Here is a 121,621-nt window from a genome sequence, read left to right as displayed (position 1 = left end):
AAAGCTAACACAGGGAAAGGAACTAGGCTGGCTACCTAATAGTGCACCACAGATCTGAGAGATGGAGGGGAAAAGAGAGTGGTCTTTTTTTTTTTTCTTAATAGAAAGAAAAATTTGATTCCAACTACATCAAGAATAATCTTGTTTTCTGTGTTTTTCACACATTATAGGCTGCTTTTACATCGACTATCCTCCTATTTTATCCTCATTAAAAACATGATTAAAAACAAATCATTAATAAAAACAATTTCTTAAAAACAAATGATAAATGTGTTGTTATGCTTTTAAAAAATGACCTCTTGTAGTTATAAAATTAAGAGTTTTGGGCTTCCCTGGTGGCGCAGTGGTTGGGAGTCCGCCTGCCGATGCAGGGGACACGGGTTCGTGCCCCGGTCCGGGAAGATCCCAAATGCCGCAGAGCGGCTGGGCCCGTGAGCCACGGCCGCTGAGCGTGCGCGTCCTGAGCCTGTGCTCCACAACGGGAGAGGCCACAACAGTGAGAGGCCCGTGTACTGCAAAAAAAAAAAAAGGGTTTTGATTTCTAATCTCTGAGTCTCTGTGAGCCTCCTTCAGGAAGCAAGGATCTGGGTGGTAGCAGAGAGATCTTGCAGATGTTGAGAGGGACAAGGGGTTCTCCCAACTCCGGCTTCTTTGACAGTTAGGAGTGTTGGTGTATGTGCTGAAACTTACTGAGTCCTTTGTATGTGAGGCACTGAGCAGAGTACTATTGTTTTAAGATTTTATTCCTTGTTACTTTGGCAATAATTTTTGTTCATGATATTCTTTTAATTGTTTGCCTTAAAACTAAGAACTTTATGAGAGAAACCTTAAAATGTATTATTTTAAAAGTATGATTACAAAACTTCAAAAGAGAAATATATATAGTAAAAACTATAAACCCGCCCCACACAATCCCAGTCCCTAAATGTACTATATTAATGTACAATCTTCCTATCTTTTTCTAATGCATGCACAAGCACATATATGAGAAATACATTACATTCTTTTACTGCATGTGTTACACAGATTGTTTCAAGACACACATTATATTCTGTAACTTGCTTTTTTAACTGACCAACACATGCCCAAAGCCTTTTCTTTCAGTATATAGAGTTTAACCTCAACCTTTTTCATGGGCACACAGTACTAAATGGTACTATATTTAACCATTCCTTTGTAATATAACATTTAGGATGTTTCCAATTTTTCTCAATTTATTTACTCTTTTTTTTTTTGCGGTACATGGGCCTCTCACTGTTGTGGCCTCTCCCATTGCGGAGCACAGGCTCCAGACGCGCAGGCTCAGCGGCCATGGCTCACGGGCCCAGCCGCTCCACGGCATGTGGGATCTTCCCGGACTGGGGCACGAACCCGTGTCCCCTGCATCAGCAGGCGGACTCTCAACCACTGCACCACCAGGGAAGCCCTATTTACTCTTTATTTACTTAACAAATACTTATTGAGTGTCAGCCACAGTTCTAGACCCTGGGAAACATGAGTGAATAAAGCAAACTTCTTGCCTTAATGGAGCTCACATGCTAGTAGGTAGGGCAAACAACAGACTGCAGATATCATGAGAGAGAGTTTCTAAAATAGTAAGAGTTGGGACTTCCTGGTGGTGCAGTGGTTAAGACTCCGAGCTCCCAATGCAGGGGACCTGGGTTCGATCCCAGGTCAGGGAATTAAATCCCACATGCCGCAACTAAGACCCAGCCCAGCCAAATAAATAAATAAATAATAAAATAGTAGAGTCAAGGAAGAACTCTCTGAGAACTAACATTTTTGGGTAGAAATATGTGTGAAGTGAAAGCATGGCCCGTGCAAATATCTAGGGAAAGGAAAGTGCAAATTCTGACGAAGGAACAAACTTCTCTGAAGAACTGTATGAGGGCCACTGAGGCCAGAGTGGATGAGCAAGTGGGCAGTGTTGTAGGTGACATGCCAAAAGAGACACCAGACTGTTGGAGACCACAGAGGCCACAGTAAGAAGTTTTGATTTTTCTGAGTGTGAAAGGATCTGAGGATTTGAGTTAGGAACTGACCCATATAAATGAAATCCCAACGTTAGATGCAAAGAAAAAACTCTCCCTTTTTAATCCAATTTTTGGCTTTAAGCCTTTGTAAGTGAAACTCAGAGAAATACCTGGAAGCACAAATATCGAGCTCTCTTTGCCTATTTTCCCTGTATACTTTGACTATTGACTTCTTCCTTGTCAGTTCCAGGTGTGTTTCTAAATGTTTTACTATGACAATCTCCATCTCAGAAATCTCAGGGGTACTCACTAACACCAAAATCCCAGTTCCAGGGCTAACTCTAGGGTGTGCAGGGCCCTGGGCAAATGTTTCCTGTGGGTTTCTGTCTACATAAATAAGTCGATTAAAAATGTATTACAGGGACTTCTCTGCCAGTCCAGTGGGTAAGACTCCACACTTCCACTGCAGGCAGCACAGGTTCGATCCCCGGATGGGGAACTAGGATCCTGCAAGCTGCGTGGTGTGACCAAAAAAAAATTAAAAGTATTATATAATTCATAGGTCCATTGAGGTATAGGGATATATTGATGAAGATTTAGAATAATAACAAAATTATTTATTGTCCACTCGATGCAAGTAAAGATTCTTCTTGGTATCCAGGTTCTATTTCTTCTTGTTTGGTTTAAGAGTCATTTCTTTCTTTTTCTTTATTATCAAATGAGCCATTTCTTGCTAATTTCATCTTTCAACACAAGAACCGGTAGTAATGCTATTATTTCTCATAACACCGTGGTGCTTGTAACATGTTTGTATTAAAATAATATGAATCTTCTAGCCTCTACAACACTCTACTACCATCTGTATCGTGTTAGTCACATCATTACTCTTGATTTTGCACCATCCATTGTGCTACTTGTAAATACTAGCTTCCAACCACTCGAAGATTGTTATGGCACTTCTTTGATAATAACCACAAATTCAAGCCTGACCCAGAGTGTGCAGGAAATGTGAATAATTTGTTTTCTGGTCATGTTAAATTTATCATTTAGAATGTTATAGCATAACATGGAACAACACATATTCTATGTCTTGAACTCTTTAGGCCATAATTATTGCATTCCTAGAATGTGAACTTTTTCAACACTGACTGCACCTTGTCTCTCATACATCACCGCCAGCAGGAAGGGGATTTTAGGCATAACAAAATAAATAGTCGAATTCATGCAAGGAATGTCCGTTTCTCATCTGGGAGAACTTAACGCACTAACCAGGGAGAACAGAGCATGACCACATCCATCAGAAGGGTCCATTGTTGTGGTGAAGACATCTAGAAAGCCCTCAGAAGTGACAGATACAGCCACTCCCAAAGGACTCCTTGACCCATGGTGTAGAACCTATAAAGGGGATGGGGCAACTGCCCTAAATGCCAGTGGCAAGGAGCGTAGGGACACCTGATGCCACCCCTGGAGCCCTTGGGTGTTATACAGCAGAAGTGGCAGCATGGTTAGCACATAGACAGTGAAAGTGGATGCCTGGGCCCACACATATGGCCTGAGTAGTGGACCCAGAGCCCTAAATTTGACCTATATCCAAAATAAGTGTGAATCACCCCAAATCAGCATGTCAGCATCACTTCAACAGCCCAATTTCACATGATCCTGCAAAGGAAATACCTTGCCAACCATCAGCGGCAGCAATCTGCTCACCAGGCACCTGTCCTAGAACTGGGGTCTGAAAACAGCCCCAGGATGACACCATACATACAAGAGCTCCAGGACATCTGGTCAATTCCATGTGCACAGAGAGACAGACAGCTCTCCAAAGGGAGAAACAGGGCCAGCAACAAAAGAGGACTTAGAACATTTCAAAGAAGTCACTTCAAAGAGGAAGACTCTCTGAGGCGCAGGGCTGGGGTAAGATGTCTGCGTGCCCAGGTGTAAGAGTAGCAGTGCCCAGCTCCTCCAGATTTGTGCACAGCTTAAAGGGATGCCGAAGTAAATGTATGGCTGAAGAGAAATTTTTCAGTTAGTCTCAGATCTAAATCTTATATTATGCATATGATAATGTTTTTAAGGATGAGGTAACATCTAACATTCAAGTTCCCCATTTATTGAGGGCATGGTACTCAAAAGACTCATCACAGCATTGTTCTATTCCCTTGCATCACGGCCATCACATGAGAGCATGTTGGAAATACAAACTCTTGGGCCCCACCCCAGACTTACATAATGAGTCTGTACTCTTTTAAAGGACCCCTAGGTGATTGATATGTACTTTAAAATTTGAGAAGCATTGCTTTTTATGACATTAACTTTGAATTTAGTGCAGCTCCGTGTCAGAACTTGGCTGTCCTAAATATATGATAATTACAACAAATCTAACAGTACCTCTGTGCTTATTTCTTCACAAATTATATGAGAAACCATAGGGAGGAAATTCCAACCCCTGTCCTAAGGGTCCTTTCACACTTTCTTTTTGCTTTCTCTTGTATCTAAGATTATTAGATAGCATAACTTTTTCAATTTACTTCTTCAAGTATGCTAGGTGTTTTGTTGAAAACCCCTTCTTTATTTGATTGGATACGCTACATCTGATCAAATTTGCCTGTCAGCTGCTTGCAACAAGAATAGGATTGTAGGAAAGTTAAGTGACATGTATTTCATGAGAATTGTCTTAGTCTGTTCAGGCTGCTATAACAAAATACCATAAACTGGGTGGCTTATAAACAACAGAAATTTATATCTCACAGTTCTAGAGGCTGGGAAATCCACGACCAAGATGCTGGTAAATTCAATGTCTGGTGAAGGATTTTCCCTGTGTATTCACATGGCAGAAGGGGGTGAGAGATTCTTCTGGGGAATATTATTCCTCTTTAATAAGGGCACTAATCCCCTTCACTAGGTTTCTGCCCTCATGACCTAATCATTTCCCAAAGGCCCCATCTCTAAATAGCATCACACTGGGGATTAGCTTTCCACATATGAATTTTGGAGGAACACAAAGCTTCAGTCTAGAAAAGGAATCTTTTATAGTAACAGTAATCACATTCTGACTTGCCTAGGATGCAATCACTTCCCATTCAAACTAACTTTACAAACTCAGTGTGCAGTTAAAGAATGGTCATAAATTCACATCAAAATACTTATGAAAAGCAAAATCATTTACCTTTTGGACTCTAATAATGAACCATTATTTCAATAGAGATTTTGTTACTTTTAAATATGAGGTTAACCTGTGTAAATTAAGATAACAATTTCAGGACAATAACTCAAAACCTAAATTGGCTATTCCAATATCTAATTCAAATAGCTAGAATTTTTATCTTTTGGTTTCTCAATACCTTTTTCATTCCGATGGCTCTTTATTCATTAGTTCATACTTTGTTGAATTGTTTTGGTGCATTTAGTCCTTACCTTCTCCTCCATTATATTCATTCTCTTTTCAGCCTCCCCTTTCCAAGCTCTTACCCGCACTCTGATCTGGTCTGAAAACATACCCTATTTTTCAGTCACCAAAATTATACTATCTGTGTAGGAGGAAAAGAAGACCACTCAATGTTGAATTCAATTTGGAATGATATAACTTAAATAATTCAAACAATATTGTAGTTCTAGCCTACCTGGTTATCTAATAATATTGCAAATTTGAGTGCTCCTTTTTATCTTAGTGAATTCAACATACAGAATATCCAAAATAAACAGACTTCACCAACTCACAGACTATTTTCTGTAGTTCATGCAAGAAAAGATATTATTCAGCATGAATTTCATTAAAAAAGTGTTGATAGGAAACGGATGATACTAGGCTATAGAAAAATCAGAGATTACGATGTGATTCTTTTTTTTTTTTTTTTTTTTTTTTGCTGTACGCGGGCCTCTCACTGTTGTGGCCTCTCCCGTTGCGGAGCACAGGCTCCGGACGCGCAGGCTCCGCGGCCATGGCTCATGGGCCCAGCCGCTCCGCGGCATGTGGGATCTTCCTGGACCGGGGCACGAACCCATGTCCCCTGCATCGGCAGGCGGACTCTCAACCACTGCGCCACCAGGGAAGCCCACGATGTGATTCTTGCTTTAAAGATTACAACAGAGCAGGGCACCAAGTACATTATAAATAACTGTTCACCCAAAGAAAAGTGAAATTAGTGCCAGTGAAAATTGCTAACAAAGTGCTTTAATCCGGCCCTAGGTGGTTATTTTCCCTTGGTGAAGATGTGTGTTAATAATTTCAAAGTTGAATTCAGTTTTTTTCAACTTTTTCAACTTCAAACTTTTCCTTAATGAAGAAATGACTGGCTGCAAAGAGTTGTTTGAATTGAATATATAATCTAAAGCAGTGGTTCTCCACCTATTTAAGTCACAGCAGCCTTTGAAACCTTGGTGAAAGCTTTGGCTTCACTACAGGGGAAAAAAAAGCCTATGTATAAACACATAGTTTTGCATATACAGTGTGTAATAGCTAATTTATGTGCTATTTTGAAAGACTTTCTTGATAAACAAGGAAGAAGTCATCTTCTACATGGTGTCAGTATAGGTTCTTTTTCTCTGACAGTAACAAACTGACATTAAAAAATATTCTTTGTTTAAAATTCTGGAGTAAAAGGGAATTCCCTGGTGGTCCAGTGGTTAGGATTCCGGGCTTTCACTGCCAAGAGCCCAGGTTTGATCCCTCGTTGGGGAACTAAGATCCTGAAAGCCATGGGGAGCAGCCAAAAAAAAAAAAAAAATTTGGAGTATATACATTAAAATATTTCTAGTGGGTGGTAGGATTTGAGATGATTTAAAATTTTTTTCTAGTGTCATCTCTGTTGTCAAGGCCTTTCCAGGGTTGTTTTTTATTTAATTTTGAGTTTTATTTTGACAGTTAACAATTCAACTAAAATATTTTCATAAGAGAAATGCTATTTTCATTTTGGATCAAGAATGCTGTGTGATTATAAATAATGTTATGAAAATATTATCCAGGAGTTAGAAACCTTTCTTTCTTTCTAAATATTTATTTATTTATTTATTTATTTGGCTGTGCCAGGTCTTAGTTGTGGCATGCAAGATCTTTTTAGTTGTGGCATTCGGGATATTTAGTTGCGGCATGCGAACTCTTAGTTGAAGCATGTGGGATCTAGTTCACTGACCAGGGATCAAACCCAGGCCTGCTGCATTGGGAACATGTAGTCTTAACCACTAGTCCTTTCTTTCTTCCTTTCTTTCTTTTCTTTCTTTCTTTCTTTCTTCCTTTTTCTTTCTTTCTTTCTTCCTTTCTTTCTTCCTTTCTTTCTTTCTTCTTTTCTTTCTTCCTTCTTTCCTTCCTTCCTTTCTTTTCTTCTTTCCTTCTTTCTTTCAGTTTTTTATTATACAGACTTCTAAAATATATTTTAAAATAGTATAATGACTCATATACCCGTCACGCTGCCTCTCCAATTGTCAGCTTTTTGCCAGCTTGTTCAATCCTTATTTCTAACTGCTTCCACCTCTTCTACTATTTTTTTAAATTGTGACTTTAAAAACTACATAACATTAAACTCACCATCCTAACCACTTTAAAGTGTACAGTTCAATGGTGTTCATTGTATTGAGGTTCTTGTGGAACAGAATATCCACAAGAATGTTCATCCTGCAAAATTGAAACTCTCCGTCCATTAAGCACTAATTCCCTCTCCCCTCCTGCCCTCAGCTCTTAGCAACCACCTTTCCACTTTCTGTTTCTAGGATTTTGACTACTTTAGATACTTCATAGGAGTAGGATCATACAGTATTTGTCCTTTTGTCACTGGCTCACTTCATTCAGCATAATGTCCTCAAGGTTCATCTATGTGGTATTATGTGACAGGATTTTCTTTTTTAAAGCTGCATAGTATTCCACTGTATGTATATGCCACATTTTATCTAGTCATCTGTCAATGAACGTTTGGATTGCCTCCATCTCTTTCTTCTATTATTTTTGAATATATTCTACATATCATGTTAGTGGGAATATTCCTTATTTCATATCAATCCAATCCAAGTTAGGCCATTTCATATTAAGTAAGTCAAGCCCCTAATACAATACTATACACATCTGGGTTATCATTATGTTACATGATATATCATTGGGCAGAGGGCATAGTCAAAGAAGAGAAAGAAATTTTCAATGGGTAAAATATTCAATTTTTTAAATCTAGAAATTGTTGCATTGTTATTGAAGTTCACAAATTCATCTTTCCAGAGTTTAGAGGAAACAAATTTCCCATTCAAGCACTACAACTGGATCATTTATAGAGAAAGATTGCCTTAATATGACAATTTCAGATTTTCACCAGCATCAGTGTTTCCTCTAAGATTACAAACAACTCAGATGGTAAACACATTTTAGGGAAAAATTCTTAAATCAGAAAACTACATGTTATCAGCTACATCTTACTACAAAATCAGCTTGAACATTTTAAAATCAGTGAGATAACTGGCAAAATTTGAATAAGGTCTGTAGATTATAGAATGGTAACAATTTAATTTCCCAGTTTTAATAATTGTACTACCATGTGTGTAAGATATTAACATTTAGAGAAATTGGTTGAAGGTTACACTTGTATTATTTTTGCCACAGTTGTGCAAATCTGAAATTATTTCAGAATAAAAAAGTTTTTGAGTGCTAGTTTCTCTATAGATAATTGGTATCTTCTGAATAAAGCTTAGATTTGCCCTTTTAAAATCCCAAACTTGGTGGATTAGAGATTGAGAAATGCACATCCTGGAGGAAGGCAAAAATAAAAGGGTGATAACCTTGGTTATCCTACATCTGAGCAAGAGTAGGGCATGTTGGGAGATTCCTGCCCAGAAACCCAGCTACCTTTCTGTGGGTAAAGGACAGCTAGGTGTCAACGACCAAGCAGAGATACCCAGCAAGTTCCTAATCTTTGACGTTTTTGTAAGAACATAATTTTTATTGGCAAAAAGACAAACTAAATATGAAACTTGGAGCAATGTAGAATACAAGAGAAAGGGAGCCTAGTATCATTTTAATTTATTATTTTTAGCATAAAAGAAAATATATGAGTTAAATGAACTAATTCAGCCTTCCTAATAATTGGACATAATTACATTTTTATGAATTCCTTCTCCATGCATTTTTCCTGTGTGCCTGCATGAACTTATCACAAGCTCTCCCTCTGTTCAATAAATGTGAGCTAACACTTGACCCTTTATTGTGCAATTAATATCATCTCTGAGCCTGATATTAAAAACTATGAGTAGCTATTAATTTCACAGTTGTCATTTTCCAGTAAGCAAGCTCAAGTCTTATCTTAAAGATAAAGCTCTAGAGAGTGGGGCCAGGTATGAAAGAAAACTCTGAACTAAATTCATATACCACAAGGTAAATAGCTGGCTTGAGAAAAATTCAAACAAGCAACCATTTTATTTAAATGGCGCCAAAGTTCCAGTTTCAGTAACCCAGATGGTTTTATATCATTTGACACTGTTGGAGTTCCTTTTCTAACTTTCTAGTTAAGTTAATATGTTGAAGACAAGACCAACTTCATGGACATGTGTACCTTTGCACAGAGTTTTATGCCCAGAAGAACCCCATGAATGATTTAATGCTCTGTTGTTGCCATCTTGAAATTCTTAATAATTTAGGAGCAAGGGATCCTGCATTTTCATTTTGCTCAGGGCCCTGCAGATTATGGATCTGGTCCTCGCTGAAGGCACCTCCAGTACCAATCAGCCCTCATCCAGGGTAAGACTTCATAGACATCGTGCCTAAACCCCAGCCTCAGCCTCTGTCCCTTCAAGCTGGAAAGTGAGACTCCACCTCAAGGTGGTTTACCATTTATGTAGAGGTACTCAGTGATGGTTAATTTCCATCCCTTCCCCTCTCTCCTCCTTATTTCCCATTTTTCTGTTCCTCTTTCCTTCTTTCCCACTTTATTCTCCCTTTCTCCTTCCATTTCCTCCCCTCCTAATTCATCTACCACATTGCCAAGTCCTTCTCCCTCATTCTGCTCCCTCTCTCTCATTTCTAATGTTTTCTAATTTGTAATGTTTTAAATTCCCATTCCTCTCTCTCCCTTCCCTTTCTATCTAACCCTCACACACCTCCATTCCCCATTCAAGTGGGACCTTTGAGAGCTGGTGCCGCAGGACTCAGTGTGGCCAGAGACAATGAGGCTTGGTGTTTCAGCTAATGCCAGCTCTGAACTCCAAGAGTGACCGTGCTCCGAGGGCCTTTTGATCCCGCAGAGATGGAGTCAACTACAGTCCCTTGACTTTTCCAACACACATTTCAAATTTTTTATTACCTGCTTTTTAATCATTCCAGATTGAATCCAAGGAAAATTCACCTGTCAGTTAAAGGTTGTCTTAGAGAGCAACTTATCTTTTTGAAATGGCCTGAAAATAGATTTGAGGGCAGAAAGCTCAGAGATCCCTAGAGCTCCTGGAATCCTGGAAATCTGGGTGGAGAGTCTGACCCTGTGGTCATTCTCATTAGCATGGAAACTGTTAACGTGTTTTATTTACACTTATGTAACATACCACCCGATGGTGGCTGCATCATATCAGAGTCTACACTCTTCATAGAACGCTCTGCCCTCTTTTTTCAGGACCGTGCTGAACAGGAGAAAGTTGAGCATTATAAACTCTGGCTGGCAATGCTTAAACAAAAACAAACCAACATAACACATCTGGAGGTGGTGTCAACACAAATGGCAGCAGTTGCTCTTGATTTGCCAGGGCCCCTGCCAAGTGGAGGCCTGATGATTTTGGCATAAAGAACTTGTTTCAGACAAAAATAAACACATGGGACCTAATGAAACTTCAAAGCTTTTGCACAGCAAAGGAAACCATAAACAAGACGAAAAGACAACCCTCAGAATGGGAGAAAATATTTGCAAATGAAGCAACTGACAAAGGATTAATCTCCAAAATTTATAAGCAGCTCATGCAGCTCAATAGCAAAAAAACAAACAACCCAATCCAAAAATGGGCAGAAGACCTAAATAGACATTTCTCCACAGAAAATATACAGACAGCCAACAAACACATGAAAGGATGCTCAACATCTTTACTCATTAGAGAAATGCAAATCAAAACTACAATGAGATATCATCTCACACCAGTCAGAATGGCCATCATCAAAAAATCTAGAAACAATAAATGCTGGAGAGGGTGTGGAAAAAAGGGAACACTCTTGCACTGCTGGTGGGAATGTGAATTGGTACAGCCACTATGGAGAACGGTATGGAGGTTCCTTAAAAAACTACAAATAGAACTACCATATGACCCAGCAATCCCACTACTGGGCATATACCCTGAGAAAACCATAATTCAAAAAGAGACATGTACCAAAATGTTCATAGCAGCCCTATTTACAATAGCCCGGAGATGGAAACAACCTAAGTGTCCATCATCGGATGAATGGATAAAGAAGATGTGGCACATATATACAATGGAATATTACTCAGCCATAAAAAGAAATGAAATTGAGCTATTTGTAATGAGGTGGATGGACCTAGAGTCTGTCATACAGAGTGAAGTAAGTCAGAAAGAGAAAGACAAATACTGTATGCTGACACATATATATGGAATTTAAGAAAAAAATGTCATGAAGAACATAGGGGTAAGACAGGAATAAAGACACAGACCTACTAGAGCATGGACTTGAGGATATGGGGAGGGGGAAGGGTAAGCTGTGACAAAGTGAAAGAGCGGCATGGACATATATACACTACCAAACGTAAGGTAGATAGCTAGTGGGAAGCAGCCGCATAGCACAGGGAGATCAGCTCGGTTCTTTGTGACCGCCTGGAGGGGTGGGATAGGGAGGGTGGGAGGGAGACGCAAAAGGGAGGGGATATGGGAACATATGTATATGTATAACTGATTAAATTTGTAAAAAAAAAAAAAATCTCTATTCTATTTAAAAAAAAAAAAAAAAGAACTTGTTTCAGTCTCAGTTAAAGAAAACTCATTATTTGAACTGAAACATGATCCATGTTCACACAGAAGGATATCTTAGTTCAGTCAAGGTGAGAGAGGGGCTAATCTAGAATAAGTTCCAGAAAAGACATCACAATTCCTACTTTTAGTGGCAGGGGAGGGGGATGGGGAGTGCAAAGTGCCACTTCATTACTGTTTGCTTTCTTGATTTTTAAGGGACTGTGGTTTTCTAGAAGCAGAGAAATTGTGGAAGTAAAGAGAGAAAAAAATATTTTCATGGGTCAGTGACCAAAAAATGTTTTGCCAAATAAAGGAGTATGAGGAGCCTGGTAATGCTTGTTGTGGTAAAACAAGATACTGTAGCAAATAACCTCCACACTTCCAGTGGTTAGCTAATACAATGAAAGTGTTTTTCTTATTCATATAAAGGACCCAGGCAGGTGTGCCTGGTCAGAGGGCAGCTTTCATGGTTATTCCAGGGTACACGGCCCTTCCTTCTTATAATTCTGTTTTCTAGGATCTCAGAGTTCTCTGAAGTGGATGGTATAAGAGAGAATGGAGAAGAATGGAGAAGCCTCAGCCACTTCTAAGAAACCTGCAGCCCCACCTCATCCACAGATCAATGGAGAAACGAAATGTGCTATATCCATACAATGGAATATTATTCAGCCTTTAAAAAGGAAGGAGAGGGGCCTCCCTGGTGGCGCAAGTGGTTGAGAGTCCGCCTGCCGATGCAGGGGATACGGGTTCGTGCCCCGGTCTGGGAGGATCCCATATGCCGCGGAGCGGCTGGGCCCGTGAGCCATGGCCGCTGAGCCTGCGCGTCCGGAGCCTGCGCGTCCGGAGCCTGTGCTCCGCAACGGGGGAGGCCACAACAGTGAGAGGCCCGCATACCGCAAAAAAAAAAAAAAAAAAAAGGAAGGAGATTCTGACATATGCTACAACATGGGTGAACTTTGAAGACGTTATGTTAAGAGAAATAAGCCAGACACAGGAAGACAAATACTGTATACTTCCAGTTATATGAGGTATCTAGAATAGCCATACACATATAGACAGAGAGTAGAACAGTGGTTCCCAGGAGCTGGGGGGAAGGAGGACTGGGGATTGTACCTTTAAAAGGTACAGAGTTTTAGTTTGGGATGATAGAGAGTGGTGATGATTGTACAACAACGTGAATGTACTAAACACCACTGAACTGTACACTTAAAAATGGTAAATTTTATGTTAAGCATATTTTACCATAATAAAAAAAGGCCTCAGTGTAGAACTAGTCAAGAACATCCAGGAAAAAACCATCTTTGGCTGAGCAGCTGCTTTCCAGTGATACCTGCATACTGTGAGAGGGAGCATGGAGTTTGGGTGGACATTTAACTTTTTCTGCCAAACTGGGAAGGAAGAGGTACAAAGCACTGAAATATTCTTTTTAAAAATTATCCATTCCTAGGGACTTCCTTGGCAGTCCAGTGGTTAAGACACTGTGCTTCCTCGCAAGGGGCACAGGTTCGATCCCTGGTCAGGGAACTAAGATCCTGTATGCCACATGGCATGGTCAAAAAAAATAATGCTTCTTGTCAAAAGAAGCATTTGAAAATGCAGCTGAGGCATCCTTCAGACTTCAGCTTCCATGATCACCCCATCTAAATTAGCCTCTTTATCCTGTCATTTTTCACTTTATTGTATTTCTTTTATAGCACCTCCCACTGATATTTGTTTACTATTTATTTGCTTATTTGCTTAGTGGTTCTCTCCCTTCTGTGGCAACGTAAGCTCCAAGAACTTTATCAGTCTTATTTACCACTGTATCGCAACTACCTGATAAAAGTGCCTGCTATTTATTAGGTGTTAAATATTTCTTGAATAACTCAATGTGCAAAATATTTGTGTAAAGAAGTGTATTCATTAAGGTAACAAAAATCACTTTTACAAATAAATCCCCAAATCCCAGCTGTTCATAGAATAAGATTTTATTTATCATTCACATTGTTACCAGGCAAGGACTCACTGCCCAACACACATAGAAGCCAATACTGTAATACGGAAGAAACTTGCATTCTACTACAAGTCAATCACTAAAGGGATGTTGCCTATGAGCTTAAATTATACATAATGGCCTATCTCTAGGAACCCTGCCTCCCAGGTAATGAGCATTAAGCTAAAATACCTTTGTTTAGCTCATAGGAAATAACCTGACTAGGCCCACCTGTGAATGACTGCAGACAGGGGGAAATTAACACATCCCATCCAGAGGCTGATGGGAAGCAGGAAATGTTTGACTTTACGCCTTCTCCTTTCAGTATAAAAGAAGCCTGAGTACCAACTCAGGCAAGATGGTTTGGGGGGACATGGTCCACCGTCTTCTCAGTCTGCTGGCTTTCCAGATAAAGTTGCCGTTCCTTGCCCCAACAGCTTGTCTTCTCGACTTATTAGCCTGTTGTGTGGCGAGCGATACGAGCTTGGACTCGGTAACACTACTATAGCACTGGTTTTTGAGAAAAGAGCTTGATTGTGAGGTTGACGACAAGGAGACAGGAGGCAGACCTCAAATCTGTCTCCCATATCTGGGGTTCGGGATGAAATTTAAGGGGTTGGGGAACAGCTTGGTATGTGGAAATGCTGGTGGGGCAGGTTTCCATCAGAGGTTTGGAAATTGGCCATTTATGGTAAAATACGGCAAAGGGCTTCAGCTCTGGATCTTCCTGGACAACAGACCCTTGGCTTCTGAAAGCGTTCCGGTGTTCAGGTTTCGGTCACATCCTGGTCCTTTGGTTCTGAGTGTTATTCGAGGTCAGAATTTTCTGTGCGCATGCTTCAGCTGCATGACTTGTGGCTTTGTTCCGTTGTCTCTGAAAAACAACTCAGAATCTTGTCGCTGACGGAGTAGAACCAGTTCAAGCTGGTCCTGTGGTTACAGCATGAAATCCTTTCAGGAGACCAATTTACTCTCATGTGGCTCTGCCCTCCTAGAGGGCTTTGTCCTCGACATTCCGTCACCAGAAGGTGAAAAGAGAATGGAGGTTTTGGTAGGCTAAGCTTACAAGTGACATATATTGCTTCCTCTTGCCTTATTTTGGCTGGAACTCAGTCACATGGCTACCTCCATGCAAAATTTGTTTTGAAGCTGCAAGGTTTTTTTTGTTTTTTTTTTTTTTTTTTTTTGCGGTATGCGGGCCTCTCACTGCTGTGGCCTCCCCCGTTGCGGAGCACAGGCTCCGGACGCGCAGGCTCCGGACGCGCAGGCTCAGCGGCCATGGCCCACGGGCCCAGCCGCTCCGCGGCATATGGGATCCTCCCAGACCGGGGCACGAACCCGTATCCCCTGCATCGGCAGGCGGACTCTCAACCACTTGCGCCACCAGGGAGGCCCGAAGCTGCAAGGTTTTGATGGATGGATGAATCATCAGTATTAGAAGCACTAAAATTACTGTTCTTTTCCCAGTGTTCCCAATGACAGCAAGATGTTCAAACATGAAAACCTAAAGGTAAATTGTTTATGTAAAATGCATTCAGTTATAACAGAATTGTAGTAAATTTAAAGGAAAATAAAATTATAAAATTACTTTTTTTTTTTTTTTTTTGCTGTACGCGGGCCTCTCACTGTTGTGGCCTCCCCCATTGCGGAGCACAGGCTCCGGATGCACAGGCCCAGCGGCCATGGCTCACGGGCCCAGCCTCTCCGTAGCATGTGGGATCTTCCCAGACCGGGGCACGAACCCGTATCCCCTGCATCGACAGGCGGACTCTCAACCACTGCGCCACCAGGGAAGCCCTAAAATTACTTTTTAATAAATACTTATGGAAACTACAAGTTTAAAACATTTTATTTCCAGTAAACCTCTGGCCATATTTTTGTTGGGGGTGTCCTTAATGGCTGTGTGCTTCTCTTCCCAGCTCTGCATTCAGGGATATCACATTGGTAGCTTGCAATCTTCCATGGTGGGAGTATTTACACAGGAGAAGGGAAAAAGCCAAATATCAGGGCTTTTAACCTTCCCAGCCCAGGAGAGCTAGTTGTTAAACATTTACTAGCCCTGAACCTAGCATTTACTGCTAAGTTTACTATATGGAAATTGATATTAAGAGGTATTTTACAAACCTATTGGGAATTGTGGGCAAGTTGATCCATAAGTTCAAAAAATACTAAACAAGTGGGAAAAAATGAAGCAATTATTATCTCTAGGAAAAGCAAAACATATAAATATACTATAATTATAATGCATTATCTGGCTCAGCTAGGGGCAAAATTTTATATACTCATTATAATGAAAGCACCGAACGTGGGTTTAATCAAAACTGGAGTGTAATTATATTGGAGGGAAGAAAAACAGGAAGGAGGTCTGTGTAAGGGAGCTAAAATCTTTACCTGTTGTGTTAGAAGTGGTGACAGGCATGAGAGCGTCCCCTCTCAGATCTCTAGATGCGGGGAGCATATCTACCATGGGCCCAGTTACTGCACTTTGAAATCCATCACCATGTTTATGTGGAGGTCATACTCATGATGTGCTCCCAGCCAATGACTGAGAGACAGGGGGTTCCTCCTATGGGTCACTGTGACTCAAGGGCTCCCCAGTGGCCTTTCTGACCTTTCCTTATAGCTGCTCTGTGGTCTAAGGTAACTCCACCCTATCTTCTGCCCTTCCCTATCTCTTGACTTAGTAAGACCTGCAGGCAGTCTGACAGCATTTCCTAGCCTTCTCCAAGGTCCCTTTCCATTTTTTCTCACAGGCATTTACCCTAAGGAAGTTTTCACTTCTGTGTCTGCCTCTTAGAGGGACTGGGCTAACACTGAAGTCAATAATTGATGAATCTAATGATTATATCCTTTTTTTCCTTGAAATACACATGTAAATATCAGAAGAAATAGCTAAAAGCAGTAAAAGTGGTGAAGGGGCACACATTTTTAAGTCTTTAGCACTACTTGACTTTTTAATATGTGTATGTATTAACTGTTTTTAACTACATGGTTTAAAAAGTAAAAGACCACTGCTCTAGATATTGGTTGCTTTAGATTGTTGAGGGGAAACAAAATTTTACCTAAACTTTATCATCTGTTCTTCTAGCAATAACTCCTTTCATTTTCATTTTGGATACCAGCAGCAACAGGCTGATTCAATAAACTCCTTGCAAACAGCTCCTCCCAGAGGGAGCAAAATGATCTGCCATCTAAGCGCCACTCTGCGATGAAAGTACTATTGGCAATGCCCTTGAGTTGTTCTTTCTACATTTAATATATAGAAAAGGATAATTTTGAGAGATGTTATTATTTTTCCTTGTCTCCTCCCGACTTCAGGTAGACAAGCCCTCACTATGACTTTTCCTTGGGGATTTTTGCAAAGTCCATCAAAAGTTACATAAATCCTCAAGAAATTCACTAGAACTTTTAAACAAAATCTAGAACACCTTTTCACATATAAAAAACGTTTGATAAGGGCTTCCCTGGTGGTTCAGTGGTTGAGAGTCCGCCTGCTGATGCAGGGGACACGGGTTCGTGCCCCGGTCCGGGAAGATCCCACATGCTGCAGAGCGGCTGGGCCCGTGAGCCATGGCCGCTGTGCCTGCGCATCCGGAGCCTGTGCTCCGCAACGGGAGAGGCCACAACAGTGAGAGGCCCGTGTACCACAAAAAAAAAGAACTTTTAGAAAACAAAAGGAGAAATGTTGGAAGTGAAACATAATATTACAGATATTAGAAATGCAATAGGGACTTCCCTTGTTGCGCAGTGGTTAAGAATCCGCCTGCCAATGCAGGGGACACAGGTTCGAGCCCTGGCCCAGAAGATCCCACATGCCATGGTGCAACTAAGCCCATGAGCCACAAGTACTAAGCTTGCGTTCTAGAGCCCATGAGCCACAACTACTGAGCCCACGTGCCACAACTACTGAAGCCTGAGTGCCTAGAGCCCATACTCTGCAACAAAGAGAAGCCACTGCAGTGAGAAGCCCGCACACAGCAATGAAGAGCCAACACAGCCAAAAATAAAAAATAAATTAATTTAAAAAAAAAGAAATGCAGTAAAAAGTTTAGAAGATAAAGCCAAGGAAATGTCAGAGAAATCAAAGAGACAGGGCTTCCCTGGTGGAGCAGTGGTTGAGAGTCCCCCGGCCGATGCAGGGGACACGGGTTCGTGCCCTGGTCCGGGAAGATCCCACATGCCGCAGAGCGGGTGGGCCCGTGAGCCATGGCCGCTGGGCCTGCGCGTGCAGAGCCTGTGCTCCGCAACAGGAGAGGCCACAACAATGAGAGGCCCGCGTACCGCCAAAAAAAAAAAAAAATCAATGAGACAAAGTTTTAAAACAAAAAGAGAGAAGAATAGAAAACAGGAGAACCAGAGTTCCAGAGAATACAAGAGGGGAGGAATTAACAAAGAACTATAACCAAAAAATTCCCCTATTTATTTAGTCATGAATTCATTTGTTCTCTTTTCAGTTAGTGCCTTCTATATGCCAGACCCTGTGCTGGGTGATGAGAATTCAGCAGTAAATAGGAAAGCAGTAAAATTCCTTATCTCACGGACCTTACTCAGAAATGAAGATTGTGACTTCTCAAGTAGAAAGAGCCCACTGAATAACATGTGGAATAAATGAAAAAGATTGACAGTGAGACACACCATCATAAAATTCAGAACACTGAGGATGATGAAAAACTCCTAAAATCTCCCAGAAAGAGAAAATCGTTTATACATAAAAGATTGTGAATGAAAAAATAGGCTTATCAACATTCACACTGGAAGCTAGAAGACAATGAAACAATGTCTTCACAATCCCAGGGGAAATTTTCTACCTAGAATTAAATTCCCATCCTATTAATCAATATGAGGGTAGAATATAGTCGTTTTCAGACATTCCAAATTTTCAGAAACTTTACCCATCATATGTCCTTTCTTGGGAAGCTACTAGAAGAGGTTCTTCACACAATGGAAAGTAAACTAAAAAAGGTGTAGGACCTAGGAAATAGGAACTCCAACACAGAGAGGCAAAGAAAATTCTAGGACAGGATCTGTGTATCAGACCTAGAGGAAAACTAATCCCAGTCAGAACAGAAGAAAGCTCCAGGGGAAAGCTGTTTGCAGAAAAAGGAAGGGGTGGGGGATAGGTAGCGGGGGAGAAAAGCAGATTACTTACCTGATACATATGTATAACTTAGAAGAGATTGACCCTGCTCTCAAGAGTTATGAATGAGTAAGGGGTGTGTGGATAAAAAAAGAGTATCATTGTTTTTTTTTTAAAAAAAGAATAAGCTTTTTAAAAAGGCAATTACTGCGGGCTTCCCTGGTGGCGCAGTGGTTGAGAGTCCGCCTGCCGATTCAGGGGACACAGGTTCGTGCCCCAGTCTGGGAAGATCCCACATGCCGCAGAGCGGCTGGGCCCGTGAGCCATGGCCGCTGAGCCTGCGCGTCCAGAGCCTGTGCTCCGCAACGGGAGAGGCCACAGCAGTGAGAGGCCCACATACTGAAAAAAAAAAAAAAAAAAAAAAAAAAGGCAATTACTGGGACTTCCCTGGGGGTCCAGTGGTTAAGAATCCTCACTTCCACTGCAGGGGGCGTGGTTTCAATCCCTGGTCAGGGACTAAGATCCCGAATGCCTCGCAGGCAATTAAAAAAGGGTGGGGGGGATTGTAAAGGAAAGGAAAAGTAATCATAGTACGATATATGGCTCCCTTGTGAATAATGCTTACACGGTCATAATAATGTAAACTCTCAATATGTGTTTAATTAAAAAGGATCATAAGGGGCTTCCCTGGTGGCGCAGTGGTTGAGAGTCCGCCTGCCGATGCAGGGGATGCGGGTTCGTGCCCCGGTCCGGGAGGATCCCACGTGCCGCGGAGCGGCTGGGCCTGTGAGCCATGGCCGCTGAGCCTGCGCGTCTGGAGCCTGTGCTCCGCAGCGGGAGAGGCCACAACAGTGAGAGGCCTGCGTACCGCAAAAAAAAAAAAAAAGGATTATATAACTATACTGGGAGATTAGATGGAGGAAGATTGTGCAAGTTTAGAGAGAAGCTGTTGGAAGTGTAAGATGGTTAATTTGTAGAAAGCAATTGGGAATATGTAAAATGACAGGAAAAAAACCCAAGAAATAGTAGTATAAACATGTTATTTAGAAATGGGGAAATAAATTCCATGAATAGCTAGTTGAAACAAATGTTCCTTCTGGTGAGAAGAATGATGGTGGGGATGAGTGTGGCACTGGACACTGTATTTCAGCACAAGTCTTATTAAAATCATGTATTTCTGTGATAAAAACTTAAATTATGAAAAGGCAGATGGTTAAAAATTGATGCTACTTAGAGCAGTTGTCAAAAAGTATGTAATAAAATATTTAAAAAGTGCTCAATAAATCTATTTTCTTTAACAGCAAAAAAAGTGGACTTCTCTGGCTAGTTCAGACACTCATCTTCTGAATTTGAAGGAAGAGCATAGGATTAAGTCATCCATGAAAGTAAGTCCATGACTGCAGAGCAAAAAGAAATCAGGAAGCGTGCTCACTTTGGCAGCACATATACTGATTCACTTTGCTGTACAGTAGAAACTAACACAACATTGTAAAGCAACTATACTCCAATTTAAAAAACAACTATAAAAAATGAAATAAAATTGGAATCACACAGAGAAGATTAGACACACAAATTTTATGAAGTGTTCCACATTTTTGGGGAGTTTGAGATTAGCAGAGGCAAACTAGTATATATGGAGTGGATGAACAACAAGGTCCTACTGTATAGCACAGGGAACTATATTCAATACCCTATGACAAACCATAATGGAAAAGAGTATGAAAAAGAATGTATATTGTATATAATATATATTGTATATATAGATGTATAACTGAGTCACTTTGCTGTACAGCAGAAATTAACACAACATTGTAAATTAACTATACTTCAACAAAAAAAAAAGAAAAGAAAAGAAAAAGAAATGAGGAAGGGCCTAAAGCAATTTAGACAGTAGGTCTACAGTAAATCATTAAATAGATATAAAGTTCTGATCTGCCTTCTGTTCACCAATTCTAACTGTCATGGAAGTCTTGTTTGTAAGGGAACTCTGAGTCATTTGGCAGCTGGATTAGTACTCATATTCTCTTTCCTTCCTAAAAGGGAAGTGGTATAAAATTTGTGGTGTCCAAAAAGAGTGGAAATAATGTTAAATAATTATAAAGTATTAAAAACAGAAAGAGGGCCTCCCTGGTGGCGCAAGTGGTTGAGAGTCCGCCTGCCGATGCAGGGGATACGGGTTCGTGCCCCGGTCTGGGAGGATCCCATATGCCGTGGAGCGGCTGGGCCCGTGAGCCATGGCCGCTGGGCCTGCGCATCCGGGGCCTGTGCTCCGCAACGGGAGAGGCCACAACAGTGAGAGGCCCGCATACCGCAAAAAGAAAAAGAAAAAAAAAAAAAAACAGAAAGAGATGGGGAGCAGAGAAAGAAAGAGATGGAGCGAGCAAGCAGGTGCATTAAACAGAATTTTATAACTTGACAATTTTTGTTACATTATTATATTGACATAAACCTTGGCAAAAACCTCTTTGAAGCTCCATCTGGAATGAATTTACTACTGGACCAGAAAAATAACTCAGTAAATTCTCGAAGTATTTGAAATGAAAGAGTACTATTCTTTAAACTCCTTCATTTAAATTTTGACAAAATAAGTAAAACACAGAGATTCTCCAAGAAAGAAAAATAATGGAATAAACAGAAGGACAAAACCTCCTTTCCTCCCCTCAATGATTAATGATATAAATAAAGAAGAAGAAAATGTATTTCTTTATAATCCATTCTTAGCCATGTATCTCATTAATAGTTTGTCCTCCCTTTCACTTACTGAAATCATACTTAATAATGTGTATCAAATGGAAGTTTTCTTTCAGAGCATATGTAGTGTCCTCTACTGGAACAGGACAGCCCCAAGGCTTCAGATGGCCTTTGTAGCAAGTTAGGGGGAAAGAGCAACAATGATGAAGGAGCCCTTCTCCTCCTTCCTCTTTTCTTTCTTCTTCTTCCTGCTCCTTCCCCTTTCCTCCTCTTTCTTTCCGAACAATCTGCTTAAACAAGAGATAAGGAGATCAGCAGAAAGAGAGTAGCTCAGCTTTGCTTAGCACCGCAATAAAGAAAAACCAATTAATTACACTAGCTGAGAGTCTTCATCAGCTTAGAGTCTTAAGGAAAGGAGATGCAAAAAGAAAGCATTACCAAATCAACAATATGTGGCTCAAGGGTGAAGTATTTCTCTATCTCAGAAGCCTGTCAAAATTATTCTAGCTTGTGTTATTTGAGGCTATTTGGCAAAATCAACTAAAAAAAGCAATAGACTACAAAAGTAAAGATGAAATATTACCTCCTCCCAAAATATGACACTGTAAATAGTTCCTGCTGTAGCAGAACCTTTCAAAATCTATTTTTCTAGTGTAATGAAGTGGAAAAATTGAATTCCACAGAATTCCCTTCAGGGAGAATACTGTATCTGCACAGACGAAATGCCTTGTCTAACCTGTGTAGGTTGGAAGCCAAGAAATTGAGAGGGTCTGAATGTGGGTAGAAAGCCCTACATAAGACAAGTGGATGGATTTTGTGGTAGTTTCAGAAGAGGAAGAGAGAGAGAAAGGAAGAAAAGAAGGGAGTAGGGTGGTGGAAGGAGGATGACAAAAACCTACGTGGTGACATCTCTTTGGGACCACCACCGTTCTTCATGCAGATCTGCAGGAAAAAATCATGAAAGGCTGGAAGTTTAGTGAGTAGAAAATGGTGAATACACAGATTTAATCTCCAGGGTCTCACGGTGCTGATCAGAGACAGTCTGAAGGGAAGGAGAATGTTGAAGGCAGAGAGCAGTGTGTGGAACCAGGAGGATGCTGGACCTTCACAGACCACGATATGAGGGTTTTAAGCTGGGTTTAGCCAGCTCTTTCAGGGACCAGGCGTCCAAATGATGTAGAGGTAACAAGTTTTTTTGTTTTATTTTGTGATTTTGTTTTTAAAAGTCTCCAGGCTGTTTTGAACTAAGGTGGAAAATTCAGTTCGATCTCAGATGAAATCATCATTTTAGAGCCAGATTTGCCTCTCACGGTTACTACCAAACTATTAGACAGAAGGGGAATAGACCCTAATATAGCATGACCTCTGAGGGCCTTTGGAATTCAACAGTCAGTGTCACAGGGAAATCAGGGAAATTACTGAGACAGTGATTACAGACTGGAGTTGGGGAGAGTGAGGGTTAAGGGAGATGTAATCTAAGAAAGAATGTTTCAGACAAAGACCCAGACATACCCAGTGCCATATGACCTTCTCAGAATGCAAAAGACCAAGAAACTCCTGATGACCTAGGTGGCTGGATATTGATTTTCACCCCAAACCTTATCTTACTTTACCTACTTAAAAAGGATTTTCTGAAGACCAAATGGCTTCTGTGGGGTTGCTGATCAGGCAGATATGAGGAACGCTGGTCTAGACCACATATCACCGGTAACTAGAAGCATTTTAGAAGAGAGCAGGGTTGGGAGAAGAGAATTTGAAGTTGTAAGTAGAACATACCACTGACATAGAGAAAGGATGGCAATTAATATAATGTGCAGGATCCAGCATTGGGAATTGGCGTGGACTCAAAGACACCCATGCATTTATACTGGTGAAAAAATGCTGGCCAGAGTTCAAAAAAAAATTGCTACAACTCAAAAGAAAATTGCTGCAACTCAAATTGGCAAATTTGGGGGCTATACACAAATGGGAATTTGAAAAGACCTCCATATATGTATTAATACGCAGAGGACTTTTTCCATGAGAGATGCAATAAGGTGGTAGAAAACACAATTTGGAAAATAGCACCAGTTGGAGGACATTGCTCTAATAGCAATTTAAGCAAAAATTACTGTAAGAAGTCAAGTTGAAGGACCTCCTCTCCTCCCCCCACTCAGGGTGAAAAGATATATCACTTTAGATTTGGAAGCAGATGCAAAAGTAACTCAATTCCCCTTGTTCACCCTGGGTCTTAGTGGCTGATTACACATACATGTATTATACCCTCTCTAACCAATAAATGATGTTCAAATACAAGTCATTCACCTAAAAAAACCCACAACTTCCCAAATTTGATTCTTGGCTGTCTTTACATATTCAGCAAACTTTGGTCACTACTTCTGGTCTCTACCCTGGCACTCTGTGCTAACACAGGGCATTGCTTACTGTGCACAGCTCTATGGCAGAAGCAGCTCCTGTTGTCTTAGGTGAGGATCCCACAGCCTTGGGGCTGGACCCAAGATGTAAAGAGAAGGCATCCAGATGAAAATCAATACTTATGGCCTTAGAGGCTCAAATAGCAACATTAAGTAAACATAAGCAATATGAGAGGTAAAACAGGTCTTTCTCCAAGGATAAAAATCCTCCTAAAACAAGAACACTAGATACAAAAGATTCTAGAATAGTCCCGAGTTATGCCTAGCAAGTGTAACTACTTGAATCCTAGCTTCTTCTAATTGTTTTCTGTCCTTGAAACAGTTTCAGGATCATTTCTAAAGAGTCCCTGCTATAGCAGGCCAGATGGAAAAAAAGAAAAAGGACGTTGTTTTCATAGTGCAGATTACAAAATTGCTCTCCTGAATCAGCTGAAAAGCAGTGATCTGAAAATTTCCTGACTTGCTCAACGATTTTATCATGTAAAGAAGGTGACTAGGGGAATTGCTCCTCTGTGACAAACTCTGACCATTGGGGAGGAATTTGTTGGTGAAATGGAAATGACAAGAGTCTTGGGAGAAAGTTACATGTCAGTTAGTATTAGAAATAGTTAGAATGAAGAGGCGAGGACTCATGAGGCACAAAATTGCTACCTTTAAATATTTGAAGAGCATCCATGTGAAAGAGAAATTTAGATTATTTTATGTACCCCTAAGAAGGGAAATTGGGCCCAATGAATAGAAACTGCAAGGTAATAGATTTCAGTTATTATAAAGAAATAACTCTCAAAAATACTCAGCGCTCTTCAAAGATTTGATAACTATAATTATCAGTGCCACATTTTTGGGTTTTGTTTTATTTTTAATCTCATATTACACAAAAGTAGAGAAAGTTACTGTTAAAGGTGGGAAGTTCTCTGTTGCTAGGGGTGTCCACGCAATGACTGGGAGGCCTTGTGGTTAGAATTGGTCCTATATGTATTGGAATACTTAGTGACATATTGGTACATAACGAACTACTCCAAAGTTTAATGGCTTAAAACAAAGGTATTTACTTAGCTCATGATTCTGTGGGTGGCCACTTTGTTGTTAATTTATCTGGACACTTCTTTCCTGGCTAGGTCCACTCATGTGGTTACACAGCAGGGAGGAGGGTCTCAAGAGAGGAAATGTACAAAGCAGTGGCAGAACATCGCTGCATCCTGTTGGCCAAAACAAGTCACAAGGTCAACCAAGATTCAGGGAGAGGGGAAATAGACTTACCTCTTGATGGCAGGGGTTAAAAAGTCATGTTGAAAAGGGCCTGGTACTTCCCTGGAAGTCCAGTGGTTAAGACTCCATGCTTCCAATGCAGGGGATGAGGGTTCGATCCCTGGTCAGGGAACTAAGATCCCACATGTCACGAGGTGCGGCCAAAAAAAAAAAGGGTGGGGGGGCCTGGCTACAGGGAAGATGAGGGATTGTGTTCATTCTCACAGTCTTGTACAAAAAGTCACTCAAGTATCTTTAACAGAGGAATGATGTAATCAAATAAGTGTTCTAGAATGATCACCCAGGCAATATGTTGAGAGCCATTGCTTTAACATTTCTCAACTTTTACTACAGAAAGCATGCAAATTATATACAGTCAGTCTTCACTTTTCATGGTTCTGATACTCACAATTCAGTTCCACAGGATAGTTAAATAACACCATCCCCCAACAATCTCTATTACCAATCTCTATTACCCTGGTAGAGTAACTGAGTAATTACGTAAGTATCAACTTTACAGCTTGCTTTTTAGTCCACAAATCACTATGTAAATAGCAGATGCATACATGATCAGTGACCAATCATGTCACTCCTTTTGAAATCTGTCAGTGATTGGTCACTGCGCATCTGGAATTCAGTTCACACATGGACAGCAAAAATGCAGTTGTGGTCCCCTCTTGTTTCCCAGCAATAAACCCATGTGACATTTTACAAAATGGATCATTGAAAGAAGGAATTGGCCAAGAAAGATGAAAGTAAAACAAAGAAACAAAAAGTGGTATCACTAGATATAAAATTCAAATCAAACATAAATGGAGTTATAGAAAAACAGCAGACCATGGGAATATTGACATTACATATGCAGCCAGAGAAACTTAGTGAAGGCAAACTTATTGACATAAATGAGGAAAGCAGTTGTAATGAAAAGGGTAGAGATACCCCAGGGGAAAAGGCAACAGAAAAACACTTTACATTAAAGCAACTCTTGGAGATATTTTACAACATTGAAAGCACAAAAGATAAAATATTGGAAGCTGATCCAAACTTAGAAAGGAATATGAGAATGAGTTAAAGCTTAGAAAAGTTACCTATTCCGTATCATAAGTTATGCAATTAGAAGAAGGTGAGCACTACTCAAACTATTTGTGATACATTTTTTACAAATAAACATTTAAATTCTCAATATGTCTAATGTTTTAAATCACAATGTACTAAATAAATATTAGTTTTACTATTTTTTTGATTTCCTTATACATTCATAACCAACAGTAAAACAGTTTTAATGTTTTGACAGAAGGCCACAGAACAATTGCAGTTCTTCCCATTGATGCTGAAGATTGCTATGTATGGTTTCAGTCAGACTAGTCATTTTTATGGTCCCATAGTACCAGGCAGAGAGGACTCCCTGTTCAAGAAACTTCCTTCTCAGTCCATGAGATTGTTTTTTATAGTTACTAGATTTGGAATTGTTTTGAGTGTAGTAACTCTGCAATTAATAAACAAAGAAAAAAATTAGATGTTAGAAAAACAAATTGAAAATAACTTGGGTTTTAATAAATAAAAGTATTTTTAAACTAGAACTTATCCCATAGCTAAAAAAAAAAAGATTAAACTACTTTAGGATCTAGTAAAATGCTCCCAGAAGGAAAACCGGAGGTATGCTTTTCCCCAAATATACTTCAGAGGCAGTGATAATGATGCATAATGAGCAACAAGCAGATCTTTATCAAGAACCAAAGCTTCCTGCTAAAGAATGGAAATCAGTTACAGTCTCATCTGGTGCTTTTGGTGGTGGAGGCCCACTGCCAGTCTTGGACCCAGCATACTCTGGGTCCCTCTGGTCATCTGAGCTAGAGGAATGAATAAAAGCACCTCAAAGGCTACTTCTTCAGTAACTTTCCTATGCCCTTTTGGTTCAGTTCAAAAATGCTGGTGAAAGCATTAAGGCTGAACACCAAATTATGTGTTCATCAAAACAAGTTCACACACCAAAAAAAGCTTTAAAAAGATAAATGACTGAAACATAGCTCTCCTCTCCCACAATTAAATGGACCCTAATAATATCTTTTTTTCTGGAAAAGAAGAAGAAAATAGGAAAAGTAGTGAAAATGCAAAAGTGGGCCTTGTATATGTTACAGGAATTTCTTCTGAGACGCTCTTCATACTAAGTTACCCTTACAATCTAAATATGGATTTTTTGGGAATTCCCTGGTAGTCTAGTGGTTAGGACTCCACATTTCCACAGCAGGGGATCTGAGGTTTGATCCCTGGTTGGGGAACTAAGATACTGCAAGCTGCACAGTGTGGCCAAATAACTATGGAGTTGTTTTTAGGTAATAAGAAAACTCATATTTATTTACTGAGCAAATATCTACATAGCTTTTACTATATGCCAAGCACTGTCCTAAACACTTTATGAATATTCACTCTGGGAATCATCTCAACAACTCTTTTGGGTATTTTTATTTACCTCATTTTAGAAGAAACTGAGGCACAGAGAGGTTAAGTAACTTGCCCCATATCATGTTACTAGTGTAGTAAAGCTGGAATTTGAACCCTGGTAGACTGGTGACAGAGGCTGCACCCTTTTTCACTATGCTGTGACCTGTTGTTAATTTTTTCCATCCAACAGTTTAGTTTGGTGTGTTTTTGTGTCTCTTTTCAGATCCCTCCCACTGATCTCTATTCTGCTGAAACTTGGAAAGCATTATCCTCTTTACCCATTTATAGGAACTTGGATCTGATTCCTAACCTATGATTTTCATTCAGTGTAATGGTCTATGAACATTCAGTGAGATCCCATTGTATATAAGGAAGAGATATGTCTTTGTTTATTAAAAAGACAGAGGCCTACCTATTTTTACAAAGTGACAGTCTTTGAAGAAATAATTATAGTTATCCACTTTTAGTATCAGCATGTATCAGGCAATGTGCTAAGCACTTTTATGTGCAGTTTCTCCTATGCTCCACAAAATAACTCTAAGATGGAGGTATTATTAGAATTCCCATTTTATAGATTAGAAAACTAAAGTTAAGAGAGGTTAAGTAACTTGTTCAAAGTGACACGGCCAGTAGGTTGTGGAGCCTAGATTCAAGGCTTAGGTTTATCTGACTCTGAAGATCATTGTTTTGTCTGTATTTCTATGCCATTCTACGTCACTTTATTTCCTTAAAAGGATAGTCAAAGATAAAATTCTTCCTCTGTAAGATGATAAGCCACACAGATACCCAATGTGGCTAACCTTTTATAGTCAACAAGTCGTTGATGTATGCCCAACCAGAATAAATACTACATAATAAAATTTAAAGGGAAGTTAAATCAAACTGTAATGTAAACATCCCTTCTAAGATAAATTGTCATTAATATTTCTTACCTATTCCAGACCATGTCTCAGAAAAAAAAAAATTCAGACACTTTACCAACACCTTACACAAGTCTTGCACAAAACACTTAACACTGATGACTTTTCCAAAAACAATTACATTTTTCATAACCTAGATGGCCTTCAAAGTGTTCAACAGTCCCGGTCATAGTTTTCAAAACCACACATTTCTCATTATTAGTGAATGAATAGAACACTTCAAAAAATATGCCATGTACCCTTTCAAACATCACTTCCTTTGAAAAAGAAATAAAAAGATGGGACTTCCCTGGTGGCACAGAGGTTAAGGATCTGCCTGCCAATGCAGGGGACATGGTTTCGAGCCCTGGTCTGGGAAGATCCCACATGTCGCGGAGCAACTAAGCCCATGAGCCACAACTACTGAGCCTGCTCACCCAGATAGAGCCCATGCTCCTCAACAAGAGAAGCCACCGCAATGAGAAGCCCGCGCACCACAACAAAGAGTAGCCTCCACTCACCGCAACTAAAGAAAGCCCGTGTGTGGCAACAAAGACCGAACACAGCCAAAAATAAATAAATAAATAAATAATTTTTTAAAAAGAGAGCGCAAAACGGTGCCTAATGTTCTTTCAAAGCAGATTAGCTTATAATTTGGAGGCTCTTCTACCTGCTTATTTATAACTTGGCTATTCTACAGTAAATGATTTACGTAATGACTCTCCATATTCATATCTTTCTTTTTCTAAAGAATTCGTCTGTTTGTTTGTTTCAAGATCGCCATGGTTCCCAAGCATCTGCCATGTTCTCACGGTGGGGGGAGGAGGATAGGATTTGCCGTTTCATTTTACTGCCTCCTCAGCAGTTACAAACGGATCCCCCCAAAAGAGTAGTAACTTTTAAGGTAAAAACTCCATTCATTTCGAAAGAACTTGTTTGGTTATGATCTTTTTACATGAACTTTACCTATTCCATTGGGAATTTAACAAAATACATTTAAGGAAACATAAAGGAAAACTGATTTAAAATGGGATGTTTCATTACACAGCCAAATTAACCATAAAGCATCTATTCACTACTTCATCACATCTTAATTCTCAAATTTTCCTCAGCAAGAACTCTTTGGCATTTCTGCCCCACACCAAAGCCCCATATTTTTTAAAAGTTTAAATTTTCAAGAAAAAATATTTTTAAGTAATAAACAATTTCCTCCATTTTATAGGTGTTGGACAGAGGGGTGCAGGAGCTGACCTTGCAGTTGTCCCCTCAAAGCCATGGATCAAGCCTGCTCTGGGAGTGGAGAAGGAAATGAGATTCACATAGAATTTGAGAGTGAAGCAAGAAACTAAGATGGGTCTGATGAGAATTAGATGAAGTAACCCCACGAGCATCTTTGCCCTCAAACAGTGGTGAGAAGATAAGCAGGGCAGCAGGAAACTCTCCCTCAGCATGCAATTACACAAATCCACAAATACATTCCTTCCTGATGCATTTCCCGCAGTCCCTTCACCAGCCCAGGATGTCCAAATCAAGCGATTTTTACCTGCATCAACTAAAGCTTGAATAAAAGTTTGAAGAATTTTTCTACACATCACTGAAAAGCACATGCTACGTGGCATGGTCTCTCTCAGAGCTCACACCTGTAGTTAAATTCCTAGGCGTCTAAAATAAGGATAGCTGCCCACTCTCAAACCAGCGCCAAAGAGAAAGTGTATCTTGCCCCCCTCATCACAGCCACCATCCCCTTTTACATATCACTCCCCCACGCTCTAGGATTACAGGGAGTTATAGCTAACGCTAGATTGCAGGGCTTAATGAGTGGAAAGATTAAACAAAACAAAAACAAAAGAGCCATCACAAACTGCAAATTAAGGGATCAGCAAAACCCCTGCTGGTTTAAAAATCCCATTCGCCCTTGCCAATGCACTAATTAATATAATAAAAGGCACAAAGATCTCGCTTAAAATTAAACGAGCAGGCTGCCCACGCAGGGCTTGCTGCCCACTCTCTGAGCAATCATCTGCTTAGAATGTAACCAATTGTCTCCTCCGGAGGTTAAAGGAAGGGAGGGAAAATTGCTTTGGCAGAGAGTCTAGCAGTTAACTATGCCCTTTTGAAAATGGAATTCTTATCCTGCTTTTAATGTCAAGCACATACAATGTCAAGTAAATTGGTCTTAATACCAAACATGACAGAACTGCAGCAAATGGATAAAAGTGCTACCATTTATATTAACAAAAATAATAGGAAAAATATGGATACAATTTATCTCATAGTGTTAACCAGTATTTGAAATTTTTCTTCTTTCCAACTTTCACTCGTCTCGTATCTAGAAAAGGGCTTGGCACACAATGGGCACTCAATAAATATGTGTTTAATAATTACTCTAGGCCTTCCCTGGTGGCGCAGTGGTTGAGAGTCCACCTATCAATGCAGGGGACACGGGTTCGTGCCCCAGTCCGGGAAGATCCCACATGCCGCGGAGCGGCTGGGCCCGTGAGCCATGGCCGCTGAGCCTGCGCGTCCGGAGCCTGTGCTCCACAACGGGACAGGCCACAACAGTGAGAGGCCCAGGTACCACAAAAAAAAAAAAAAAAAAAAAATTACTCTAGTTAAAAAACTATACCCTTGTTGATGTCCCACAAACACTGTTAATGTTAGCGATTCAATATTAGTTCATTTTAAAAATTTATTTTATTGAAGTATAGTTGATTTACAATGTTGTGTTAATTTCTGCTATACAGCAAAGTCTGAGTTATACATATACATACATTCTTTTTTACATTCTTTTCCATTATTGTTTATCACAAGATATTGAATATAGTTCCCTGTACTATACAGTAGGACCTTGTTTTTTATCAATACTAGTTCTTGATGCCCAAACTCAGAGGCCAAACATCTTGTTTTGCTTTATTCAATCCATAATCATTTATTATGCCTTTCACTGTCCTAGGCACAATAAACAACATAAAAAAATTAAAGCTTCCCTAAGCAGCTTACATTCTGGTCCCCAAGAGAAAAATGCAGATAGGAAAAGGTAACAGTACAGAGAAATAAGAACTGAGTGACTTATAGCAAGAGTAAACTGCTATACTTCTATTACTGTTTCTTGATAAATAGTAAAAGATGCCATTTATTAATCATCTTCTATGTGCTGGACACTGAAGTAGGTGGTTTATGTACATAATTTCATTTAATCCTCACAGATTGCTTCAGAATAGGTTTTACAATCCCTAGGTTTATAGGAAAGAAAACCAGATACTAGAGAGTTACTCAAGGTGATGCCATTAGTAAAAGACCAAGTTGAGGATTCCAGATGTCTTACTTCAAAGATTACATATTCTGTCCAAGATGTCATGCTGTCTCCTATTTTTAAAAGGTAGAAAGTATGCTGTGCCTCTCCTCAGAGCTACAGAGATATTTAGGAGATGTAGCCTGGATAGTGAAATTCTGGAATTGCTAGGACATTTTGAGAAATTTATGAGAAGAAAAATGGTCCAAGAATTTGAAATCTGGATTATTTAGGAAAATTTGTGCTCTCTGTTCACTGTACATATGTAAAGAATGAAAGATCACTTAACGATAGGCAGGGAAATTTCATGAAAGGGATGAGATTTAAGCTATGCCTAGAGGAATCTAAAATTAAGATTCATCCTTAAACTCAAGGAGCAAATGGTCAAACAAAGGAGAAAGATATGAATCAATGGACATTTATACAGGATAAAGGCACTTAGAACTGAACTAATTTTTCCTCTACACAATTAAAACATGGGTTTTGTAGTTAGTCATGTTTAGCCTCAGGCACAGTTCTTAGTGATTGCCGTGACTCATATTGAACACATTCTTCATTATCCTAGGACATGAAAACCAGGGTTCTTATAACTCGAAGGACCAGTGATACTATACATTTCAAAATTAAATACAGGGCTTCCCTGGTGGCACAGTGGTTGAGAGTCCACCTGCCGATGCAGGGGACATGGGTTCGTGTCCCGGTCTGGGAAGATCCCACATGCTGCGGAGCGGCTGGGCCCGTGAGCCATGGCCACTGAGCCTGTGCGTCCGGAGCCTGTGCTCCGCAACGGGAGAGTCCGCAACAGTGAGAGGCCCGTGTACCACAAAAAAACAAAACAAAAACTAAATACAGAATTTGTAATTCTGTTATATATCATTTTAAATAACAAAGGAAAAATATAATCATAAAAATTCTAGCAATAAAATAATGTATAAAGCATAAAGTAAAAGTCCCCATCGCCCCCCTTAATCCTACTCCCCTGGAATCCTTCTTTTCACTGATTATTCAACAAATATTTATTGAGTACCTACTTTGTGCCAGGCAATGTCCTATCGAGACTCTTGGACAATCCATGAACAAAATAGACAAATATTTTTGTTCTCATAGATTTTACGTTCTAGAGGGAGAAAGGCAACAAATAATAAATATTTAAATTATGTGGTATATTTATAGAAAAAAACAAGTAAAGCAGGGCAAGGAGGGTTAGGAATGCAAGATGGGTGGGTGCAATTTTAAACAGGGAGCTCAGGTTAGGCTTCATTGGGAAGCACCATTCTCCATGCAAATCCAAATACACACTCACTATTATTTTTACAACATGAGATCATATTCTAACATCATTTTTTTCAGTTCAGAAATAGATTGTGGGTGTAATTCTGTGTCATTATATATGGATCTGCTTCATTGTTTTTAGTCATGGCATGGTATTCCATTATATTTGTGTACCATTACTCATTTAACCAATTTTGTCTTGAAAGTTACTTAATCTGTTTTCAATTTTTCTTACTACCACAAACAATGCTGCAGTGAACATCTTTTTATATGTATCCATGTACCTACAGACATGCTACTGTAGGACCAAGTTCTAGAAGTGCTTATCTATTATGTGCTCATCTATTATGTGCTAAGCATTGGTGATATAAAGATGAACATAAGACAAGTTACAGCCCTACTTCGCAGTAGAAAAAGGATTGTTGTTTTAGATGCTTACAGAAATCTTAAAATACCGACTTGAAAATACCAACTTTGAAACATAATTTCTAAATCAAGAGTTAAATTAATACGGAAACAAACTAACAATAAAGCTGAAATTCAAAGATCCTTCCCCATTGTGCAAACTGATTTTTGTTTTCTTATTGAGTTTTTCCAGATGCAATTACCCAAATGTTTTCATCTTTCGGGATAGTCCTGTGACTAACTCCATGTCTGCTATAAAAACAGATTTTGGATTCTTCCCTGACGCAGTAGTTAAGAATCTGCCTGCCAATGCAGGGGACACGGGTTTGAGCCCTGGTCCAGGAAGATCCCACATGCTGTGGAGCAACTAAGCCCATGCACCATAACTACTGAGCCTGCGCCCTAGAGCCCACAAGCCACAACTACTGAGCCTGTGCGCCACAACTACTGAAGCCCCTGCACCTACAGCCCATGCTCCACATCAAAAGAAGCCATCACAATGAGAAGCCCGCACACCACATCGAAGAGTAGCCCCCACTTGCCGCAACTAGAGAAAGCCCACGTGCAGCAACAAAGACCCAACACGGCCAAAAATAAAATAAATAAATTTATTAAGAAAAAACAGGGGCTCCCCTGGTGGCGCAGTGGTTGAGAGTCCACCTGCTGATGCAGGGGACACAGGTTTGTGCCCCAGTCCGGGAAGATCCCACATGCCGCGGAGTGGCTAGGCCTGTGAGCCATGGTCGCTGAGCCTGCGCGTCCGGAACCTGTGCTCCGCAACGGGAGAGGCCACAACAGTGGCAGGCCCGCGTACCACAAAAAAAAAAAAAAAGAAAGAAAAAACAGGTTTTATTATCTTTGATACATATTTGCATATATAAGTATATAAAAAGATTTTTGTAATGATATACACTTCTTATCCTTGAATTCTGGATTTTGATCCTATCTGAATTATGTTTGAAATGGACAAGTATTACATATAGTAGAAGATCAATCAAATAAAAAAGATCCAGAGTAAAATTTATCCAAGAATTAAACATGGTAAATTTCAAGAAAATATGGTTAAAGAGAGGTTTTTAGAAGGCAAAGAGGAAGAAAGAGAGTTCATGCTGGATGACCTAAGCCTTCAAAGGTGAAGTAGAAGACCACATCTTCTGTTGGAGTGGAAGAGTCACAGGATCTGAGGGCCTGAGAATGTGGGTAAATCTTAGAGAAACACAGTGGAAAAGGTGGGAATAATTTAAGAGGACATGAAAGTGATTAGATAGAAATTTGCAGTAATCCCAACCAATAGGGTTTTTTTTTTTTTTACAGTTTCGGAATCAATAAAGAGAACAATGATAGTGTCCTAGGTTTGGAGATAACTAATAGAAATGGCAAGTGGGCAGAAAAGTCAAGGGCCCCAGGAAAAGTAAAGAGAATGGTATAAAAATCCCATGTGCTCATCACCCATCTTCAGTAATTATCTCCTCATAGTCAATCTTATTTTAGTTTTACTTCCACACTCCTCCTAATTCATTAGATTATTTTGAAGAAAATCCCAGATATGATACAATTTCACCTAGATTTTAGTATGTATCTCTAAGAGCTCTTCAAAAAAAACACAACATAATCACAATCCTGTTATTACATCTGAAAAACTAAATTCTTAATACAAATATCCAATCCATGTTCAAGTCACTCTAATTGCTTCATAATTTTTTATAGTTTTGTCCAATTCAGAATCCAACCGGAATGTACACACTACATGTGCCTTATAGGTTTTTTTTAAATCTTGTATGTTTGTTTTATTTTTTATTTTTTTTAACATCTTTATTGGAGTATAATTGTTTTACAACGTTGTGTTAGTTTCTGCTGTATAACAAAGTGAATCAGCTATACGTATACATAAATCCCCATATCCCCTCCCTCTTGCGTCTCCCTCCCACCCTCCCTATCCCACCCCTCACAAAGCGCGGAGCTGATCTCCCTGTGCTATGCAGCTGCTTCCCACTATCTATTTTGCCCACTAGCTATCTATTTTACCTTTGGTAGTGTATCTATGTCAATGCTGCTCTCTCACTTAATCCTAACTGACCCTTCCCCCTCCCCGTGTCCTCAAGTCCATTCTCTACGTTATAGGTTTTTTAAATTTCTTCAAACTTATAGTTTTCCCTCCCACTCTTTCTTCGCAATTTGTTGTTGAAGAAACTAGAAGTAGGAGACACACTCAGATATGCAGCCTGGGCTAGATTTCGTAGGGCTTTATAGGCCATTGTAAGAACTTTGGGTTTTAAGTGAAGTGGAAAGCCATTAGGAAAGTAAAATGTCATCTCAGTTTTTTTAGCCTCGTTCTCATTCTGACAACTGTGTGGGCAATGAATTATGGTAGGCGAGAGTGGAAACAGTCAGAGCCATCACCATCTCTAGCACTTAGGCACTGCCCTTAGTCTTGTATCTCTCAGTTACTACTTCACATGAAGATTTTCCTGTTTTCAAGATAATCAATGACTACATTGGATGTATGTAGAGGTTTTCTATCAAATAGCTCTCTTTGGGACAAAAGACAACCTTCTTTTTGGGATTCTTGATCATGAATATGAGTGAACATACAGCAGATTAATCTTGGCATGGCAGGGAATAAGCCGTCACTTGCTCTGAAGTGCTCCCCTCTGTGCAGAGACAAAGTGGACCTTGGCCAGACTCGCCAGTATGAACTGAATCCCACTGTTAGCAGCTTGCAGCACAAGCCTCACTGAGTCTGCTTGAGTTGGCAGCATTAAAAGAAACTCAGCCCTTGTTAACTATCAGAGCCAAATGTCCCATCCTGTTTTTTTCCCAGCTGCCACTTCAAAATAAAGTGAATGTTTCAAAGTCTATTGAGTACTGCAAACAGAGCTCAAAGATTTAATAAAAACACACATTTCAAAGAGAATTCATATGGAAGCTTTTGAGATTGCATGCTGCTGATAACATCTGAAATGTAAGTGCCAGGAAAGGGCCTTTCCTAACCCAGGATAATTAATAATAATAATAAATTGTCGTATTCCTCTGTTTAAAAAGATTAAAATTTCCAATATCCTCTAGAAGGCACAATAATAGTTGTCACCATGAATTATTTTTTATAAACATATTTCCTGTTTACCAATTCCTTTGGAACTTTGTTGCATAGTCACAATGGCAAGCCAAATAATGTGTTGGTTGAATGGATTCCATGTCAGACTGCTTGGGTTTGAATCCTAGTTCTCTCCCTTTCTTAATTGCATAACCTTAGGCAAGTTACTTAATCTCTCTGAGTTCAGGTTTCCTCCTCTAAAAAGTGGAGATAGTAATAGGACTATGTCATAGGCTTGTGACAAGCACTAAATGAGTTAATATCTGCAATGGATTTTGAACGCTAACAATAGTTAGTGTTAGAAAGTGTTAGGTATTATTAGCTACCTCCAAAGTTTTAAAATGTTGTTGAGGCTATGATTGTTTTGTTTTGTTTTTTTAATTTTTTAAGTGCACAATTTAGTGGGTTTTGGTATTTTCACATAATTGTGCAACCATCACCACTATATAATTCCTAGTCATTCTCCACTTCCTGACAACCATTAATACACTTTGGGGCTCTATAGATTTGTCTGCTCTGGCCACTACATTTAAATGAAATCATAGGATATGTGGCATTTTGTGTCTGATTTATTTCACTTGGCATAATTTTTCAAGATTTATCCATGTTGTAGCCTATATCAGTACTTCATTTCCTTTTAGGGCTGAATAATATTCCTTGTATGGACATACCACATTGTGTTTATCCACTATGTATCGGTTGATGGACATTTGGGTTGTTTCCAGTTTGGGGCTATTACAAATAATGCTTCTATGAATATTCACATACAAGTTTTTGTACGGACATAAGTTTTCAATTCTCTTGAGTAAATACCTGGAGTGGAATTCCTGTGTCACGCGATAACTTTACTTTTAACTTTTTGAGGAACTGCCAAACTGTTTTCCAAGGTGGTTGCACCATTTCATATTCCCACTAGCAATGTATGAGGGTTACAATTTCCTTGCATTCTTGTCAACACTTGTTATTGTTTGCATTTTTTATTATAGTCATCCTAGTGGGTGTGAAGTGGCATCTCACTGTGGTTTTGATTTGCGATTTTGCTAATGACTAATGATGTTAAGCATTTTTTCACATGCTTTTTGGCCATTTGTATACCTTTGTTTGAGAAATGTTTATTCAAGTCCTTTGCCCATTTTAAAATTGGGTTGTCTTTTTATTGTAGGATGTAAATATTCTTTATACATTCTGGATACAAATTCCTAATCAAATATATTATTTGTAAATATTTTCTCCTGTTCAGTGAGCTGTCTTTTCACTTTCTTGATGATGTCTTTTGAAGCTCAGAAGTTTTTAGGGTTGAGGAAGCCCAACTTTAAAAATTTTCTTTTAATACTTATGCTTTTGATGTTATATCTCAAGACCTAATCCTAATCCATTGCCTAATCCAAAGCCACAAAGATTTATGCCTAGGTTTTCTTCTAAGAGTTTTATAGCTTTAGTTTCATTTTCTTTTTAATTAATTAACTAATTTGTTTATTTTTTATAGCTTTAGTTTTTACATTTAGATCTGCAATCCATTTTGAGTTAATTTTTTTGTATAGTACAAAATAGGTATCCAAATTCATTCTTCTACATGTGAATATCCAATATGTCTATCCTTCCACCAGTACCACACTGTCTTGATAACTGTAGCTTTGCAGTAAGTGTTTTTTATTTTTGGCCACACTGCCTGGCATGTGGGATCTTAGTTCCCTGACCAGGGATTGAACCTGTGCCCCCTGCAGTGGAAGTGCAGAGTCTTAACCACTAGACCTCCGGGGAGGTCCATGTAGTAAGTTTTAAAATTGGGAAATGTGAATTCTCCAACTTTGTTATTTTTTTAAAGACTGTTTTAGTTATTCTGTGTGCCTTGCATTTCCACATGAATTTTAGAATCAGCTTTTCAATTTCTGCAAAAAAGGTTGCTGGGATTATGTTGAATCTCTAAATCAATCTGGAAAGTATTATCATCTTAATGATATTAAATCTTCCAATTTATGAACATGAGATGTTTTTCCATTTATTTAGGTCTTCTTTCACTTTTTTCCACAATGTATATGGTTTTCAATGTACAAGTCTTGGATTTCTTTTGATGCTATTGTAAATGGAATTGTTTTCCTAATTTCATTTTTGAATTGTTTATTCTAGTATATAGAAATACAACTGATTTTTGTGTATTGATCTTGTATCCTGCCAACTTGCTGAACTTATATATTAGCCCTAATAGTTTGTGTGTATGCATGTACTCCTTAGGTTTTTCTACATAGAAAGTCACATCTTCCGTGAATAGAGAAATTTTTACTTTTTCCTTTCCAATTTGGATGTCTTTTATTTCTCTTTCTGGACTAATTGCCCTGGGTAAACCTCCACTACAATGTTGGACAGAAGTGACAAGAGGGAACATCTTTGTTCCTGATATTAGGGGGAGTCTCTTAGTCTTCATCATTAAGTATGATGTTAGCTGTGGTTTTTCATAGTTATTCTTTGTCAGGATGTGAGAATTCTCTTCTGGGTCTAGTTGTGTGCTTTTATCATGAAATGGTGTTGGCTTTTGTCAAGTACTTTTTCTGCATCTATTGAGATGATCATGTAGTTTTTTCCCGTTCATTCTTTAATATGGTATATTAAAATGATTGATTTTCATATGTTGAACTATTCTTATATTCCTGAGATAAAATCCCTCTTGATCAAGGTGTACAATCTTTTTAATATAATACTGGCTTCATTTCACCAGTATTTTATTGAAGACTTTTGCATTTATATCCATAAGGGATATTGGTCTATAGTTTTCTTTTCTTATGTCTTTGTTGGTATCAGAGTAATACTAGCTTCATAAAATGAGTTGGGAAGTTGGAACAAATCTAGGAATCTGTCCATTTCACATAGGTTATCTAGACCTATAATTGGCATATAATTTTCATAGAATTCCCTTATAATCTTTGTTTAATTCCTGTAAGGTTCGTAGTAATGTCCATGCCTACATTTGTGATTTTAGTAATTTGAGTCTTCTTTCTTTTGTTCTTGGCCAGTCTTGCTAAACCTTTTTCATTGTGTTGATCTTTTTCAAAAAGACAGCTTTAGATTTCTTTGATTTTCTCTCTTGTTTTTATATTTTCCATTTTGTATAATGCCAGTCAGTTATTATTTCCTTCCCTCTGTTTGCTTTCAGTTAATTTTCTCTTCATTTTTTAGTTCCTTATAGTATACAATTAGGTTATTGATCTACAGTTTTTCTTCTTTTCTAATGTAGGCAAGTGCAGCTATAAATTTTTTTCCTGCTCTAAGACTCTGCCTGCTGAGAAATCATTAAAGGCTAAATGCATGAAATATAAGATAATGTTTAGCATCCAAGGATCTTAAAGTATTAACAGGACACAGATTTTTTTTTTTTGGAAGGGAGAGCAAAAACAGAACACCTTATCATTACTAATGGTAAATTTGTATTATTATCTTTAATATACCAACTAAAAGCTATCAAGCGTAACATTATTTTCAGAAGTAGGATATAAATGATAAATATATATAACTTATAATCTTTCTCTCCATTAATTTCTCCTTGTACATCAGCCAATATTTTCCTTATTCCCATGCCGATATATTTATCTCAGTCTAGTAATTTATTTATTAAACTAATGGTTGCATCAGTATGTTGTTTATTAAGACTTCCAATGAAATAAACTAGAACTAGGCTAACTTTCTGTTCCCCTAATTATCATGTTTTTAAAAACAGTTTTTGGAAGAGAGTTCCTACTAAGAACAGCTAAATAAACAAAAATTTTAAGAAAGAAATATATACTGGAAAGTACCTCATCATTCAAGTCCCAACTCAAACACAAAGGCTTCTTTGAAGCCTTTTCTGACCATCTAGAAAATTTTGTGTCTCTATAACCTTCCAGTACATTCTTTTATAGGATTTGCCATGTTTTTTTGTTACTGTTTGTATTATTATAGTGTCTTCTCCCATAGGCTGTTAAACTGTGAGTTCTAGGAGGGTGAGGGACAGTCTTTATTCATCACTGTGTTACCAGGACCTGACACAGTGCCTGGGACTCAACACTATTCATCTGGGAACATGGTTACCAACCAGCTCTGGGACTTTAACCACGAGGATATGTGACACCTTGGAAGTTTGTTTCACATCTTTGGCTTCTCATTTACCCTCCATTGTCAAAGAGTTTGGGGTTGTTATTGTCATCTTCATTTTAAAATTACAGTGACACAATACAGAGAAGTTAAATGACTTTCCAAAAGTTACATAATGAATAAAAGTCTAGTCTATAAATACATTTTCAGTCATCAACGTTCTAGAATGATGTTATGCTCTTCCCTGAGGCTGCTCCCATAAGGTGTCAATTAATGAATCAAGATAATGCTTTTTGTACTATAAGGCAAATATCCCTAAAGTAGAAGGAAAATGACAAATTTTACAAAATTTGTCTAGAAGAAAGTCTACTGTTGTTTTAAACTTTCCCTTTAACCTGGTGTCAAAGCTAACTTTTAGATTGTTTCCTTTTGTTTCCATTTCTTCTACCTTGGAGGTAGAGTGCTTCCTTCACTACTGCTCTACTGCACTACCACTACTACTATACCAATATATTCCAGCAGAGGGAGCTCCAAGTGTTTTACAACTATTATTATGGTGCCTTGGCTTCCTCCCACTGTGCCTATCTCAAAGACAAGTTTTGGCTTAATTCTGGTGCCAAGTCATTGAGTGGATCTGGCTTTCCCCTGGGGGTATATTAGGAACTGGTAGGGTTTGAAAAACCTGAAGAGAGAGACTCTGTGTTTTATCATACATCTTCATATTCCATTAAGGAGGTCATATTTAAATATACAATGTGAAGTATAGAACATAATTTTTAACGCTTGATTTGTTATAGTTAGAGATCATGATTCACTGATAACAACCATGCTTTTTCCCCCACAAAGGTGTAGCTTATCCAATTAATCTCAAAGGATGACACAAGTATATATTTTTACATTTTATTCATTTAGCAGATCAAATACTTAAAAAATATCTCTACAGTCTACACTATGGACTCAGAACTCATCCCACTCTAAAATCTAGTGGTACATCCAAGAATTTAATGCTGATTGTGGTAAATCGTTGGCTTGCCTGTGTTTTTAGTAGTTTATGCAACATCTAAATGATAATGAAGAGTATGTTGTGGAGTGCTTCTAAAAGATTCATTTAGCTTGAAATAAGCATTTTTTGAAAAACATTTATTTAAAATAATAAATCAAAGAATAAAAAAAGAAGTGGAAAAATACTGAATATCTTCTATAGGCTGGCTATGGTGTAGGCATAAATGGTAACATGTTAACAATTTCATTTACAAAAATCAATTCAAATAAACTAAGGATTTAGATATAAAATGTGAAACTCAAAAGTTTTAGAAGGGGCTTCCCTGGTGGCACAGTGGTTGAGAGTCCGCCTGCCGATGCAGGGGACACGGGTTTGTGCCCCGGTCCGGGAAGATCCCACATGCCGTGGGGCGTTTGGGCCCGTGAGCCTACGACCGCTGAGCCTGCGCGTCCAGAGCCTGTGCTCCGCAACAGGAGAGGCCACAACAATGAGAGGCCCGCGTACCGCAAAAAAAAAAAAAGAAAATGTTTTAGAAGATTTAAGTCTCAGTTGGAAAGTGTTTCTTAAAGGAGATATAAAAACCTCAACCCATTAGGTAAAGATTGATAGATACATCAATACATTCTAATTAAAAACTGATTATCAAAAGATATCATTAAAAAGTAAGAAGTCACAAACTGGAAGATGTTTAATACTCAGATAATGAACAGAAGATTACTATTTAGAATATTGAAAATTACTCCTAAAAACTAATCAGAAAAAAGAACAAAAATCCAATAGAAAAATAAGGAAAAAATTGAAGAAGAATTTTGCAGAAAAGGAAATCTAAATTGGTAATAAACATATGAAACATTAAAATCTCATTCATAACTAGATAAATTCAAATTAAAACCAGGAGATACTATTCATATTTACCAGATTGGCAAAACTTAAGAAATCTGGCAAAACTAAGTGCTGGTCAGAGTGTGGAACGACTGAAATCCTCAGAAACTTTCCTAAGTGTAAATCTTGGAAGACAATTTGGCATTATCTAGTGATATCAAAGTTATGAACACTGTGAAATCACAAATTCCACTTCTAGAGAAACTCTTGCATTTGCTATGTAAGCTTGTACATGTCACAAATGTACATAGCAGCGTGGTCTGTAATAGAAAAAAAAAACTGGAAACAACTTAATACCTATCAACAGGGGGGATGAGTAAATTATGGTATAGGCATCCAATGCAATACTACACAGTAGTAAAAAAAATGAATATACCATCAACAAGGACAAATCTTACATATAATGTTGAGCAAGAAAAGCAAGTTGCAGAAAAATACATATAATATGATATTGCTTATTTAAAGTTCAAAAGCTTGCAAACTAAATTCAAATAGAGTAATATATGCAAACAAAGCAATATATGGGAATGATAAACATACATTCAGCATTGTATTTACCTCTGTGGGAGAGAGAGAGGAATGTGTTTGGAAAGGAAACCTCAGAGTAAGACTTTAATTATTTTTTATACCTTATGTATACACATACACTGTTAAGTGCAGGATAAATTTAATTATTTTAAAATATTGAAAATTGTACGCATAAAACTCTATTAGCTGAGAAGTCCTCTAGATAGAATGTGTTGGGTCTAAATTAGAGTCATGGTTGTAGAGATAAAGCTTTTCACAGATTTAGATAAATCTGTGAAATATTATGAACAAAGAAAATGCATAATCATGTTTGATTGGATTTGAGTACAAAAAAGAAAAAAAGATTAAAAAGAAGCTCTGCTATTTCAAATTTTGGAGGCCAAGAGAGTTTAGATGGAACTGAGAAAGTTGGAAATGGCAACAGATTGAAAGTCAGGACTCAATATGCTGAAACTGAATATTGATAGAAAAGCTAATGAAGAGATGCAGTAGGTTGTTAGGTTGCTTTCACTGATGTGAAAGGTCATTTGTACAGGGGTCGAGGTCAAACTTAAGTGTGAATTAGATATCTGAAGCAAGGAGAGGTCAGAGATCTTTCTTAGGACTGTTCTTGGAGGAAGAATAACCAACCAATTAATAAAAAGGAATGAGATCAACACTGTAAAGCAATTATACTCCAATAAAGATGTTAAAAAAAAAAAGCAATGAGATCATAACCTCCAGCTAGTATTACAGCAGCATTGTCTTCCTACAATTGTCTTTATGTACAGAAACAAGGCAAATCATAAAAAAAGGAAAAGAATGACCAATGGGAAAATTTAAAAGTTCATCCTTGTTATTAATCAGAGCAATGAAATTAATTATTGGCAAAGGCTTAAAGAAGAAAATAGAGTTGATAGAACTGTCAGGAAATAATCTCATACATTGCTGGTAGGAGTCACTTAGGTAAGATGTTAAAAATCTTTTGAATATATGTGTTCTCTGATGTAGCAGTTTCACTTTTGGGGAAGTACCTTGATGATTTAGTTAGAAGTTACATTTAGTTACAAGTTATACAACCTAGTAATTGTTTTTTTTTGAAAACTGAAAAAATAACTAAAAGTGAAACTTGATTGAAGGAACAGTAGTAATAAGTCCATACAGTGAAACACTCTGCAATCATTTTTGAATGTTGTTAAACATAAGTATTTTTTGACTTGTCAAGTTATTCAACATATATTCTTCAGTGGGAAAAAAAAGCAATTAAAAAAGCCTACCTTAATTCATGTAAAGAAAATGTTCCAAAAGGATACACAGCAAGATAGTAACAGTTGCTATTTTAGAATAGCAGTGTTATTTCTATTTTCTAATTTTTCAACAATAAGCATGTATTGCTTTTATAATAAGATAAAAAACACTAACTTTATTTTTAATTTTTTTAAATGTCTTTGGAATTTTTCTTAGGTGGATCAATAATATGTTTAGATATGAAAGCAAAGAAAGAGGAAAATGTCAGGACAGAGAAGGCATATAAAGAAAAGTACATCTTGTATATTCCTACCACAAATGGGTAGAATATCATTGGTGATGTCACATCATTCTACCCTAGAAGTAAACTTGAAGGTAAGAATTTAAGTCCGTATTTCATTTGGGAGGTGATTCCAAGAAGCACTGGCAGCAGCAGAGAGGGAGAGAGAAAAACAAAGGGAAGGAAGCTAATTAAGGATGAATTATCATGCAGATCACCCCTGTGGGCAGCTGGGCTCAAGACCCAGGGGAATTCTGGGAAACCGTGTAGAAGGTACCTCAGAGTTGCCTGCCCCCTCCCCGCCTCAGGTTAGTGAGGTTGCTTGATTTTTAGTCACCAAGTCCCTTCAGTCACTATTTGAGAGCTGCTTGTGGGGAGACTGGAGACAGTGGAACTTCCCAGCGCTTCTAGCCTCCCCTGCCTTTGGGCTAGTGAGGCAGATAGAAAAAGCCATCAGGTAAAGAGTTACAGGTGTCTGCTGATGGAAGCCTAGCTTTGACCTGCATACTCCACTATCCAACTTCAGAAACACCCCTACAGACACATCTAGACTTCTTGTGCTTTCTAATGGTGATTTTATTTATTTATTTTTATTAAAAAAATTTTTTTTACATCTTTATTGGAGTATAATTGCTTTACAATGTTGTTTATTGTCTGCTGTATAACAAAGTGAATCAGCTATATGTGTACATATATCCCCATATCCCCTCCCTCTTGAGCCTCCCTCCCACCCTCCCTATCCCACCCCTCTAGGTGGTCACAAAACAGCGAGCTGATCTCCCTGTGCTATACTGCTGTTTCCCACTAGCTATCTATTTTACATTTGGTAGTGTATATATGTCCATGCCACTCTCTCACTTCATCCCAGCTTACCCTTCCCCCTCCCCATGTCCTCAAGTCCATTCTCTACATCTGCGTCTTTATTCCTGTCCTTCCCCTAGGTTCATCAGAACCATCTAATGGTGATTTTAGATGATTTTTTCACCTTGAGTGTCCACAAAATAATATGAAGGTATAAGCATCCGCTGGGGCAGGTAGGGGGTGGGGTTAAAATCAGGGAGGGAATTAAGAAGATTACAATTTGTTTCAACTGGTCTGTGCTGAGCACTGTGTTAGGTACTATGGAGATAGAACAGAAGCATAACTCGTAAATTCTGGTCCACAGAGCTTACAATATAACAGGATACTTATATACATTTAAAACATTTAAGTGACAATAAAGGCTGTATATGGTTAAGTGTCAGCATGAATGATGCAGCTAAAAATGCCAACTGAGGAGAGAAACATTTCTGTATTTAAAAGGGGGTCATACACTTGAATCGTGGACCAGACCAGTGGATTATATGACAGTTGAAAATGAGGGTAGGTGATAAGCCCAGTATGAGCAAAAATGTCAGAGCAGGTGACTGAATATCTTCCAGTTGTCTTTCTAAATCCCTCTCCACCCTTCTCTATACAGCTTTGTGCCAGAAAAGCTACGTTGATGGACAAAATTAAGAGACTTCCTTGTCCACTGGCTTCCAGAAGCTGCCTTTGGCAGGGGTTGTCACCTGAAGTCAAAGAGAAGAAGAGGGAGATTGGGGTAGTTCTATCCTAGCACCCTTCCTGCAGGGAGTCATCAAGGCTTTATTACAGTCAGCAGGCCTCTACACACAGCTTTCTCTCCCCTCCAGTTCTGGTAACTGCTCTCTTACTAGCTCAGGAATACTGCATGCTCCTTTTAGCTTTTCCTAGAACCTGTCCACACCTTTATTAAATTTGCCTCAAATGGCTCATTAAATGTACCGTGAGGGCTTCCCTGGTGGCGCAGTGGTTGAGAGTCCGCCTGCCGATGCAGGGGACACGGGTTCGTGCCCTGGTCCGGGAAGATCCCACATGCCACGGAGCGGCTGGGCCCGCGAGCCATGGCCGCTGAGCCTGTGCATCCAGAGCCTGTGCTCCGCAACAGGAGGGGCCACAGCACTGAGAAGCCCACATACCGCCCCCCCGCCCAAAAAAAAAGAAGTACCTTGAGTCTTCTGTCAGCAGCTTGCCTAAGAGGGTGAGAGCGGGCTTCTTGGGAGGAGAGAGGAGGGAAACTTTTGTTTTATATATAAATTTATTTATTTATTTGGCTGCATAGGGTCTTTGTTGCTGTGCACGGGCTTTCTCTAGTTGCGGTGAGCTGGGGCTACTCTTTGTTGTGTTGTGTGGGCTTCTCATTGCGGTGGCTTCTCTTGTTGCAGAGCACCGGCTCTAGGTGAACGGGCTCAGTAGTTGTGGCTCGTGGGCTCAGTAGTTGTGGCTCGTGGGCTCTAGAGCGCAAGCTCAGTAGTTGTGGCGCACGGGCTTAGTTGCTCCGCGGCATGTGGGATCTTCCCAGACCAGGGCTGGAAACCATGTCTCCTGCATTGGCAGGCAGATTCTTAACCACTGTGCCACCAGGGAAGCTCGAGAGAAAGGAAACTTTTGGCAGACATTGAGGAAAGGGTTCACATTGAGAAGTAGAGGCAGGTAAGATGGACACTGCTTTTAAGTTTTTTCTAAAGAAAAAGGGTAGTCCAGATTTAAGGACAGTAGCCTGAGTGAAGTTTAAAACTCCTTGACTGACATGTAAATGACTGCTTGCCAAGGCAGCACGCAGCAAAGGTGATCACATATCTTCTATCCTGAGCCCTCTTTGGCCTCATCTGTTTTCTATTCAACAGTTGTGAGCATAAAGCAAGAGTCTTTTTGTGGCACCTCCAACCAGGTAGGCACGGGCTTCTGACTCAAGGCTCAGCTGATGATAAAAGTAGCAACTGAAACTTGGCATATAGGCTGAACAACAGGCTACTCTATTCTAATAACCCAGTTTTGCCTCTGAGGAAATTTGGCTGAAAGTTTTTCTTTGGTTCTGCTTCCTTGAAAATGAAATGCAATTATAATACTATCACTTTTTCAATGTTGGCTTATAAACTTCCAAAGAGAATCATTTACAAAGAGGATCTGAAAATTTGAGCTTCTTTCTGCACCATCTGTGCAGGGATTATGAGTGCATGAGTCTGTGGTTACAGGACAGCCTGTAACCATTTAGGGGAAAATTACACCATCATCACAAGGTTGCAACATAACCTCAAAGTATTGTCTTAAGGTTTCTGTGCAAAATGGTCAAGGCCTAGTGAAGTGAATTCACACACCCTATCTGATTACTTAACCCTGGTTTATCTCTTTCAATCAATGGTTTTCACCTGCTGATCTCTTCATGTCTCCTGACTATTGTTCTTCCTTCTCCACTGGCCCAGTGAAAGAACAGTCCTAAATTGTTAATTAATAAGGAAAGAAAGCCTGAAAGCCTGGGCAGTCCACTATGCAGGTTCTAAAATTTAGAAGCAGCCACATTTTGTTTATCACATACAAATATTATCCTTTTCACAACTGGAACTTCTAACACTGGAAGGCTTGTAGCAGGACTATTTTTGTGGCTCAGTGGTCATGAGGGACCTAGGCTCTTTCTGTCATTCTTCCATCATCCTGTACATGACTTTCGCCCTCAAATAACCTCATAGTCCAAGGTGGCTGCTAAAACTCAAGCCATTATTTCCAGGAAGAAAGAAGGATAAGAGAGGTACCTTCCAGCTGAATCAGTTCCCTTTAAGCCGCCATCCCTAAAGGCCCATGCAACACTTGTACTTACACCTTATGAATAGAACTTAGTCTGTCAGGGAGCGTGACAAATAATTTGTTAGCTAGTACCTAGTCATCCCTTCAAAAAAACTAGGGTTCTTTCATTAATGAAGAAGGCAGGAAGATACTCTTTAGGAACTAGCAGTATCTGCCATTCTGCATTGTAATTTTAAAAATTCAAAAAAAAAAAAGAAACCTTTCAGGGATAGAATTTCTTTGAGAATGTGAAGATGATATCAGAAAGCTAATGTAATATAGATCTACAGTAGTTTTCATAGAGATCATACATTTGGAATAGTATTGGAATTGAAACACAATTACATTTGTATCACTGTACCACTTTCTACCATACATATGGATACAACTTTGCTCAGAAGTGTATCGCACACATTTCAAATGTTGGAAAACAAAGTTTCTCTAAATGGGTTTTCCTAATAATTAAAGTCAGGAGACTTCTGGAGTGTGGTAGGGTTAGAGGCAAAATGCTCTCATCCTGTTATGTCATGTATTGCTGGAGAGAAGATTCCACAGCTCCCACAAAGGCAGCTTGAAAGTTCTACCATGTCTAGGCAGGTTCATGGGAAATGGAAAGTGATTTAACTTGGGCAGGATGGAATAGCCAAAGTGAAATGTTAAAAGTGGAGGGGAGGGGCTTCCCTGGTGGCGCAGTGGTTGAGAGTCCGCCTGCCGATGCAGGGGACACGGGTTCGTGCCCCGGTCCAGGAAGATCCCACATGCCACAGAGCGGCTGGGCCCGTGAGCCATGGCTGCTGAGCCTGCGTGTCCGGAGCCTGTGCTCCTCAACGGGAGAAACCACAACAGTGAGGCCCGCGTACCGCAAAAAAAAAAAAAAAAAAAAAGTGGAGGGGAAAAAAGCAAACCTGAATTAAATGATACGTTTTAAAAACTCACCAACACAGGTAATTTTCCAAAGAAATAATTTAGTGTACAACCTTAACTGGCAGTGGCTATACCAAGGATGCCTTCTGTTTTAGCTCCATCTACTGACCTGCCCCCAAACTACCCAAAATAAATAATCAATCTAAACAAGAACAGTGTACCTGCTACGTAAACATATCCTCATGGACTGTCCTCTGGCCAACGCTGCAGCCCCACTACTTCCATTCAAATCTTTAACTCAAATTCCCTGTTATATAGATACTCTGGAGGCACCAGTGAGAATTAGCCATCAGGCTTTAAGAAGCAGAGTTGAATAGTTGCAACGGAGACCTGAAGGTCCGCAAGCCTAAAGTATTTTCTTCACAGAAAATATTTGTTGGGTCCTTCTTTACTGCACAAAGTTGATATGCATTCATTTATTTCCCAAGTATTTGTTAATCAGCCACCTCGTATCAAGTACTGTGCTCCTACTTTCTATTTAAGAAGTTTTCAGACAAATGAAAGAATAGATATCTAACTAAAATGCTCACTGACATGTGCTACCTGAGGGACAAAAATAGGTTGTAATGTGAGCATGTACAGGAAGCATTAACCCAGAATAGAGAGGAGGGGAACTGTAACCGGGATAGACTTCCTGATGAAAACAGTAACTAGGTTGATGTTGGTTGGCGAGTAGGAGTTAACCAGGGAAAGAGGGAGAAGGCATAGCAATTACAAAGGCCCAGAGAGAAATTAGGGAAATTTAAGTATTTCAGAGATGAGAGTGAAAAATGGTCAGCAAAGGCTTAGAGATACCTGTGTCAGATTAATGGCAAGGGTAATGGATGGAAGAACTATCATAAAGTAACTAAAATAGGTTAAGTCAGGCCACTAGGGTGAGGCCAGAAAATGCAGCCATCCAGTATATCTTGGGGCAGAAGGCAGGAAGTGATTGTTAAGGGAAGCTGAAGCTGGCAGTTGGCTGAGGAGGAGGGTGATAAAATGGGAGTGGGAAGAAAGGTAACTGCAAACCAGTGACTCTGACCTGGACAGGAGGGGTGGTCTTGCTTGTTCAGACTCTTTAAGGAAATTTTCATAGGCAGGCAGCTGTCCAGGGGACTGCCCACTGACTGAAAGCTTTGCCTCCACTGCAAATGAAAATAAAATGGTCCCCTTCATTAATCTTTCCAAATCCCTTGGCAGGCCCCATTTGAAATTCTTTTGGAGATTGTATAAAGCCGTTTATTCCAGGATTAGAGATAAAGACTTAAAATGCAAATGTCAATTGAGGTTAAAACATTGCAATTTATTTGGACCAAAGTACAACAGACAGTGAGCCAACAGATATCAGATCTTTACCAATTTTAATTTGTGGAACTTTAGGAAAGGTAAGGAGTCTCTAATGAAAGGTCCTTACTTATTAAGGCTAGTCCTGTTTATTCTCAAATGGAGCTAGGGAAGAATGAATAAAAGCTAAGAAGATATCTTTGTCATATTTAGGAAATGTGTGTTCTTTTCTTTCACTGAGGTTGTAGTAGAGGAAGAAGTTTTCCTTGACTCTCCTAGGGTCTCTGTCTACCTCTGAAAATGAAGCAGACAAAGACAGATGAACAGGATAAAAGCATACACATTTTATTGAATTTTTGTTTTGTTTTTTTGCGGTACGCGGGCCTCTCACTGTTGTGGCCTCTCCCGTTGCAGAGCACACGCTCTGGACGCGCAGGCTCAGCGGCCATGGCTCACGGGCCCAGCAGCTCCGCGGCATGTGGGATCCTCGCGGACCGGGGCACGAACCCGTGTCTCCTGCATCGGCAGGCGGACTCCCAACCACTGCGCCACCAGGGAAGCCCCTACATTTTATTGAATTTTTATGGGTGTGTGGGAGACTTCATGTACATTCAAGAGAATGAAGACCCAAAGAAGTGACCTGAGCAAGAAGCTTTTACACCTTTTTGACAAAAACAATGTGTGTGAAGAATTGACAAGACAGTGGTGTTTGGGCTAGGGTTAGTAAGTGGTAAAGAAGTAACTAGGAAGATAAGGGTTAGCTTATCTTATGTATGTTTATACAGATTTCCCGGCCCTAAATTCCATCTCTGGCAGTATAAATGTCTTCTTTACTCCCGGTATAGGGAGGGTCCTTTTTTTTTTTTTTTTTGCGGTATGCAGGCCTCTGACTGTTGTGGCCTCTCCTGTTGCGGAGCACAGGCTCCGGACGCGCAGGCTCAGCGGCCATGGCTCACGGGCCCAGCCGCTCCGTGGCATGTAGGATCTTCCCGGACCGGGACACGAACCCATGTCCCCTGCATCAGCAGGCGGAATCTCAACCACTGCGCCACCAGGGAAGCCCGGGAGGGTACTTTTTATATGGGAGTTTGATGACCTGTTTTGGGGAAGAAGAGTGAGGCGGGAATGAAGAGTGACCTTCCTGCTTCTGTTTTCTCAAATTCTTTCAGTTTAAGATATTCAGTATGACAAGGTGCCATATTTTGGGGTAGTATGTTCTGAATCCCATCAAGATGTATCTTGTTTTGTAAGATTTTATTTTTAAAAATAATTATTTGAGGGCCTCCCTGGTGGCGCAGTGGTTAAGAGTCCGCCTGACGATGCAGGGGATACGGGTTCGTGCCCCGGTCTGGGAGGATCCCATATGCCGCGGAGCGGCTGGGCCCGTGAGCCATGGCCGCTGGGCCTGCGCATCCGGAACCTGTGCTCCGCAACGGGAGAGGCCACAACAGTGAGAGGCCTGCATACCGCAAAAAAAAAAAAAAGAAAAAAAATAAAAATAAAAATAAAAAAATAATTATTTGAGAGCATTGTTGTGGATATATCACATTTTAGGGAAGGATTTCCCTCCCCCCCAGTTTATTGTTATTTGGTTTGAGAATTTCATTTAACTTTCAGAATTTTTGCCTGACTCCCCTCTCCCAATAAAAAGCTCTATATTGGTTTACCTTATATGCTCCCCACTCCCCTTGCCACCCTGTGCATACCTTTTTATTTCTCATTATCTGTTTAATCCGTCTCCTCCACTAGATCTTAAGTCTCCACAAGGGCTGGGGCTATTCGGTTTTGTTCACTGTGTATTTCCCAGTTCCTAACTCAGTGTCTGGCATATAGTAGCTGCTCACTAAATATTTTTGAAAAAATAAATGGTAACAATATTGAAATATTGTGTATATTTCTTTGATGTTGTTAGTAACTACAAGTAGTTTGGTATATGTCAATTAGCAGAGGAAAAAAGAGCAGTTCTGCTCTATAAGCATTTTTTAGAAGATACTGCACATGCAATTAAAAAGTTCAGATTATAAAAAAATTCTATTAGACCATGGTCTTATTAAATATATAGTATTACATCATGCTTCCAGACAAATTTTACAATTTGTGTGTGTGTGTGTGTGTGTACACTAAAACTGGTCTTGCTCTATTTTTCAAAATGTATTTACATTAAATTTGCAAAATATAATGTTCTGAAGAGAAATATTCTGAAGTATTAAGATTTAGTTCTATTTCTGCTATTTAAAAAAATAAAAGTGATTTTTTTCCCCTAGAAATGGAATTTCAAATTCAAAGTCATTTTGAGGTTTTTACATAAGATGTTAATGTTAAAAAAAAAACCCTCTTTTCTAGCAAAATCAATCCAAACATATGTGTTAATATTTATAAATGTACCTAGGATTGAATTTATTCTGAAACAGATTCCTAGGGTTGTGAAAGCTAGAGGCTGCTCTAACAAAAGACACATTTCGGGGAATATCCTTCTTCAAAGTTTTTTCTTTGCTCTCTCATTATCCCCCTCCTCCTACATTTCATTGACTTTATAGAAAAATCAGTTTATTTCAACATCATTTTTACTTGCAGTGGTTTTTAGCAGCGAGTGCTTAGGTCAATCAACTGCTTCCGTGGGCTTATAAACTGTGGTTATGTGCTTATAAACACCAGCTGCTTTATATATCCTTTGTAGAGCCTGTGGAGAAACTGACAGCAATAAAAGTAGAAGCCTTCCCCACCCCCTTTTTTTTTTTTTAGAGACATAAACCCTAAGAACCCTCACCATTAGCAGGAGGGGACTTATAGTACTGCCACAGAAGTGAAGAAACGGGTAACTCCACAGGTATTTATGCCGTGGCCTATCTAAAAATGTGTTTTGGGGACGTCCGCTAGGCCCTGGCCAGTCAGCATCCGGCAGGAAAAGGCTCCCAGTCGGGTGAAAACTCCCGCTACCCAAGCGGAGCTGGGCTCGGAGAGCACGTGGGGCGGGGGCGGACCCCCGGAGGAGGAAATTGGAAACCACAATTCCCAGAGTGCTGTGCGCAGGCGCGGGCGAGAGGACGCCAGGCACCAGCTGGGCTCGGCGAGGCCGCGCAAAAGGGCGCGTGTCCGTCGGGTTCTCGCGCGGGGCTGGTAAGGCGCCGCTCGGGGCTGCGGGAACCTGATATCGCGGCTGCATCCTTGGCGAGGCCGGGAGGAACCGAGCGGAGGGACAAGCCGAGGACTGAGGTAACCGGACGCTCGTTCCCCCTCACTCCCCTCTTCCTTTGTGCGGTGCTGTCCCCTCCTGCCAAGTCCTCCCTCACCCCAAATCGTAGCGCCGCCCGGGCTCGCGCCTGCGGCGCGGGGAAACTCCAGCCCTGCGCGCAGTAACCCAAACTCCACAGCTGAGAGGGTTTGGGCCCATTAAACCGCTGCACGGTTTCTGTGGCTCCCACGGGGTCGCGTTCCCCGAGGGAAACCCCAGCCTCTGGCTCTGTCAGCCTCGCCAGCGGCCCCCTGGCTCGCTCCTCTGGGTCTTTCTAAGAAGAGAGGGGCAAGCAGGTGCTTCGCGGGGGTCCCGGGCATGAGCGGTGCGGTGCGGCGGGCGTGGGTTCGGGGTCCGGGGAGGGCGGCCCTACACCCCCGGGACCCGCGGCCTGTGGGGGTGGGGCAGGCAGGCTGACTCCGGGCCCTGCGGCGCCGGACGCGCGGCCCGCCGGGGGTTAACCGCGGTCCGGGATGCTCGCTCCGGGGGCTTGCTGCCCGCCCGGAGGGTTAGGCGCCCCTCCGGGACTGGCCCGCCTGAGGGGTTCGTGGCCCGTCGGGACTGGCCGGTCCGCGGGGCTCGCTGAGGGTCGGACTGGCCGGTGCTGGGGGCTTGCAGCCCGCGCCCGGTGGACCATCCGCGGGGGTGGAGACCGGATCGAAGAGTGCCTCCCGGTGTGACACCAGAAACTGCAGCCTCTTTCAAAACACGCAGCTGCTCAATGGAGTTGTTTTACAGTCGCGGATGCCTGCTCTCTCCTCCTTTCTCTCAGTTCTGGGCTTAGCTTGCTGGTTTCCTGCGGGAGGCGATTTATCTACTTCGCTCGAGTTTTCTAGCCCGGGGCTGGTCCTTTACTGGATTCACACAGTCCTAGCGTTTGGGTGCCTGAGTTTGAAAAGCTTTTTATATGTTTTCGCACTTGGCAGTGTTGGATCGGATGACTTTTTGTAGAAAATTGAACTTTTCTCAGTATTCCTTCTAATCTGCATTAATAGCATAACTACGTTTGGCCCTTTACCTTATGCTAATGTTACCACTTTGGGAGGATTCTTTGGGAAAAAGTTCTTGAAAGAAACTGGTTCGATACAGGTATTTTATCTGCTCGTTGCACGTTTTTTTTTTCTTTGCATTGTTTTTTTTTTTTTTTTTTTTCCTGTGTAGGTTGATACTTGCTCGACTCTTGGTGTTCTTCATTTTCGTTCTATGAGGAAATCCTTTTCCTCCACCTCCCTCGAGTGTTGATCCTGCCAGAGGGTAGACTTGGGTAAGCCCGAGGATCTCTCTACTTGGCGGTGGCTTTTTTCATTGGCTGCTGCTTTTCCTCCTCCTTCCTAGGGGCACCCACTTTAGTTTGTCAGTCAACCCATGACCTACTTCAAACTTTCAGTCACTTTGTATATCGTCCTTAAGATACGAAGAGTATGAACATAAATATCACAAATCTTAGGATACCCTATTCTATTGCATTTAGCTTCATCATGTTAACAGTTAAAGCTGTTAATTCTTTCAGCATTTGATAAGATTACTATTATTTTCTAAGATGGTAATATATTCTGTAATAATTGCACATTCTGTATCCTGGCAGGAAATTTAATTCACAGCCAGTGAGGGCAATTTTAAAAAACACTATTTCCTCATTTGTTAAGAAGAAAGTGAGGTAGATAAATTAGACCCCCCCACCCTTTATCAAAATAGTTTATATTTAGAGCAGTTTTAGGTTCATAGCAAATTTAAGTGGGAGGTACAGATTTCATACACCCTCTGCTCTCATAAGCCCCCTGCCTTGCCCCACGTATGCACAGTCTCCCCTAACAAAAGCCCCACACCAGAATGGTACATTTGTTACACTCAATGAACCTGCATTGATACATCATCACCCAAAGTCCAGAGTTTACATGAAGGTTCACTCTTGGTGTTGTACATTCTGTGGGATTAGACAAATGACCCTTTTTCAAAAAATCAAGAGCTGTTTTAAGAGTTGTAGAGAACTGAAAATGGGTTTGTCGTTTTGAAAAGATCAAAGGGGCTATTTTGAACGTCCTAAACATTAATTTCAAATAGCTTTTGTGTTTTAAAACATTGGATATTTAAACTGGTTTCTTATATTTGAATTTTCAGCAAAGAGTCATTTATTTTTGTGTGTTAAGAACTAAAGTGTTGAGGGAGAAGAAATGCTTCGTAGAATAAGAAAATGTCATATTTTTCAGTCCTGAAACTCATTAGTTTGAGAGTTTCTTCACTTTTCTGAAAAACATGTATTATGTAAACCAATGAAGCAAGAGGAAATGGAACATTTGAAATATACTTTTTAAAAAAAATTGATGTCAATATTCAAAATACAACTACACTAAAATGTGACCCATTAGGCTTTTTTTAAAAAAAATCTATTTTCTTTGTGTGAGGGGCTCTTGTGGAAGCATCAGGATGTAATAACATATTGAGCTCAGTTCTGGAACTAGGCAACTCTGGATTACAATACCAGCTCTTCAGTTGTTGGCTCTGTGACTCTGTCAATTTATTTTCTGAACCTCTATTTCCTTAGCTGTAAAAGGGGGTAAAAATATTCACTTTTATAATGTGAAGTCATTTTATAAACTGTAATGCACTATCATATTCATCAGTATCATTAGTCACATGCTATATTTCAAAATGTTGCCAGTGTAGTTTATTTTCTGTTGAATACTGCTTATGTAAGTACTGTCAAACTTCTTTTTTTAAGGGTTGGCTGTACAAGAGAGTTCATTGTCTGGTTATGAATAATTTAGTTGGTTCTTGTGAGTCAGAGGTAAAATTATGGAAGAGGGTCAAAGGGACCTTGAGAAAATTTCTACTTTGTCTGTGGTTCTTAACCTGGATCTATGGATGTGTCCATAAATGGTCTTCCAAGAGTCTGAATTCTGTGTAAATTTGTGTTTTTCTGGGGAGAAGACCCACAGCTTTCAATGTATGTTTAAAAGGAGTTCATGACCCTTTTTAAGGAGGTTTCTTTACTAGATATTTTGCAGATTATTTTTAAAATTATTTTTTTGATAAAGGAAAGTGAACAGAGTTTTGTGTGTTTGTGTATGTGTATACAGATAATTTTTGAAGCACCGTGAGTGCCTGTTTTTCTTCTAGAAATATAGGTTGATATTTTTGATATATTATGTTCATACCAATAAGAGTGCTGCTGCTTATACCTGGAGTGCACGCCACTAATTGATGCATTATTATTATTTTTTTTTTCTTTTTGCGGTATGCGGGCCTCTCACTGTTGTGGCCTCTCCCGTTGCGGAGCACAGGCTCCGGATGCGCAGGCTCCGGATGCGCAGGCCCAGCGGCCATGGCTCACGGGCCCAGCCGCTCTGCGGCATATGGGATCCTCCCAGACCGGGGCACGAACCCGTATCCCCTGCATCGGCAGGCGGACTCTCAACCACTGCGCCACCAGGGAGGCCCTAATTGATGCATTATTGTTAGGCAGATAATGTCCACTCCTCCTCCTACCCCTCCAGTCTTGATGGGCATTAAAATGCATGGCAAAGCATGTCACCCTGATACAATCCAGCATGTTAGAATATGATTTTGAAATGCTAAAAGATAATTTGGTTTGTTTATTCTAAAATTTGAACTTTTTTTCTTTTCTCAACAAAACACCAAATGCTAAAGAAAATTAAGTATTTTCTCTTCCAAACTAGATGATGATACTTACATAGTATATTTATGTTGTAGTATTTCTTCTTATATAACACAGAATGTGAAGTTATATTGAATCCTAATTCATGATCATTTTAACATTCAGCATTGCTGGTTTGGAAAGAATGTGAAATTTACAGTCAGTTTATGTAGATTAAATTTTAATTTGTGATTTTAATTATGATTTAATTACATTTAAAATTAATCTTATTTGCATTTTGGGAATTTCAGAAGTAGGTTAGTGTTCTAAGTTTGAGTTCATTCCTGTAATAGAGTTTGGAAGTAAGCTATATCAAACTGCCCTATTTTCTTTGTTAGTGGTAGATTGCTGGGCTATAAGGCTTTACAGTGTGAAGCCAACTTCTGTTTCTGGGTCAGTTACCAGTAGCAGTCACAAGGTCGGAAGAGTATGAGATGGATCAATTGATGGTATACAAACTTATGAATGAGTGTATCCAGTGGAGTAATGTCTTTTTTAAAAATTATTAATTAATTAATTAATTTGTTTATTTGGCTGCATCGGGTCTTAATTGAGGCATGTGGGATCTTTCGTTGAGGCGTGCGGGTTTTCTCTTCTGTAGTTGTGGTGCGTGGGCTCCAGGGCGCATGGGCTCTGTAGTTTGCGGCAGGTGGTCTCTCTCATTGAAGTGCATGAACTCAGCAGTTGTGGCCCGCGGGCTTAGTTGCCCCGTGGCATGTGGGATCTTAGTTCCCTGCCCAGGGATCGAACCCGCGTCCCTTGCATTGGAAGGCGGATTCTTTACCACTGGACCACCAGGGAAGTCCCTCTCTTTTTTGAGTTTTTTTTTTCTTTTCCCCTTTGATATTGGTATTTTCATTTGATATCTGAATGCTTTTCAAAGTTCAAGGTTCTAAATAAATACTTGGGGATTTATAAAGTAGCAGAACTATGTTTAGCTCTCTAGATTTGTACTTTATAAAAGTAGTCTGAGAGGTCTATATGGATCTTGAAGATCAGTTAGAGATGAATGTCAGCATTTGCATAGTGTGTGTGTATCTGTATACACACACATATATATAAAAGTCACTGTGTTGCATCTTTAGTTATTTTAATGCAGAGGATTGCGTATTTCTTTAAAAATGAAAGTTTGAGTTAAATTAATTGGATACAGAAAACAGGAATCATTTTAGCAAAAATTTTATCTATGGAAATACTGTCATGTTAAGATCAGTGATTTTATAAGGGAAAAGAATCTGAAAAAAGAAAAAAATACGTATAAGTGAATCACTTTGCTGTTCACCTGAAACAAACACAACATTGTAAATCAACTATACTTCAGTTTTTAAAAAATCAGTGATTTTATGTGTGTTCTCTTACTCTTGAACTTTAAAAAAAATTCAAAAACTTTTTCTGTATGGGGAGAATATTATTAACATCCATATTTTAGTTCTTAAAATCTACACATACCATGCAAAGATGTAGTTACACTCCCTGTACAAAGACAGTTAATGCCATCTTTGGCCTAGTGTTAAGAGTTTTGGCTGTATAGTCATGCAAGCCTGTGTTGAGTCTTGGGCATTGCCACTTAATAGCTGTGTGACCTTGGGTAGGTTTCTTAACTTCTGTAAGCCTTATTGTCTGCAACTGTAAATACAGGAATAATATCTCTTTGAGTTGTCCTGAGGAGTGGAATGAATAAATGTGAAATATCTAACTCAAATAATAGCAGTTACTTGTATAGCTTTTGTGCCAGACAGTTTATTAACTCAGTCCTTATAACAATTTTATGAATTATGAAGTTTGTACTGTAACTTTCCTCATTTGTACAGGTAAAGAAACTGAGGCTGATAAAAGGTTATATAACTTAACCAAAGTCATACAGTCATACATACAAAGTAGATAGTAAGCACTCAACTAATGCTGACTGTTGTTTATTTTTTTAAAAAGAAAGACTTAGAATAATATAGCCAGTTCTCATCTTTTGCTATAGTGAAAAATGAATCTGAATGTAGATCATTATATATATAGCATATTTTATTTCTTTGCTGGAAAAAATGTTGATTGGAGGATTGTGTCCCTCACCAAGGGCTGAGGATCACATAATTTATAAAAGTAATAATGCCCATTTATTGAATGCTTGCTGTGAACTAGATACAGGGCTAAGTACTTATATACTACTTTATTTATCCTTCCCAACAGTCTTACAGAAAGCTGAGGCTCAGAGTGATTTTAAGTGACTTGCCCAAGGTTACACAACTAGTAGGGAATCTCAAAACTGGCTCTAAAGTCTGCTATTAACCACTAGTTTATGTACCTTGTGTTAGATATGACTATAGATTTCTCTAAAAAGAAAGGCAACAGCTTAAATAATTTTAAATAGGAAAAAAGTACTCTCATAGTTTAGAACTAGAAGGACAGTAGGCCCTCTGTATCTGCAGATTCCATATATGCAGATTCAGGGAAACTCAGATCGAAAATATTCAAGAAAAAAAATTCCAGAAAGTTCCAAAAAGCAAAACTTGAATTAGCTGTGCACTGGCAACTATTTACATAGCATTTACATTGTATTAAGTATTATAATTAATCCAGAGAGGATTTAAAGTATATGAGAGGAGGATGTACATAGGTTATATGCAAATACCATGCCATTTTATATAAGGGACTTGAGCATCCTTGCATTTTGGTACAGAGGGCCGTGTCCTGGAACTAATCCCCCAGGATATCAAGGGAAGACTGTAAACAGCAATTTCCCAGATCTATGGTCCTGTAGGCCAAACCCAGCTTGCTTCTGGTTTTGTAAAGTTTTATTGGAACACAACCACACTCATTACTTTATCATCTATGGGTGCTTTCCTACCACAATGGCATAGTTGAGTAGTTGTGACAGTCTCAATGACACATAAAACCTGAAATATTTACTGTCTGGCCCTTTACAGAAAAAGATTGTTGACCCCTGACCTAGATCAATGCTGTTCTTTTATAAACGAAGAAACTGAGACATGAGAGATTAGGTAACTTCCCAATAATGCAGTTAGTTAAAATCCAATTCTCCTGATACCTAACTCACTGTTTTTTTCTCCTATACCATGCTACTTCTTAAGTCCTATAAAATCAACAAGTGTACCATATAATCATTATATACGGGACTTTAAAGTATTATAAAATGTTTATAATATATAGGAATATTTAACCTAGTTAAAACAGAATGCTAGCTATAATAAGAGTAAACAGTTAGTCATTTCTCTTTCTTTCTTAGAATTTGAAGAGCTTTGGGATTATACTTTGTATAGCCCATGTCTTAAAGTTCTGCAGCCAGCTTTAAACTTATATTTCCTTATTTTCCTTCACAAATTTCTCTGTAAAAAATAGAGGCTTTGGGGCCTCCCTGGTGGCGCAGGTGGTTGAGAGTCCGCCTGCCGATGCAGGGGATACGGGTTCGTGCCCCGGTCTGGGAGGATCCCATATGCCGCGGAGCGGCTGGGCCCGTGAGCCATGGCCGCTGAGCCTGCGCGTCCGGAGCCTGCGCGTCCGGAGCCTGTGCTCCGCAACGGGGGAGGCCACAACAGTGAGAGGCCCGCATACCGCAAAAAAAAAAAAAAAATAGAGGCTTTGGAATTGTTTCATTAATTGATTGTAAACAGCAGCTCAAGTTAGAAACCTATCACATATACATCTATAAAATACAGATCATACAGTTTGTACCTAGTTTTTTCTACTTACCATTACATTATCCGTGGAAGTTTTTAAGCATTGAGGTGATATGATCAGATTTGAATTTGGGAATGATAACTGGCAGCAGTAAGAAGGATGTATTGGGGAGAGAAGAGGCTGTGGGGAGGCTATAATAATAACTGTGAGATGATGGGGCCTGTGACTAAAGTGTGGCTGGAGAATCAAGGCCAACAATATGAGAAAAATTTAGGGAGTAGAGTGTATGAAACTTGGTTATAGTTGGATAAAGTGGAATGGGAACTTTGAGTACGTGTGAGCTATTGCATTCAAATGGGAAGCCCTCTCGATCACGAAGGCTAGTTTAGGCTCTCCCATATTATCTGGCATATTTCTCTACTATTGCCTTTACCACATTATTATTATCATCTGTTTGTGTCCCGTCTAGATGATTCAAGCTCCTTAATGGTGGGAATTATGTCATGTCTTATTCATCTTTTGGGGGGACAGATTACTTTAAAAAATTAGATTATGCTTTTGCATACATTTTTTTTTTAAAAAAGGAAAATACGGGCCTCCCTGGTGGCGCAGTGGTTGAGAGTCCGCCTGCCGATGCAGGGGATACGGGTTCGTGCCCCGGTCTGGGAGGATCCCATATGCCGCGGAGCGGCTGGGCCCGTGAGCCATGGCCGCTGGGCCTGCGCATCCGGAGCCTGCGCATCCGGAGCCTGTGCTCCGCAACGGGGGAGGCCACAACAGTGAGAGGCCCGCATACCACAAAAAAAAAAAAAAAAAAAGGAAAATACAAGAGATAGATTGGTTAAGATATTCCTAAATTTCTTCACATTTAGGATCTGACTCTTGAAGCATTTTAATGAGTCACTTGTTTTTCCATTCATTATAATCTCATCCATCTAGAGGATTGATGATGCAGCCTTTCTTAAGTGTGCTGTATCATCTTCTGAGGGATTTTCGTCGAGGCCACTAACAACACCATTCTTCAAATTTTGATGTGGGTACTTTCTTGGTGTGTAATACATGTTATTTTTGCATGTATCTTAGTAGCAAAACATAATACAGCTTCACCTGTTGTGGCTACCTGCCTTTCTTGAGTCCCATAAAGTAGTGCTTTTCAGATGCTGTAGTGAAAAACTAGTTTGTGAACTAATACTTTGGTAAAGACAACAAAAATAAATTAATTACTGGAAAAATGAAATGGAAAAAAGGGCACACAAAGTTCAAACTTCAATTTTTTATGAAATTCAACAGACATAAAATTACTTTCAAATATAACTTTGCTATCAGAGTTTCTAGACACTCCATTTGTGTACTGCCTCACTGCAGACCTGTTTAAAAAAAACGTTTGTGGACCAGATCCACTTTGAATAGTACTGCTAGTACTGCTGTAAAGCACTTTGTTGTTGCTTTTCATATTCATCTTTGAATTTCCAGAACCTGCAACATAACATGTGATGACTGATTGAATGATTAATATAAGACAGATGGTGTTTATCCTTAACACTGACAGTGTTTGTTTTTTTATTGAAATTTCTTGAAGTGTTATAAAACCACATGAGTAGTATATATCCTTAGTATATATATGCATATGTTGGTTTATGTGCTTAGTTTGTAAAAATAAAAGGAAGTTCCCAAACTCCAAAGAGAAGACTGATTCTTGTATAGCCATGGTAACAATTAGTCATCAGAACCATTTCAAATCTGCTTACTCAATAAATGACAGTTCTTTAGCATTCATTTTAAGTCAGTGTAATAAATCAACAACAACTTCCCTTAGTGAACAAGATTTTGCAAGCCTCTGCAAGTCCACCAGCCACTGAACGCCACACTTCCTCGCAAGCTCTATGTAAGATTAGCGATGTGCTCTACTCAGAGGGACTATGCCTGACCAGCATGGCTCTCGCTGAAGTAAGTAAGAATTATTATTTAGCTTTGTGTTTTTTGCTTTATTTCATATATTGAGTGGGAAATATCTCATCTTTTGACACTTGGAAACAAATTATTGGTAAATTAATTTTTTAGTAGGCTTCATGTTTTTATTCAAGTAATTATCATCTGTTATCTGAGTACAACCCTGTGACTTCTATGACATTCTCAAGTAAAAATAATAATAGGGGTTCCTCTTAAGAGTTTGCAAATGCAATTCATATATTTAGGTAAACTTCAAGTCCTTTTTTTTTTTTTAACTGTTTTATACTAGACCTTTAAACTATTGTGACTGTAATAAATTAAGTGGTCCAGTTCAAACAAGGAAATGATTATTGGTAGTGAAGCATCAGTAGAATGCCTTCTCAAAAAACAGACTCTAAAATATGAACATCTTACAAAATATACAGTGCAGTGAAAATGTTGTTTTTAGACCCGGGAAATGACAGTAGTATTTAACAAGCAGATTCTGATAACAAATAACAATTGTATCTAAACATGCTAATGCTAAGAAACACTTTTTTTTTTTGTAAATCACAGTAGTAAATTCTTGGAAGTTGCATGTACCTTTACTGAGTAGGAACTACTGAAGCTGTAATTCAGTTTGTCAAAGCAGCAGATTCTCCTTTAATTACTGGCATAATATATTTTTTCTCGACCATTTGATTCAAAATTTAAAATCTCTATACTCTTTGCTTTTGTAAATCAAAAGGAAATAATGAGTATAGCTTAATTTTTTTCTGACTTAAAAGTAAAAAAATAAATTTTAAGAAACATTTACCTGTGAAATGAAGTAATTCAAAAATGTCTGCTAAGTGACATCCTTTATGATTGTGATTAAAATAATATATGCAGAATGCAGTGTTATTTTAGTTAAGATAATTTATATGTTGATTTGGATAATAGAAAAATAGTCTCCAGGGTTCATAATCTGTTCATCCATTCCAAAAGTATTTTTAGTACCTCTATTTACCATGTGTTGTGCTCAACATGGGAACAGTAGGAGTGAGTAGAAAGTGCCTATATTTTGGGGGCTTATATAGTGTTATGGGGCAGACTAATAGTGAATAGGCAATTATTACGAGTGTTATAAATTTGACTAAAAAGTTGAGTATGGTATAATCCACTATATAAGTGCAATGAAAAAGATGTGATTAAATTGTTATAGGAGCACAGAGGAAGTACACCCAGTCCAGGCTAGGAATAAGGGAGATTTTCAGAGCTGGCCTTTTTGAGCAAATGAACCTCAGCTGAGTCTTAACAAATGAGTAAGAGTCAGTTGATAAGACTGGGAGTTGGTAAAGGGCATTTCAAAATGAGAAGATAGCCTGAACAGAGGCAGAGAGGTATGAAATAGCATGAAGTGTGTGGAGAAATACATGCAGTCATGTTTTCCTTTATACAACATAAGGTGGGGTTTACCATCTTATTTCACAAATCCACATGGGTTAAGTTTGGTAAATACACACACATTCTCTGTCAACTTTCAGATATAGCTCTAAAATTAATCAGAAACTGCTATAAAATATATTTTGCATCATTTAAAATCTTCTAACTGAATTGTAAAGAGTACAAACTAAGGTTATTTTAAAGAAGAATGAGTCTAATAGCACTGTTGCTGCCTGTATAAGTACTGCATCAGTAACTATATAGCGTTGAGTTTATTTTAGAGGTGCTTTCAATCAAAGTGCCATTTGGAATTCTTTCTACTTAGTACTCTTCTGATTAATATTTAGTATAAAAGTCACTCTTTGCCTGTAAAGACCTTTCTGAGAATAATACAGTATGAGTTAATACAGTATTCTGCATAATAGTATTTCATCTTGATAGTACATGCTAAAATGTCAGATTATAAATGCAAAGAAGTTTGAAAAAAGGGAATAAAGTGGGCTGACTTCACATAGTACCTTTATGCTTTTGCTGTAAGGCCTCTTTTCTGTGATTCATTGTAAATTGTTGTGTTTACGTGTAAAAGTACATTATTTTTGTTGTGTATTTCCTGCAGTGAACCAGTAAAACCTGTCTTCTTCTGTTTGAAGTATTTTTTTCTTCAGAACTTCCTATTTTGTTGGTTGATATGACTTTACTGGCTCTTAGAGGAGCAATAAAAATGGCCTCAACTTCCTGTCTGCTTCAGTGCCATAATGTGCCCGGGTATGATAGAAACAAACTTCCGTGGACCATCTCTTTTTTTCTGGTGTTTTTAATCTCTTAATATATTGGGGGAAGGAGGAGTATCATCTTTTTTTCTTCCTAGGAGTCAGAATCTTAGATACATTAAAAAAAATTCTGGGTTAGAGTTTAGGTGGAGTTACACTTGCACTTATTATTAATATGTAGTCTTTATAAGTCCCACAGTCAGTTCTTATTAGGATGTTGTCTTTTTTTTTTTTAACGTCTTTATTGAATTTGTTATAGTAATGCTTCTGTTTTTTATGTTTTGGTTTTTTGGTCGCGAGGCATGTGGGATCTTAACTTCCCAACCAAGGATCAAACCTGCACCACCTGCATTGGAAGGCAAAGTCTTAACCACTGGACCGCCAGGGAAGTCCCTCGGCTAAGTTCTATAGAGTGAGTGTCTTAGGGTAAATATTTTTTTCCTGCTCCTGTCTTCCTGGTCTACTTTATATAATAGACTTTTTAAAAAGTTGAAAACATTGCATTCTTTAAATAGACATTTTAAAAGAATTTAGTATAGAAAGTTTTTGAGCTGTTGTGTCTTGCCCAAATCTGATGTCAAATGTAAAAGTAATTTTATCAAAATGAATATTTGTTAATGCCCTTTTTATAGAGCAGTCCTCTGACAAAGGAAATAATTTTATGACCATAATAAAGCCTTTTACTAGATAGAAGCTAGAGTAGTTTGATATAAGGTAAGATACGTAGATGTTTTTGAGACATAATCTTTTCAAAGAGTTCACTGTATTAAGCAGATATGTCTAAAACACAAGGGAAAGAAAAGTGAATGAATTAGAGAAGTCAAACTACTATTTGTGTTCATAGAAGGGAGATCACATCCCATTGGAAGAATTAGAGAAGACCTCATGAAAGAAGCATTACTTAATAAGCTAGGCTTTCACATCATTACTCCATGAGGAACAGCTTGAGGACTTGTACATAAACTTGAGGAAAATGGAATAGTGAAGTCTGTGATATAGTAGAAGAAGAATGGGCTTAATCAGAACTGAATTAAAACCCTAGCTCCCACCATTTTTTAAAATAAATTTATTTTATTTACTTATTTTTGGCTTCATTGGGTCTTTGTTGCTGCACGTGGGCTTTCTCTAGTTGCGGAGAGCAGGGGCTACTCTTCGTTGCGGTGCACGTGCTTCTCATTGCAGTGGCCTCTCGTTGTGGAGCACGGGCTCTAGGTGTGCGGGCTTCAGTAATTATGGCACATGGGCTTAGTTGCTCCGCAGCATGTGGAATCTTCCTGGACCAGGGCTCAAACTCATGTTCCCTGCATTGGCAGGCGGATTCTTAACCACTGCACCACCAGGGAAGTCCCTTCCACCATTTTCTACCTGTGCGACAGCAAGTCAGGGATGTTTAGGCCGTCTGTAATGTAGTTGTGATGCTTAAATGACAGAGTACAGTCTGCCCTCTGTATCTGCAGGTTCTGCATCTGTGGAAAGGGAGGGCCAACTGTATTATGCCATTTTGTATAAGAGACTTGAGCATCGTTGGGTTTTAGTATTTCAGGGGGGTCCTGGAACCAATCCCCCATGGATACTGAGGGACAACTGTATATGTAAGCTTTCTGGAAAAATATGTGAGACATAGTGGTTTAGTAAATAGTCTTTCGCCTCCTTTTCCCTACTTTATGTCAAAAATTAATGGACGAAAAGATTGGGAGGTAGGCTGGAGTCAGAGCAAGGAGAGCCCTGAATGCCTGGATAAGCTGTTGAAATACATAACATTAAGCAGTTTGGAAGTGACACTCATAGCTAGATAAATCTGGCAGCCTTGCCCTTGATAGATGTTTAGGGATGGGACAAAGGGGCATGGTGATTGGTTAATGGAAGATATGAATTAGAGTACAGTGAAAGAGAGTAGAGTTCAATGACAGTAGGAAGAAAGAGATGAATAGGAGAGAGATTTTTCCCAAGTAGAAATCAGGGGAATTAAAACTGATGGGTTATGTAAGTCGAAAAAGGAGTCAGATTGGCTCAGGATTTGAATTAGGACAACTGAAAAAATGGCGTTGCCACTTGCAAAAGCAGAGGAATTAGAAAAAATAGCTGGTTTTGCAAGGGAGAATTAGACTTTGATTTTTCATGTATCTTTGTTCTGTAATTCTGTTTCACTTGCAGTATGCTCTGAACAGTAGTGCAGGGGTTAACAGCACAGACACTTGGAGTCCTGCTGGCTAGGTTTGAGTCCTGACTCCACCACTTAAAATTATTATATCATCTTGGTGAATTGACCCTTTTATGTATGTAGTGTCTTTTTTTTTTTTATTGAGGTAAAAAACTCACAACGTAAAATTTCCCATCTAAACCATTTTTAAGTGTACAGTACATTAGTGTTAACTGTGTTTACATTGTGCAAAACTGAAATGCTTATATCCATTGAACGACAACTCTTCTTTTTCCCCACCCTTCAGCCTCTAGTAACCACCATTTAATTTTTTTCTAAGAATATGACTACTTCAGATACCTCATATAAGTGGATTCATGCAATATTTGTCTTTTTTGTGACGCCCTTATTTTACTTAGCATAAATGTCCTCAAGGTCCATCTGTGTTGTGGCATATAACAATTTTCTTCTTTTTTTTTTTAAGACTGAATAATACTCATTCTATGAATTATACTCATTCTATGTGTATACCACTTTTTCTTTATCCATTCATCCATTGATGGGCATTTAGGTTGCTTCTGCCTCTTGGCTATTGTGAATAATGCTGCAGTGAACATGGTTATGCAAATATATCTTCTAGGTCCTGTTTTCAGTTCTTTTGTATATATACACAGAAGTGGGATTGCTGCATGATGTGGTAATTCTATTTTAGATTTTTGCGGAACTGTCATACTGTTTATAGTCTATCTGTACTGTTTTAATATTCCCAGCAACAGTGCGTAAGGATTCCAGTTTCTCCACATCTTGGCCAGCATTTGTTATTTTCTGTTTGTTTTGAAAGTGTGAGGTGCTATCTCGTGATTTTGATTTGCATTTCCCTAATGATTAGTGATGTTAAGCACCTTTTCGTATGTTTATGGGCCATTTGTATTTCTTTGGAGAAATGTTTATTCAAGTTCTTTGTCCATTTTTAATTGGATTATCAGTTTTTTATTTTGAGTTATAGGAGTTTATTATGGATATTAACCCCCATCAGGCATATGGTTTGCAAATATTTTCTGCCATTCTGTGTGTTGCCTTTTTACCCTGTTGATTGTTTCCTTTGCTGCACAGAAGTTTTAAAGTTTGATATAGTCCCATTTGTCTATTTTTTTTCTTTTGTTGCTGGTGCTTTTGGTCGTATATCCAAGAAATCATTGCCAAATCCAGTGTCATAAAGTGTTTTCCCCATGTTTTCTTCTAGGAGTTTTATAGTTTCAGGTCTTACATTTAGATCTTTAATATACTTTGGGTTAATTTTTGTGTATGGTGTAAGGTAAGAGTCAAACTTTATTCTTTTGCATGTGGATATCCATGTTTTATATAGTGTCTTTTTTTTATCACTAGAAATTTTCTTTACTCTGAAGTTTGTGTTTGATAATGCAGCCACTTCCATTTACTATTACTATTAGCATTACTATTAGCATGGTATATCTGTTTCTATCCTTTTAACTTATTTGTATCTTTATACTTGAAGTGGCTCTTTTCTTGTAGGCAACTTATAGTTGGGTCTCACTTTTTTTTCCCCCCACTTTTTCTTATCCAGTCTGTCTTTTTTTTTTTTTTCAGCCTTTATTTGAGGTAATTGTAGATTCACATGCAGTCGTAAGAAATAATAGATCTTGTATATCCTTAACGCAGTTTCCCTCAATGCTAATATCTTGCATAACTTTAGAACAATATCACAACCAAGGAATTGACATTAATATAGTCTGCTTACCTTATTCAGATTTCTCTTGTTTTACATGCACTAATTTATGAATGTATATGTTATCACATGTGTAAATTCATGTGACCACTACCACAGTCAAGATATAGTATACTTCTATCACAGATATCTTTTGTGGTACCCATTTACAGCCCCAGCCACTCCTCTTCCTTCATCTTTCCCTATCCCCTGGCAGCCACTAATCTTCTCTCCATCTCTACAATTTTGTCACTTCAAGATTGTTACATAAATGGAATCATATAGTATGTAACCTTTTGAGACTGTTTTTTTTTCATGCAGCATAATGTTATATGTTTCAATGGCTTATTCTTTTTTATTGCTGAGTAGTATTCCTGAGTCTCTGCCTTTTAGTTGGGGGTGTTTAGACCACTTATATTTAACATGATTATTGACATAGTTGGGTTTAAATCAGCCATCCTTCTCAGGTTCTGGCAAACTATGACCCAAGTGCCAAATGACACCAACTATTTTTATAAATTAAGTTTTACTGAAATACATCTATGCTCATTTATTTACTATTGTCTGTGGTTGCTTTTGTGCTACATTGGCAAAGTTGAGTAGTTGTGATAGAGGTTTACCATCTGCGAAGCCTGAAATGCTTACTATCTGACTGTTTACTGGAGAGGTTTTCAACTACAAATTGGGGTATTTGTTTTCTATTTGTTCCATCTGTTCACTGTTTATTCTGCTTCAGAAATGTGAGCTTAAAAGATACTAGAGTGGTTGCTGCCTATTAGAACATGTACACATGCTTTCCTCAGATAAAAGTTTAGACCTGACAGAAGGTGTCTGTATTAGTTCTCTACTCTGTTTAACAGACTACCGTTAACTTAGTGGCTTAAAACAACACACATTTATTATCTTTCGGTTTCTGTGAGTAAGGAGTCTGGCTTATCTGGGTCCTCTGCTCAGGATCTCACAAAAGCTGCAGTCAGGCTGTGGGCCAGTCTTTGTTATCCCATGGATGCTTAACTATGGAAAAAATCTACTTCCAAACTCATTTAGGTTGTTGGGAGAATTTCTTTGCAGTAGTGTGACTGAGGACCCTAACTTTTTACTGACAGTCAGGTGGAGGCCTCCCTCAGGTCCTAGGGATTGCCTATAGTTTCCTGCTACGTGGCTCTCTCCATAGCACTTAGCTGCTTCAAGGCTTGCAGGAGAGGCTCTCACACAACCTTATATAATGTAACATAATCAAGAGAGTGACAGTTCATCACCTTTCCATATTCCGTTGGTTAGAAGCAAGTCACAGGTTCTTCTCATACTCAAGGGGATTATATGAAGGCATGACTCATTGGGGGTCACCATCATGTGTCCACCACAGTAACTTTAAGAAGATATTAATAACTATTGGGATTTCCCTGGAGGTCCAGTGGTTAAGACTGCGCTCCCAATGCAGGGGGCATGGGTTCGATCCCTGGTTGGGGAACCTAAGATCTTGTATGCTGCGTAGTGCAGCCAAAAAAAAAAAAAAAAAAGGATGTTAATAACTATAATCTGTAGCCTTACATTGACCATTTTGGTTCCTGTCAAAAGCTGGAAATAGTTGATGCAATTAACAATAAAGAGGTAATACAGGAAAAGACTAGTTAAGGTATTTATCATTTTCAAAAACTGCATAATAAGTGAAGCTTCCAAGCTAATAATACCAGTATTTGCAACGTGGGTCATACTTTCATAAGCTCTTGTAAATCCATTATTGCGTTTGATATAATTCTCAGAATAGTCTTATGAAGTAGGTAGGTATACCTGATTACAGATAAAGATATTGAGGTTAGCAAAGACTTCAAAAAAAAAAAGCCAGTAAGTGGTATAATCACGAATTTTAACTTAAAGTCTCTTTGTTTATGTCACTAAAATAGGATTGTAGCATAGAACTATTGGTGGTGTGAATAGTCATCAAATATGCTTTGATAATGAATAAGTTTGACTTTATGTAAGTACTAGTAAATTCGATGTGAAAATGCAAATAAAATGAGATTTTTATAATGCAAGTGTCCGTGTTTAGCAACACCGTATCTCTAATCCCCAGAATATTTCTGTAAGGTAAGTGGTTTCTCTGTTTCACAGAGGAGATAACTAAAGTTTAAGCAGGTTGTAATTTACCCACGGTTACTCAGTTGGTAAATGGTGAAACCATGATCTGACCTCAAAATCTAGGATGAACCTATTTCAGTCAAAATACCCTCTATTTTTTTTTTTTTTTTTTTTGCCATACACGGGCCTCTCACTGTTGTGGCCTCTCCTGTTGCAGAGCACAGGCTCCGGACGCGCAGGCTCAGCGGCCATGGCTCATGGGCCTAGTTGCTCTGTGGCATGTGGGATCTTCCCGGAGCGGGACACGAACCAGTGTCCCCTGCATCAGCAGGCGGACTCTCAACCACTGCGCCACCGGGGAAGCCCTACCCTCTATTTTTGCTTTGCATCATCAGATAGTCTTTAAACTTAAAATTTTTAGCTCATAGCCTCTCTTTTTGGAGGTAGTGCATTCCACATCCTGAAGGTCATGTGCTATTGAATTATTCTCAAATTAGATTTTTTTAAATGTGATAAAATACACATAGCATAAAATTTACCATCTTAATTTTTTTTTTTTTTGCGGTACGCGGGCCTCTCACTGTTGTGGCCTCTCCCATTGGGGAGCACAGGCTCTGGATGCTCAGGTTCAGTGGCCATGGCTCATGGGCCTAGCCGCTCCACAGCATGTGGGATCCTCCCGGACGGGGGCACAAACCCATGTCCCGCATCGGCAGGCAGACTCTCAACCACTGCGCCACCAGGGAAGCCCAAACATCTTAATTATTTTTAAGTGCATGTTTCAGTGGTATTAAATACATTCACATTGTTATGCCATCATCACCACCATCCATTCCTATAACTCTTTTCATCTTGTAAAACTGAAACTCTGTACCCATTAAACGAGCCCCCCATTCTCCTCTCCCCACAGCCCTTGGCAACCATCATTATACTTTCTGTCTTTATGATTTTGACTACTTATACCTCATATATTGAATCATACAGTTTATCTTTTTTTGACTGGCTTATTTCACTTAGCATAATATCTTTAATGTTCTCAAGGTCCTCCACATTATAGCATATTGCAGAATTTCCTTTTTAAGGCAGAATAATATTTCATTGTATGTATATACCACATTTTGTTTATCCATTTGTCTATGGACACTTGGGTTGCTTCCATGTTTTAGCTATCATGATTAGAGCTGTTATGAACAAGGGAGTATAAATATCTCTTCAAGACCTTGCTTTCAGAGTCACAGACATAGAAAACAAACTTATGGTTACCAGCGGGGAAATGAGGGGGGGAGGGATAAATTAGGAGGTTGGGATTAACATATAGATAACCAAGGACCTACTGTATAGCACAGGGAACTATATTCAGTATTTTATAATAACCTGTAAGGGAAAATAATCTGAAAAATAATATATATTATATACATATGTATATATGTGACTGAATCACTGTGTTGTATACCTGAAACTAACATGACATTGTAAATCAGCTGTACTTCAATTAAAAAAAAAGATCTTGCTTTCAATTCTTTTGGATATATATCCAGCGTGGAATTGCTGCATGATATGGTAATTCTATTTTAAATTTTTTGAGGAACTACCACACTGTTTTCCACAGTGGCTGTACCATTTTATATTCCCACCAGTAGTACACAAGGGTTCCAGTTTCTCCCCATCCTTGCCAACACTTGTTGGCTTTGGTATCAGGGTGATGCTGGCCTCATAGAATCAGTGAGGATGTGTTTCTTCCGCTTCAATGTTTTGGAAAAGTTTGAGAAGGAATGGTATTAGTTCTTTAAATGTTTGGTAAAATTTACCGGTGAAGTCATAAGGTCCAGGGCTTTTATTTGTTGGGAGATTTTTGATTACTGATACAATCTCTTTATAAGTTATAGGTCTATTCAGATTTTCTGTTTCTTTGTGATTTAGTCTTAATAGGTTTTGTGTTTCTAGGAACTTGTCCTTTTCATCTAGGTTATCCAGTTTGTTGGTGTACAGTTCATAGTTTTCTCTTATAGTTCTTTTTATTTCTTTAGAATCAGTAGTAATGTCCCCATTTTCATTTCTGAATATACTGATTTGAGGCTTATCTCTTTTTTCTTTTTTTTTTCAATTTTATTTATCTTTGTCTGTGTTGGGTCTTCGTTGCTGCGTGGGGCTTTCTCTAGTTGCAGCGAGCAGGGGCTACTCTTTGTTGCGGTGCATGGGCTTCTCATTGCAGTGGCTTCTCTTTTTGCGGAGCACGGGCTCTAGATGCACAGGCTTCAGTAGTTGCGGCACACGGGCTCAGTAGCTGTGTCCTGCAGGCTCTAGAACGCAGGCTCAGTAGTTGGCACATGGGCTTAGTTGCTCCATGGCATGTGGGATCTTCCCGGACCAGGGATTGAACTCATGTCCCCTTCTTTGGCAGGCATATTCTTAGCCACTGCACCACCAGGGAAGTCCCTCTCTTTTTTTCATAGTCTGTCTAGCTGAATTTTTGTCAATTTTGCTGATCTTTTCGGAGAACCAACTTTTGACTTGATTGACTTTCCTCTATTGTTTTTCTGTTCTCTGTTTAATTTCTCTTTGCTCAAACCTTTATTATTTACTTCCTTCTGCTAGGTTTGGGTTTAGTTTATTCGTCTTTTTTCTAGTTCCTGAGGTTTTAAAGTTAGGTTTTTGATTTGATGTTTTTTTTTTTTTTTTGATGTGTTTAAAACTAAATTTCCCCCTTAGTGGGAAATTAGCTTAGCTTTCACTGTATCTCATGTTTTAGTATGTTGTGTTTTTGTTTTCATTTGTCTGTAAGTATTTTCTAATTTCTCTGTGATTTCTTCTTTGATCCATCACTTGTCTAAAATTGTGTTAATTTCCACAATTTTGTAAATTTTTCATTTTTCTTTTTTGTTATTGATTTCTAACTTCATTGTGTTGTGGTTAGAGCAGATACTTGGTATATCTATCTTTTAAAATCTATTGAGTCTTAATTTGTGGCCTAATATGTCGTCTCTCCTAGAAAATGTCCCATGTGCATGCACTTGAGAAGAATGTGTACTCTGCTGTTGTTAGGTAGTGTTCTGTATATGTCTGTTAGATCTAGTTGGTTTTTGTGTTAAGTCCTCTGTTTCCATACTTATGTCTGGTTGTTTTGTTCATTATTGTGAGTAGGTTATTGAAGTCTCCAACTATTAATGTAGAACTGTCTGTTTCTCCCTTCATTTCTTAGTTTTTGCTCCGTATGTTTTCATTACTTGTCATTATATATGTAAATGTTTATAATTGTATCTTCTTGCTGTATTGAACCTTTTATTAATATATACTGTCCTTTTTTGTTTCTTGTAACATTTTTTATTTAAAATCTTACTTTGTCTGATACTAGTGTAGCCACTTTGGGTCTTTTTTTGGTTACTGTTTGCATGGAATATTTTTTTCAGTCCTTTTCATTTCAACCTGTTTGTGTTTTTGGATCTCAAATGAGTCTTGTGTAGACAGCATATAATTGGATCACGTGTTTTTATTCATTCTGCCAATCTCTGTCTTTTGATTGGAGTGTTTAATTCATTGATGTTTGTAGTAATTACTGATTAGGAAGGACTTATTTCTGGTATTGTGCTATTTGTTTCTTATGTGCCTTAGAGCTTTTTGAGCCTCATTTCCTGTATTACTGTCTTCTTTTGTGTTTAGTTGATTTTTTTTTTTGTAGTGAAATGTTTAAGTTCCTTTCTTATTTTCTTATGTGTATACTCTATAGGCATTTTCTTTGTGGTTATCATGAGGATTGCATTTAACATCCTAAAATTATAATACTCTAATTTGAATTTATACTAGCTTAGCTTCAGTAACAGACAAAAACTCTGCTTCTTTACAGTTTCATCTCTACCCTTTTCAGTTGTTGATGTCACAAAATTGCATCTTTATACATTATGTGCCTAAAAACATGAACTAAAAATTCAAATTATTAAAATTGTTTAAATTTTATTTAAGTTCTGTTTTTTACTTATTATTTTAAGTATTCTCCTAAATTATGTAGGAAACCTGATTTGGTGTAACAAAGCAAAATTACAGTAAAACTAGCTTTTTACATTAATAATTCTTTAAAAATGTATTTGTCTCTCAAATATAAAAAGTACAGTTACAAACCACTGTTACAATAATACTAGCTTTTCTAATTACTCATGAGTTATTGTCTAGTGTTCTTTCATCTCTTTCATCTTGTAGGTCTCCCTTGAGTTGCAGACCAGGTCTAGTGATCATGAACTCCCTCAGCTTTTGTTTATCTGGGTGTGTCTTACTTTCTCTCTCACTTCTGAAGGACAGTTCTGCTGGATATAGATCCTTCATTGACACATATTGTCTTTTAGTACTTTTAACATATCCGCCCATTGTCTTTTGGCCTCCAAAGTTTCTGATGAGATATCTGCTGATAATCTTATTGAGATCACTGGTATGTGATGATTCACTTCTCTTCTTGTTTTCAAGATTCTCTCTTTAGCTTTTTGGAAGTTTGATTATAATATGTCTTGGTGTGGGTCTCTTTGAGGTCATATTTTTTGGAGTCTCTTGGATGTTTATTTTCATGTCTTTCATTAAATTTGGGAAGTTTTCAGCCAATATTTCTTCACATAGTCTCTCTGCCCCCTTCTCTGTCTTTTATCCTTCTAGGACTCTCATGATATGTATGTTGATCTGTTTGATGGTGTCCCACAGGTGCCTTAGGTGCTGTTTATGTTTCTTCAGTCTTTGTCATACTTGATAATTTTCATCATCTTAGCTTCAACTTTGCTAAATCTTTTTTCTACCTGCCCAGATCTGCCTTCAACTCCCTCTAATGAATTTTTTTATATTTATTTATTTATTTTTGGCTGCATTGGGTCTTCATTGCTGCACGTGGGCTTTCTCTAGTTGTGGCAAGCGGGGTCTACTCTTTGTTGTGGTGCGCGGGCATCTCATTGCGGTGGCTTCTCTTGTTGCGGAGCACAAGCTCTAGGTGCGTGGGTTTCAGTAGTTGTGGCTAGTGGGCTCTAGAGCGTAGGCTCAGTAGTTGTGGTGCACAGGCTTAGTTGCTCCATGACATGTGAGATCTTCCCAGACCAGGGCTTGAACCTGTGTCCCCTGCATTGGCAGGTGGATTCTTAACCACTGTGCCACCAGGGAAGCCCCCCTCTAATGAATTTTTAATTTCAGTTATTAATGCTCCAGTTCCAGAATCTCTCTGTGGTTCATTTTTAGGTTTTCTGTTTCTCTATTGATAGTTCCATTTTGTTAACACAGATGACTTTGTTCACTTCTTCCTTTAGTTCTTTGAGTATCTTCAAGACAGTTGTTTTAAAGTCTTTGAAAAAGAACTAATGACATTTTTACTAGACAGAGACAGTTTCTGTTGATTTATTTTTCCCCTTGAATAGGCCATACTTTTCTGTTTCTTTGTATGATAGATCGTATCTGTTTCTTTGTATGCCTTGTGATTTTTTTGGTTGTTAAATACTAGACGTTTGATGCAGAAATACAAAAGATCATGAGAGATTACTATAAGCAACTCTATGCCAATAAAATGGACAACCTGGAAGAAATGGACAAATTCTTAGAAATGCACAACCTGCCAAGACTGAATCAGGAAGAAATAGAAAATATGAACAGACCAATCACAAGCACTGAAATTGAAACTGTGATTAAAAATCTTCCAACAAACAAAAGCCCAGGACCAGATGGCTTCACAGGCGAATTCTATCAAGCATTTAGAGAAGAGCTAACACCTATCCTTCTCAAACTCTTCCAAAATATAGCAGAGGGAGGAACACTCCCAAACTCATTCTACGAGGCCACCATCACCTTGATACTAAAACCAGACAAGGATGTCACAAAGAAAGAAAACTACAGGCCAATATCACTGATGAACATAGATGCAAAAATCCTCAACAAAATACTAGCAAACAGAATCCAACAGCACATTAAAAGGATCATACACCATGATCAAGTGGGGTTTATTCCAGGAATGCAAGGATTCTTCAATATACGCAAATCAATCAATGTGATACACCACATTAACAAGTTGAAGGAGAAAAACCATATGATCATCTCAATAGATGCAGAGAAAGCTTTTGACAAAATTCAACACCCATTTATGATAAAAACCCTGCAGAAAGTAGGCATAGAGGGAACTTTCCTCAACATAATAAAGGCCATATATGACAAACCCACAGCCAGCATCGTCCTCAATGGTGAAAAACTGAAACCATTTCCACTAAGATCAGGAACAAGACAAGGTTGCCCACTCTCACCACTCTTATTCAACATAGTTTTGGAAGTTTTAGCCACAGCAATCAGAGAAGAAAAGGAAATAAAAGGAATCCAAATGGGAAAAGAAGAAGTAAAGCTGTCACTGTTTGCAGATGACATGATACTATACATAGAGAATCCTAAAGATGCTACCAGAAAACTACTAGAGCTAATCAATGAATTTGGTAAAGTTGCAGGATACAAAATTAATGCACAGAAATCTCTGGCATTCCTATATACTAATGATGAAAAATCTGAAAGTGAAATCAAGGAAACACTCCCATTTACCATTGCAACAAAAAGAATAAAATATCTAGGAAGAAACCTACCTAAGGAGACAAAAGACCTGTATGCAGAAAATTATAAGACACTGATGAAAGAAATTAAAGATGATACAAATAGATGGAGAGATGTACCATGTTCTTGGATTGGAAGAATCAACATTGTGAAAATGACTCTACTACCCAAAGCAATCTACAGATTCAATGCAATACCTATCAAACTACCAATGGCATTTTTCACAGAACTAGAACAAAAAATTTCACAATTTGTATGGAAACACAAAAGACCCCGAATAGCCAAAGCAATCTTGAGAACGAAAAATGGAGCTGGAGGAATCAGGCTCCCTGACTTCAGACTATACTACAAAGCTACAGTAATCAAGACAGTATGGTACTGGCACAAAAACAGAAAGATAGATCAATGGAACAGGATAGAAAGCCCAGAGATAAACCCACGGACATATGGTCACCTTATCTTTGATAAAGGAGGCAGGAATGTACAGTGGAGAAAGGACAGTCTCTTCAATAAGTGGTGCTGGGAAAACTGGACAGGGACATGTAAAAGTATGAGATTAGATCACTCCCTAACACCATACACAAAAATTAGCTCAAAATGGATTAAAGACCTAAATGTAAGGCCAGACACTATCAAACTCCTAGAGGAAAACATAGGCAGAACACTCTATGACATAAATCACAGCAAGATCCTTTTTGACCCACCTCCTAGAGAAATGGAAATAAAGACAAAAATAAACACATGGGACCTAATGAAACTTCAAAGCTTTTGCACAGCAAAGGAAACCATAAACAAGACCAAAAGACAACCCTCAGAATGGGAGAAAATATTTGCAAATGAAGCAACTGACAAAGGATTAATCTCCAAAATTTATAAGCAGCTCATGCAGCTCAATAGCAAAAAAACAAACAACCCAATCCAAAAATGGGCAGAAGACCTAAATAGACATTTCTCCACAGAAGATATACAGACAGCCAACAAACACATGAAAGGATGCTCAACATCTTTACTCATTAGAGAAATGCAAATCAAAACTACAATGAGATATCATCTCACACCAGTCAGAATGGCCATCATCAAAAAATCTAGAAACAATAAATGCTGGAGAGGGTGTGGAAAAAAGGGAACACTCTTGCACTGCTGGTGGGAATGTGAATTGGTACAGCCACTATGGAGAACAGTATGGAGGTTCCTTAAAAAACTACAAATAGAACTACCATATGACCCAGCAATCCCACTACTGGGCATATACCCTGAGAAAACCATAATTCAAAAAGAGACATGTACCAAAATGTTCATAGCAGCCCTATTTACAATAGCCCGGAGATGGAAACAACCTAAGTGTCCATCATCGGATGAATGGATAAAGAAGATGTGGCACATATATACAATGGAATATTACTCAGCCATAAAAAGAAATGAAATTGAGCTATTTGTAATGAGGTGGATGGACCTAGAGTCTGTCATACAGAGTGAAGTAAGTCAGAAAGAGAAAGACAAATACTGTATGCTGACACATATATATGGAATTTAAGAAAAAAATGTCATCAAGAACATAGGGGTAAGACAGGAATAAAGACACAGACCTACTAGAGCATGGACTTGAGGATATGGGGAGGGGGAAGGGTAAGCTGTGACAAAGTGAAAGAGCGGCATGGACATATATACACTACCAAACGTAAGGTAGATAGCTAGTGGGAAGCAGCCGCATAGCACAGGGAGATCAGCTCGGTTCTTTGTGACCGCCTGGAGGGGTGGGATAGGGAGGGTGGGAGGGAGACGCAAAAGGGAAGGGATATGGGAACATATGTATATGTATAACTGATTAAATTTGTAAAATTAAAAAAAAAAAAAAAAAATACTAGACGTTTGAGTGTAATAATGTGGTAACTCTGAAAATCAGATTTTTCCCTATTCCTTAAGGCTTTTTTTGTTGTTGTTGTGGGCTGTCTTTATGCTGAAGATCAGCTTGAGGTTTAAACTTAAAGTCTTCTCAGGTCTTTTCTGAGCCTTTTCCTGGGCATGCATGGTCACTTTCTGATTTTGCTTGTATATGCAGTTGTTTTTAATGTCTTAGTCTTTAGTGTCTTACTCCCAAAAGGGGAAATAGTGAAAAATGCAGCGGTAAAGGGCACCAGCATTTAAAATATCCTGGAAGTCACTTCAGATGAGAGGGAGGGGCTTGCAACAGTGGGAGGAGGTGCAGTAACAGTGGCTGGCCACCTCTTTGTCTGCACCTCTGTGATCAGAAACAGTAGTGAGCAATCAGAGGAGAGATCCCTAATATTCAGAGGATAGAGTCCTTCTTGCCTACTGTGGCTCCTGCAAACTCTGTGCAAGCTGCTCCAGAAACACATGAACAGCTGCTTGCCACATGGCTGAGGGTGGGCAGCTGCTACTGTACACAGAGCTGAAATTGACCAAAGTCAACTGTAATTTACTGACTAAGTCTTCTGGAAGTTGTAATCCTTCAGCAGACTCCAGAGTTTCAAAATAGTTACATCAGACAGATTCTGTCAGTGCAGTTGTTGTCTATGTGGGGAAACAGGCTCCTTGTGCTTCTACTCCACCATCCTCCCACAATTTTCCAATTAGATTTTAAAGGAGTCCCTTCACTGATACAGTTAGCTGAGGTGGCTTATATGACATTTAGTGTAAAAATACAAAGTCACCTGTTCTTCTTTCAACAGTGATTTATATGGTCATTTTACATATATGGTATTGGTAAACTATAATTTCTAGTAATCATTTTTTGAGTGGTTTTATGTGTGTTTTGTTATTTTTTTCCAGCCTCAGCTAACTGGACAATGGCAGTTGAGTAGGTTTTGAAAAATGTATGAAGTTTAGTGGACTGCATCTGCCTTCTCCCCATCTACCTTTTCCCCATCCTTTACAAAAGAATAAATGGGATGTTTGAGAAGAGAGCTGTATTAAAAGAGTGTTACAAATGGCTTCAGAATCTATGAATGCAAAACAAGCTAGGAATCGCTCCACAAAAGGGAAAAGGCAACAGCACCAGCAAATAAAGAACAGATCTTCACTTGGTGATGGTGATGGAGAAGACTCCTTTATCTTTGAAGCAAATGAAGCTTGGAAAGATTTTCATGGTTCTCTTCTTCAGTTTTATGAAAATGGAGAACTCTGTGATATCACATTGAAGGTGAGACTGTCTTTTTTTCTTTCCTCAACCTCTTCAGTGTATTATATAAAATAAAGGTTTCGGGCTTCCCTGGTGGTGCAGTGGTTGAGAGTCCGCCTGCCGATGCAGGGGACACGGGTTCGTGCCCCGGTCCGGGAAGATATCCCACATGCAGCAGAGCAGCTGGGTCCGTGAGCCATGGCCGCTGAGCCTGCGCGTCCGGAGCCTGTGCTCCGCAATGGGAGAGGCCACAACAGTGAGAGGCCCATGTACAGCAAAAAAAAATAATAATAAAATAAATAAATAAATAAATAAATAATAAAGGTTTCTATAACCACACAAGGCACATTTTTGATGCTTTGCTTATTATAGTCAGAATGGTTTTAGTTTCAACCCTTTATTACATTGAAGGGGAAGGGACATAAGGGAGGGTAAGTAAAGGGAGCCTAGCATAAGATAAAATTATTTTACTAATTAAATGTTGATATTCACTATTTCTTAGTTTTACTTCTGAAAGTTCTGGAGCCCTAAAACAACAAATAGTTATTATTTGTGAAATGGATAAATTGCTGTTGACCAAATAAGCTTTTTTTTTTTTTGGCTGCACTGTACGGCTTGCGGGATCTAAGTTCCCTGACCAGGGATCAGACCTGCGCCCTCCTCAGTGAAAGCGTGGAGTCCTAACCACTGGACCGCCAGGGAATTAGCTTTTAACTTGTGAATTAAAAAATCTTGATGTTGGGAATTCCCTAGTGGTCTGGTGGTTAGGACTCCATGCTTCCATTGCAGGGGACATGGGTTTGATCCCTGGTCAGGGAACTAAGATCCTGCATGCTGCCTGGCACAGCCAAAAAGAAAAAGAAAAAAAAAAAACAACTTGATGTATTCACTTACTCTTGATGTTGGTTAGAAGTCAGAATTCTTGGTTGTATATATAGCTGCACTAGTGTTTTACTGTGTGTTCCTATTCTGGTGTAAGCATATCTTGTTTTTCTGCACTTTTTTGCTTTATTGTGTTTCTCAGATAATGTGTTTTTTTGTTTGTTTGTTTGTTTTAAACAAATTGAAGGTTTGTGGCAGCCCTGATTTTTTTAGTCTAAACATAACTTTTATATGCACCGGGAAACCAAAAAATTCGTGTGACTTGCTTTATTGAGATATTTGCTTTATTGCAGTGGTCTGGAACTGAACCTGCAGTATCTCCAAGATATGCCTGTAATTTAATCTCTATTTCAATATTACTGTCTTTAAGTGAGATTGTTTATTTTTACCTGATAGTAAAGTAGAGTGTTTTTTAGACTGGGATGAAAAAGTCTTTAGTAAACTTTGTCTAAGGCCTATACGATCATGTTGCTCTGCTACAAAGAACAGTTTTAATAAAGTTGGAAAATTGATAAAGCAGTGTTGAAGAGCCTGTGTTCTAATTGTTTCTCATAGCTCATTTAAAGTACCTCTTACTATTCTTACCTCTCAGTGTAATATTAAATTCTTTTGAGGATTTATGTGTATACATGCAGCATTTTCCACATGAGATTTGCCACTTTGGGATCTTTTAGATTTTGCTTTCTGCTCCTGATCAGTCAGGTTCTTAGAGCTCAGAGTTGTGGGGATTGAGAACACCCTTAGAGAGTCAGATCAGGGACACTCAGCAAAAGTCTGTAAACGGAATGCATAAATTCTGAGTTTTAGGCCCGGAATGTCCAGGAGTATAGTGTTGTACTGTAAATAAATGACCTACATTCTCTTTACTTAAACTTTTAATTAGGACCTACAAATATGTAAGGACACTAAGGTATTGAGAAGAAAACTGTTAAATAATTTTACTAGCTTTATGTGAAATTTAGCCATGTATAAATTTTAATGAAGGAAGACCTAAACTGTAGGTGTAGAACACCTGATCTGTATAGTATATTATGTTTAATCTAATGCCATTGTTCTAATTTTCAACGCAAGTGTGAAATTCAGTGACCCACACTGGATTTGGCAAAAATAAAAATGTAAAACAGATTATTTGAATTTAATAAATTATCAGTTCATCATATCAGTATATGTTGGAAAATAATTAAATAGAATATTATTATTATTATTATTATTTTTTTTTTTTGCGGTATGCGGGCCTCTCACTGTTGTGGCCTCCCCCGTTGCGGAGCACAGGCTCCGGACGCGCAGGCTCCGGACGCGCAGGCTCAGCGGCCATGGCTCACGGGCCCAGCCGCTCCGCGGCATATGGGATCCTCCCAGACCGGGGCACGAACCCGTATCCCCTGCATCGGCAGGCGGACTCTCAACCACTTGCGCCACCAGGGAGGCCCCTTAAATAGAATATTATTGATTGTACACATTTTATAATTGGATCTTAGAATAATTTTTACTAGCTACTGCATGTAAACTTTCTTAAGTGAAAAGTAAGGACACAGCCATTTTAGGGCAAGTGATAACTAATCTCATAACTTTTCTTTGTTTATTGGGTACCTTCAGCAATAGGTTGAAGTGAAAACCTCAGAAGAATCTATGGTGGAAACCCAAAATTACTGTGTTTGAAACAGTGGTAGAAGTCATTTAAGAATGAGAAACTTCACTAATTTAAAGGAGCTCTCATTTTTATTTTTTCAACTGTAAAATTATGATGACGATTAGGTTTTTGTGAGGAATAAGTGAATTGATAATATGTGAAGTCCTTATAACAGTGCTCAGTACATAATAATAAATATTCAGCTGTTAGGATCATTATGTGTACTATTCTTGTTGTTCCAAAAGTATTAGATAATGCTGCTACGGTATATTCTTATCATTAGAAAGAATTGTAGCTTAATCTTTCAGCAGGACTGTTACTGGATTTGTTTCTTAATTCTAATTCAACATTTCTTAAACTTTCAGAATTTAACTGTCACAGAACAACTAAACCAAGTAGGATTATGGGTAGTTTATAATGCTCTGTTCAATACAAACTTCACTTTTTACATTCATATAACCTTGAGGATTATACTTTGATATATTCATCTCCTTTTTTTATTAGTATACTTCATTAGATAATTATTGCTTTTAGGACAAGAATTTTAGAAAGACAGTTATCAAAACTGGTTTTATTGTTCATATGTAAGACCATTAGTGTGTTTTTAAATTCCAAAGTGAGCACTGATATTGGAAAAACAAACTCATTTAACAGATATTTACTAAGGTCTTACCCTAGTATATGGAGAGTATAAATAAATCTGAATAATATGCTGTACTTGCATTGAGGGAGTTTGAAATTTAGCTGGAGATAGGCACATACACAGCTAACTAAAATACAATTTAGTGATTGTCATTTTATGATATTTTTATGGAAGCATAGGAGAGGATCTGTTAACTATGTCTGAGAGGTGATTGGAAAGGCTTCACATAGGAGATTATATATAATCTTGAGGTCATTCCAGGGAAAGGTAAAACTTGTTTATATATTATTATGTATTTATTAGTGAAAATATTTTAAAACAATATATCTAGTGGCAGCTCTAAAGTTATGTATGAGGGAAGATTCTTAAGGGCAACAGTTTGGTGGGGAAAAGGCAGAGGGAAATTGTCTTGAAAGGGGTATTGCATAGCTCTCATAATGCTTAAATTATACATCATAGATCAACAAGACTAGCATCTACAAAGATGCTTTTATTTATGCTTTATGTAGTTTGAGGAAATGTCATTATCCTCGTTAAAGGTCATAGTTAATTTTACCTCAAGAAGTTGATAGAGATTATTAGAGGAGGACAATCCCTTATATCACCTCTTGATGCCGCCACTGATTATGTTTCAATCATGTTGTTTGGCTTTTTTTTTTTTTTTTTTTTGCAAGTGCATGTTTCTGTGATTTTTTTTTAAAAAAAACAAGTATTTATAGGATTCTAATGAACACGTTCAAGACTCTAAGTGTTATAATTATTGGCTGTCAAAACTTTCAACTGATCAGGTAATAATAAGTGCTCTGAAAGATTGTAGAGAAACAGTGTTTGAACTGCATTATAGTAGTATACTTCCAAGAGGTAGAAATGATAAAATTGTTATCCTTATAAATGTAGCAGTTAACTCCTGACCGGAGAGCAGGCATAATCTAATAAAAGAGAAATGATAAAGGAGAAAGTGATTTTTTAAAAATACAAATTTGTTTATTTTATTTTTGGCTGTGTTGGGTCTTCGTTGCTGCACGCCGACTTTCTCTAGCTTTGGTGAGTGGAGGCTACTCTTCATTGTAGCCCCATGATCTTCCTGGACCAGGGCTTGAACCCATGTCCCCTGATTGGCAGGCAGATTCTTAACCACTGCGCCACCAGGGAAGCCCGAGAAAGTGATTTTGTATTTAACACTTAAGTATTCTGTGTTTGCAAAAGAGTAGTTCACGGGATAGCCAGATTTTTTAAAGTACTAAAAATGTCAAAGAAGTAAAAATTAAATCAATTGAAAAATTGTTGAGTTATCAACATATTGAACATTATTTATTGCTTTGAAATTTTGATGAAGAGATTATTCTCAAACACTGCTGATGGATATGTAAATTCATTCCTTGTTTTTCATGGATGGTTTGGCAGTATGTATCAAGAACTGTAAAAAGCTTATATTTATTGACTCATTAATTCTGCTTTTCAGATTTTATCTCAAGGAAGTATTCTGAAATGCTGAAAAAACTGCCTGTTCTAAGATACTGTTTATATTTAAAATATGGAAAAGTTGTCTTAATGGCTGATAGCAGAATAAATAAACTGTGTTACATCCACTGTGTAGAATAAGCATGAAGAGTTGAAAGTTTTCAGAAACTTAGGAAAAGGTGACAAAGTTCAGGACAGTCTATTATGTTTCAGAATGCATGGGAAAAAGTTAAAAGGAAATATGCCAACAGGTTGACAGTATTTGTTGAATTGTGAGTAAATTTTTTCCCTTATATTTTTCTGTACTTTCTTGATTTTACACTGTAAATATATATTGTAGTTGAGGGGAAAAAAGAAAACTTGAAAAGTAAGTGATCTTTAATGCAAGATAATAGATAGGTTCCTTTTGAAAGTCAGGACTGACAGTTAATGGAATTTTTTATATATATATAAATTTATTTATTTATGGCTGCGTTGGGTCTTCGTTGCTGCACGCAGGCTTTCTCTAGTTGCGGTGAGCGGGGGCTACTCTTCGTTTTGGTGTGCGGGTTTCTCATTGCAGTGGCTTCTCTTGTTGCGGAGCATGGGCTTTAGGCGCGCAGGATTCAGTAGTTGTGGCTAGTGGGCTCTAGAGTGCAGGCTCAGTAGTTGTGGCGCACGGGCTTAGTTGCTCCGCGGCATGTGGAATCTTCCCAGACCAGGGCTCGAACCCATGTCCCCTGTGTTGGCAGGTGGATTCTTAACCACTGCACCACCAGGGAAGTTCGTGTTTCATTGTATTTTGATCCCTATTGGCTAATCCATGGACAGTTACTCAAGGTTTGGATTAGCGGTTTGTATTTCAAGCTTTTGTTAAAAAATACAGGATCATTATGTTAATGTTGATATTCTACATATTTCACTACTTGGGTTTAAGCTTGTCATGTTTTCTTTTCCCCGAGCATCTTGAAGTATTCATATGTTCACTTATCAAATAAAAATGTAAATTAGAAAATTCCCTAGTATCAAGGACATGCTGTAGTATTTATATGATTTTAAATGGTATAATAATGTCTAATATTTTGTAGTTTGTGTATTTTTCACCCAGTTTTGTTTTTTTTTTTTTTTTTTTTTTTTGCGGTATGTGGGCCTCTCACTGTTGTGGCCTCTCCCATCGTGGAGCCCAGGCTCCGGACGCGCAGGCTCAGTGGCCATGGCTCACGGGCCCAGCCACTCCGTGGCATGTGGGATCTTCCTGGACCAGGGCACGAACCTGTATCCCCTGCATCGGCAGGCGGACTCTCAACCACTGCGCCACCAGGGCAGCCCTTTCACCCAGTTTTAAACATCTAGTCTTTAGACTTCGATTTCTTTCATTTTAAAATTTCTGATAAAATATTTTTGGTAATTGATATTTATGTACCAGAGAAGAAGAATTTAGAAATAAACTCTTAAGAACATGAGACTACATAGTGTCAAAGAAAAGTTAATGAATGCATAGAAGCCCAAATTTTTTGATGTTCCTATTTCATATATAAGGCTCAAAGATCTTTTTAAAGTTAAGATGGGTATTTATTTATTTTTACAAAAATGTTAGTTTGTATTAGCCCCACATTCACAAAACTTAGAAAACAATAGAAAATGTCCAGCCATTGTGGAACTCTAACATCCAAGTATTAATTCCTTTATTCCAATCAAAAACAATGTTCCCAGAATTCAGCACAAAACTGAAAACACTGCTGCTACCAGCCATAGTCCATAACAGTAACTTTAAATTGTCCAAGGGGATTAAGGAAGCATTTTAAATCACTGTCACTCCTACCGAAGGATTTTAGGCAACGAGAATTTATTCTCATACAAGAATAAATTTGCATTTTATCATTAAACAGTATGAGGGCCTTAACTGGAAATTACCAGTTTATAAACTTTCTCCCCAAAATTTGTGAATATATCTGAATGTTAAAATTTTCTTATTTAGAAGATGGGTATTTATTCTAAAAGAGTGCATAAGGGTATGATTTTGTGTGTGTGTATATTAAATATACACGTTTTAGTTTATTTGAATCAAACGAGTTACAGAGGGACAGAGCCTTATAAACAACATGAAAGTAGCTTGAGGGCCATTGATTTGTACAGCTTGGATGAGAAGGCATTGTAAAAATGATGTTTATCTGAAAATTGTAGTACTTTTTTTTCTTAAAAAAAAAAAAATCCTTGTGTCGAGGGCTGACTTTCAGTAGATTGCAGCGAGGGAGCTCCTCTGCTACCTATAAAACCCCGACCCAGAAGCAGTCATCTACGATGGTTTAGCACGTTTCCCAACGAACGTGCAGTGCGTGACAGGTGAGGGGGCAGCCACCTTTCTGGCCACACCTGTAGTACCTTATTTTATATTTCTATTATGTAATAGAGTCTTTGTAAGTTGTTTAATTGAGCAGGTTTACGTCATGTGAGATTTACAAATATTTGCATAGAAACTAAATCTCAGTGGTGGCCAGTGCAGATGATCCAAAAAAAAAAAAAAAAAAGATATTTTGAGACTATTTTTTAAATGTTTAATATCAGATTTCAGATCCCGTTTTAGGGCTAACGTGAATTTGAGAACATGCCAAGCTTTCTGCTGTAGTATAGTTTACAACTTGAATCTCAGTAGACTCTAAATCCTGCCTTCTAAATTATTTTAACAAAGTAAATATAGTATAACCAACAGAAACAATCATCTTGTACTTGTTGAAATAAGTGATATTCATTCTTCCTCTACATTTAGTGAAAAAAGCTGGGTATGGGGCACTTATAAGCAAAACCTTTTATACATTGTAACATTCCTCAGGCCTTTTTCTTTAGGAGTTCTTATTTTAAAATTAGTTCCCAAATAATGAAACGCAACTATAAGTGTATTACATAATCAAAATGTTACATGGAAACAGGATAATTGCTAAAACACTACTATCCTATTACTTGTACTCATTGATTATTTAACAAAGTGCTGGGAAAAACTGGATAACTACTGTGTTAAAAAGAAGATGAGTGGGCCTCCCTGGTGGCGCAGTGGTTGAGAGTCCACCTGCCGATGCAGGGGATACGGGTTCGTGCCCCGGTCTGGGAGGATCCCACATGCCGCGGAGCGGCTGGGCCCGTGAGCCATGGCCGCTGGGCCTGCGCGTCCGGAGCCTGTGCTCCGCAACAGGAGAGGCCACAACAGTGAGAGGCCCGCATACTGCAAAAAAAGAAAAAAAAAAAAAAGAAGATGAGTAAGAGATACAAACTATAAGTATAAAATAAGGTACAAGGATATATTGTACAACACAGGGAATATAGCCAATGTTTTATAATAACTGTAAATGGAGTATAACCTTTAAAAATTGTGAATCAGTATATTGTACAACTGTAACATAATATTGTACAGAAACTATACATCAATAAAAAAAGATATCTGTCTTCTCAGTATCAAAAACTTCCAGATGGAAATAGATTTGTGAAAAACATAAAACTAGAAAAAATACCTGTAAATATTTATGGACTGTTAGAATGATTCCCATTTCAAGCATAGCACCTAAGGCAGAAGTCATAAGGAAAAAGATTGATTGGATTATTTAAAAATCCATGGGGAGTGAATAAAATTTTGAAGCATACTTATAAAAGAGAAGTTTTGAAATGTATATATGACAAATGACTAATATTCTAAATGTCTGAGGAGTTCTTACAAATGAGAAAAAAAGTCATAGAGTTCTTAGAAGAAATAAATGTAGTCCAAAATTTATGAATGATTCAATCATATTAGTAAAAAGTAAACTAAAACAATGAGATATTTCATACATTGAATTGGCAGATTTTTCTTAAGATAACATTCAGAATATGGCACAAATATTGTAAGGGGATCAGAAATGGACAATTTAGTAGTATGTATCCAAATTGTACTTGTCCTTTGAAGCAGCATTTCTGTTTTTAGGAATTTATCTTTAGGAAATAATAGAGAATGTAAACAAAGATTCTCCTACAACAAAGTTCACTACTGTGTTTGTAATGGCAGACTATTGGAAGCAATCTAATTTTTCAACAAAGTGGTGAGATTTCAGTGTTCTTTATTACATTTCTATAAAATATCATTTCAAAATTATTTAAATAGGAAATGAAAAAACTTCATTTAAGCTCATAGTAAATACTAACATTGATTTGTTTACTCTGCTTCAATTTTCTCACTGGTAAATTGTGGATAATAATAGTATCATAGGGGCATTGGGACAATCGAGTGAGTTAATATATGAAAAGCACTTAGAATAGAGCCTGACACGATAACTGTAGTTAACAGTATTGTGTTGTATATTTGAAAGTTGCTAAGAGAGTAGATCTTAAAAGTTCTCATCAGGGCTTCCCTGGTGGCGCAGTGGTTGAGAGTCCGCCTGCCGATGCAGGGGACACGGGTTCGTGCCCCGTTCTGGGAAGATCCCATATGCCGTGGAGCAGCTAGTCCCGTGAGCCATGGCCTCTGGGCCTGCATGTCCGGAGCCTGTGCTCCTCAACGGGAGAGGCCACAACAGTGAGAGGCCCGTGTACCGCCAAAAAAAACCCCAAAAACAAAAAACAAAAACAAAGTTCTCATCAGAAAGAAAAAAATTTGTAATTATATGAGGTGATGGATAGGTTACTAAAACTGTGCTAATCGTTTCACAACATATACATATATCAAGTCATAATGCTGCATACCTTAAACTTATACAACATTGTATGTCAATAAAATTGGAAAAAAAGAAGGGACTCTTAGACCAAAAAAAAGTATAGTTCCTGATACATAGTAAGTGCTAGGTGATGTTTGCTATTAGCCTCATTAATTCACAAAATGCTTCTGAAATGTGAGATAATACAGAAAAATCATAGTTTATGGTATAATACATTATAGATACATGTATAAAAGATTTGACTCTAACTTGGAAGAAGAAAATTGCTTGACCTTAAGAAATTGGCCTAGATTGAAAGTAAGTGACAAAGGATTACATTGTTAAAACAAATACACTAAACTTGTCTGGAGTTTTTATCCCTGCTATACAGCATGTACTTGATGCGGATCTCAGGCTAATTTTGCTATTAAACTGAGTCTCTCTTTGTTTTGTTTTGAACAGGTTGGCTCAAAGCTAATCTCTTGTCACAAACTGGTATTGGCTTGTGTTATTCCCTACTTCAGAGCTATGTTTCTCTCTGAAATGGCTGAAGCCAAGCAAACACTGATTGAGATCAGAGATTTTGATGGTGATGCAATAGAAGACTTGGTAAAGTTTGTCTATTCTTCACGACTCACTTTGACTGTTGACAACGTCCAGCCTCTATTATATGCAGCTTGTATTCTACAGGTTGAACTGGTGGCTAGAGCTTGTTGTGAATACATGAAGTTACATTTTCATCCCTCCAATTGTCTGGCAGTAAGAGCCTTTGCAGAAAGTCACAATCGAATAGACTTAATGGACATGGCGGATCAGTATGCCTGTGAGCATTTTCCTGAAGTGGTGGAGTGTGAAGACTTTGAAAGTGTGTCACCCCAGCATCTCCATAAGCTTTTGTCCTCCAGTGATCTAAATATTGAGAATGAAAAGCAGGTCTATAGTGCAGCCATCAAGTGGCTTCTTGCCAATCCTCAGCATCATTCCAAATGGTTGGATGAAACACTTGCACAGGTAGGGATGAATAAGATTGTGTATAGAAATAAAATGATATGGAAGCAAATCAGCATGTTCCATTTATCATAAAAAGTGTAGATTATCCATTGATGTAATATGATGTGAAAATGGCTTTGACTCTTTCCTACTTACTATACCATTTAAGGATAAGTCTGAATGTGTTTTATTTGAATTAGAAAGATCATTACCTGATTTTTAACCTGAATATTTTAAAAATCCCTTAGAGATATCATTAGTACAGACCAGTACTGGAAATTGCTTTAGAACTTGGCACATTGAGCTTCATTCAGATTTTAGAAGGTAAATGAGTTTTAAAAAGAGAACATGATTCAGTGAAAGTAGAGAATGAACTGTCCAATTGCAACTTAAATTTTGTATCTGCAACTATTCACAATCTTAGGTTCGTTTGCCGCTGTTGCCGGTTGATTTTCTTATGGGTGTTGTGGCAAAAGAACAGATTGTCAAACAAAATCTAAAATGTAGAGATTTATTGGATGAAGCAAGAAATTACCACCTTCACTTGAGTAGCAGAGCAGTACCTGACTTTGAATACTCCATTCGGACTACCCCAAGGAAACATACTGCTGGTAATTAAATTACTCATTTTATCAACTCTGCTGTAAGGAATTTTGTTGTATTTGAGGGTTGGTTATGTTTGCCGAAACCTAATTGTAAGATGATTAGTATCTGATTGTCTTAAAGTAATAATTGGCAAGTAAGGTTATATATGAATTCTTACTGTGCATGATTTCAGATAGTTTTACCAGTAAGCCAATTTTTTAAAAAACCGTAACAAGACCTATACACTCTGAAGAGCCTGCTGAAATATCTTTTCTTTGGGAGTCTTTTTGATTCTTCTAGGCAGAATTAGATCCTCTGTCATTTTTGCTTAAATGACACTTGCTTTGCACATCTTACTATGTTGCATTGAAATTTATTTGACATGTTTTGAGCCCTTCAGAGACAGGTAGGTATCTTAATAACTTTGTATCCCTGGTACCAAACATGGAGCTTAACACATACTGCATATTTAAATGTTTGTTTTTGCATTTTATCACATCAAAAGAAAGGTACTTAATACATCTAATAGTATAACAGACCACATTAAACTCTTAGAATATAAAGCTCTTATACTTGAAGAGGCATGCAGTTTCGCCTTTATTTGCCATAATTTACAGACTTTCATGTTTTCCTGAGAAAATAGTTTTATGTTCACTTACGTTACTCTTTATAAAGAATATATTTGTGGGATAAGGGAGAATAAATGTGGTCAGTGAATTCTGGAATCAGCACTCTGAACAGAGACTTCCTGTACATCTGCTGTGACCTAATGTGGTTATTAAATAAAGAGATCTGTGGAATAGCCTAAAAACAACAAAAGGCAGTACATGGTAATGAATAGTGGGACTTTATCTAGATAATATAAAGAAAATTTGAATGTTGTAGATCTGCCTATGAAGAAGTAGTTCTTCTAAATAGTTTAACATGAAAAGGATATTTTTCCCTTTTTTTATAGGTTGATTTCAAGTATTAAATTTTTGAAGCGTAGATTTTTTTAGTTGTGAATCCTGTTTCAAGAAGTCAAGGTATTTAATTCTTCAGATTCAGACTTGAATTCAAAGATTTTGGCAGTCTAGGTTATATGCCAAATGTATTAGACCCTCATATACGTGATCTCTTACATGATTGCAAGAACTTTATGAAGTAGGTTTTAGTGAAGGATTTGATCCTTATTGTGAGAAAGATGGTGTTATTCCATTTTATGGATGAGGAAACTAAGAATCAGAGAGGGTGAAAGGATGCCCAAGGCTACACAGAACAGTGGAGAAAGGATTTGTGTCGTGATCTTTTTACTTCATTTTAATTTTTTTCCTTCCATGTCATGTTCCTAGGTGACCTATGTAGCTGAAATATTAGGGTCCACTTAAATAAAATCTAATCAATAATTGGGATTACATTCTGGGATTATAATTCCAGCTGTGCCATAAAGCATCTGTAATTTGGGGCAGATTTCTTAATCTCTGAAGGCATCAGTTTATAAATAATTTTGACTGCAGGATCTTTAAAGTCTCTTTCAACTTTAAATTTCTCTGACTTGAAACACTGAATTGGTTGGAAAAGATAGCACAGGCAGTTCTGGTCATTCATGTATGTAGTCATTCAGCAAACATATATTAAGTGCCTACTATGTGCCGGGTTCTGGGTTAGGCATTAGAAATGTAAACACACAGGGCTTCCCTGGTGGTGCAGTGGTTGAGAGTCCGCCTGCCGATGCAGGGGACACAGGTTCGTGCCCCGGTCCGGGAAGATCCCACATGCCGCGGAGCGGCTGGGCCCGTGAGCCATGGCCGCTGATCCTGCGCGTCCGGAGCCTGTGCTCCGCAACAGGAGAGGCCACAACAGTGAAAGGCCCACATACCGCAAAAAAAAAAAAAAAGAAAGAAATGTAAACACACAAATAGGCTATAGCCGTTCCTGTTTTGAGAGAACTTTCAGTCTGATCTAGGGAAATAGCCATATGAATAAGTAAATGCAATAAAGTATTAAAGGTACTTTGATATAATCAAAAGTTATAGTGGGAAGCAAAAAGAGTGGTTATTTTTACTTTGGAAGGGACAGAAAAGGTTTTATAGGGAAAATAACCCCCAGTCTTAGTTTTGAATAATAAATAGATGTTTTTCTGGGTGCCAATTAGAGAAAAGGGTATTCAGTTTATTTTACATTTATTGAACGTTTAGTACACGCCAGGCACTGTGCTCATCTTTATTAGTGCATAAACGCTTAACACACTATCTTAATCTCGCTTAGACTCTGGTGACAGATATCAGCATAATAGATCATTTCGATACTGTATATTACATGAATGAGAGTTACCAAAAGTTGTTATCAGAACATTGAGGAGGATCACTATATGGGTGATGCAGGAGCTTAAACATTAAGGGAAAGAGAGGGAGAAAATCGCATTGGACAGTGCAAGGCTTTTATGCTCTACTAAGGCTTTATCTTGTAGAGCAGTGGTTCTCATAGTGTGAAGCAAGTGGTGTCCTCTTGACCAGCAGCATGAGCGTTCACTTGGGAAGTTTTTAAAAATTCAAAATTTTGCACCTACCCCAAACCCACTGAATCAAACTCTTGGTGGGGGAGGGGTCAGGCCCAGCAATCTGTGTTTTATAAAATAGCTCCTCTGGTGATTCTGAATCAGAATAGTTTTTTTTTTTTCTTTTTTTTAATTTGGCTGAGTCGGGTCTTAGTTGTAGCACACGGGATCTTAGTTGAGGCATGCAGGATCTTTTAGTTGCAGCATGTGCGATCTAGTTCCCTGACCAGGGTTCTAACCTGGGCCCCCTGCATTGGGAGCATGGAGTCTTAACCACTGTGCCACCAGGGAAGTCCCCAGAATAAAGTTTTGATTTGTTAAGAAAAATTGTGGTAAAATACATATACCATAAAAATTGCCATTTTAACCATTTTTAAATGTACAGTTCAGTGGCATTCAGTAAACATTTTAAGAACTACTGATACAGGTAATGAAAAGCTGTTGAAAGAGCCTTTTAATTAGATTATTCAGTTGACAGTCTGAAAGCAAGAGTACTAAGTGATAAGAGAGAACAAGATTTTGCAGTAATAGCTGATGAGGGCCTGAACTAACAGTGGCTGTGGGAATAGCGAGGGAGAGAAAGGATACCTCAGGGAAGGACAAAGTTGTTTAGGTGGGTGAGGAAGGGGAGATCTTTTATGTTGGGTTTGAGGTGCCTCTGGGACATCAAGTGGAAATGTGGCTTAGAAATGCAGATTGGAAGGCATTATGATACAGATGGAATTTTAAGTAAAGGGATTGAACTTTTCCTGTGTAAGCATGAAGTATGTGAGAAGTAGGCTGAGAATGAAACAGAAAACATAGAAAAGACAGAAATAATAGAGAAAAGGAGACTTTGATATAATGGAAATCAAGAGTTAAGGAGTTTCCAAAAAAACTAGGGTGATCAGTATATCAAATGTTGTAATTGTATTCAGTCAGAAATTAACTGTATGAGTTTGTTGGATTTTGTCATGACCTTACTAGCAACAGCAGTTTTTCAGGGTGGGTGAGGATCTCAACTGTATTATAGTGAAATGTTAACAAGCTGAGATAACTGATGTATTCTATTCTTTGAAAAGTTCAAATGAGGGGGAAAAAAGAAAATTAGATTTTTAGTGGTATAATGACATTAAATGCTATCCAAATAACTTTTTTTCCCCATTAATCAAAATTTTGAGTTCGTAAGTTTTTTTCCACACTTATCTATCTTTTTTTTTTTTTTTTTTTTTTTTTTTTTAGTTAGGGGGAATTTCCTGGCAGTCCAGTGGTTAGAACTCCATGCTCTCACTGCCATGGGCCTGGGTTCAATCCCTGGTCAGGGAACTAATATCCCACAAGCTGTGTGGTATGGCCAAAAAATAAAAAATAAAAATAAAATTAGCTGTAAAAAGAAAAAAGGGGAGCTGTGATTTTAACCTCTATTTTGTGACTTTACCCTCTATTTTGTGACTTTACCTTTAGGTGTGCTATTTTGTGTAGGTGGTCGAGGTGGATCGGGTGACCCCTTTCGCAGTATCGAATGCTATTCTATCAACAAAAACAGTTGGTTCTTTGGACCAGAAATGAACAGTCGAAGGCGACACGTGGGTGTAATCTCAGTGGAAGGTGGGTCTGCTTTGTGTTAAATCACATCATGTCACCACAATGATCTTTCAAGTATTTGAACTTTGAGAATTTCTTTCTATAAGAAAATTCCTACATTATAAAGTATGTTTCAATATATCAGATTATTTGATGAATGTTTACTTGTTTTATGCCCATAGATGCTCAGTGTACAATCTCTTGCATATAGATGCTTAACAGGAGATGAGTATTAAGGAAAAGGGAGTTAAACTATTCTGAGTTATATTCACAAAATAACCAAACTAAAAAAAAAATATTTATTGAACCCAAATAATAAATATATATTAACTTTTTTCTATACCTAATTATTATTATTGAAATGAGGTTTTTTTACCTGGTTACTAAAAATGAATTAATTGCAGAACCATGGATAAATTGTTAGGAGAATTAAAAAGTCACTTTTCTTCCAATTATAAAAGTATAAATGCTTTGGGGGGAAATATGAAAACATATTTAATAAAAAACAAAAATCATCCGTAACCCAGACACCTAAATAGTTACCGTTACTATTTTGGTATGTTAATAGTTCCAATTTTTATTTGTTTCATTTAGAAAGGTTTGATATATTAAGAGTTTTATATTTTCTTTATACAAGAGCATTTTTTCATTTTATTAAACATTCTTTGCAAGGATGATTAGTGATATCATCTACTAAGTAATAAAAAGTTGGGAAAACTAAGGGCAGGATAATGTTTGAACATTTAAATAACTTGTAAAACAGCATGTTTCAGGCATTTTATTAAGCAGAAGCTTACATTTATTTTCATTTGACTACTGAAGTGACTTGATCATAATGTTGAACAGAACAAGATTTGTTGAAAGTTAATTTATTGTGCTATTTTAATTATATATTGATTATATATAAATTTATTTATTTGGAAACAAATGAAAATACTTCTCTACTTGACAGGTAAAGTGTATGCAGTGGGTGGACATGATGGAAATGAACATTTAGGTAGTATGGAGATGTTTGATCCTCTCACTAATAAATGGATGATGAAGGCATCAATGAACACAAAGAGGTAGATGAGCATGGACATTTATTTTGATTTGTTGGTGGAAAATAAAGTTTCCTATAACTGAAAGGGCTAATTTTTTACTCTGCATTTTTAGAAACTTTAAATACCTTCCTAAACACATTTTGTTAAAGCATCCAATGTGATGCTTCATTATAACTTTTAAAATTTTCCTGAAAATTAAGAATAGAATCATGTCTTTGAGTATGATAATGATTGTCATAGTTTTGACTCATACCTGAGCATTTATTTAACTTTTTATTTTGAAATAATTTAAAATTTTCAGAAAAGTTTCAAAAATAGTTGTGTTCCTGTGTACTAGTGGTGCTCAACTGAAGATAATTTTGCAAATGGGCATACATTGACATCTAGTTTTCTATTCTTGATGAATTTAACATAGTATTTTTAACTGAGTTTTCTTGTGTGTTAGAAGTATGAAAAATTAGATGGAAATGTGAAGAGAGTTCGGCTGAAAAGAGATTTTTGGCCTTTTTTTCACTCATGAGGAGAAAGAATCTTAGTGGGAAAAACTTAGCCTTAAAATACACTACTTATCTATAAATGACATTTTAATACTTTAGTAGGGCTTGATTTATGCTACATGGTAACCACAAACAGTTTAAATTCTAACACATGAATTAAAATGGGGGAGAAAATCTTTAAGTACATTTTTAATCTTTATACTCTTGCCTCTTTATCATGCTAAGTTGGTTTTTAGCTGAGAATTGAGTGAAACTTGTCTAACAAAATAGCAGTTGAATTTCTTTGATCTTTTAATATATACCCTGAGCACTACAGTAGCTTTCCAACTCTATAAAAAGTAATAGAACTGCATTTATTTTCTCATGTTATTTGTTTTTATAATTTGTATCCCCCCAAATCATTGTTTCAGTGTGTATTCCAAAATAATATTCACATGTTAAATACCTGGTTTTCTGGTTTTTCCCCCTTTTCTTTTTCATCTTTTCACTAAAATGGATACTGATGTTTGTTCAAGGTATGGTTTTATTGAAACCCATCATCCTAACAGAGCATCTCTAGGGGTTGATTGATTTATTCAGCAAATACTGGTTAAATGCCCATTACAAGATATACCAAGTGCTGAAGATACAGCAATAAATAAGACAGTCAGGGTCCCTACCTCCATAGAGCTTACATTCTAAAAGGCAAGATAGAAATAAAGACATAATTACAAGGGTAATAATGCTAGCACCAGCGAAAGTAAAGAATGCTCGAGAGTGGAGTCCCATTTAACCTAAGGTCTGAAGGAACAAAAGAATTTAATTTAGACTCATTAAGTGGTGGGTGGTGTAAGGTTGGTGGATGGAAAGAGATGAAGAGCCTTTGAAAATCTGGAGATGAATGAGAGCAGAGAGCTTGAAAGAAGTCCCGTGTGGCTGACAGATCAAAGGGGATAGTGTCAACAGATACAGCTGAAATAGCAGGCAAAAAATAAGGGCCTTTCAAGTTTGCCAAGATTTTTTAATCTGGTGTGCTTTGAAATACACACACACATTTTTTTTTTTTTTGATAGCAGGGGAGTGATAGAATCAGATTTCTCTTTCCAAAGATCCTCTGCTATGAAATGGAGAATGTATTTGAGGAAGACCAGAGTGAAAACAGTCTGGGAAACCAAAAGGGTTATTGTAATATTTTTAGTCAAAGAAATAACGGTGGCTTGGACTAAAGTGGTAGAAGTTGAGATAGAGGAAAGAGGACATATTTGAGAGAGAGTTCAGAAGTGTACAATCAACAAGATTTTATGATAATTAGATGTGGGAGGTAAAAAAAACAATAAGGTAAGGCTAAGATGATCCTTAAGTTTCTGGCTTAAACAACTGGATTTGGATAGTGGTGTGACTTTCTGCATTAGGAAAAGCAAGATGGTGTATGGGATAAAGTTTTTGTTTGTCTTCTAATGGGTATATTAGTTTTCTCTTGCTGTGTAACCAATTATGACAAACTTAGAAGCTTAGAACAACATCCATTAATTAGTTCACAGTTCCATAGGTCAGAAGTCCAGCAACTTTAACTGAGTTTTCCACTTAGGCTCCACAAGACCAAAATCAAGGTGTACGCTGTAGGCTCTAATGGAGGCTCTGGGGAAGAAACTACTTCCAAGGTCATTTAGGTTATTGATAGAATGCAGTTCTTTGTGATTGAAGGACTGAGTTTCTTGTTTTTACTGGCTGTAGGCCAGGGATCACTCTCAGCTCCTAGAAGCCATTCTGAGGTCCTTTCCAAATGCTCCCCTCAATCTTCAAACTAGCAGCGACTTGCAGAATCCACCACGTTCTTTGAGTTTCTGACCTGTCATCTGCTACCAGCTGGAGAAACCTCTCTGCTTTTATAGGACTTACGTGGTTAGATTAAACTCATTCAGGTAGTCTCCACTTTGCCATGTAATGTAGCATAATCATAGGAGTAAAACCAGAGGGTGAATGTTGTGGAGGAAGACATCTTAAAATCTGCCTAGCACAGGGAGGTAGACAGTAAGTTTCACTTCAGGTTAAAGTTAAGGTTGAAGATCCAGACACACAGATTTGAAGTAGAAGCTGTATATATGTCTGGAAATACATATTAGAGTTATAAATCCATGGAAAGAATGAAATTGCCTACAGAGAGAGTATAGGGTGATAAGAGGCCTTAGGGAACTTCATAATTCAGTGACAGAATAGAGAAGGCACTGGTAAAGGAAGCTGAAAAGTACCAGCCAGCGATGTAATGGAGGAGGAAACTCAAACATGTGATGTCACAAAAATCAAGAGAGTTTTGAGGAGTAAGAAATAATTAATAGTGTCTTATGGTCTTGTGGTTTAGGGGGTGGAGGGAGGGGGGAATTATATGGTATACTCACTTCTGCCATGATATAACACTCATATATTCTAGAGTGTACACACATGTGTTCACCCACACCTGAAAGTTTTTATAACCACAGTATTTTGTAAGTCATTGCTTTATACTCAAGGGAAAAGAAGTTAAGGACACAAAATGAATGACAACATTATCCTTAAGAATTCTTTCCTAGGATACTCTTTTGGTAAACTGAAAGTTAGAATCTCAGTAGAGCAGCAGCTCTCTCCAGAAATAATAATAGCTAATACACAGCACTGAATATGGGCTAGTCACTGTTCTTGGTGCATTACCTGTATTGACAAATTAATATCAGTTGTGTCTACTGCTTTCTCAGATGGGTGACAGATGAAGAAGCAAGGTAGTAAAGGTTTAAACAATACACATTATCCAAAGTATATACCAAGTCAGTGACAGATAAATTTTAGAATAGTTCAACTTTTGATTGCTGCAGTGTGTTTTTTAAGAAATTGGTATAATTTTTTTTCAGTCACCATTATGATGAATTAGTTTTTAACATGGGCTAAGTCTCTTCTGTTCCAAGATAAATAGATGCACTTCAGAAGTTAAGCAATGTGATATAAAGCTTGTAATATAAAATTGATGTTCTTTTGTGTGATGTAATGAAACACTGCAACAAAATGTGCTCTGCAATTACGTGAATTTAGTAATGAGATTGACTTCTGACCTCTGTAGCAGACCATCTCTGTCAATTCATCAGTCTCTTAATTATGCAACTGAGTGTTTTACTAACTGAATGTTTTGGACTCCATTTATAGTATTTTGTTGGGTTTTCCTTTATTATTTCATTTAAGTTTAAAGTAACCTGTGTAGGCTATGCATTATAAAACTCCAGAGGGCACTGTTCACATAGACTTGCACAATTTGGCAACCCTGTAGCCATCTATTCAGAAGCTTTGATAAATCTAAAAATAACGGGAAAAAGCCACATTGACGTTTAATGTGATAAATGGATACATTAGCACAATTATTTTGCTACCTTTTTTCTGGAAACAAATGGAATGCTGAAGTGTCTTTTATTGTTTTTGCAGGCGAGGAATTGCCTTGGCCTCCTTGGGAGGCCCAATTTATGCAATTGGAGGGTTAGATGACAACACTTGCTTCAACGATGTTGAGAGATACGACGTAGAATCTGATCAGTGGAGTACAGTGGCACCAATGAATACTCCCCGTGGAGGAGTTGGCTCTGTGGCTCTTGTGGTAAGTTATGTGGCAGCTTGCTCACTGGATTGCATTGCATCACATCCCTAACCAAGTAAGGAAAGGTCTGATGTATTCATATTTCCAGTATGCAGATATTGATTACACACCAGATTATTTCATGAAATACTGCTCTCTTGCACATTCTGGTCTACCATTAGGACAGCATGTAAATCAATTCAAAATCTAATGTCTTGTGTTTTTTTTTTTTCTTTCTTTATTTAGAACCATGTTTATGCAGTAGGTGGCAATGATGGAGTAGCTTCTCTATCTAGTGTGGAGAGGTATGATCCACATCTCGATAAATGGATAGAAGTTAAAGAAATGGGTCAGCGAAGAGCAGGCAATGGAGTTAGTGAGCTCCATGGTTGCTTATATGTTGTTGGTGAGTGGATGATATTTCTCTAGTGTAATGTTTTACAGGACATACAATGATAGTGTCAGTAACACAAATTACATTGCATTTAGTCCCAAGTGGAATCGGTCCTAAGATTTGCTTTTGAATTCTTAAGATTCATATTCAAGCTTCTTTGTTTACATATTCATCTTTCATGTTTAAAACTCTACCTCCATATTTTTACTTTACTTTTCTTGTCTTCATTTCAAGGGAATTGTGTTGACTAAGCAAACCAATAGGTATTTCATATGCATGATGGCAGTTAGTGTCTCTGTATTGCTTTTTGACTTACTATATAATAGAGTTGGAGGGGAATAGCCAAAGCAATCTTGAGAAAGAAAAATGGAGGAAAAGCGGAGCTGCAGGAATCAGGCTCCTAGACTTCAGACTATACTACAAAGCTACAGTAATCAAGACAGTATGGTACTGGCACAAAAATAGAAATACAGATCAATGGAACAGAATAGAAAGCCCAGAGATAAACCCACGCACATATGGTCACCTTATCTTTGATAAAGGAGGCAAGAATATACAGTGGAGAAAAGACAGCCTCTTCAATAAGTGGTGCTGGGAAAACTGGACAGCTACATGTAAAAGAATGAAATTAGAACACTCCCTAACACCATACACAAAAATAAATTCAAAATGGATTAAAGACCTAAATGTAAGGCCAAATGCTATTAAACTCTTAGAGGAAAACATAGAACACTCCATGACATAAATCACAGCAAAATCCTTTTTGGGGCTTCCCTGGTGGTGCAGTGGTTGAGAGTCTGCCTGCTGATGCAGGGGACACGGGTTTGTGCCCCGGTCCGGGAAGATCCCACATGCCGCGGAGCGGCTGGGCCCATGAGCCATGGCCGCTGAGCCTGCGCGTCCAGAGCCTGTGCTCCGCAATGGGAGAGGCCACAACAGTGAGAGGCCCGCGTACCGCAAAAAAAAAAAAAGAAAAAAGATCCTTTTTGACCCACCTCCTAGAGAAATGGAAATAAAAGCAAAAATAAACAAATGAGACCTAATGAAACTTAAAAGGTTTTGCACAGCAAAGGAAACCATAAACAAGACCAAAAGACAACCCTCAGAATGGGAGAAAATATTTGCAAATGAAGCAACTGACAAAGGATTAATCTCCAAAATTTACAAGCAGCTCATGCAGCTCAGTATCAAAAAAGCAAACAACCCAATCCAAAAATGGGCAGAAGACCTAAATAGACATTTCTCCACAGAAGATGTACAGATTGCCAACAAACACATGAAAGAATGCTCAACATCATTAATCATTAGAGAAATGCAAATCAAAACTACAGTGAGATATCATCTCACACTGGTCAGAATGGCCATCATCAAAACATCTACAAACAAAATAAATGCTGGAGAGGTTGTGGAGAAAAGGGAACTCTCATACACTGTTGGTGGGAATGTAAATTGATACAGCCACTATGGAGAACAGTATGGAGGTTCCTTAAAAAACTACAAATAGAACTACCATATGACCCAGCAATCCCACCCCTGGGCGTATACCCTGAGAAAACCATAGTTGAGAAAACCATAGTTCAAAAAGAATCATGTACCACAGTGTTCATTGCAGCTGTATTTAAAATAGCCAGGACGTGGAAGCAACCTAAGTGTCCATCAACAGATGAATGGATAAAGAAGATGTGGCACATATATACAATGGAATATTACCCAGCCATAAAAAGAAATGAAATTGAGTTATTTGTAGTGAGGTGGATGGACCTAGAGTCAGTTATACAGAGTGAAGTAAGTCAGAAAGAGGAAAAGAAATACCGTATGCTAACACATATATATGGAATATAAGGGAAAAAAATGTCATGAAGAACTTAGGGGTAAGACAGGAATAAAGACACAGACCTACTAGAGAATGGACTTGATACGGGGAGGGGGAAGGGTAAGCTGTGACAAAGAGAGTGGCATGGACATATATACACTACCAAACGTAAAATAGATAGCTAGTGGGAAGCAGCCGCATAGCACAGAGAGATCAGCTCGGTGCTTTGTGACCACCTAGAGGGGTGGGATAGGGAGGGTGGGAGGGAGGGAGACGCAAGAGGGAAGAGATATGGGAACATGTATATGTATAACTGATTCACTTTGTTATAAAGCAGAAACTAACACACCATTGTAAAGCAATTATACTCCAATAAAGATTTTAAAAAAAAATACTTAGAGTTCTTGATAAGAGAGTGGGATATTGTTAGCACTTAAACATCTACAAGTAATAGAAGTAATACTATTTCAGTGCTTATGTGTATTAAAGAAGAGAAATAACATAATTTTTTACCTTTTCAGTCTAGCCTGACCATCACAGCAGCTCTTTGAGGTAGTGAGAGACTGAGAGAGTGAATAATATTGTCACAGGCCTAAATAAGTTGACAAGGCTGGAATTTGAAGCAGGGTCTGTGAGAACCCAGCGTTCTTACACTACATCATTGCTACCTCTCTCAGCTCCCTACCTAGCAAGGGCATTGACATATGTTATATCTCAACAGGAGTATCATTGTTACTGTTACTTGTTAAATCTTCTGGGCACTTATAGTAGAACAGACATGGTAAAAATAAGACTGACTCAGGTTGAACCTTAAAATAAAAACCCTCTTGGTCATTCAAGTCCTACTTAAAACAGGTACAACTGATTTGAATAAGAAAACTTTGAAGGTAACTGTATATACAGGAAGCTAATTGCATCCTCCCTTTTCTGTTCCTCTGCTTTGAGTTCTTTGTTCAAAATTTATATGCATTAGCTAGGAAAATGATAGGGAGCCCATGAAAAAGAGGACCATGAAAAATATAACTACCCTGTATTAAAAACTTAATCTCTTCTACCTTAGCGTTAGCAATAATTAAAAGTAGAGCCTTTGTTATAGTGAAAAATGTTTTTTTATCATGGTTGTGGTGGTGATAACACTATTACATTTGTTAAAAGTCACTGAATTATGAACTAAGATCAGTGAATTTTATTTTTTAATTAATTAATTAATTAAGTCTTGGCTGTGTTGATTCTTTGTTGCTGTGCGCGGGCTTCCACTAGTTGTGTCTAGCGGGGGCTACTCTTCGTTGTGGTGCGCAGGCTTCTCATTGCTGTGGCTTCTTTTCTTGTGGAGCACAGGCTCTAGGCACGTGGGCTTCAGTAGTTGTGGCGCACGGGCTCAGTAGTTGTGGCTCGCGGGCTCTAGAGTGCAGGCTCAGTAGTTGTGACTCATGGGCTTAGTTGCTCCACGGCATGTGGGATCTTCCCGGACCAGGGCTCGAGCCTGTGTCCCCTGCATTGGCAGGCAGATTCTTAACCACTGCACCACTGGGGAAGTCCCGATCAGTGAATTTTTACCTCAGTTGATTTAATAAAATTAAACCCATTAGAGAAGTTAACTTTGTTGATTTTTTTTTTAACCTGACCTTGTTTCTAAATAGACCATCATAATATCAACACTTATGTTCTCAGGAAAATAGGCTTAGTCATCAGGGAGACCTATTACTCATGTAGACTGAGATGGAGCCTAAAAAGAGACACATATATTTTTAAAGGAAAGAGCACTGTTAAAATAGGAGTCTCTGTGTTTAACAATCAGGAACATAATAAGTAACATTGTTAAGATGATTTATAGAGAGGACTGTCGGCATCTAGAATAGGTACCATGAAGATGTAGTTTTGGCAAAAATTGGTAACAATTCAGTCATAGTCCACCATCTCTGTAATTATGATTACGATTATAATACTAAGGGAAACAGTTGGAAAACTTTGACTTATATCTAAGTGAGTCAAGTGACTTAGTGTAGTTTATTCTCTTCTCAAGCCTTCTTACTGTTTAAAAATCTAATATATACATGTACACACAGAGAGAAGGAATCTCAGTACTTTCTTCCTTGTCTCTAGGAAGCTAAGGGAAAATTATATGAATGTCCGTGGGGTTTTTTTTCTCCTAAATTATCTGCTTAAATATAGGGACTTTAGTTTCTCTCACTTTAAGATTTTTAATCCTAATATTGAGGAAAATACTATTTAAATTATCTTGAATTGTAGTAAATGTATAATAGGAGTTGGTAGTAGTGATAGATGTTGGGGTTTTCTAAAATGTTTTGAAAAGATTGATTTGTAGAAGCTATTGAATTGAAATTTAATGGTTAATTTCTATGAAACATAATGCTATTTTAAAAATCTTTCTTTATATAGGTGGTTTTGATGATAATTCTCCTCTGAGTTCAGTTGAGCGGTATGATCCTCGAAACAACAAGTGGGATTATGTAGCAGCCCTTACCACTCCCAGAGGTGGAGTGGGGATCGCAACAGTGATGGGCAAAATCTTTGCAGTTGGTGGTCATAATGGCAATGCATACTTAAATACAGTAGAAGCATTTGATCCAGTGCTGAATAGGTAATTTTTACTTCCTTTACACCTTAATGGGATCTTCTGGTAACAGATTATCCCAGTGTGCTAAAATGCTGCTACATGTAGTTAATAGAAAACTTTGGGGATAGCTTACTATCTTTCAAAACCAGTCCCATAATAGGGATTTTTTGTTTTGTCTTTTGAGTAAAGTAAATCATGATTTGTTTTAAAGTAACATCCTTTCTCCTCTATCTTTTCAGGTGGGAACTTGTTGGATCTGTGTCTCACTGCAGAGCTGGAGCAGGTGTAGCTGTGTGTGCCTGTTTAACTAGCCAAATTCGAGATGTAGGTCATGGATCCAGTAATGTGGTTGACTGTATGTGACTTGAGTTCCAGCCACCAACAATTTAATAACATCTCATAGGCAAGAAAGACTACCAGGATTTTGTAATGGCCACCTTTGAACAGCTTTAACTACTACTAGAGTCTCATTTAAATGTAAACTGTTGATTGTGACTAAGTGCAACTTTTGAAATGGTAGCTGAAACTACTGGTAATAAAGTTGATACTTCCCACTTTAACAAATAATGAAGTAGGGAAGGAAGACACTCTAACCTGAAACCATATCTCCTCCAAAAAAAATGTGTTTAAAGGAGTGCCAAAACCTTGAAATTCCTTTTTTTTTAAAGGGTGGATGAATCAAAATGTAAAATGAAGTCATAAAATGAAGGCAGTGGATTTTTCCTAGAGGGGAGATTGGAACCTATTCATCAACACAAGGATATCAGGACACATAACAGACCTGCTTCATTTGAAGATCTTTTCTACTTGGTGCTGATGAATTTATGCCTTGCTTTTTTCTAGGTGTTGAGTTTTCAATTCCTTGGATATTTACAGAAATAGGAAAAATGTTTCATCTTTCTGAGTGCCCTTTGGTTGTGTTTTCAGAAGCTTATAGGAATGCTGTAGGAAGCCCTTAATTTCAGTTTGAAATGTTAGGACACCAAAAGATCTAACTGAACTAATTCCTTCTGAACGAACCTGCAGTTTTATTTTTTCATTGCATGCCGAAAGGATTTTTTTCATAATCAAAAATTGGACCAGAGGGGATATTAGAGGAGAAGGCTTTAAAGTCGACATTATTCTAGTGCCCATTCGAGAGCCTTGAGAGGGAATGGTGTCCATTATACAACTCCCTAATGAGGAGACTGCAAAAATATGTTTAACACTCTTCTTTGATTTAGTCATTTCATTTTGAACCCAAGATTTATTATCTTTCTATTTTGCTGTTTGCCACCATCGTAGTTTTTCTAAACTGTACAGTCTGGATTTATTTATTTTCAGAAAATGAATGCATTTTTACAAAAACCCTTTATAGACTGTAGTTGAACTGTTGATTACTTCAAGTCCATCATTACCAATAAAAGATATTGTAAAAACAGAAAGATTGAAACTTTTTCCTGTTATATTTAATTCTCTCCAGTATATTTATTGAACTTTTATTGAAAATATTTCTTTACATTACTTTAAAGCCCAGGATATTGATACATCTACTGATCTAACAGCTCTTCATGGTTTTACCAGCATTATAAAGTGGCTTGTTTGTTATATGTATATATTTTTATAAATATTTATGAAGAATATTAAAATATTATATTTTGTATTTGCAGTGCAAGTTTGGTACCTCTCTTTTAGGCCTTCCTAAATTTTCCTTTAGTCATGCCTTAGAGTTTAGTATAGTTTACTGCTGTCAGTCATCTTGTTCACAAGGAAGCTGGGGCAGTGAAGAACACTACTCCATCTGTCCAGCCCTGAAGCTCATTGCCTAGTAGCTGTGATGGTCCTTATTAAATGGCAGCCTAGGCTTGTCAGTACAGTAAGGCAGAAGGCCACATTACAAAAGCCAGTGCCTTGGGTATATTAGATCAAAAAATAAGAAAAAATTGTAAGTGGTCTCAGCTAGCAGATAAAGGTCTATCGTGAAGCAGATTTAAATGTTCCCAATTTTTTGCTGTCAGCCTGTGGGCAAGTCCATAAGTCATTGCTGGATCTGAACCAGTGTTCTCTTGTACAATTGTAACCATATTTCAGTCAATCCCAAAAGCATTTAACTCCGTAGCACTCAGTGAACTGGCTACAACTGGCTGGATGTGGAGAATAAGGCTCAAAACCTGGCTTCAGCTATTTCTTATGTCTAATGGAGTTCTGGTATTATAATGCTTGTCTAGGTATGGTTACTAGTGTGTTACATGTATTTTTGTGGGGGAAGGGATCTTTTATTTTTTCTAAGATTATTTAAAATGTTTTTTTCTTTAACATATTTCTGCCTTTGTCATGTGTATAGCATTTAGGAACATGAAGGTGTTACATTTCCATTACTGGTTTTATCTATACAGTAGTCATCTAACATTACTAAGTTGGTATCCTAGCTACCCATAAAATATGAACTACTCATAAGGGAAGTAAAGTGAAGTAAATGGAACATGTGGCTGGCTGTTACATCATGTGTGGGTAGTCAGAAGCACAGCCTTGAAGGACCTGACAATGGTATGAAAAGATTAATAGTAGAGTCAATATGCACAGTCTCTTTATTAAAAACATATTCTTTGAGATATGAAATGTGAATCAGGCTGAAGGAATCATGCAACTGAAAGGTGATTATATTCATAGGAACAGAAGGATGAAATATCCAAAGAAGATGGCTACTTAATTGTGAGGCCTGTCCCTTTAACCTCAGATGTTAATATCACCTACCAAAAAGACATAAAGTAGAGCTAAAATTCTAAATTATAAATGGAAAAAAGAAAAAGTAAAAATTTGCGTATTTCTTGGAAAAGTATTTCTAGTTGCTTCTGTGTGATTCTCCCGAATAGTTATTAAAGCCACTGCTTTTACTGTGTTGTGCTGCCACTTTAAAAACAAATTACTTTATACTGTTTTTGACTAATTTCATTATATTCTGTGTAACTAATTTATTTTTAAATGTTTGAATAAACTGTGTACTCTAAGGAGTATTATTCATTCTCTTAATTCCTAAATGCATTTTAAACTTACAGTGCTGTTAAATGCCTAGATAAGAGATTGTTGAAATTGCATAAACTACTCTTGCAAATGGTACACTTGAGAGTTTTGTTCCTTTTTTCTCCATGTCTTATATCATAGAAAATGCATTTAGGGGCTTCCCTGGTGATGCAGTGGTTGAGAGTCCGCCTGCCGATGCAGGGGATACGGGTTCGTGTCCCGGTCCGGGAAGATCCCACATGCCGTGGAGCGGCTGGGCCCGTGAGCCATGGCCGCTGAGCCTGCGCATCCAGAGCCTGTGCTCCACAATGGGAGAGGCCACAACAGTGAGAAGCCAGCGTACCGCAAAAAAAAAAAAAAAAAAAAAAAAAAGAATTCTGTGGTTTCTCGTATCAGACTTCTAAAGAAATTATATTGGGATGTCATTGACTCTCTTTTTCTCCTTTATGTGGAGTAAACAAGTGGCAACAAAACTTCTCTATAATATTTTCTTAAAACCATGTATTAGTGTAGTAGTATTCCAGCAAATCAAAATAATAAATTATCATATATACTACCAAGTACTGAGATCAGAAAGTTGCTATTTATTGATTCAAAATATGTTGCATGTACCTATTATGAATAGGAACTTCTTCCTATATAGTGTTCATAACTTTGCTTTTCATTGTTTGATTGCTTTTATAGAATCTTTTCAAAACTATGTAATTGTTTATTCTTGATCCTTCAAATACAAAATTGATTTAGTAGTTGCTGGAATACTTTTCTCCTCAAAGAAAAGATCTTTATGTTTAACTGAAAATAGGAAGATTTTTGTTAACCTGTACAAAAATTAAAGGTTAAAGGCAACTGATTTGAGCAATTGTTTCTTCAGCAATTGTAGACTTGTACTATATAGAAATAAGATTCTTTATGCATTAAGATGTTGTCCTTCCAATTAGTAACCTCATGAAGCTATAATTATGTTTTTCTACTTGCCATTGCGAAAAACTTTTCTGAAACTTCTCTTTGAAAACAACCTGAAGGTCCATTTGTAAGTCATCCAAGAGAATTAGTCTTATCATAGTTATATGTTAATTTGGACCAGAATCTTAATAATGGCCTTATGTACTTTATTCATCAGACTTGATTCAAAATATTTTATGACTATCACAGGTTAAATCTATCCTCAAAGAATTAGGTTTTCCTCTACTGTAAAAAAAGTTTTCAAAAGTAAACAGTTCCAATGGAAGATTTCTAAAATTACCCTGAGCAATAGTAACTTCAGTGAAAGAAGTCTATATCATCTTTAGAAAGTCAAATACTGTATGATTTCAGTTATATGTGGAATCTAAAAAAAAAAAACGCATGAACATAACAGAAACAGAGTTATAGATACAGAGAATAAACAGGTGGTTGCCAGAGAGGAGGATGGAGAGAGGGGAGAGAAATAGGTGAGGGAGATTATGAGGTACAGACTTCTAGTTGCAAAATACATGAGTCATAGGTATGAAAAAAAAAGGGGGGAGTTCTTTGAAAGGAAACTATTTTAATGCAAAAATTCTGGTGGTTTTTGTTTTAACAAGTCATTTTTCCATTGTCTTATTGGTTGGCTAAATTTAGTCCATCTGAACCATAAGGAGTTTCTTAAATTTGGGTAGTAGTCATGGGGAATATTAATAACTACAATTTGTTTAATGTATAGTCTTCACCAGTCGATTGATTGATTGATTGATGGCTGTGTTGGGTCTTTGTTGCTATGCGCGGGCTTTCTCTAGTTCCGGCGAGCAGCGGCTTCTCATTGCAGTGGCTTCTCTTGTTGAGGAGCACAGGCTCGAGGTGAGCGGGCTTCAGTAGTTGTGGCGCACGGGCTTATTTGCTCCACGGCATGTGGGATCTTCCCGGACCAGGGCTCAAACCCGTGTCCCCTGCATTGGCAGGCGGATTCTTAACCACTGCCACCAGGGAAGTCCCACCAGTCACTTTATAATAACTTTTTTTTTTTTTTTTTTTTTTGCAGTATATGGGCCTCTCACTGTTGTGGCCTCTCCCGTTGCGGAGCACAGGCTCCAGACGCGCAGGCTCAGCGGCCATGGCTCACGGGCCCAGCCGCTCCGCGGCATGTGGGATCCTCCCGGACCGGGGCACGAACCCGTGTCCCCTGCATCGGCAGGTGGACTCTCAACCACTGTGCCACCAGGGAAGCCCTATAATAACCTTTTAATCTTTACAGTCCCAAGCCCCACGGCATGCGGGATCTTAGTTCCCTGACTAGGGATTGAACCCGTGCCCACTGCAGTGGAAACATGGAGTCCTGACCACTGGACCACCAGAGAGTTAAAGATTAGATTCAAATACAATAACTTGTCCAAGATCCACAACTGATCACTGGTTGACCAATATTCTTTGTGACTGAAAAATTCCACTGTTGCACCTAACCAGCTATGCCTCTGCTTTCTCAAATATCTGTAGTTACATATTTAAGGAAAGATGATTTTCTTTTTCATAGTTTCTTTGTAGCAGTTTGAAAGTATTTATGGTTACCATTTCTCTTTTGGTCACTTATTTCCATTTATTGAGATATAATTGACATAAGTTTTAGGTGTGCAATGATTCAATATATGTATGTATTGTGAAATGGTCACAAGAATCCATCATCACACATAGTTAGTTTTTTTTCTTGTGATGAAAAGTTTTAAAATCTACTCTCTTAGCACTTTCAGATATGCAATATAGTTCTATTAACTATAGTCACAATGGTGTATGTTATATCCCCAGGACTTATTTATTTTGTAACTGGAAATTTGTACATTTTGACCCCCTTTACCCATTTCTCCCACCCGCTACATTGCCTCTGGTAACCACTGATCGATCACTATATTTCTGTATGTAATATTTGATACATATACAAAAATATATGTAACATTGAAGTTATTAAGCATAGTAATAAAACACCTGTGTATTCACTCCCTAATTAACTAGAACATTTCTGGTAGTATTGACTCTGCCTTTGTGTTCCTTCTCTATTCCAATCCCCAACCTCCCCTTCTCCCCAGAGGTGACTACTGTCCTGAACCAATCATTCATTCCTTTGCTTTTTTTCTTTTGTTTTTATACAAATATACCAAAGCCACATATTGTTTACTTTTGTTGGTGAGCTTTATAAAAAATAGTATTCTGTATGTAGTCTTAGTAATTTGATCTTTTCATTCAACAGGTTTATTTTTATAATTTATGTTGGATATAGTTTTCCATATTTTTGCTTTTACAGTGCTAAAATGAACACATACACAGTTTCTTGGTACACATGTGCAAGTTTCTTTAGAGGATAAACCTAAAAGCAGAGTTGGTTGTAAGACATGCTTGATCAGCTTCATAACAGTTTTATAAGGTAATGTGAAATTATTTTCCAAAATGGTTGTGTGAGTTTACATTATAGTTTATTATTTACTTTCTATTGTAAGACCTGATTCTTGCCAATCTGTTAGGTGTAAGATATTTTATTGTGGCTTTAATTTGCATTTTCTTTTTTTTTTTTTTTTTTTTTTTTTTGGCGGTACGCGGGCCTCTCACTGTTGTGGCCTCTCCCGTTGCAGAGCACAGGCTCTGGATGCACAGGCCCAGCGGCCATGGCTCACAGGCCCAGCTGCTCCGCGGCATGTGGGATCTTCCCGGACCTGGGCACGAACCCGTGTCCCCTGCATCGGCAGGCGGACTCTCAACCACTGTGCCACCAGGGAAGCCCTAATTTGCATTTTCTTGATTGTTGAGCTGAACATGTTTCCATGATTATTAGTCTTTCCAGTTTCTCCTGTGAAATGCTTCTTGATGTCCTTTTTCCATTTTTTCTATTTTTTTCTCATTTACATGAGTTCTTCATAATAGGATACTAATATTTCCATTTATTTTTATTTTTATTTTTTTTTATTTTTTATTTTTCTCGGTACACGGGCCTCTCACTGTTGTGGCCTCTCCCGTTGTGGAGCACAGGCTCCGGACGCGCAGGCTCAGCGGCCATGGCTCAGAGGCCCAGCCGCTCTGCGGCATGTGGGATCTTCCCAGACCGGGGCACGAACCCGTGTCCCCTGCATCGGCAGGCGGACTCTCAACCACTGTGCCACCAGGGAAGCCCCTCCATTTATTTTTATTGCACATGTCTTCTAGTTTATGGCTTTTCACTTTGTTTTTTGATAAAGAAAACTTCTTAACTTTAATGTACTCACATGTTCTTTTTTGTGTCTTAAGAAATTTATTGTCTCTTCTGAAAGTCAGAAAGTCTCATATATAGTCTTTAGTCCACCTGGAATTGATTTGTGTATGTGTGAGAGAGAAAAAATTTATTTTTTTACTGTGTGGATAGCCAGTTTTCTTCACACCGTTTAGTGACTAATCCATGCTTACCTCTGAACTTTATCTACATGGCAAATTTCCATGTGAGTAAACATCTGGGACTTTCTCTTCTATTCCATTGGTCAGTCTGTCTAACCAAGAGCTGAGTGACACATAGGATGAATTACAAAGTATTCTCTCTTTTCTATTCTCTGAATTATTTAACATTGAAATAATCCATTTCTCAAACATTTAATAGAACTTACTTGTAAAACCACCTGAACCTACCGCCTTTTGAGGAAAAATTAACTACCAATTCAATATCTTATTGGTTATATGACCTTTTAGGATTTTTGTTTTAAGTCCATTTTGGTAAGATTTACTTTTTAAAATATCATTTGCTGGATCCCACAAGTTTTATTTGTACTGTTTTCATTAATGTTCACTTCTAAACATTTTGTAAATGTTCATTCCATGTTTTCTTTTGATCTGTGAATTTAGAAGTATATTTTTAAATTACCAAGTATGTTTTTTTCTTTACTTTGGTCTGACCATGATCTATTTGACTCCACTTCATGGAAATGTATTGAGACTTGTTTTATTGCCTGTTATGTTAAAATTTGTTATTTGTGTATTCTTGAAAAGCCTGACTAATGTAATGCAGTTTCTGTATTTGTACATCATATCAAACTAGCTAATTGTATTCTCAGTCTTCTATATATTGCTGTTTTTTTCTTTTGGTTGTTTGATCTATCAATAGACGGAAGTGTGTTACCATTCCATATTGTGGTTAGTTTTCTGTGTGTGTGTGTGTGTGTGTGTGTGTGTGTGTGTATGTTGAGGTTTTCTGATGTACATTTATGCTAATTTAAAAAATTGAACGTTTTATTTTTAAGTAGTGTATTTTCAGATATGTATTTGATTCTGTCTGTTCATAGGGGCTTTATCCTGGACTGGAACTTGTATTGGTTAGTTTTGAAGAGTTCATGAGGCCCAGCCCTTGCAGACCTGCCTCCGACCCTTTGTTCTCTCTTGCTATTGGAGAAGGCAAAGACACCTTCCAGTTACAGTGCTGTTCTGGAGTTGGTCCTCCAAATATCCCAGTGAGTGCCTTTGGCTCTCTTGTGATTCACATACTGCTTGCTTTCCCCCTGCTCAGTTATTAATATTGCGCAGGTCTTATATCTGCTCAAATTGTGGGGTTCCTGAAACACCTAGTTTGAATAGGATATTGTTTTTAAAATTTTGTTATCCTACTTACCCTGGCTGGTTTATGTTTTTGGAGGGGTGAGGATTAGTGGTCAGAAATTTTACCACTGTTGTCCAGGAACTTTTTTTTAAATGAAAGCTTTTTGTGTTTCCCCTACACCTCCTTCTTTTAGTGGTTAACCTTGGAATTTTTATGGCGTAGTTAACAATCTAAAGTTAATCAATGTGTTTAATGTCTTTCTGAACAATGAGGACCTTAGAACACTGAAATTCATCACCTTTCTTTCCAACCTTTGTTCAGTATTTCAGTTATTTCCCAACCCACATTCAAACATTGTTAAATATTTGGGTTTACTTTGATCGTATTTCTTTTGTGTATCTCAGACATTCCTTCTGAACTAATTTTTTGCTAAAGGATGTATTTCTAGAAGTTATATGAGGGAAATTCTGTTCAAGTAATCTCAGTTTTGGTTCATCTGAAAAATGTCTTTATTTTACTGTCATTTTTAATTTTTTCAGCTTTATTGAAGTGTAATTGACAAAATTGTATATATTTTGATGATTTGACATATGCATATTGTTATGCAGGTTAATTAACACATCCATTACCTCACAGTTACCTACCTTTGTGTGTGTGGTGAGAACACTTAAAGTTTACACTCAGTAAATACATGTACTGTTATACCTGATAGTTGTACTAGATAGAATTCTAGTTGGTTTTCTCTTGGTGTTTTGAAGTTGTTATTCCACTGTCATCTGCTTTCCTTTGTACTTCAGTAGAGCTGCAGTCTTTCCTTCCTACAGATCTCCTTTTTCTCTTCTGCTTTTAAGATCTCATCTGTTCTGTAGTTTCACTATAATGTATCTAGATGTGTCTTTGTATTTGTCCTGCTAGTATACATTGTGATTCTTAGATTTGTGATGTGTATCTTTCTGATCTGAAAATTTACTTCATGGACTCTTTGAATATTACTTCTGTCCTCTTTTTCTGGGATTTGAAACTCTCTTCCTATTTACTAATTTTCACTTCGGCTCTGTGTAATCTTTTGTAAAAACCATTGAGTTTTTAATTTTAATTACTATGTTTTTCATTTCCAAAAGTCCTACGTTGTTCTTTTTTAGATATGCTTGGTAATTTTGATGGATTCTTATTCTTTTTTTTTTTTTTTTTTTTTGCGGTACGCGGGCCTCTCACTGTTGTGGCCTCTCCCGTTGTGGAGCACAGGCTCTGGACGCGCAGGCTCAGCGGCCATGGCTCACGGGCCCAGCCGCTCCACGGCATATGGGATCCTCCCAGACCGGGGCACGAACCCGTATCCCCTGCATCGGCAGGCGGACTCTCAACCACTGCGCCACCAGGGAGGCCCATGATGGATTCTTATTCTTAATTCTTTTTCTTTTATTTGTATCTTTTTCTTTGGGCAATTCATACATATTTAATTCTATATCTATGGCTGATAAATCCAGTATCTGAAGTCTTTTGGGGGTCTAAATCTGTTTATCGTCTCTGAATTTTTCCTTATGGTGCCATTCTTTCCTGTTTGGTGATTTTATTTTGTCAATGTACTCTTAACCTGTGGAAATCCAGAGGTTCCAAATTGGGCATGTTCTGAGAGGTTTTACATTTGCTCCTCTAGGCCAGGAACTGCCCCTGGGACTTTTTTTTTTTTTTAACATCTTTATTGGAGTATAATTGCTTTACAATGGTATGTTAGTTTCTGCTTTACAACAAAGTGAATCAGTTATACATATGTTCCCATATCTCTTCCCTCTTGCATCTCCCTCCCTCCCACCCCTCTAGGTGGTCACAAAGCACCGAGCTGATCTCCCTGTGCTATGCGGCTGCTTCCCACTAGCCATCTATTTTACGTTTGGTAGTGTATATATGTCCATGCCGCTCTCTCACTTTGTCACAGCTTACCCTTCCCCCTCCCCGGGTCCGCAAGTCCACCCTGGGACATTTTTGCTCTTTTCTTGGCTCTTGGCCTAATGTGAGGTGCTCAGGTTCGGCTCCTCCCCTTACTGTGGGTTCAGTGGTCTCCCAGCACTGATACTGGCATTTGTCCTTGGGGCAACTGTGGCTTTTCTGTTTACTTACACTCCTGCTCAGGTTCCCACTTATATATTGGCCTCGGAGGTTTCCCTGCTTTCCTGAGAATCCAGTAAAGCATTTAATATTACGTTTATAATTTAAGAACTAACAGTAATGGGAGAGCCCTTCAGACTATGTAGTCTTTCATAACCCCCACAGGCAAAAAGTTGCCACTACCATCTATAGAGCCCCCAAAAGGGCATAGTTTTGTCTTAATTGATATTTACTTACCTTATATACTACTAGATCTCTCTTGTAAAACTTACTTGTTAAATATCTTTGTAGACCTTAACAGAAGAAGCTTTTTGGTCCCATGTATTTGTCATGCCTGAAGTTTTTTCTTAAATTTAAACTAGGAGTTCATAATTCATAAAACGTAAGGTTCCTGGGCACAGCTGTGTCTATCACTTGGTGCCTCTTTGCTCTGAATGTCTCAGGTATCAGTTATTTTATATATACCACTCCCTTAGCACATTGATGTTATAAATTCCTTCATAAAGATGACTAAGGTACTGATGTAGATTCAGAAAATAACTGCATTCTGCCTGAAACTTTGCAACTTTCTTTTGTTTAAAAAAAATGTTTCTGTTTTGGTCTTCGGCCAAAAGTTATAAAGTTCTTACCTGACCATAAATTTCCTGATTTCCCCCTGTTCGTCTGCAAACAAGTATCTTTTTTCCTGTCTGGAGACCAGAGTTCAGGACTGAATGACACAGTGGCTACTTGTACTACATTCTAACACAGTTCTCTGGTTTTCCTCCTTCTGCTTGTTTCATTTCTCAATACCTATTTTAATGCAGTACCAAATCAGTGTGTTTTCTTGGGAGTCAGCTTTATTGAATTATAATTCATATGATATAAAATTGACCCACTGGGTTTATAATCCATGATTTAGTAAATTTAGATTTGTGCCAACATCACCATAATCCAGATTTAGTTCATTTTCATCATGCTCCCCAAATTTTCATGAGCCTTCTTGGAGTTAATCTCCACTCCTCCCCTCCTTTCCTCCCTGCCTCTTGCTCAAGGTAATCACTGATATGGTTTCTGCCCATAAATTTGCTTTTTCTGGGTATATCATATAAGTGGAATCAAACTCTATATAGTGTTTTGCACCTGCCTGTTTCACTTAGCATAATGTTTTTGAGGTTCATTTCATCCATACTGTAACATTTTTAATACTGAATAGTAGTTCATCTTATGCATATACCACATTTTGTTTACCATTTACCAGTTGATCATTTGAATTGCTTCCAGTTTGGAGCTGTTATGCAAAATGCTGCTATGAATATCCATAAACATGTCTTAATGTGAACATGTTTTCATTTATCTTCGGTGAGTTCATACAAGTGGAATTGCTGTTTCTTTTAAGAAACTACCAAAATGTTATCCACAGGGGCTGTACTATGTTATATTCCTGTCAGTACCGTATGAGGTTTCTGCTTTCTCATCATCTTCTCCAGCACTTTGTGTTGTCTTTCTCTTTGATTATAGCCATTCTCCGGGATGTGAAGTGGTATCTCATAGTGGTTAAACCAATGTGGGGTTTTTGGTGGTGTTTTTTTTTTTTTTTTTTTTTTTTTTTTTAATAGCATTTTCTCCCTAAAGGAAATGGCTGCTCTCTAGTGGTGCGTTCCTCACATTACACTTGGGAAAAGGGCATTTATAACAAGCCTAAAGCGTGTTAAAATTTACATTCATTCATGTTGTGCCTACATTGTTTAGCATGCTGAGTGCAATTTGAGGACCAGGTTTAAAACATTTTCCTGGGCTTCCCTGGTGGCACAGTGGTTGAGAGTCCGCCTGCCGATGCAGGGGACATGGGTTTGTACCCCGGTCCGGGAAGATCCCACATTCCGCGGAGCGGCCGGGCTTGTGAGCCATGGCCTCTGAGCCTGCGCATCCGGAGCCTGTGCTCCGCAGCGGGAGAGGCCACAACAGTGAGAGGCCCGAGTACCGCAAAAAAAAAAAAAAGTTTTCCTAATTACCCCTATTAATAACCCTCAGGACCTGGTTGGTTGGCTGTGGCTTTTACTTAATCCCTGAAGGTGCATTATAGTCACACCAAGTTTTTGTGCTTCAGATCTCATCCACTTTATATACTCACATCTTCTGGCGTAAAGGTTGGCACCTGTGGAGTGGCTAATGCCTATGAAGATAAGGAGGAAAAGGCCAGAAACAGTTTTGTTGACTCAAACTTACCACATCCTTTCAAACCAGAGCCAGAGGAGTAAATAATTCTTACTAGTGGAATGAATGTAAATTCCTTTTAATGAATTGCACACAAATAGAATGTCTGGTGGCTCCTTGGTATTTTCAGGTAACACTTTGTAAATATGCCTGTAGAGAGTTGTAAAATTTTAGAAGAATGGGTCTCAGCTGCCCCTAGGCTCCTGGGGCTCTGCTGAAATGAGAGCACTGTGCACATTAAAAGCAGTGAAGAAATTGAGCTTAAGGAAGGAAACTAGCCAGGGACTAACTTAAGGGATGGTAAGTAAACAAAAGATGTGGCTTCAGGAAATTAGGGTAGTAGAACTAAACATTTAATGGTTTAAAGTAAGAACTTAACAAGTTTTGCTTTAATGCAACAGGATATCATTTTTTTTAAGTGGAGAGAATGTACATATGTGAAATTTCCCTAACCTCTTATGCCTTAGCACAATGCATTTACCTAACAATGCATTTTGCTCTCCTGACATGTCTGTAAAATGATCATATATATGTGTATACATACATAGCACACACACAGATGCCTGAATACAAAATAGCATGATGGATGGGCCTGCTTATGGTTGATTTACTGCTTCAGTCAAATGGAGGCAAGAGGAGAGGCCAGACTATGCATCTGTGAGTGACATTTTGGTACACAGTAATTGTACTCTATAGTAAATGGAATTATGTTATCAATTGGGGTGGCTAAAGGGGTATAAGATATAGTATAGGAGATACATAGTTTATTCAATTTCATGATAAACACTGGATAGGAGGGAAATTGATATATTGGGGGATTAAAATTTAAACATGCATCAGAACTTTAAAACTGTTGCTATAACGAATATTGTTTTTCAAAGGATTAATATGTGGAGATTTTGATTAATCCGATGTCATCATTGCCAAAACAAAATGACTTTCAGAGATACTGTTATTTAACAAATTTTTATCCTCAGCCTTTGTGTTTTGGAACAAGTCTGGTGATTTATATGAACAGAATTGTTTAACTCTTCCCAGAAAAACTATCATAAAGTAAGTAGGGTGTGTGTATGCTTGCCCATCCATTTCTGCAAAGCATGATAATGACGAATTTGAAAGGTGATTTTAAAAATACAAACTGTGGAAAGTACACAGCACATGTAGCTTAACACACGTTCCTCTCCACTTCATGTTTTCACTTTCTAGGTCTGTTGTGCTAAAGGGATGGGAATGTATCATGAAACATAAGAGGAGTGTTGTCCTCTAACGGATAAGCTGGCTTATGCCATGCTGTCAAGCTTGAAATAACTCAGTCTGAACAGTATAGCCACAATGGTGGCTTTAGAATAGCATCTAGGTTAGAGAGGACCACTGAAGGCAGGGACAGTGGCTGTTTGAATGGGAAAATACCAGATCTGAAGTCACCTGTCACTTGCATGGAGAAGAGACATGCAGTTCAGAAGCTGGACATCCTGACTTATGCTTTATGCCAACATACATTCTGAAGCATGTCACTTTGCACAGAGCAGTCAAACTATTGAACGGATGGAGTGACTCTCACAGGGATGAAAAGTCGGTCTTCCCTTGCTTTTTTTAAAAAATTAATTTATTTATGGCTGCATTGGGTCTTCGTTGTTGCACGCGGGCTTTCTCTAGTTGCGGCGAGTGGGGGCTCCTCTTCATTTCAGTGTGCGGGCTTCTCGTTGCGGTGCCTTCTCTTGTTGTGGAGCACAGGCTCTAGGCACACAGGCTTCAGTAGTTGTGGCTCACGGGCTCTAGAGCACAGGCTAAGTAGTTGTGGCGCACGGGCTTAGTTGCTCCGTGGTATGTAGGATCTTCCCGGACCAGGGCTCGAACCCGTGTCCCCTGCATTGGCAGGCGGATTCTTAACCACTGTGCCACCAGGGAAGCCTTGTCTTCCCTTGCTTTTAACCTTCGTTTAAAATAAGCAAATAGAAAATTAATAGGACTAGTCAAGTAAGGCTCAGGACTGTACAATCAAATTTTAGATTAGATCCATGGGCCAGAGAGAAACCTGGTGAAATTCATTCTGTACATCCAGTGGGTTTCAAAACTTTCCAATATTTTACAGCTTCTAATTTATCCAGGACAAATGTCATTTGCTTGGACCAAGAAATAAGTTTTAAGGATTAATGGAGCTTCAAATCCTGAGGGCCCATGTCAGTGATGTGAATGGAGTTTAACTCGGGGATTGATCATGGCCTCCAACGTTGGAAAAAATGGGAAATGCTGTAAGCAGCCCATGATGCTTGTTCTCAACGGAACAAACTTAGGAAGTGTCGTGTGATCATCAATCTAGTCCAAGTTTCTTAATTTACAAATTAGAAGCAAAAGATAATCTCACAGAAATGAGCTAAGTATAGGAAAAGGCATTCTACAGAATCAGATGCCAAGTGGCCAAATAAATCTGTGGCAAAATGGTTAACTTCAGTTGGCAGAGAAATGCAAATTGAGGTGTAGTATAAGACTTTTTTCAGGAATTCCCTGGTGGTCCAGTGTTAGGACTCCACACTTTCACTGCCGAGGGCAAGGGTTCAATCCCTGGTCAGGGAACTAAGATCCCGCAAGCTGCAAGGTGCGGGCAAAAAAAAAAAACCAAAAAAACCCTTCATTTTGGAAGCAAAGCTGGCAAGAATGTTAAGCTCATCCACAGTTGGTATAAGAGCTTTTTTGGGAGAAGTGGTTTGGTGACAAAAAAATTTTTTTAATTGGTTTATTGTTTGACCCAGAAATCCCCCTTCCAGAAAATTTTTCCTGTAATAACACTTGTAGTAATGCAAGACAACGTGCGTACCAAGAATCCTCAGTACAGCATTGTTTGCAACAGCAGAATAATTGGGCCAGGCGCAGCTTGCCTGCATAATGGGAGAAAGTTTAAATAAATGGTGATATGTCTTTAGTTACACAATATTTTACAGCCAAAATGATTAACATAGAAGACATATAGGGTCTTCCCTGATGACGCAGTGGTTAAAAATCTGCCAATGCAGGGGATACAGGTTCGATCCCTGGTCCGGGAAGATCCCACATGCCGTGGAGCAACTAAGCCCGTGCGCGACAGCTACTGAGCCTGCACTCTAGAGCCTGCGAGCCCCAACTACTGAGTCCAAGTGCTGGAACTACTGAAACCCGCGCACCTAGAGCCCGTGCTCTGCAACAAGAGAAGCCACCACGATGAGAAGCCCACGCAACGCAACGAAGAGCAGCCCCGGCTCGCCGCAACTAGAGAAAG

General features: G+C 38.3%; 1 protein-coding gene across 9 annotated transcripts; it reads left to right on the top strand.

The window, feature by feature from the left end:
• Positions 1-53,523: 53,523 nt before the first annotated feature.
• Positions 53,524-106,996, top strand: KLHL8 (kelch like family member 8). Of its 9 annotated transcripts, XM_060114446.1 has the most exons (14): positions 53,524-53,694; positions 54,875-54,977; positions 62,815-62,945; positions 65,423-65,534; positions 80,404-80,773; positions 90,465-90,611; positions 90,693-91,013; positions 91,417-91,603; positions 95,557-95,700; positions 96,629-96,740; positions 100,640-100,808; positions 101,034-101,193; positions 105,395-105,596; positions 105,812-106,996. In XM_060114446.1, exons 5-14 carry the CDS (start codon positions 80,561-80,563, stop codon positions 105,933-105,935), a joined length of 1,779 nt encoding a protein of 592 aa, XP_059970429.1. In that variant the 5' UTR covers positions 53,524-53,694; positions 54,875-54,977; positions 62,815-62,945; positions 65,423-65,534; positions 80,404-80,560; the 3' UTR covers positions 105,936-106,996. The 9 variants fall into 9 exon arrangements, with proteins under 9 accessions (XP_059970429.1, XP_059970418.1, XP_059970348.1 ...); XM_060114435.1 differs by having other exon boundaries at positions 90,465-91,013; positions 95,575-95,700; XM_060114365.1 differs by having other exon boundaries at positions 90,465-91,013.
• Positions 106,997-121,621: the final 14,625 nt, after the last annotated feature.

The sequence above is a fragment of the Mesoplodon densirostris genome, chromosome 1, assembly GCF_025265405.1.
Source record: "Mesoplodon densirostris isolate mMesDen1 chromosome 1, mMesDen1 primary haplotype, whole genome shotgun sequence".
Taxonomy (NCBI): Eukaryota; Metazoa; Chordata; class Mammalia; order Artiodactyla; family Ziphiidae; genus Mesoplodon; species Mesoplodon densirostris.
This window is presented reverse-complemented; position numbering and strand designations above follow the sequence as displayed.

Excerpts from the sequence above, each read along its gene's own strand:
- KLHL8 (XM_060114374.1), top strand. The coding sequence starts at position 80,561 with ATGGCTTCAGAATCTATGAATGCAAAACAAGCTAGGAATCGCTCCACA. Across the intron at positions 91,604-95,556 it reads CCCAAGGAAACATACTGCTG|GTGTGCTATTTTGTGTAGGT; the intron begins GTAATTAAATTA and ends CTTTACCTTTAG. Across the intron at positions 105,597-105,811 it reads TTTGATCCAGTGCTGAATAG|GTGGGAACTTGTTGGATCTG; the intron begins GTAATTTTTACT and ends CTATCTTTTCAG.